This window comes from Drosophila busckii, chromosome 3L (assembly GCF_011750605.1).
Source record: "Drosophila busckii strain San Diego stock center, stock number 13000-0081.31 chromosome 3L, ASM1175060v1, whole genome shotgun sequence".
In the NCBI taxonomy this organism is placed as follows: domain Eukaryota; kingdom Metazoa; phylum Arthropoda; class Insecta; order Diptera; family Drosophilidae; genus Drosophila; species Drosophila busckii.
Window position 1 is genome coordinate 2,648,785 of NC_046606.1, and position 137,440 is coordinate 2,786,224.

General features: G+C 42.4%; 17 protein-coding genes across 19 annotated transcripts; 9 read left to right on the top strand and 8 right to left on the bottom strand.

The window, feature by feature from the left end:
* The first annotated feature begins 41,551 nt into the window (after positions 1 to 41,551).
* Positions 41,552 to 42,062, top strand: LOC117134790 (probable E3 ubiquitin-protein ligase plr-1). Its single transcript, XM_033293647.1, has one exon. It carries the CDS (start codon positions 41,620 to 41,622, stop codon positions 41,962 to 41,964), a length of 345 nt encoding a protein of 114 aa, XP_033149538.1. The 5' UTR covers positions 41,552 to 41,619; the 3' UTR covers positions 41,965 to 42,062.
* Positions 42,063 to 45,062: 3,000 nt separating this feature from the next.
* On the bottom strand, positions 45,063 to 47,765 carry LOC108598572 (amidophosphoribosyltransferase). Its single transcript, XM_017985258.1, has 3 exons — positions 47,539 to 47,765; positions 47,302 to 47,468; positions 45,063 to 46,612 (listed from the first exon to the last, which is right to left on the bottom strand). Exons 1-3 carry the CDS (start codon positions 47,567 to 47,569, stop codon positions 45,185 to 45,187), a joined length of 1,626 nt encoding a protein of 541 aa, XP_017840747.1. The 5' UTR covers positions 47,570 to 47,765; the 3' UTR covers positions 45,063 to 45,184.
* A 16,368-nt stretch (positions 47,766 to 64,133) lies between these two features.
* Positions 64,134 to 65,706, top strand: LOC108599116 (zinc carboxypeptidase). Its single transcript, XM_017985905.1, has 5 exons — positions 64,134 to 64,299; positions 64,358 to 64,873; positions 65,018 to 65,111; positions 65,165 to 65,461; positions 65,513 to 65,706. The coding sequence occupies exons 1-5, from the start codon at positions 64,150 to 64,152 to the stop codon at positions 65,704 to 65,706; spliced, it is 1,251 nt and encodes a 416-aa protein (XP_017841394.1). The 5' UTR covers positions 64,134 to 64,149.
* A 9,797-nt stretch (positions 65,707 to 75,503) lies between these two features.
* LOC108598582 (putative uncharacterized protein DDB_G0271606) lies at positions 75,504 to 78,782 on the top strand. Its single transcript, XM_017985274.1, has 5 exons — positions 75,504 to 75,658; positions 76,733 to 76,916; positions 76,989 to 77,046; positions 77,105 to 78,031; positions 78,104 to 78,782. The coding sequence occupies exons 1-5, from the start codon at positions 75,580 to 75,582 to the stop codon at positions 78,329 to 78,331; spliced, it is 1,476 nt and encodes a 491-aa protein (XP_017840763.1). The 5' UTR covers positions 75,504 to 75,579; the 3' UTR covers positions 78,332 to 78,782.
* A 441-nt stretch (positions 78,783 to 79,223) lies between these two features.
* LOC108599893 (DEAD-box ATP-dependent RNA helicase 20) lies at positions 79,224 to 85,058 on the bottom strand. 2 transcript variants are annotated; one of them, XM_017987084.1, is made up of 4 exons: positions 84,954 to 85,058; positions 83,334 to 84,685; positions 81,008 to 81,186; positions 79,224 to 80,945 (listed from the first exon to the last, which is right to left on the bottom strand). In XM_017987084.1, the coding sequence occupies exons 1-4, from the start codon at positions 84,959 to 84,961 to the stop codon at positions 80,121 to 80,123; spliced, it is 2,364 nt and encodes a 787-aa protein (XP_017842573.1). In that variant the 5' UTR covers positions 84,962 to 85,058; the 3' UTR covers positions 79,224 to 80,120. The 2 variants fall into 2 exon arrangements, with proteins under 2 accessions (XP_017842573.1, XP_017842571.1); XM_017987082.1 differs by lacking the exon at positions 84,954 to 85,058 and having other exon boundaries at positions 83,334 to 84,756.
* Positions 85,059 to 85,151: 93 nt separating this feature from the next.
* Positions 85,152 to 85,992, top strand: LOC108599897. The gene is made up of 2 exons (XM_017987088.1): positions 85,152 to 85,376; positions 85,433 to 85,992. Exons 1-2 carry the CDS (start codon positions 85,175 to 85,177, stop codon positions 85,930 to 85,932), a joined length of 702 nt encoding a protein of 233 aa, XP_017842577.1. The 5' UTR covers positions 85,152 to 85,174; the 3' UTR covers positions 85,933 to 85,992.
* On the bottom strand, positions 85,947 to 87,113 carry LOC108599896 (ubiquinol-cytochrome-c reductase complex assembly factor 1). Its single transcript, XM_017987087.1, has 4 exons — positions 86,968 to 87,113; positions 86,664 to 86,855; positions 86,346 to 86,597; positions 85,947 to 86,290 (listed from the first exon to the last, which is right to left on the bottom strand). The coding sequence occupies exons 1-4, from the start codon at positions 87,022 to 87,024 to the stop codon at positions 86,000 to 86,002; spliced, it is 792 nt and encodes a 263-aa protein (XP_017842576.1). The 5' UTR covers positions 87,025 to 87,113; the 3' UTR covers positions 85,947 to 85,999.
* Positions 87,114 to 87,158: 45 nt separating this feature from the next.
* On the top strand, positions 87,159 to 88,348 carry LOC108599895 (SURF1-like protein). Its single transcript, XM_017987086.1, has 4 exons — positions 87,159 to 87,456; positions 87,511 to 87,632; positions 87,690 to 87,884; positions 87,946 to 88,348. The coding sequence occupies exons 1-4, from the start codon at positions 87,241 to 87,243 to the stop codon at positions 88,328 to 88,330; spliced, it is 918 nt and encodes a 305-aa protein (XP_017842575.1). The 5' UTR covers positions 87,159 to 87,240; the 3' UTR covers positions 88,331 to 88,348.
* Positions 88,344 to 91,842, bottom strand: LOC108599894 (UDP-glucose 6-dehydrogenase). Its single transcript, XM_017987085.1, has 3 exons — positions 91,533 to 91,842; positions 89,854 to 89,992; positions 88,344 to 89,786 (listed from the first exon to the last, which is right to left on the bottom strand). Exons 1-3 carry the CDS (start codon positions 91,680 to 91,682, stop codon positions 88,645 to 88,647), a joined length of 1,431 nt encoding a protein of 476 aa, XP_017842574.1. The 5' UTR covers positions 91,683 to 91,842; the 3' UTR covers positions 88,344 to 88,644.
* Positions 91,843 to 92,044: 202 nt separating this feature from the next.
* Positions 92,045 to 93,277, top strand: LOC108601062 (glutamic acid-rich protein). Its single transcript, XM_017988954.1, has 3 exons — positions 92,045 to 92,177; positions 92,235 to 92,613; positions 92,673 to 93,277. Exons 1-3 carry the CDS (start codon positions 92,130 to 92,132, stop codon positions 93,233 to 93,235), a joined length of 990 nt encoding a protein of 329 aa, XP_017844443.1. The 5' UTR covers positions 92,045 to 92,129; the 3' UTR covers positions 93,236 to 93,277.
* LOC108601061 (cilia- and flagella-associated protein 52) lies at positions 93,270 to 95,908 on the bottom strand. The gene is made up of 6 exons (XM_017988953.1): positions 95,405 to 95,908; positions 94,816 to 95,347; positions 94,592 to 94,764; positions 94,307 to 94,536; positions 94,033 to 94,249; positions 93,270 to 93,981 (listed from the first exon to the last, which is right to left on the bottom strand). Exons 1-6 carry the CDS (start codon positions 95,827 to 95,829, stop codon positions 93,336 to 93,338), a joined length of 2,223 nt encoding a protein of 740 aa, XP_017844442.1. The 5' UTR covers positions 95,830 to 95,908; the 3' UTR covers positions 93,270 to 93,335.
* Positions 95,909 to 96,196: 288 nt separating this feature from the next.
* On the top strand, positions 96,197 to 98,092 carry LOC108600398 (putative serine protease K12H4.7). The gene is made up of 3 exons (XM_017987946.1): positions 96,197 to 97,154; positions 97,218 to 97,828; positions 97,884 to 98,092. The coding sequence occupies exons 1-3, from the start codon at positions 96,355 to 96,357 to the stop codon at positions 98,015 to 98,017; spliced, it is 1,545 nt and encodes a 514-aa protein (XP_017843435.1). The 5' UTR covers positions 96,197 to 96,354; the 3' UTR covers positions 98,018 to 98,092.
* LOC108600400 lies at positions 98,083 to 99,088 on the bottom strand. 2 transcript variants are annotated; one of them, XM_017987951.1, is made up of 2 exons: positions 98,880 to 99,088; positions 98,083 to 98,802 (listed from the first exon to the last, which is right to left on the bottom strand). In XM_017987951.1, the coding sequence occupies exons 1-2, from the start codon at positions 98,944 to 98,946 to the stop codon at positions 98,168 to 98,170; spliced, it is 702 nt and encodes a 233-aa protein (XP_017843440.1). In that variant the 5' UTR covers positions 98,947 to 99,088; the 3' UTR covers positions 98,083 to 98,167. The 2 variants fall into 2 exon arrangements, with proteins under 2 accessions (XP_017843440.1, XP_017843439.1); XM_017987950.1 differs by having other exon boundaries at positions 98,083 to 98,817; positions 98,880 to 99,086.
* Positions 99,089 to 99,173: 85 nt separating this feature from the next.
* On the bottom strand, positions 99,174 to 105,379 carry LOC108600399 (G protein alpha i subunit). Its single transcript, XM_017987949.1, has 5 exons — positions 104,824 to 105,379; positions 100,469 to 100,940; positions 100,314 to 100,408; positions 100,066 to 100,254; positions 99,174 to 100,004 (listed from the first exon to the last, which is right to left on the bottom strand). Exons 1-5 carry the CDS (start codon positions 104,942 to 104,944, stop codon positions 99,814 to 99,816), a joined length of 1,068 nt encoding a protein of 355 aa, XP_017843438.1. The 5' UTR covers positions 104,945 to 105,379; the 3' UTR covers positions 99,174 to 99,813.
* Positions 105,380 to 107,598: 2,219 nt separating this feature from the next.
* On the bottom strand, positions 107,599 to 108,428 carry LOC108599243 (sperm-specific protein Don juan). Its single transcript, XM_017986040.2, has 2 exons — positions 108,159 to 108,428; positions 107,599 to 108,101 (listed from the first exon to the last, which is right to left on the bottom strand). Exons 1-2 carry the CDS (start codon positions 108,358 to 108,360, stop codon positions 108,049 to 108,051), a joined length of 255 nt encoding a protein of 84 aa, XP_017841529.1. The 5' UTR covers positions 108,361 to 108,428; the 3' UTR covers positions 107,599 to 108,048.
* A 5,701-nt stretch (positions 108,429 to 114,129) lies between these two features.
* Positions 114,130 to 117,385, top strand: LOC108598968 (forkhead box protein biniou). The gene is made up of 4 exons (XM_017985741.1): positions 114,130 to 115,255; positions 116,191 to 116,467; positions 116,527 to 116,893; positions 117,149 to 117,385. Exons 1-4 carry the CDS (start codon positions 114,219 to 114,221, stop codon positions 117,337 to 117,339), a joined length of 1,872 nt encoding a protein of 623 aa, XP_017841230.1. The 5' UTR covers positions 114,130 to 114,218; the 3' UTR covers positions 117,340 to 117,385.
* A 7,495-nt stretch (positions 117,386 to 124,880) lies between these two features.
* LOC108599082 (fork head domain-containing protein crocodile) lies at positions 124,881 to 126,673 on the top strand. The gene has a single exon (XM_017985870.1). The coding sequence runs from the start codon at positions 124,987 to 124,989 to the stop codon at positions 126,502 to 126,504; it is 1,518 nt and encodes a 505-aa protein (XP_017841359.1). The 5' UTR covers positions 124,881 to 124,986; the 3' UTR covers positions 126,505 to 126,673.
* The last annotated feature ends 10,767 nt before the right edge of the window (positions 126,674 to 137,440 follow it).

Below are 137,440 nucleotides of genomic sequence, written 5' to 3' on the forward strand. Positions count from 1 at the left end.
GTGAGCTGCGTCCTTTTTTTCTTCTTTTATATGCTTGAGTTTCAATTGCGCTGCTTTTTTCGTATTTTACTATGCAAAGTTTTGTGTTTTTTTTTTTTATTTTACGCTTTATTAACAATGCGCTTCAGTTTAATGGTCGCGTTTGTACAAATCGCCTTATGACAATTTAGCCAAAGCTGCAGGCTACAATTTTTATGGCATTTTAATGCCTGCCAATGGCTTTTACTGTTACTGTCCAGCTGGGCAGCAGAGCGAAGAGCGGGCGGAATGGGCGAGCGCATGCAAATCTGACTGGGCAGCCCAGTGGCTGATCCTGCCTGGGTGTTCCTGCTGATCGCACTGCAGCGATTTCCAGCTGAGTAATTAAGCCTTGTTGTTGACTCGAACTGTTGTTGGTTGTTGGTTGTTGTTGCTTCTTCTAGTGTCACGCCATTAAAATGAAAACACAGTTAAGGTTGCCAGTTGTGGGTCTCGTGGCTCGTTTGGTTGGTCAGCTGGCTTGTGATTTTTGGATTTCCACGTAAGCTTGCGTCTGCTGCTGCTGCTGCTGCTGCTCCTGCGCTTATCAGCGATGGAGCAACAGAAAATACAAAATTCATTCGACGAATTTGGCTGAAAATCGATTTGAGTCTCTGGAGTGCCATAACCGACCAAATTGTGTCTAAGTAGTGACTGCCTATAGTTATAGCCAGTCGCACACACACACATTCGACACGCACACACACACACACACACATATACATTATCGATTGTACGCTTGTGTAAATTTTTTTTGTATTGCTGCTGCAAATTTTTCTCGTTTTTTTCTGCGTTATTCGTGTTACGCTTTAAAATGCTTCCGTTGTTTTTCTTTTCGTCCACCCAAACCCCAAGTCGCTTGCCAACCCCGATAGATATGCTGTTGCACCCCTGGTGCGGTTGGTCACGTACAAGATTTTCTCGTTTATTACATTTCCCTTTAGGTTTATTGCTTCTTAGTGTCGAGCCAGCCGCCGAAGAAGCTCCACAACGCTCAGCTTTGGGCTCAGCCGTGCTCAAACACACACTGAGCGAAACAGAGAGAGTGAGTGAGTGAGTGAGTGAGAGCGAAAGAAAGTAAAAAAATGACTTGGAAGTTGACTTGGCACTGACAGGCAACGACCTGGGGCAGCTTCACCCACTCTAAACATAACTGACATGTGCAGTTTGCTTTTTCTACAAATTTTGCACGCTCTTCAAACCCAAACACAAAAAAAAAATAGAAAATACTTTGCCTATTTTTGGCTAGTTGACTGTCGTAAGTGCCACACCCACATTAGGGGCTGCTGCTGCTGCTGCTTGTGTCAACAAGCTTGACAGCATTTGAACATAAAATTGAAATTACCGGAAGTTATTATATCTTCATATATTAACTCTAGGCATTGTCCAGCGCCATTGTCCTGCAGACAAATAGACACTAGCTCTGTCTCACTCTCTCGTTGTTGTTGTTGTTGTTGGCCTCCAGCCGTGCATCCTGTAACGTTTAAGTTTAATTTTGTGCTTTTTCCGCTTCGTCTCATTCTTATTGTGTGTGCTGCTGACCACGTCCTGTGTGGTCGTCCAGCTACGCTTTGCTTTGTGTCTGGCATTTCCATATTTTCAAATCAAAATTTAACAACCACAACAAATTGAGCAGCTTAGCAGCAAGTCCTGCTCAGCTGTAGTCCTTATGGAATGTGCTGCAAAATGCGCATAGCTCGTTTATCAGCACATTTTATGACAGCCCCCCACATGTAAAGTGGGCTAAGCTATAGCATATATATTCATGGTCATTGCCAGCCAAATCAAGGTGACGTCTAGCGAAAGACACACACACACACAACAAATATAAAAAGGATACAGTTGGGAAGGAAGCAACAGCATGACTGACTGTAACGCTAAAACTCTCAGCGAGTGCCGCACCGTGTGGCAGGCAACTCGGCCAGCGACCTTTCCACACATGCAGAATATTAAAATCCATCTTTGAAATGCAAGCGGCGTTCGCAGCCAACACAGCGACGTCATCACAGCTGCTGTCTCGCTCCCACACACACACACACACACAGTTGGTATTTTGGTCAGGTTGGCAGCACCAGCAGCAAAACAGCAAAGAGTTGAATCGAGGACAATGTGTCGTGCTGGCTGCTTCCGTATGCAAAGGATGTTGCGCCACTGCCACTGGCAAAGTTTCGCCTCTAGGCAAACTGACGGGCCAAGTGAAAGTGAAATGCCCACAAACCGAACCCAGCAGCCCAACCCGCCCAAGCGAGCGTTGACCAAAAGATAAACAAATGTTTGAGCAGCACGTGGACTTGAACCCATTTCACTTCACATGGAAAACCTAACCAATGTCAATACATTGGATGCTGGGCGCATCCTTGGCAGGCAAATTTGTTATGCAAATCGAGGCAGCGATTTAATTATCGCGCTAGACAACTGAAATATCGCCGGCTGTAGCATAAACTGCGGCGCATTTAATTAGCGTTAATTGCAGCAATCTCTGCTGGCGACAACATCGCTGCCGACGACTCCAACTCCAACTCCAATAGCCTATCAGTTATCTAGTCGCCATGCCTGGCTTGCTCGATATGTTGCGGCCTGGGCAGAGATTGTTGCCCGTAGGCCAAAACTTGTTTGCCATAATTTACTTCGAGGCGAGTCAGCAGCTTCTTGGCCGCGTTCTCCACTACGCCTTGGCTGAATTTCGATCAATTTCGTTTGCGTTTGGCCATTTGTTAATCAAATGGCCTACAACGTTGCAGCAGCAGCGGCAGCAGCAGCGTCAGCATCAGCAACTGTTGCTGTTGTCGTCATTTCGCTTTTCAAATTGCCTTGCAAATGGCTGCAGGGAATTTGTTGCAGTTGCTGTTGCTGTCGGGTGGTCGCTGCTGTGTTTTAGCTGATTAAGCTGCTGGCAGGAAGTGCAACATTTAGCTGAGTAAACAGCTAAAGAAAGAGACAGCACTATTCGCAGAGCGAGACAGCGCGCGAATGAGTCATCTAACATTTACTTCAAGCAATTGGCAGCTGCTCATAAATCACACTTTAGCAACTTAATCCAATGCCCAACAACAACAACAACAAGCAGCAAACATAATTTGCTTAAAACAACAACAACAAATTGCAGAGCCAACCAAAGCAAGCGCCTAAAAATCTGCATAAAAATCCAAACGCAAAGGAATAATAAATTATTATAATTTTTTTCTGCGCTGCCAGCGTCAGCGTCAGCGCAGCAAATGCAACAGTCTGCTGTTAATACACATACACATGCGTGTGTGTGTGTTTGTGTGTGTGTGTGTGTTTGGCATTATTATGTTACGTTGAACTTGAACTTGAACAATTAAGTTTAAGTGAAATTTCGTACGCGAGCAGAAATTGTAAAGGCGCCACACGGCTGCGGTTAACTTAGCCAAGGGGAGGGGCAGGGGCAGGGGTTAGGGGGGGCTGGCAGCGACTGCGCTTTACAGACGCGTACGTAATACGCATAATTGAATTAATTTGTATAAATGAATAGTTTAAGTGGCCGGTCAAGTGCGAGCGAGACGGCAAAGCCATAACAAAGCGCAAAGCAAGCAGCGACGCCAACTGCGAGACGACTGCAGTGTGTGTGTGCTTCGCTCTGTGTGTGTGTGTGGCATTTAAATTTTCATTTTCCACATGCTGCTGCTGCTACTTGTTTTTTTTTGCGAGCCGCTTTGGCAGCTACTGAAATTTGAATTTCAATTTTTCCCGCCGCCGTCGCCCCGTGCATCAAAAATGAAATTATGCTCAGCAGCAGCGGCAGCGGCAGCGGCAGTAACTGACCCAGACAGCGTGCAGACGAAAAATTAATAATTTCAATGAAAGAGATAGCAATAGTCAGCTCAAGCGTATGCAAGCGTCGTACTACATGGCGTATAATTAACGCGTGTGTGCCTTGGTTATTATGCTAGCGCTCTGACGTCACAGACGCCGCTGCGGCTCTGCGGAATATGCAAAACACACAAACAGACACATGGCTATGTGTGTGTGTGTGTGTGTGTGTAAATCATTTAAAATTCTAATTTCAAGACAAATTAAATACAAAGGCAAAGCTGCAAGCGTTGATTAAATGACGCTTAAAATAATCCAAGCTTCGGTCAATTTGAATGCCGTGGGTGTTAAGAGCGATTTGTTGTTTGTTTGTGGGTCATTGAACTGCTAACGGTTTTTGTGATTTGACAAATGTTTAGTTGTTGCCAATTAAGGCCAAGTGGCGACAACTGAGTGGGAGTGGGAATAACTGTAAACTAAAGCAATTAGCAAGCAATTTAAATACGAAAATTAAACCGACAAAGTTCAAAGGCAAAACAAGCTAAGAAAAACTTAATATTAAACTATAAAAAAGCAACTAACGCATAATACACATAATAAAATAATATTTAAAATAAGTTTTATTTAAATTTTTTTTCAAAGCACTACTTGTTTAATTTATTATTTATATATAATAAAATTTTTTGTATTTGTTTTTCAATATTCTAAAACTTACTTTAAGCAAAGCTAAACCTTTTAATTTATCAACGCTCTCTCTCTCTCTCTTTCTCTCTCTTTCGCTCCTTTCAGTCAACGCTGCATTGACTTGTGGCTAAAATGAATTTATTACTAAAAATATTTTGACAGCGTTAAGCTGCAAAAGCTGCACAGCTCAGAGCAAGGACGACTAATCAAGTGAAGCGAGTGCGCCGCCCGTAAACTAAGTAGCCCGTTCATCATTGCAGGACACACGTCGCCGCAGGACTCTAGCGCCGTGCTCCGCGCTCCGTGCTCAGTGCGCTAAAGCTAATCAAATAAAAAATAGCAAGAGCTAAGAAGAAATAAAACTCAATCCCAATCTGCCGCCCGCCTCACTCCTTGCCAGACACAATGCGGCAATTTAATGCTGCATCATGCGCCCGCCGGGCTCGACACCTCAAACTGAAGCGTAGGCATTAGCGAGAGCAACATTTGGCTGCAAATCAAAACACACGTGGCCGCAATTGCGGCACGCTGCACGTGCAACAGACTGGGGCAGTCAAAAGCGCACTTGAAGCAGCAGCAGCAGCAACACACAAAAAAATGAGAATTAAACTTTAAAGCGAGCGCTATACATATCGCATATATATAAATTGCTGCGTTGTCCTTGTGCCTTCAATAAAAGGGGGTGTCGCGTAAATTGAATGAATGAATTGCTCGCAACGAGCGACAGAGCGACAGAGCGACTGAGAGCGAGTGTGAGAGATTTAGAGCTAGAGCGGCGCAGTCAAGTCCAAGACACACGCTTGTTGTCGTTGTTGTTGTTGGTGGTGGGCACGGCGGGCACGACTGCGGTCGTTTATTTACACAAAAGCTTAAGCTAAACCTTAAAAAAATAACTGTAACTGTTATTCTTAAAAAACGACAGCGACAGCGTCGGTCGCTCGGGGTAGCTTGAGGGTGAAACATTGCGCACTGCCGACTTGGCCCTGGCTACGACTATGATGGGGTCCTGGCAGTTGGAACTTAAGTCAAGTTCTGGCAGTAAATTGCGTCACGTTTCGGCACGCTCACTATTACACACATACACATGCATGCATAGATGTGTGTGTGTGTGTGTGTTTGGCTGCGTCCTCGCACATACTCAAAGCGAAAGGCAGCAGCAGCAGCAGCAGCAGCAGCAGCAGAAAAAACTCTGCTTAACGTACGTGTGCGTTTTGCACGCATTGATTTATCATGATCAACTCGAGCCACCCCTTTGACCCGTCCCCCCCCCACTCCCCACAAGCAACGCCACTGAGCACTGCTTAGCATTTTGCAACAGTTGCACATAAAACTTAAAGTTTGAAGCGAAAGTCGAATTCGAATTCGAATTCCCCAGCCAATTGGCTCATAGGAAATCAATACAACTGCAGTGTGTGTGCCATGCCACATGCCACATGCTGCATAACAGCGACGGCTACAGCTCATCAGCTAACGCAATAGCCCGCAGCTAAAATTGACTTACTCGCTGAAGTCTCCAGTCTCTGCCTCTGTCTCCGCTTGATTACTTGCCCCAAGGCAGAGCTCAATACGCCTCACTTGCAGCATTCTCTGCGCCTACACAGACTTCACTTCTTATTTTTTTTTTGGGCACACACGGCTACGTGATCTTATTTTGTGCCTCGTCTGTCTGCCACACACACGTCATGCGCAATTTTTCTTCGATATCAATTCGTTTTTTTTCGGGCTGCGTTCTGCATTAAAAGGATTTAGTGGCGTTGCGCTTTGGCTAAAAAGATAACTGAATGCGGTCTGCACCCTTGTGTGTCCTTGTGGCTTATTACTTTTCAATATTGTCCTTGCGGATTAGTGCGACATGTGCTCGATTTGATGCCCGCCCTCAATAGTTTAAGCTGCCACTGCAAATTTCTTTTATCTCAGTCTCAGGTTTATTTGTCTGGCACCTTTTGGTTTAATGCGCAGCCCTTTTGCCACTCATTTGCAAGTGTGAATATGAATAAATTCGTAAATAAATTGCAGCTTTAAGCCCCCGATAGCCAAGCCAATCAGGCCCAGCTACAAACAGCCAGTCAGCCAGTCAGCCAGCCCAGCCAGACGGAAGTTGCAGCAGCAGCAGCAGCAGCAGCCACAACAAGGCGGCAAATATTATCCTTTCAAGTTGATTTGATCACGTACGCAAAAGGGAATTCCGGGACGCATGGCCATACAAAATATGAGCTCGCTGGCTGGTAGGCCGAATCCTTGCCACACACACAGACACTGCTATGTGTGTGTGGCTTTCAGGCAAATCAAAAACAGGCAACAAAGGGGAGCAGCCTGAGGGACGTTGCTGCCACTTAAACATTAATAGAGCCAGCCAAGGATATGCGTAATAAATGTCGAGCGGCAAACGCAAAACGCAGAGCAGAGCGCAAAGCTTTAGCCAAATGCTAAAATATTAAAGCCAGCAAAACACAACAATAAGCGAAATTAAAACAATTGCGAGTGGCGCAAGGACTCGACATAAGAAATATGGCAGCAGCCTCAAACCAAATGAGCCTTAGCCTCAGCCTGAGCTTAACGCGCACAATTTATGCCGCATCGAAGACGCCAAAGCCAACGCCAGTTAAGCCCGCAAACAAACGCCGCCAATTCATTTACGCGACTGCGACTTCATTTAACCCAAGCACAGCCCAAGTGAATGGCCAACCCTTTGGGCGAATGTCTTCATTAGCGTCTCAAGCATTGGTCACGCAACCCAACAGCCAGGCCAAAAAAAGGAGTGAAACTCATAAAAATTGCGTTTATTGAGCTGAACTGAAAGTGAAAATCCTTTTGTCTTAGCTAAATTTAACGACTTGGCAGTCGAAAAGACTCAAAGACTCAAAGACTTTTAATTACAATGCGCGCACGTGTTGCAATTGCCCAACTGTGCGCACACAGCTGACAGCAACTGTCAAAAAGAAAAAGAATGCCGCGTATCTATTGCATTATTAGCTTGGTCGAGGATAATCGCTATTGACAACTAAATGACAAACGCTTTTGATTGCGCGATTAAATCGCTCAGCGCAATGCTTAATTGTCTGAGCTGAGGTTTGGGCAGAGCGAGAGGCAAGTTTGTTGCTGCTGCTGCTGCTGCTGCTGTGGCATGAAATGCGGCACGTTTGCGGCTCATGATATGTGGCCATAATGCGTGTTGTGGCTGAAATACATTCTAAACTTTAGAGTGCCAGCAAACAGTCTGAGTCAGGTGGTGGCACCTTGGCTTTATTGATTTCTGCGGCTGCCTTTTATGAGTTCCCATTCTCAGTCTCGTTCTCGTTCTCTCAGTTTGTTGTGAGTTGTGTGTGCTTTGGTGCTTTTCGTTTCTTCTGCGTGGCATGCCACAACCCCAAGGCGCATGCAATTAAGCGCACATGTGTGTGCACAAACTTATGTGAGTGAGTGTCGCTCCATCTCTTTCTTTCTTGCGTGCACCTGTGCGACAGGCCATGTAAAATTTTACAACTTTTTGGCGAACGTCGCATCGTCGCGCTACTTTGACGCCTCATTGAGTCGTGTGGCATGTGCGACGCTGTTTGGCGTATGTTGGCAACCCTGGCTGACTGGCGTGTCACATGCATTTTTGTGTGCTGCCTTCAAGTGGGCGCTACTATTTGCTTTTGTTTTTATATATTTAGCTTCATTTGCTGCCTCACTCTGTGCGTGTGTGTGTGTTTGTGTTTCTGTGTGTGTGTGTTTTTATTTTGGCAATTAAATGCATGCGGCGGTTGTCGACGATGGCGTTGATGGCTGCCCTCGTGCTCGTGACTGGGCTGCTGCCATGTTGCATGCCGCATACTAAGTGTCATTATGAGCAACGCTTTTTACTAGACGAGCGCTGTCATTATGTTAGCCACACACCCACACACACACACACACACACACATTTGTACACACAATGTTGCAATTACGCTGCTGGCTTCGGTCAAAGAAATTTGCCTACAGCATAATCCAATTTAAAGTGTTTAAATCAAATTTTAAACAACACAACGAACTGGCATTGTCCTGTTTCGAGTCGAGAGAGTCCTTGCTTGATTGCCCTCCACCCAACCAGCTTCCAGCACTTGCGGGTGGAAATTTGCTGAATTATGTTTTAATAAATGCGGTGGTGGCTGCGCCTGCTGCTGCTGCGTCCTTGCGCTTTGTTGTACCTACGCGCCACTAAACCATGAAATGCAATCAAATTTGCGGTCGTCAAATCGCAAATATTGCGTGCGCCAACCCCCAAGTGTGTACCCCCCCACCACCCCTCACCATGCCGCGCTTTAAAGAATTTTTGTTGACTAGTCAAGCTGTCAGTGCGACGTCAGTTCGCAGTCAGCCCAAGCTGACAGCCCATGCTCCACTCCAGCCCATGGCCATGTACAACTCAATTTTGAGTTTTTGCTTTTTAGATTTTTCCAAATAGCATGGACAGCAGCCTGAGCAACGGCAGCGTCGCGAGTTAATGAAAAGGATACACATGTCAACTTCAATTTCTGTTTGAACTTGCAGCGCGAGGGTTGCTCAAATTAGTTGCTTCCGTGTCCCGAGGGTTGCCTGCCAAGGTGTTGCTCACAATCTGTTACATTTTTCATTCAGCATTGCAGCTTTTCAATGCCCAATTGTCGTCCATTCAAATATTTGCACTTGTGCCTAATTCACCCACAACTCCAACCCACAATTGTTGCTGTTTGCTCTGCAGTTTAATGCACAATCAATGGCCAAAGCCTTAGCATAGAGACTCGTAGTCTCGACCCGTTTAATTAGCCAGCTTTCAATTGCGTGCGTTTTAATTTTGCCAAAGCCAAGGCGCTTGATTTGTTATTGACCAAGCAATAATTGAGTGTGTGTGTGTGTGTGTGTGCTAACAAATCATTTTCACATATATAATGAAAATTTAATGCTTAATGTGAGTGTCGACAGTTGCACTTAAAGTTAAATTGAAAAGAATATTTTATAGCAATGTACAAAATTATTAAATCTGAGCTATAGTATGACAGCTGACATAGTAATTTTACTTTGTCAGTGTTTACTGTAGCACACAGGATGTTTAAATTCAATTCTCAATATTTTTTGCCTTTGCTCGTGTTTTACTTTTGAATTGAAAGGCACAATAATTAAGCTTAAATTATAATCATTTGGCATTGCGGCCACAAATTATGAAATCTAAATTAAAATATACACCTTCTAATTGTTTTTGAGAAGCGCATAGAAGCGCTGCTTTGCTTTCACAATTGCAATTGCGAATTAAACATTCACAATGTGGAACTCGATTTCACATCGCACGGCAATAACAATAACAATAACAATAAAAAGCGCTCCAACACAAAAGATGATTTATCGTGTGATTAAACAGGAAGATATTTGCAATATATATAAATATTTGATATTGCCATTTTTTTCGCAGCGTGACTACAAACATGTTTTAGTTGTTGTTTTCATTTTGTAATTGCAATGCGCTGTTTATTCTAAATTATAGAATTGCATTTATAAGTAATATTAATTAGCTATAAATAACAACAGCCAACTGGTTTAGCTGTTGTTAATACAGTGCCACACACACACACACACACAGACACATACGTGTGCATAGACAATAGTTAGATATAAATAACATATAGCGCACAATAAATCAATGAGGCGTTTGCTACTCAAGGCGCGCCCAACTGATAAACTTTATCGCTGGGGTTTACTGTAATTAAGAATGAGCGAGAGCGCACTAATATTGAGCTGTGCAGGAATATGCACGTTTTGGTGGGGGCCACGCTTGTATCTTATGCTCATTAGGCACAGGCTGCGGCGCCTTGACCGCCAAGCCATAAGTTCAAAATAATTAATGACCTTGCTGGGCTGGCCCAGCGCCTAATGAAAAGACGTAATTTTGCCATTTTTGTGGGGCTGAACTTTGATTTATTTATGAGCTGCTGCCTGATTAGCCGCTCGGCTTGCAAGTGCTGTGAACTGATGATTGAGTGGCCACTTGGCCGCCACATATCTTGTCTTGTCTAATTTGCAGTCAACTGAAGGGTCTACAAAGTCAAGCGGGCTGTTAACTGTTAATTTGATTAGTTTTATTTTATTGCCCTTTATACTTTTCACAGCTCAAACAACAATACGCTCTATAGTTAATAACTGCAGCTGCAATAACAACAACAACAACAACAACAATGTCACGTTCAATGTCAAATGCTTGGTTGCAAAAATTTGCAAAGGAAGCGTGTAAAGCGTTTAAAATATTTTCTCATTAGACAAGTCGCAACAGACGCCGACAGCTGAGTTGGCTGCTTTTTGTACAAGTTTATATGAAATGTCAAACGGCAACAACAACAGCAACAGCAGCAGCTTGACCTTCATTTCTCACAAGCGCAACTGCAACTGCCAGCAACAACAACAACAACAACGACGACGACTACAACCCACGGCTGTTGCGTTTATCTCTATGGCTGTCTGACTAGCAGCAGCAGCAGCAGCAGCAACTGGGCCTGGCCTGGCTTTGGCTTTTGGCTTGGCTTTGGTTGCAGTTGTGTAAGCTGAGCTACGTTGCTGACAGCAACATTGAATTGCTGCTGCTTACGTAAGCAGCAGCAGCAGCCGAAGCAGCAGGGCGCCTGTTGAGCAACATTGAAACAAACATGTGGCAACTATCGACAGTTATCGCCATAAATTTTGACACTAGTCGCGCTTTGGCTTTGGCTAAAATGCAAAAGTGTCGTCAGCGGCCAAAAGCAACGCAGCAAATGGACAAATTGTGTGCGCACCACTCGCTTGAATGACAATTGAAATGTTGCCGCCGCCTGTCTATAAAACAACTTTGGCTAGCTTCTCTTTTTTTTTACGCTGCCTGCAAATCCTTTAAATGTTTGCGCTGTCACGCAGCAAATAATTCATGAGACAACATTTAGAAAGGCGCTGCTGCTGCTGCTGTTGGGTTTGAGCTGCGTAAGTCCAAGCAAATATTTAGCGGCAAATTAAAAAACAATCAAAGCTTTCAAATGCTTTAAAGTTTAAACAAAAGCAGCCAGACCCGACCACGTGTCAATGTGTACATTGAGGCAGAGACAGAGCCAGAGCCAGCCGCCTGTCAACTTTTGACATACGCGCAAATTAGAAAACACTGCGACAATTATTTGGCTACGGCGCAACTTCAAAAACTAAATCTCTAGCTGTATATTGCTGTCTCTGTCTCTCAAGCTAAAGTCAGCCAGCTGGGATTGGATTGGGGTTGTGGCTGACAGTGCCCGCGAGCTTCAATTTCGTGGCAGCAACAGCAACAGCAACACACACACAGCGTCATCAGCAACTAACGCAATCATCGGCGCTGGCAAACCAGCAACCACCAATGGCTGCCTCATCAACTCTACACCGAGGCGGCAGCCGGAGCAGCAGCAGCGAGAGAAACGCCATCAGACCCAAAAGTGTCAATCCAATTACCTGTGCGAGCGCTGGAATCTTTTGCGACATGTTTCATAACTGTGGCAGCAACAGCAGCAACAGCAACGACAACAGCAGCAACGCATGCTTCGTTGGCTACAACGAAAGCGAAAAAGCAAACTAAAGCCCAGTTGGAGTTTGGGGGCCGCATGTTGCCAATGGCGTTTATCAATTTGCCTCTGTGTCTGTGTCTCTCTGTCTCTCTGTCTCTGTGTGTGTGCGTTGAAAAAACCCTCAAAACTAAACCACAACAAAGACAAACTTCCGGCCCACCCACAATGTGGAGACAGTCGCCATTGGCACTCATTAACACGTGTTTATTTAGTCTCTCGCTCTGGCTGCTTAAGCGTTCGCTGGCGACGACGCCAATAACAACAAACTGCAAGCTCATGCTCAGCAGCGTTCTTTTTAAATAATAATAACAATATCGAGCAGTCAAAGTATCCTGAAAACAAAGGCGTAGTCAGTGTGTTAATAAGAGGGGACGGCAAAATTTGAGTGCAGTTGAATTTCATGAGTTTGAAGAGCAACGAAACTTTCAATTGCCATTAAATTTTTGTTTTAGATAAAAAATTAGCTTAATTGCTTTATATTATATTTTGTTTATAACTTGGCTTAATATTTAACTTATTTAATATATACTTATATTACCAAAAAAATTATCCTAATTGTTTATTACAAATTCTATTTAAAGAAAACGGCATTGAAAGCTGTTTAAAGCTTCGCTTCATTTGTTCCTATTGCTATATTATTTTCTGTCTTTCATTTCATTATCTAGCGTCAGTAGCTGCACCTTGCCCAAATCTAACTACGCCCATGCCTCGCATGATGATCTTGCCTCTGCATTCTCCGCCAGCTGCAGTTCCATTCAAAAGCAGCAAAGAATGCCTTGGAGTGTTATTATTTTCATTGTTAATATTTGTTACACAGCTCGGCGTCTTCAGCTCTCGCTGCCACTTGAGCTCAGATTTGGAGTGCATTTGATTGCAGGCAGCGCAGCGCAGCGAAGAGAGACACAGACATGGCCTGTTCGCTGTTGATGACTCAATGTGCGACTCCCGGACTGGCAAACCAAGTGCTTATTTAGTGACTCGCCCAGACTGGGGGCGACTGCCGTTTGAGCTGTTTGCTCAGCCACTAGACAGACGAGCAACGAGCTCCAAAGTGGCGCAGTCTCCAGCCAACTGCAGCCTACAACTTCAGCCTCAAGTGCAGCAAGATGACCAAGTTAATTTTCGTAGCCCGTTGCGCGCAGTTCTGGGGTTATCAATGGCACAGTGCAGTCCTAATTGATATGGCTAAATGGCCAGCTACCGCTCGCTCTTATTGCGGGCGCAGTTAGCTAGACTTGGGTTTTATGTGGATGTCGCCAGCGTGTACGTGGCAATGCGTAGAATTCCATATAAAATAATTAATGAATGTCACAGCAAATGTTTCGCTGCCAACTTGGGGCTGGAGGCTTGAGGCAGCTGCGTCTTCGTCTTCGCATTGTCCTCAGCTCAGCTCGTAGCTCGTATCGTCTGTCAGCATAGCGCGCATATTTGGCGTCAATATTAAGTGAAACTGATGGATGCCTGCTCGATGCTCGATGCTCGATGCTGTTTTGTTGGCCAACAGGTCTCAGTCTCTTTCACATCTCCAGCCTTTGGCATTGGCAACAGAAAAAATAATTTTGAAGCGCACTGTGGCATGCAGCAAATGACAGAGAATGAAATCGTGAAAATATTTATCGTGTGTGTCGTATGGTTACTGTGACACTTAACGCAACAGAAGGTGGGTGGGGGGTGGGGGGTGATGGAGCGAGGACAGGCAGTCAGTCAGGTAACAAAACAGCCAAGTTGCCTTAAATGGCTGACAGAAGGATGCAAAAATGCTTTACACTCTTGTCTGCGTAGCAAATTTGTAAAATTAAACAGTCAACAGCCAACACACAAGAGACAACAACAGCAGCAGCAACAGCAACAACAGCAACAAGGTTGGCAGTGGGTGGGGCTGGGGTTGGGGGTGGTAGACTTAGAGCTAGGTGCAAGGCAGCAGCCATACTTCAATTAAACCAACTTCATTAAATTTCAGCTAACAAAGGCGTCAACAGTGGAGCCAAGCGGCAGGACGCTCTCGTCATGTGCAAAGCTCTTACAAGGCAACACACACACACACACACACATGTCGGAGTCTAGATTGAGCCAGAGTGCCTGGAAATTGTCAGTAAATTGGCTCGACAACAACAACAACACCGAATGCCATCAACAACAATTGCTGTGGCTACATTTTACTTCGATTTGAGATGGTTTTGTGTTTTGTCAGCAAAAATTTGCTTATGTTGTGCTCTCGAGGTGAGAACAATGAACTCTGCCCATGCGTCATCATTTTGTTCCAGCGCACGCACCACTGTAACTAATTAAAATCCATAATTGGTAAACTAAATTCAAGAGAAATTTACGCTTACAGCTTCAACAATTTAAACTAATTTTATGAGCTGCAAGTCCAATTCAATTGATACACTAGCTTATGTCCTTTGGCCACACCACTTAACAGCTTTTGGCTATCAGCGCACATAAAAACTGGCCAAGATGGCCAGACAATTTGCCAATACGCGCTAAGCTTTGATTTCAGCCCAAAGATTTCACCTCCCTCTCTGTCTATCTCGGAATTTTCCCCAGCGTGTGCGCAAAACTTGGCAAATTATGCTGTTATCTTCATTAGGTTGACATAAGTGCAGCACAAATGCGCCACCCAAAGGAATTGGCCAACTTAGACACACAGGTCAAGCCAACAAAAAAAACGAAAGATGTGTAAATTGTTTGTAGAGCGTGGCGCGTAGTTTGCTGCCCCACATAGCCTGGGGGGTCAGTGGTCAGTATTTCTATTTCTATTTGATTTTATTTTATTTATTTTGTTGCTTGCTTTTTTACGCCTAAAATATCAAGAGTCAGTGTCAACGTCTTAAATGCGGGGGGCGTTTACCCCAAGTAGCACAAAAAAAAAAAACTAAAGCCCGCAAGTCCTTACATATGTGCAGCGTCAGCTATTTCTCGCTGTTGACACAAAGGACACTCATGTGTATGCGTGTGTGTGTGTGTTTTCTTATTGTTATTGTTGTTGACTGCTTGTAATGCGTATTTGACAAATAAACAGTTGATTTGCCCAGCGTTCAGCGCACTATGATAGCAATCAAAGCTGGACGCAGGAGCAGCAAGGAGCTGCGAGGCGCAGAGCGGGGCAAGCAGCAAAGTAGTTAAGTCTGTTTGGCATTGGTAAACAAATAATTGAGCGTAAGAGCTTTCAAATATCGAGCCAGCCATTGATAGCTGCTTAGCCATTTAGCTGCTTAGCTTTGCTTAAGTTGCGCTCACGCTCATTCATTTGAAATTTAACAAATGCCAAGCGTGCTCAAAGGACAAAGGCAAACAACATTCCAAACGTAAGATAGCAGCTGAATTTTCAAATAGTTGGAATTTGAATTGAATTTTATGTCGAAAGTGAAACATTTAAGCATTAGGGGCAATAATTGTTAAAGACTCGCTAGATAAAATAAAATAAAATGCAACATAGTTTTAAATTTTATTGCTGTAAATTGTTTATAAAATTGAATTTATTTTAATGTAACAATAAATAAGCTATATTTATAACAATAAATAATATACAATAATAAGCTAACATATTTTTAATTATTGTTTAAAGCCTGCCAACTATATTAAGTGTAAGTCAAATAATTGAAAGTAAGCTTAAGCTATAAATAAAAGTTTAAATCAACTAGTATACTTAACTCATTGTAAGTATAAAAAATAAAGCAACATGACTGCAAAATATTTTTGTTAAGGCTTTGCTGACTTCAACTTTATGCCACAAATTGAGCTTTTAGACCATAGTGCGCTTCATGTGAGTTAAAGTATTTGTGTATTTGTTTAACGCTGCATATAAACAAGTGCCCAAGCTCATGACATTGTCCAGGAATCTTGCTAAAACCCTCCCCTCTATCTCATTCTCAGCTCTCCTTCTATCCTCTCTCTCTCTTTCTCTCTCTCTCTTTCTTACAGTCTTGCTCTCCAACTATTGCTGCTCAATATCGATTTCCTTGGGCAGCTTGCAGCTTGAGGGGGGGTTGGGCACACATTAACATGCAGGACGCATCGCTTGGCCATGCCAGGCAGGAGCAACCTATTGATTGACACAACTTCCAGTATTTATTTTTCATCCTTTTTTAGCTCTTTACAGTTGTGTGTGTTTTTGTTTTTTTTTTTGTTTTTTTGGGTGCGCATTTTTCGCAGAACGCCGGAAGCGCTTGTTTGAAAGAAATCTTTAGCTGCCTGCTGCTTTGATTGTGGCACTGAGCTCTGCTTGTTGCAAACAATGGTTGGCTGCAGCTTTTGCTGTGTTGCTGTTGCTGTTGCAAATTTAATGAGCATAACGGTACATGCTTTTTGATGAAACAATACGAATCAAAAGTCGCATTTAACAAGCGCTCGTCGATCTTATCGTCTTTTGTCATATTCAGCGAGACAGCGAGTCGCAGACGAGACGAGCAGAGAACCTTGCCCCAACCTAACCGGCTCGTCAAACTCTTACGCACACACACACACACACACACAGTTGCAACACATGCAGCAGCAGCACATGCAACACTTTTGTTGATGGTTAAAAAGGTGCAGACGAGTTGTCGTGGCTCCCAGCAGGCACATAAATCCTCAGCTGTCAAATGAGCCAGGAATTTCTGTTTCGCCTGAACTGCTGCAATTGCTGCTGCTGCTGCTGCTTCTTTTTTCATGGCGTGCTGGCGGCGATCGGAAGTGCGTAGCTGCTGCTGGACTTCAAGTCGCTCAGTTTCAGTGACCTTATCGCTGGGCATATAATGCTTAAACTTGGTCTACAAGAGATCTGCCATCTGGGCCAAGTCTTGCACTGGTGTCAAGACATGCGCCAGTGCAGGCTAAAAGAGCGCGTGATTTAGTCGAATTCACGAACTTAATGAAGCCCTTTAAATCACGCAAACTTTTGCGCCACTTAGAATGCCAGAGCAGCAGCCATGAGGCCCAGCAGCAGCAATCGTTGCGGCTGACCAGATTGAGCCACAACAACTAGTCAGTGGCTGGGCATGCAAGCGATGCCTTGGCCTGCCGGCTGGGACGGCAAATTTCCTAAAGATCTCATTAACACCACGCGGGCATAATTAAAGCCGACGACTTACAAACTCAAATCGCGATTGCTGCCCGTTTGCGCCCCAAAAAGCGTGCACAGCCAACTTAGCAGGAGCAGCAGCAGCAGCAACAGCAGATGCAATCGGTTGCAAGCGAACTTCGACTCCAAAAGCCGCTAAAGCGATGCTCAGCATGGCGCTAAGTGTTACGGCCCCAAAAAGCCAATATAATGAGGCTGCTGCATGTGGCCGCAACGTGGCTGCCAGCTTAGCCAAGCAATGCACACAAACACACTCACACACACACACACACATACACATATATATATGTTCTAAAGTATGTGTGTGTTGTACTCAAAAATACGCAACTTACTCCTTGAGCTTGTGGCATTGAGCGACTATTGCAACATTTGTCGCTGACATTGCCTGTTGCCTGCAACTTGACGTATGCCTTGATTGATGGATGGCCCAAAGGATGAATGGTTGCTTGCTTGCCAGCAATACCTCAACCTGGCAACAACAATTGCAATGCCAACCGCAATATTTTTTTAACAACTTTGTAAAAAGCTTTGGCAGCTGTTAACTAGATTGAAAATAAAGCCATAATAAATTTCAAAATTATTATCTTCCCTTAAAAAAACGCTGGACAATTGATACTCAACTAAATTTATTTTGAATGTTCAATATGAATTGTATAAAACTACACGCTGCATGATATGACAAAGTTAAGTATTGGGAATGTTTACAGTAAGTAGAGTAAGTAAAGTAAGAAAGGATTTCGCTGAGTTAAACAAAACACAAGTATGCGGCATTGGTTTTATAGTCATAACTTGGCTACTAATCACCCGATTGTTCAACAACTTTTGATTTTTGGTCAAACGAAAATCTTAGATATTCCAAATTTGAATGCAGTTTAATTGAGATGCATCTTACGAGTCTAGCAATGCATGAAACTCCGCAATCGGATGCAATTGGAATTACGGCTTATCAAAGTGCGAAATTTACACAAATTTGTCTTGTAGTTTACTATTGTCATAACTCGCCAAAGTAATTTTAATATCATACAAGCTAACTCATTTAATTGCTTTCCACTCCAACATAATAATGTATAAAGCAGTGGATCGGATTTTTTTTAGCTATTATAGCTATCAAAGTTTGAAAACAAAAATACCTTCACATTGGGTTTCTTGCCATAAACTATTTCAAAAAACAATTTGTTTTGATCGAATACAACAGAATATGTATTAGTTCTCATATAAATTAACCTAAAAAACCTTCAGTCCGACATTTGGCTGAGAATATGCCTCTAAATTAAGAGTGATTAGAAATGAAGACGGCCATCATTGTTTGGCAAAAAATTTACAGGGTTACAATAACGTTTTTGCCAAATATCGAAAATCGTAGACATCTCCCATTTGAATGCATTTATTCTTCATGCATCTCACGGTCAACAATGCAGAAACTCCGCAAATCGGATGCATTCGCTGAGTGCCGGCTTACTAAAAGTTGAATATTCACAGAAATTTGCTGCTACTATTTGTTCATTACTTCGCCAAATAATTTATAATCATAACAACCTATACTCATTTTAATGTCTTAATTCTATGCATCTCACGAGTGCAACACAGCATCAAACAGATCGAAATCGACGCCATTGCTTGAGTTCGGCTTATCAAAGTTAATATCACAAAATCGTCTGTTTATTTACTATTTTTCTAACTGCCATAAAATTTTTTAATCATACAGAACTTTACATCTATATCATTTTTTGCCCATTCCTAACAATTAAGTAAATAAATATTTCAATCAATTTTTGTTTTCGCTTGACTTAAACCTCTTAAAGTTGAAGAACGCAAGCGTATGTAATTGATGTAAAACTTTTGTTATTGAGTAACTTATTTGTTCTCTACCACACTACTTAAAATGACTGCAGGCGCCACAATATGCCAGCCTTAAGCCATCCAACATATGACACCACTCTCTCAAAAATATATTAAAAGCAAAAAAATATAAATAAATTCTAATTTATAAAAAAAAAACATTTTACAATTATGTTTTTATTACAGCCCAAGTGCTTGCCCGCGCATGAGGACAACATCGTGCAATAGCTGCGGCGCCCTCTCCACTAAAAGAAGGGCTACTGCAACCGGACTTCACCGCTTCACAGTCAACAGTTTGCAGTCCACATCCTTGAGAGCGGAAGCCAGCTTTGCTGCTCGAACGGATCCTGAAGCAACTTTAACTTTAGTTAGCTATATTTATTGATTACTAATAAGACTAGTACAAAGTATTAAGCAACAAACAATTGTTCAACTACTATTTAATATTTTGTTATTATTCTAATTATATAAATACAAAATTTTAAGCTCTCTTGGTTTGTCAGTCGATATATTACTTTACGTTATTTGTGTACATAATACAATTAATATTAGTAAATTAGTTGCTGTACGTGCCGAAGACTTCAAATTAAGAAAATTGACTAAATTAAAGCAAATTGCACAAATATAAAACGAATTTAATCCAATACGACCATTGGTTTACTGTGTTATTATTTGTGAAAAAGAAAAGAATTCTTAAGGAAGGTTTGTTCTCAATAGCGTTTGTTGATTGCGTATGCGCTCCATCTTCCGCCTTTCTTAGCATGCTGATGTCTGGATAAATACAACAACAATAACAAACATTACTTACCTTACTTACCTGTAGCATCCGTCATACTCCCTTCGCCCAAAGCGCAAGTTTTTAACTCCAGTCAAATTGATTTACATTCAATAATTTTTGTTCTTTTATACACTTTTACTGAAAAAGGAGAAAAGGGGTTTTAGCTTGCTCAAATGGTATAAACAGGAAGAGGCTGCAGACCCTATAAAGTATATATATTCGATCAGCTCGACGAGCTGAGTCGATATAGCCAGGTCCGTCTGTCCGCCGTCTGTCCGTCCCTCCGTCCGTCCGTCCGTCCGTCCGTATTAGTGCGTGTTACCGCAGCAACTATAAGAGCAGAGCAACCAAATTTGTCTAGTATGTGCTCCTATATTCCAAGACACTACTCTTTATTATTTTTTTTTATTTCCTCCCCACCCCCGCAAAAATAAAAAAAAACGATATATAAGGCAGTACAAAAAACTTAAAAAATTGAATAATTTGGAATGTTTTGTCATGTTTTCAACCGATTGTGAAAATTTCAGAACGAAATCGATAATAAAAATAAGAATTATTGACATTTCAATTTTAAATGTAGACAGCTGGTGCAACGTGCTACGCGCCATACAAACAGTCGGCGCCGACGCAGCGGCCCGCGCTGCGCGCTTCGACGAAAACAGCATGACCCGTCGTCGTTTGTGGTGTATTTTGTGAGTGTGTGCTGCGACCCTAGTCAAAAGGTATTTAAACAGTGGTGTGCGCCCAACTTTACTTCCAACTTGTTAAATGTAATTTATTTAGGGTTTAAAATACCGCGTTGTGAGATACGATCTCCAACGAAATTTGTAAAAATAAAACATTCAGAATAACAGCTTTAACAATGACCAATCACAATAGCATCCATATATTTTTTTACCATATCCTTACTCAAAAATCATCCGATTCTTAATTTATTAATCGAACACAACAGCAATAGTTATTTAGTACCTCATAATTAAATAAGCTCAAATTAACACTTCACCCGATCATTTTTGGCGAGTATGCCTCTCAAATTAGAAGAGTGACAAAAAGAAACGCATCTATTTTTGGTCAAAAATTACAGGTACCATCACGTTTTTTTGCCAAAATATCGAAATTCTATAACTTCCAATTTTGAATGCATTTATTCTTATGCACTCACTGAATCTAACAAGCGAAACTCGCAACGATGCAATTCGCTGGAGTTCGGCTTAATCAAAGTGAATATTTCACACAATTTGTCTGTTATTTAACTAATTATGTTCATAAATCTTCGCCATTTTTTATATAAATTACAAGCTTAATACCATTAATTGCTTCCACCCAACAATATAATTAATAGAAGCCTTTGGATCGAAATTTTTTAGGCTAGTTAAAAGCTAGCAAAGTTTGAAATTGAAACAAAATACCTTCACATTTGTTTTCTGCATAACTAGCAAAACAATTTGTATGATCGAATACAACAGAATATTTTATTTAGTATCTCATAATAAATTAAGCCTAAATACCACTGCAGCCCGAATCAATTTTTTGCTGAGTAATGCCTCTCAAAGTAAAAGTGACAAAAAATGAAACGCAACCATTATGGCAAAATTTACAGGTACATCACGGTTTTTCCAAAATAAATCGAAAATCGTAGACTTTCCAAGTTTGAATGCAGTTTTATTCTTATGGATCTCACGAGTCTAACAATGCATAAAACACTGAAATCGGACGCCATTTGGCTGAGTTGCGGCTTATCAAAGTTAAATATTTCACAGGATTTTGTCTCGTTTGTTTACTCTTTTGTTTATAACATTGCGAAATACTTTTTTATGGTATACATGTTTATACACATTTGAATTGAGTTTGCCACGCCCACATAAAATGGTATATCGGACAGCAGTAAGGCCCGCTACAAACCGCAGTCGAGAACCGCTTGCTGCTTCCAAGAGTCATGTGAATCTCAAACTATTTCTGTGCGATTTTTTTTGCTTATCTAGGACTGAGCTTAAGTACGCACCTGTAACTGTTATCGCTGCGCTTCTCCCCCCAGTCAGCACTCAAGTAAAGTTAATGCAATATTTTTCAATTGTAGCTGTAGCTAGTGCCAAGCGATAACAGCTGCTGACAGCGAAACATCAGCGAAGGCTTTGAAAAATCGCAGCGATAAGACAAACCTTGCCAAGTAACTAAGCAACTGGCAGCGAGAGCAGGAGCGAGAAGAGAGTGAGTATCAGTAGCCATTAATTACGATTACCACGTGGCAAGACACACGACCTGGCGGAAGCAGAGCAAACAGACGCACCAGGGCATAGTTGACCAGTTGCCCAGTGCCAAGAGCAACTAATAAACGAGCATTTGTAGCGCAATCAATTGTTTCGAAATTGTTGTACACCATTATGATCATTGGGGAGCGGGGTCAGGCTGGCCGGCTAAATGGATATGGCCTGTCATAAGTTGCTGGCTGGCTGACTACCCGGGTGGGTGGTTGGCAAAGCACCACCCGCTTTTCAAGGTATTCCCAAATGAATATGCAAAAGTGCGCAGAGCCGGATAGATAACCTCCATTGCCATTTCCGTTTGCGCAATTATGTTTATTAAGAGCGGCAGGAGCAGCAGCAGCAGCAGCAATAGTCAAAGATGATTTAGTTACTTCCGAGTGTGTGTGTGTGTGTCGGCTACGAGTTTTGCTTGGGGTTTGTGTGGGAGTGTGCGTAACAGCAATAAAAATATATTAGTGCAATTACAGTCAGCCAACTGAGCCAGGGCAACAGACAACAGCGTCTAATTTAGGCACCCAACAGTTGAGTCCTTGTTGCTGTTCTTGTTTCTCTTGCTGGGCTTTCATTTGTTTTTGAAGCATTTCAATTTCTCTGGGGGATTTGCCTATTTATGTGCTGGCGCAGCCGATTACTTGCACGCTGATTAAACCTAAAAATTTGCTCGCGATTTGGCAAGACAGACAGAACTAGTTTTCATTTTTGTTGTTGTTGTTGTTGCTTACAGCGCATCCTTGTAGCTCCTTAGAGCTCTTAGCTGCTGATAAGTTCAGTTGGCATTCAATTTGGCTAAATTGGCGCATGTTAATCAGCTCCAGGCAGTTGTTGCTGCCTTGGCTTCGCCTGTGGCAAGTCGCAGTGTGTGTGGCAAGTTATACGCGCGGCACGGCACGCAATAACCCCAGTGAACTGCAGACAATCAATCTTGCTTTGCGCTTTAATTCAATTTCGATTGTGACATCTGCCTCTGGTCGTAGTCGCATATCCTTACGCAGCAAAAGGACACGCCGTACTTTGTGTGCACTTTTGGGCAATGCGCCTGCCACTTGCTGCTTGCCTGCGCAGGATTAACGACTGCGACTGCAATCCGTTTTTGGCCAATTCTTTGCTTTCTTTTCACTTCCATTTCATGCATCTCATGTGGTTATGGCTGCTGCTGCGGCTGCTGTGTCATGCGTGAGGGCAGGCCACGCTACTCAATTCAGAGCTGAAAAAAGTTGACAGTCGCCCAAAGGATATTGTGACAGGCGTTGCGACAGCACAAAAGGATTCGGGATACGGATACGACAGTTGCGGAGGAGTTGAGCATTGCTGCGCGTACTTGGCGCAAACATGCCACAAAGGGTGGCACGAACATTTTATCAGCTACACCGCTTGCAGTTATTAGAGCGAACGTCCGCCAGCAGCTTCAACTTCAACTTCAGCTAAACGATTTTGCTGCCAATCGAATTTGCCAATTTCACAAGCTGCCAACCAAAGTCAATGCCAGCAAAGGGGTTAGGGTTACTTGACCGTCCAAAGTTAATCGCAAGTTAATACGCTGAGTTGCCAGATTTGTTTTCTATAGCGCGGCCCAGTGCTGTGTCACTGCCTCAACTATTCCAGCTGGAATTTTCATTAAAATCAGCTCAGGCACGCGACACAGCACGCAGGACACAACTCACACACGCACACATATACACACATAAAGGACGCGTAGGTGGCGAACCGCCTGTCAGCGTCCAACTAATGAGAAATTCATAAGCTGTATGTCGATACCCAAAACCCCAGCAAGCAACAGCAACAGCAACAACAGCAACATATGCGCTGGCAAACAGTCACCCTGTTGGCAACCCTCTGAGCCTGAGCTGGGCTATGATCGATCACAATTTCTGTGTACTTAATAAATAATTGCAATATAATTATGCGCGTGAAAGCAAATAGCCCAAATATTGTAGGCCAACTTGTCTGGGGCATAATAGACAAACATCTGTCGCAAAAAATCAAAGAATTGACAAAAAAAAAATCGCAGCAATTGCGACACAAAAAACAAAACGAAACGCAAATGCGCTTGCTAAACAAAATACACACTATTATATTAAATATAATAAAGCTTAGAGCAAATAATTTATAAAAGCACTTAATGTTTATTGTTGAAAGTCTAAGCAAAACATACCTTAAAGAAATAATTTAGCAACATTTAAATGCTTTAATAATTGCATGCAAGTTATATTTAATGTTGAAGATCATAAAAATAAATAAAAACAATAAGAAATGTATTTCTATTAATTTGCAATTCGTTAAATTTCCATATCAGATACACTGTATTATTTAATAATAAATAACAGTCATCAGCAGAATTTATAAGTAAATTATAAATAAATCTTTTTAAATCTTGTTGTCATAAACATTATATTTAATGTAGCTCTACAAATATTAACAACTATTAGTGTTAGAAAATATAACAATAATATTCATTAATAAAAACAACGCAATTAGTACTTCTGTATTAAATCCTTTAATCATTGCTGATTGAACTATTTTGTGAATTACAAATTAAAGGCAAGGCAAGCTGCTTGACGCAATCCTTATACCCTTTGGCCCTTGGCACATGGCTAATGAAGCTGATGTCTCTGCAATTGAGCACCGACTGTTTCTGCATAGAGAGAGCTCAATGCATAGCCTGCAGGCAACGCAAACCAGGAGGACACTGCCACTCCTAGTAATTGCCACACTCTCTATGAGTGTGTGTGTGTGTGTGTGTGTGTTGGAGTGGCAGCGGCTGCTATTCAATTGTATTGTCAATAGCCAGCGATTGCCTGCATCTTTGGCACTCTAGGCGGAGAGTGAGATAGAGACACAGTGTGGACCGTACCCAGTGCCAATTGAAGCAGGAGGAATACGAGTAGTTGGCAAATTACCGCCACTTTTGGTTTGCCATCGTCAGCATCTGTGCGCCGCTCGTTGCTTGGCAAGGCTAGCCCGCGGCTAAAGGCAGCCAATGAGCCGTGTGGCGCTCCTGTTGACAAAGTCCTTAACGTATTTCGCATACGTATTCGGATTGGCCAGCCAGTGGCGGTGGCAACTGTGTATAGTCGTAATTATAGGCACAGCAGCAGTTTGAGTAGTTTGAGCGCTCGAGCTCGATACTCTGAATTGAATATTTATGAATGCGAAGGACACTCGCTGATCAAACGGCAAGCGTAATCAGTTCTCGTTTTTTCGTTTTTGGTGACAGGACACGACGCTTGGCTCGTTATGTGCTCTCGCACATTTTATTGCTGCAAATTCGATTGTCGCTGATCAAAGGCGAACGCACTTAAAAATGCTAAATTCAATTTGACGCTACAGCGCGGCCCCAGTTTCGGCATTGACCGTTGGCTGTGGACAGCTTTGATATCAAATTTGTACAAAATTTTCACATGCTTTTTTATCAAAAATTTTATTTATTTTTTGTTTGCTGTCCAGACTGCGTGGCAAACACATTAAGACTCATTTACGCGCATCAGAAATGCCAGCAAATGCCTGATAGGGGGGGAGTGGGGAGTGAGGCGTAGACTTGTCCCGCAGGATTTTCAATTTAAAGTGAACTTCAGGCCTGACAATGGCTGCTGCTGCTGCCAATGCCCATAGGTGGCGCCGTTGTGCAATTTGCGCTTTTTGAAGTGCACACAATTGCGTAACTTATAGCCCCGGGTCAAATTACAGAGACGCAGTCGCAGTCAGGCACTTGCCAAGTGCCCATTAACAGGTACTTCACTTAGAGACCAGCAACCCCTTTATGGGCAATGCCTATGCCTATGCCCAGTGTGAGTGGAAGCTGCTGCTATGAATGAAATACCAGCATTTGGCATGGCACATCGACAAGATTTAACGCCATCGTTTTCATTATTAATGATTAATGATAAGCAGGCCGTAGCTGTAGCTGTAGCTGGCTTGCAACCCTTCTTAAGCTTTCGGCAAACACTAAGCGCCGCTTTTCGCGCCTTTCCACGTGATTAAGGGCAAAGAGCGAACGCTGCTGACATCCACGTGATAGAAATATCGGCACTTTCGCACGCAAATGCTCTACTCAACTTCACTTGCTGCCGCCCCCCCGAAAGGGTTAGAGCTGCAGTGGGTGGTGCGCCCAAAATATTATGGCTTTGCCAGTGGGTTGAATTGGGTTTGGGACTGGGCTGGCTGCGTGTGTGTGCCTTGTGCAAGTTTTGGTTCATTAGAGCGTTTTGATTGCCCTTATTTTGGTTTAATCAAGTGTTGATCTAGCTTACATGACTTTAGAGACTGCTAACTATGTTGCCAGCTGATGTGGAATTTGATAAATTTGCTGGCATCAAGCATAACGCAATTGTTTGCTCACTCCCACTTTGGCTCCACTCCAGTCTTTGTGTTTGCCAGTGCATCAGGTCTAGGAGCACTTTCAACATTTGTCGCGTTTTTGCCACTTACGCAGTCGCTTTGCCATTAACATGCCACGGCAACCAGCCAGCCAGCCAGCCAACCAGCCCTTGCAACACCCACCCAATGCCAACTGATAAAAATTGATGCAAAATACGCAAAAAGTCGCGAAAATCCTCGTGGAAAAATTTCAAAATTTTCACAGCTGATTTCGCAAGTGACGCACACACGCTCCCTTGGAGTGGGAGTGGCAGTGGGAGTGGCAGTGGGAGTAGTAGAGCTGATTGCTCCTTTTTGCATATGCCTTACAAGCGTCAATACGCTTGGTCCCAGTCCCACGCTCAATCTCTCGCTCTCTCTCTCGCTGTGCATGGCATTATTTCAACACAGCGCTCCTCCCACACTTCTCAGCCTCGCAGTTGGCTCTGTTTGTTTGCATTTGCGTATCATCGACGCATGTCGCGAAAGCTGCGCTGCTTGTCCTGGCGGCTGCTTGTCCTGGCTGCTGCTGCTGGTTGCTGACAACAATAATTCAGACGAATTGCGTGCTGGTTGGGAAATGCCTTTAATCTGTTGGAGTTGCCAACTGTCACGAAGCGAAATGAAATGGAAATCACACGCACTAATGGCACAGACAGCAATGGACGACCAATGGACCCACCAGAGACTGCTGCCTGCCATAAGTGGGTGGAATGGGGCGGCGCAGGCTTTTGCTAATGGCAAAGAGCGTACATCGTTTTTTTCGTTGCCATGTTTTGTTGCCATGGCAGGCAACTTTACGCAATGTCTAATTCGATTTGTTCTACGCCAACACTTTCATAATTTTCCATGTGCCCTGGTCGTCCTTGTGCCTTGTCTATTTGCGAGGGCTGGTCTTATCTGTCATCTTTTTACGCCATGGTCTAACCTCAAGCGCAACTCCCTCTCACGCTCTCTCTCTATTTTTTATATAGTACACTTGCTCTGGGCTTGAGCCTTATCGGGCGCAATCAATCTGGCCGGCGCACATATCTCAGCTTTTGCGCTTTCCAATCTGAGGCTAAGTAAGTTCGCGCTGGCCTCGTGCGGATGACGCTGTCACTTTCGCTGCCACAAGCCGGCCCAGCGGGAGGCCCTTTTTGATGTCACAAAAGGATTCACTTGATATTCATCAACATCAGTGTCTGTCAAACAGTCAGTCATTCAATACTCGCAGTGCATGTCAAGCCGAGTCTATAGTCTGGCCCCATAGATATATATAAATATTCGGTGTGGGTGGTGCAATTCGATGCGTCTGGCTTGCATATATATACTAATCTGATTAGTGTCAAAATGAATAAAGAAAAAGCATGAAAATTACAGCAAGACTTCGCTATAAAGTTCAAGATAGCGAGCGAGCGAGCGAGCCTCCTGCTGTGTTCAATTAAAAAGCAGTTAAGTCCGCCCAGCTCACCCGCAATTCATTTGGTCTGCGCGTCGTTTTAATTTAAAGGTATTTAAGGCGATCCATCATACGTATCAGAGTGACTGTCGCGCATGCAAGGATACTTGTATCCTGGCACGGTTGCAATTTGATATGAGCGCAGCAATCTGTTGTGCAATCGCTCGCCCGTTCGCCCCCGTGGCGCATTATATTGGCCTGTCACAAGGGAGCAATTCGAAGACTCAACTGGATGATGGTGATGGGTGCTGGGTGTTGGGTGTTGGTGCGCTGGCTGCTGCAACTTCGACGGACGCATTAGTGGCGGTTCAGCGGTTCAGCTCTAGCTGTCGGGCACTTGCGTTTGACTTCCAACACTTTGGGCAATTGTTTAGCTGGCGCACACAGGAACAGAAGGCGGAACAAACGCCGGCACATAAAACTGCCAACAAACAACAGAAAAGAAGCAGAAACAAAAAAACAGAATACAGGATACAACTAAAAAGGGATGTTCAAAGCGTGCGCTGCGTATAGAAGGGGGGTGGGGTGGCAGTTGCTGCTGCTGCTGCAGAGTCGTTGACAAAAAGGCCTTGCTGTTTCATTTAGCAAGCAACCACCCACCCCACCCCACCCCTCTCAGCGTTCACAACGCTTGAGCGTATTTAGCGCAGCAGCCCTCTGCTTGTCGCGGTCTTAAAACGATGATTAGGTTGTTATTTTAATTTGCCCATTGATATATCCTTGTTGTTTTGGCCTGACTTTGCCTTTGTCAGGGTGGCTGGTGGCTTTTGTTCTTCTCATTGTTGTTGCTGTTGTTGTTGCTTTTGTTGTTGTGTGCAGCGGGGTAGCATTGTCAGCGCATTTAGCAGTCACGCCGAACGCCGTAGCGAGCTCGCAGCCTCAACTCGTCTTGGGCTCAACTATGCGTAACGTGTCCGCAATTTGTCATCGATTTTGTATTGCCGCATTTTAGGCGTTGCGCGGGGTTGAATGCAAAGTGGTTGTTGCTGCCACTGCTGCTGCGCCTTCAATGATGCGCAAATGTTTAAATTATACTAATTAATAAATTGACTTCTAACGCAAACATTTTGCACAAATGTCGAAATAATTTGCTTCACTTCAGTTTCAGTGGCGACCTTGGGTTAAAACTTTTGAGCTCATAACTTATATAAGACAACAAGCCTCGAAGTTTATTTAAATTTATTTTAATGAAGCAACAACAAAATTGCCAATTCCAGAAGTAGAAATGTCTGAAAGGGGGCACGCGGAATTTCATGGCTGAGCGCATTAAGCTCAAAGGGTTGAGCGTACACGTGAAAAGGATTGCCATTGCCGGCAGGACACGGCGGTGTTAATGCGCTCACAGACAAGTGCCTCCAGTTGCGGCAAGTCTGCTTGCCGCAGGCTGCCTTATGCCCATGAAAGGAGTAAATTAAATGATTAATACGCTTCAACTGTTGTGCTCACGTTTAATTATCGCCTGGCCCCGACTTAAGCATTCGCATTCGTTACGGTTTTACGCTTATCAGGCCACTGTCAACGCTACGCACTTGCCTCATTAGGCGGATAGAGAGAGGAGGCTTCATCGAAAGAATGCGCCCTTAAAAACTATTTGCACATTCGTGTGGCCAGTGCCAAAGCAAATAGCAACATTTTTGGCTTGTCAAACAAAGCAACATCCACAACAGTTGAGCATGTGGTGGCCACGTCCGCATGGCCAGGAAGTGACCATGGACATGGACATTCGCTCGAGTGTGTGACCAATACAAATAGCGTGCCACACAATACAAATACTGCAGCTGGAACTAAATACTTTGATAAACTGCTGCCTCTGTCTGCTGCGAAAATAGCCAAAGGTCGTCCAGATATGGGCAATAAATCTGAAACTTTATGACAGGCTTGGAAGCCTTTTCTTTAACTTCAAATTCATAATCACGATGAGCCCTTTTTATTTTATAAAATTTAAACTAAATGGGCAATAAAAAAAGCAGCAGTGACTGATAAGAAGCAGTAACTTAGTAGTAACTTAGCAGTAACTGGCAAACAGAAAGCAGCATCAGATTAATGTCTTACTTAACTAAACGTTGATAGACAGCAAAATAAAGAGATCAGATGTCAATGAAACAAAACAATATCAATATTATGTGATTTGTTTGCTTAAAATTGCTTAAACATTTTGGCAGTTAGGCTGTGCTTAAAAGCATCAAGTTGTATATAAATATATGACTCTTTTTTAATAAAATTGGCTGCTTTTAAAATTTGTTTTAAACACTTAGATAACAATACAAATTTTATTATTAAAAAATATTTAGAATTTGTACTTTTTAAATAACTTTTTTTCTTTAAAGGCACTTTCTCTAAAAATATGTGCATATTTTTGAATTATTTTGTTAGTTATGAATTGCATTTAATTGAAGCTTGTGCTAGTTCCAATTAAAGCAGCGCACAGCAAATTCAATTCGCAGAACATACAACAAATGAAGTAAAAAGCTGCTGGCAGTCAACCTAAAAACAAATACACCAAATAAGCGAGCTACATATCAAATGTAAACGTATGTATGTATTTGTTTGTGTGTATGTGTGTGTGTTACAGCACTCACTGTCAATAGCGGATGCTAACAGTGAAGCGAAAGCGATCCTCATTTGTATTCCAGACGCGTGCACGAGTTGGGAGCACAGCGACGAATGCTAACGAGCAGCCGAAAGGCTCTCGCACTGCTGATGAAAGTGGGCGTTGTTTACTTGTGTGTGTGTGTGTGCCTGTGTGTGTGTGGGTCGATAGCTTTTGTAGCTGGAAATGGTTCCAAGGCAAATATTAAAGTCTGACTTAAAGCAGCAGCGCTGTGCTAATTGAAAACTGTAACGAACGCCATAACTCTTAAGCACTCGATGCTTTTGGCTGTTGCTGTTGACAGGCTGCGTATCAAAATATTACAACGGCCATTTTGTCTTTTCATTCTTTGTTAAATGGCGTCTGCGCAGTAGCAAAAGCTGAGCCAAAGCGCAAGTTGCCAAAATGAATGCAAAGATCTTTATAGAGCTACAGCTTGAGTCTGGCCAAAACAATAATCAGCTGTTAGCTACACACACACACACAGAGATAGAAAGAGAGCGAGACAACACACACATAGACACACAGCCACACAGACATGCATAACTTTCGTCTGCTGCTGCTGCTGCTGCTGCTGCTGCTGGCTGCGTCGCTATCGTAATTCAAATGCAAAACTCGTGCGAAATTTTGCCGCTTGGCTTTGGCTTGTCCTTGCTGCATCCTTTCCATGACGTCATCAGCCAGAGAGCAACAGCAGCACAACAATAACAACTTTGCTCGTCGATTTGTAATTCAAAATTTGTTTTCGAATACATTTTCCACTTCGACATTCACACGAACGCATCTGCAGAATTTCAAATTTGTTTATTTTTCGCGCTCTCTCGCTCGCACACACTAAAATGGCGCTGGCTTCTTTATTTTTATGCATGCAGCAGCCGTTAAAATTCAACAGCGTGCAAAAATATAAATAAAAAAACAGAGACAGTAACTGCTCAATACACAGACAGATACAGATACAATAAATGTGTGTGTGTGTGTCAATGCAACTGATTCTGCGTGTGTGTGTGTGTGTGTGTGTTTAAGGGCAAGGTTACGCGCACGCGACGACGACGACGACGACGACTCATAAACTAATTTATGATTATTACACGAGAGCTGATTTTTTATGCCCTCAGCGTATCGTACAGTAACCCCAACACACACACACATGCACACACATACGTAGTGTAGAGCATCCCGTTATGCTCCACTTTCGATTTCACTGGCAGCTCCTACAGCCGGCAAACATCTTCGTTGAGGTAGATCACGAAAAAGTTTTTATTACACAAAATTTACTTCTCTTCTTTTTTTTTTTTGCAACTCATTTGTTACTTTTTCTTGGCCAGGCAAAAAAAAAAAAATAAAACTCTCGAGCACACACAGACTTTTGTTTATTGTTGCGATTTTATGAGCAAAGCCATAATTTGTTGTTAATATCGGTAGAGTCAGAGCCAGTGCCAGCGCAGTCAGCAGCGCAGTCGAGCGCGGCAGCGACGTTGGCATTGGCATTGGTTCGTTGCTGGCTCGTTGGAGGAGGCTCGTCTCAGGCTCATCAGTGATGCAGACGAGCATGTGACCCACTGATATTGAAAGTTTTTATGCACTTTGCACACACACACACACACAAACATACGGAGAGAGTGAGAGGCATACAGACAGCTAAGCAAATGCTGCAGTCGCTCTTGACCTTAGGCAATTTGCATGAGCAACTCATCGAGCAATGGGTGAGCAACTGGCTGTGAGTAAAATGAGGTTGACTTTAAGAAAATGAAGCTTAGCAGATAAAAAAGACTTTGATAAGTGCATAAATTAAGCTAATATGCAATAAGTGCTTTAGTTTAATTTCAACACTGTACTAAAGTTAATTGGCAATTGTTAAGCCATTAATAATAGTAAACGATATTTACTGCATATGTAAATGAATAGAATGCATAATAAACTAAAGCAAACTAAGCACTTTGAGCTTAAATAATGCAAACTGTAAGCTGAATAACATAGCATTGTATAGAACTTAGAACTTGCACTTAATCCTTTATATACTTAACGATTAACTAGCAAGTGGCAACTTATGCGAGCAACGCACATTTGTTTGCTTCAATCAACGCTTTGCTTGTCTTACAACAACAGTTACATGTGCATACAAAGTTTGGCTCCCACTCTCTCCGCTCGGAAAAACTTTGAAGCCCCACTTATCATATGTTGGAAAATCAACGCACTGCAATCGCAAAACTTAACAAATTTCCTGACAAAGCGGCGCACAAGTTTGTCTTAGCTGCGACCACATCGATCATAATTTCCAACTGCCTGTGATTTGTACCCAGAGTCCTTGCCAACGCACAGACAGCGAAAGAAAGAAATCAAAGAGCCTGGCTAAGCGGCAGAGAAAGAACGAAGCAGCAGCAGCAGCAGCAGCAAAGCGGAAAATGTTAAAATAACGCGCTAACTTGGTTACCAAGTTTGCGCATTTTTCACTTCACTCGCAGCTTCAGCACCACCCTCAATACCCAACGCTGACAGCAACAAATGCTGTCCAGGCCTGTCAGTTTTTCTTTGCCCACCGCCTGCTTTTGTGCAATGTGGGCAAAAGTTTGGCGATGCCGCTGCCAGAGCGTTTATGCAAATGAGTTGCAAACGCATGCACACAAGCCACAAATACATATACACAGACACACACACACAGACTAGAGAAAGCAGCGATAAGGGGGCGTGGCAGTGAATTATAGCGCAGGGAAAGGGCAGAGCGGAGCAGCAGCAGCAGCGGCGGCGGCAGACAGACAAACATGGCGGGAAACGCCTTCGGCAGGGACAGTTAGACAAACAGGCAGACATTATCCTGTTGTGTCGCTCTACTGAGCTCAGGCTGTGGCTCAGGCTCAGCCAGAGAGCTTGGCATAACTTTCACTGACGTGTGAGTGTGATTTGTGCTGCGCTTTGAACTGATATCATATATATATATAAAGACAGCTGAAGCTTGACTTTAACTCACTTGCTATCTCGCTCCCACATGTAATCTATGCAGCTGCGTAATTATTTAGCTATAGATCAAACTACAACTGCCTACAAATCAGCACACGTCGCTGTCTATCAGCCAATGCTCATGCCCATCAACCGTACACCTTTCTCCAGCCACGTAGCCAGTCCCCTTTGTGGTTGTGTATCCAATTTGTGTCTGACTGCATTCGCTCGCCCATATCAATTCATCATAAAATGAGATTTATGACAAAAACAAAGGCCTTATCGCAGACAGTATTTATGTAGACAGGTTGCAGTCCCCCCCGCAACTCTCCAACCCCTTTGTCAGTCACAGCGGCCAATCGCCTGATAGACAGACACGCCATTTGAAATGACAACACACACACACACACGAGCTGAGCGACGACAGCTGTGTGTGTAAATTTAAAGCAGCTGCAAAATCGATACGCTTTAAATTTTGTATTTAAATATTAAGCATACGCCATGTCGCCATGGCTTTGTTTTTCAATCAACGCAACTTTTTGCCAAATAAGCTTTAATTAAGAAAATGGCACAAGGCGCCGCAACAAAAAGAATAATATAAAATAAAATAAAAGGCAACAATGTGTACACTAGGCGAGGGTTGTGTATCGCTTTTCCTTGTTGCTGTTGCTGTTGTTGTGGTTGTTGTTGCTGCTCTTGTTACACCTCAATGCCAACTAGCAATTATTTATTATTTGGCGTTGCTTTGTTTCGCAGGCCAAACGTGCCAAGCTCCCCAATGGGCTGTCCACACACACACACACACACGCACACTATAGAGAAAAAAAAACGATACTGCGGGCAATACGCATGCGTCTATTTCCTGTTGCTGTGGCAACCCCCACACAGACGCACACACACTAACACACACGCACACTTACACACAGGGAATATTTGAATATTCACGCATACAATAAACTCAAATACTAGTCAGTCAGTCAGCAGGGAATGGGGGCACGCTGATGGGCAAAAATACGCGACATTCCCCCAGCCTGGCCACCCACTTTACACCTTGCCCCCTGCTCCCCCGCTCGGCTGGCAGCGCACTGCTTTCAGTTTGTTATTTGTCGCTCCCAATGTGCGTTGGTATGTGCGTCCTTTCAACCCTCAGCAATAGCAACAGCAACAACAACAACAAAGCTTCGTCTGCCTGTCATGTTCACAGCAACTCCCTAGCAGTTGCCCCTGCCCGCCCCCCGTCTTACTTTCTTAGTGCCTCCCATAGGTATTTGCGATTGTTTGAGGTATATTGGAGCCAAGGTTTGAGCCATGTTGCCATTTTGTTAATGTAAGTGTGTGCGTGTGTTTGTTTGTTTGTTTTGGCCTCTGTTGGCAAATAGAAAAAACGAACTAACAGCAACAGCAACAACAACAGCTCGTCAGTGACTGCTTGAATTTGGCTTGCGATTAATCAACGATTAGTTTAAGAGATTTTGCTCATTAATTCAACAGAACAGCAGCAAAAGAATGAAATGAAAACTTTCTTGCTGCCCTTGCCTTGACAACTCAACGCACTTTATCGATTTGCACTTGTGCCCAAAAAAGTGCGCAATGTATTGAAATGGCACAACATGCAAATAAGTCAACAGATACATGTGTGTGTGTGTGTGTGTGTGTGCGTGTGTGTGAGGAGGTCGACGGCAGACAAATGGCAGAACTCAACACGCACGACTGCAGAAGGGTTAAGATTGACGGCATTTCTGAAATACGCACAAAATGTGTGCAGATTTCTATCTGCATATGAATATACATAAGTGGAATCTTTGTGTGTGTGTGTGTGTGTGTGTACAACATATGCACTTGTGTGTATGCTTGTGTATTAGCACAGTGGCGTAGGGACATGCATAAAAGGGAGTAAACTTAGCCACAACCAAAATGAAGCCAAGATCCTTTGAGGCTGCTGTACATTCAATAATAAAAATTAAATTTACAGCTATGCAGCGAAAAATGTATCCAAAGAATGCAAGCCAAGCATATTTATATTATATAATTAATATGTAAAAATATTTTTAATAGTAAAATAATTTATTAAAAAGCATATTAGGCTAATTTCTGAAATTAATGTAGCATACAGTTGTTCTAAATATTGAATAAAATAAATTTATAGCAATACTCTTAACTTAGCTACAGAAATGTTTATTATTAAATCTTAGCAAACATTTACTGTATTGCATACAAATGTAATTAAATGTAAGTGCACCCCCCTTGCACTGCGCCTCTGTCTAACATGCTCGCATACAATCAACAAACATTCACATATTTCAAGTGCTGGAGCACATACAGTCTGTCTGTCTGTCTGTCCGTCCGTATGTATATGCTCTGCTAATACATAACCAAATCAGCGCACACACACACACCAGCAACCGCCGCCGCTCCTGCTCAGCCCAAGCCAACTGGCTTGACAACTAAAATTTATCACTCACACTAGAGTTACCTTGTTTTTGGTTATCAATAAAGTGAAATTTAGTTTTGATTTCGTGTTTGTTGTTGTTATTGAAATTCATTGAACCAATTTTAATATTTTATTTGCTGCAGCACGCACAGGACATGAAAGGGGGGCGGACAGCGCAGCGTACGTAAAACCCTTTTAGTTATATGTGTGTGTGTGACTATTTCCTGTGTCCGCCATTGTCGTTGTTATCATTGTTGTTGTTGTTGTTGTTGTTGTCATAATAGCGCGGCTCTGTTGCTGTTGTTTCTTTTTTTTTTTGGGCATTGTTTTTGTGTGCCCATTGTTGTTGTTTTTGCGCATCGTAACAAAATTTGAATATTTTTTTACTCGCTGCCCGCCCCTGCAAATGGATTTTTTTCACAGATTTTCGTTGCCTTTTTGTTATTTCAATTTTTTCGTACTTTTTGATACACTTTGATATTTACAGAAAGTTTATGAAGGGTATTATGAAAGTTAAATGATGATAAAATATACAAAATTAATAGAATTTATATATGAACTTGACAAAAAATTAAACAATTAAACAAGCATTAATTAATGCTCTAAGTCGCTCACAAAAGTATCGCTTAAGCTTGTTGCTCAGCACTTATCAAAGTGTATTTTGTAGTTGTGTGCGTTTCGATTTTACATTTGCTTTTTGTTGTATTTGTTTTTATTTTTTTCTGCTCTCGCTGGCGCTGTTACTATAACAAATATATATACGTATGTATATATATATATACACTCTATATATATATAGCCTTTCGCTTTGTTCGCTCGCTTATGATACCGTTATGATGTACTTTATTGCCACAACAAAACCAAAACCAAACTGAACCGAACCGAACCAAAGCAACGCAACGCAATGGCATGCCACGCCCCCTCGCAGCCATATCAGAGCCCAACTCCCCACGCTGCTTGAACAACGGAAACCGGCGACATTGTAAATTTTGTGTTCCTTCATTTTTTTTTGTCTGTTTCCATGCCGCGCTCGGCTTTTTTGCTTACTGGTGCTTTGCCATTATAGATATGTAGACCGATTCCAAAAGGCTTTTGTAATTGTTGTTGTCTTTGTGCTTTGATTTAATGTTGATAACAATAACAAAAGTCCACAGAAAAATTATAACCCCAAACTTTAGCAGCGAGCTAAGCAAAAAAAAAGGGAAACGCGCAAGAAAACATAACCGAAAATAAAACTTTGACGCATTTTGTTTGGCGCTGGGGTTGGGGTTGGGGGCCACGAAAGGGGTTTGACTTTTATAGTTGCTGCTGATACATTTTGATGGCCCCAATAATGCTTAATGAGCACTCAAACTGGGTTACCCAGCAGCTATTAAGTCTGTCTACTGTGCTCACATCAAATTTATAAAAGTCCAGTCCCAAAAGTTGCTTTAAGACTGACGAGTCACGTAGCAAATTATTTATTTAGCATGCAATATTTGTTTGTCAGAAAGTTTTGAATGAATTTTTGGCACAGTGTAGTCGGAGCTGATGCGTGCGCTAGAGTCGCCACTAATTCTGTTTATTAGCATTATATAATTTTTTATTATTTTCCATTACAAGTTGCTCTTAATTCCCTTGCTAGACACGCACGTTGAAGGCGCTTAGAGGGTTTGATTTACAAAGGTAAACAAACACACTGAAGGACTCTCCCTCCTCTCCTCCCATAGCTGAGCTAAGTATTAAAGCTAACTAAACTTTAAGTTGCGCCTTTGTGGCAGTGCTGCAGTTTAGTCTCGCCTCGCCGCGAGACTCATTTGTTTTTGTTTGTGTGTGTGTGTGTGTGTGTGTGTGTGTGCAGCAAATGGCAGACAATGCGTAAGGATATGCCAGCAACAGCGACACAGGCAAAGAACGATATGCGAGACAGTCGAGAGACTCACACACACACATTTAAAATTATGCAAATTTTATTACGCAAACTGCTGCGTGGCGTCGACGTCGGCAGCGAGCAGCAAGCAGCGGAAGCATGTTTTACAGTGTCTCGGACACAGAAAGGTCCTTGCACAGGAGCCCAACAGTGCAGAGAACGCATTGTGCAGGACGCAGTTGCCTTTAAAAATGAGCAGCAAAGCTTTCATTACGGCAACAATGTTGAAATTATTGAGCAGACGACCCTCGACCCTTTCCCAGAGAAAAGCAAAAGGAAAAGCAGCAGCAGCAGTGGCAGAAATAAGAACATCCTGTGTGATCCCTGCGCTGGGCTTGCATGCTCACCAGTCAAAGACTAACAAAATGCACTTTGGTCAACGTTCTTGTTGTTCTTATTGTTGTTGTTGTTGCTCCTGCTGCTGCTGCTGCTGCTGCTGCCTGCAAGGAGCCAGTTGAGGCGGCAGCTTAGCGTAGCGTGAAAATCGGCAAGGCGGCATTTTGTGCTCGAGTGAAAAATTGCTCAACTGTCGGCTGCACGGCACGGAAATGCGCGCCTACAAGGCCACGGGGGGGCAAAGACAAGGAAGCAAGGAAGTGGCTGGCTGGCTGGATGGCTGGCCGCGTAGTTTGCAAACCGAAAGCGACGACGACACTCCTAACCCAAATCGCTTAGTGAGCGCGCCAAACAGTTTACGGTTTACGAATGGGCCACAGAAAAAAAGACGCACAGCGCAGCGGTCGCAAAGCAGAAGCCGGAGCCAGAGTCAGAGCCAGCGCCAAGAGCTAGAGCAGCTGCAATAGCCAGCTGGTTTTTGCGAAATGCCGGCACTGGCGCCATCTAGCGGCAGCTGGCCAATGATAGCAGCCATTTTGTTTATGTCTCTCTCGCTCTAGCGCAAGCATAGCGCATAAGTTGTACTCACTCCTTCCAGTCGGTTGAGCACTGCGCTTGCGTCGCTCTGGCAACGCCCACACTCAGAGCGAAGAGCAGGTGGCCACGCCCCAGACAGAGTCGCTTCCAGTGCACAGAGAGAGCGCAGCTGTTGCTCTCGCTCTCGCTCTCGCACTTGCTCATACGACGAGTCGCATTTTCAGCGAAGCTTTCAAGACGCGTAACTTTTGCATTCAAATTTGAATTGTGCGCCAAGTACACACAAATTGCCAAGCCATAAATATTTAATGTTTTGTTTATAAACAATGTTTGCATAAAATGTGTAACGTTTAACTTACCATGTGACGTAGACGCTGCCGTTGCTGCTCACCACTTTGCATGCCCATTAAAAATTATCTAAGCATAACTCTTTAGCATAAACAGCTGATCGCTCTCTCGCACTCTCGCTCTCTCTCTCTTTAGATCGTGTGCTTGTGTTTATTACATTTGCATGCAAATTGTCCGGCGCTCTCTTGCAGCTTATTATTCATTTATTTGTTTGTTTTAATTTAATGCTTTTCTTGAGCGCAAAGTGGTTTTTTACTCGCTGCCGCAATTAACATAAAAATGCATTCAGTTGACTTTTACTTTCAAGGTGATCGAGTATGCGCAACAACAACAACAACAACAACGAGAAATGTGAGAAGAAACTGCAACGTCAGGGCTGGGAGCGCGGTAGCTGGCACTTTAATTAAATAGCCGAGCAGGATCAGGATCAGCGGCAGGTGCTGCTGCTTCGGCTGTCTAGCGTGTCCTGCTGCTTTCGAGGCATATCAATAAACTGCTTAGGGTTACTTTACCGATGCTTATCGCTGGCTACGCTCCTTTGGCTGTTTCTGTTTCTGTTGCTGTTGCTGCTCTACTCGCGATCCGTTACATTTTCAATTTGGCCGCATTACATTACATGCTAATGACACGCTGTCGGCGTCGCAGTCGACGTCGTGAACTTGACCGTGGCTATCAGCGCTTCAAGATCTCTCTGTCTGTCTGTCTGTGTCGCTCTTTCTTTCTCAGCTTTTGCACTGGCCAGGCAATTTTCCAGCGTGGACCCGTTCGTCCATTAATAATGCGCCCCGTCGCAACTTGGGCTCAACTTGGGCGTTGCGCTCCAGTGAGCGCTGCCAGGCGGTAATATAGCATTGCATTTTGGGTTTTAGTTCACGCTCCAAGCCGATCCGGTTATGATACGCTCGACGTGGCGCTGCTCAGCGCAGCGTGCCGTGCATACTTTTTAATGGATCGTGGCTGGCAATGGCAATAGCAATAGCAATAGCAATGGGAATGGGAATGCGATAAGCCAAGTTGTCCAATTAGAAATTTGCGACTTACGCTAGTCCCGGCCACATGCAAGCGCCAAAATAAAACCAAAGCACAGCAGGCGAAAGTCAAGCTCAGAATATATCGCATGGATGTGGGCTTCTTGGAAATTGGGCGCATCGCTCACTCAGCTCAGCTCAGCTCATCGCGCAACTGTCAGGCACACACAATGAACGACGCTTGGGTGTCTCCCAGGCTGCAGACGTGACTCGAGAGTGCCAAAAACACACAGCAGCAACATCAAACGCACCCACAAGCCGCAGTGCCTTCAAAATTATAGCAGTTCACATTATAATCTAGCAGACATGTGTGAATCTGCGGCATTATCTGGCAGCCAAGATCTGGCGCTGTGCACCACAACAAAAGAGACAGCAACAAGCCAAAGGTTTCCCACAGTCGATCAGCATAAAATAAGATATGTTGATATACACACTATATACATATATTTGACAGTTACGTGATTGCTTTGGCCCCACGAAAAAGCAAAAATTCAAGCTTCAGCAGTTCGCAGCGCTAGATGGCGCCAGCTTAGTTGGGCCACAAACCTGCGCTCCCCCCAATTTGTAATTTGTATGCCTGCAGAATTTTAAGGACATGCGTGCTGCAAAACAACCCGCCACAGAACACTTGTGGCATGCCTCGCCGCTAAACTTTCATTGGAGTTTATGTGTGGATTCAGTGTGAATTTGCAACTCCAAGGGGGCGTACAACGTTGCGCATGAAATCTTTCACACTCAAAACAATATTTTCTCATGTAAATTTAGACACAAATTCTATTACAACTTTTGCTTTAAACCTGGCGCTTGACCAGCTGTCCCTGCCCCCCCACCAACCACAATGCCACATAATTTACCTTTGGCAGACACCAAAAACCAAATTTACATAATATATTTAGTTGTCAGCTTTGTAGACGCAACATTTCCACAACTTTGCGTTAATTTTCTAAATATTTTCTAAATTGTTCAAATTGCATTTGGAGCGAGATGTGAGCAGCGACTAGACTGGAGGCCTTGAGGGCAGCCACAGCAATTTGCGCTGCGTTTCAACTTTTGTGCGCCCAACTCCAGTTTTATAATTTGAAAATTATAAACTAAAATAATTCAATTTTTATATATGTACATACATATAGTTGAGAGAGCTGGGCACGCAGAGCTTAGCTTAGCAGTTGCCGCTAGCCAAGTTAGTTACAGTGCACAGCAAATTCAACAAAAGCGCGTTGGCGCTAATAAATATGCATGAACATTGTATGCACAAAAGAATGCAACGCCCACCTGCTGAGCCGGTGGGTGGTGGGCTGGAGTGGAGTGGGGTCCATTTGACATCGCGTGCCATCAAGCGATTTTCCCGCACACAATTCTGAAGAGGCGCATGTTATAACAAAAGATAATCATTATAATTAAAAAGCGGCCAAGCAAAGCTCCGACTGCGATCGCAAGTGCGAGTGTCATGCAACAACAAACAAAGAATTGCAAGTGCAACGCCATTTTGGTGGCAACATGCCGCACTTCCGGCCACCATTGTCAGCTCTCCATGTGTGACAATGCGTGATGAGCAAAGTTTTTGGGCATTGGCTGGCATTTGATTTGTTTGCTGTGCGGCGACAGCTGCGGCGCTTCCCACTGCATGTTGTAGTAGCTACACTGCAAGAAAATGCAGCAGGCTTTGCTAGAACTGTCACAGCAATTGACATTTGACGTTCAGCTACATTTAGTTAGTAAAACAATAGTAGAAATTTTACTTACGCTAGCGCTATGTGGCGCCTCAAAGAATTCTTCAGCCAGTTTGCAGTATTTAGCTGCCAGCCGCAGCGACCAGCACAAAACAACTGCAGCATTTGCCTGGAAACCATCAACGCCAGTGAAGCTGCAGAGCTGCGACATTTGAACTGTGGTCATGAATTCCATAAGCTCTGCATCGATCAATGGCTTAGACGCAACCGAAACTGTCCCAATTGCCGGCGTGCAGTAGCAGCTCAGACGGAACCAGCAGCATATCGGCCACGCTGGCCACGTTGTCGTCCTCCTGTGGACACCTATTTGCGCTACATTTCCCTCATCAACAACAACAACAACAACAATAACAACAATAACAATTAGCAAGTGGCGGCAGCTTATATATTTCATTACTTATGTATTTTAATAATCAAGCTTCATTTGCTAAATAATATAAAGCGTAGCGCTTTTTCGCGCAGTGCATGCCACAACAATTACAGCAGTTGTAACAACAACGGACCGACATATCCGCAGTCCCAGTCCCAGTCCCAGTCTCAGTCTCAGTCGCAGTCGCAGTTGTCTGGCCATCATTGCAAATTTCTACATGGTCGCTCAACTGAAAATTGTTTGTGCACTTTTTATTTTTTACACGTTTTTTTTTACAACCTGTTGTTGTAAATTGTAATTTCCCGTTGGTTGCGTTTTATATTTTTAAGCAGATTTATTTTATTTATACCCTGCGCCTATAAAGTTAAGTTTTGAGCTTAATGGGGAATTAACTCTTTATAGACGCTGTTTGCACTTTCTCTATAAACAATTAACAGAGCATCTCTCAGTCAGTGGGATTAGTTAGTTAATAAATTAATTACGGGTTGTAAAACACAATACAAAAATGACTGGAGGCTGCTTAATTAAATTTATGTATGAATGCTGAGCGAGTTAAAAGTATGCAAATTATAATTGTCTACTCATAATAAACTATTTTAAATGGGCATATAAAATTATAGTATAAACAGTAGAGCTAATGCTTGGATCATGGCTTTATATATTGAGAATTTGTCTCATAATAAAGCGCTTTGAGTTTTGAAAAAGGAATTCAAATAGATATTCATTTAAAATAAGTAAAAGCTAAAAATAATTCATTTCACAAGTGGCCAATATCAATGCCAACTGTTGACTTGGCTTTGTGTAAACTTTAAATCTAGTTGAGCAGCAGCTTGGCCTTTAAATCAAATTATCGGCAAACAAGTAAATTGCTTGTATGGCAATCAGCATGGGGATTAGAGCAAGGAGGTCAACTGGACGACTGGACGACTGGGCTAATTTGCATGTTGTGATGTCTCGGAAGCTAGCAGCGTTTTGTTTATTGGCACAACATGTGGCATGTGTCCTTTTTCTAACGGACAGCCGCAAGCGTATGAATATCTTAGGCGGCCAAGACGGAAGTTTGATTTGCTAATGAACTGAAAGGATGTGCTGGCTGCCAGTCGTCGTGCTGCCGAAATATATTGCCCAGAAAATTACATTTGATTTGTGGCGATAGCTTTGCATGCCAGGCACGTTTGCGTGTTCTACACCAGCAAGGACAACAGAGCGAGGCCACTTTAGCTTGTCATTGTCCTGCGGGGGAGCAAATTGTTGCATGTAGTAGTATCAATGTTTAAATTAAATTTAGCGCCAATTGAGCTCAAGTGGCTGGCATCTAATGAAAGTGGCCATAACCCAAGCACTTCATTACCCACTTGCTGGTTACCTGGCTGGCTTTTGGCTCACAGCCTCCCATTTCATTTGCATGGCAAGGCCATAATTTAGCCAACTCAATAATAAACGCAATTGTTTATATGAGCTGTTGGCCAACCAAGCGCATCCCTGCAAAGTTAACATTCTGAATGCTTTTTATTAAATTGCCCAAGCGTCGCGCAAAATTTATTGCAATTTCTGTGTTTCTTCGCTTGGCGCTAACCTTCAGCAGTTACCGTTGCCATTAGCCAAAAGCCAACCAACCACCCACCCCGAGAGACACAGGCTCCCCCGCCAAGCAGACTGCTTTTGTTTTTGAAGTAGGCAACATTGCGAAAGTGCAGAGCAGAGCACAAAAATAAAAAATAAAACAAAAAAATAGAAAGCGAAGCGAAGAAATAACATGGGGAACTTAAGTAAACATTAATTTACATAACTTCTGTGCAAATGACGACAACGGCAACGTTGACGCAGTCGGAAGTGGGCGGGGCGCGGCATTGGGGCTGGGCATGCAAGTCAACACGTAACTGTAACAGAAGCCGGATCCGGATTCAGCTCCGGACGCGGGCGTCAGCGCTCTTGTAGCCCGGCGTTATTAAAAAATTTAAAGCATGTTTTGTGGGCTCTCTCTCACATTCTTGTCACCGCCTCTTAGTGTGAGTGTGTGTGTGTGTGATCGACGGCGCACATAAGCAAGTAACATTTTTTTTATTTCATATCCTTGTAGCCAGGCAAGCGGCGATTGTATTAGTAGAAGTGCCTGCGTCTGTTTTCAATGTTGCCAGCATTTGCTTTTGTAGCCACTTGGCCAAGGAGGATGTGACGTTGAGAGCAACAAAAAGCAGCACAGACGGCTAGACCGACTACAAAGATGCGCAGCAATCGCAAATGCATTAGCTAAAGCATTAAGAAAATATATCAAATATAAGCCATATAATAATGCAAGTTGAATTTTGTACTTACCAAACAAACATAAAATTATTTAATAAAATTTTAAGAAATATTTCTATGCATTTGCAATTGTCACTTTGCTCCACTGTGCACATTAGAATTAATCAAGCGCGCTACACTGACAGCGCATATTATTTTCTTCTTCTTCTTGATGTCATTGCCAGCGCGCTAAGCTGCACATCCATACAAACATTCAACTTCCACTTACAGACCCATGGCATATTCAATACCCGCTGCCTAGCTCCAGCTCCAGCGCCAGCTCCATCTCCGGCTCTCTCCCCTAGCGTCCAATGTTGTGCGCAGCTTAGCGAAATTGTTTGCGAAAATACAACACAATATTCAAGAATAATGATGACATTGTTGACTTCAGTATGCCGCGCGTCGTAAAAATAAGAAAGAAAAAAAGAATAAACGGAAGCGAAAAAAGCGAGCATAATAAACCCCCGCATATAACCGCAAGGACATCTTCCGCAGGATTAAACGCCCTAAACGCCCCGTTTTAGACACTGCACCGCCCCCCACACACACACAACAACAACAGCGACTGTGACTGTGACTGTGACTGTGACTGAGAGAAAAAACAAGCTAACATGATTAGCATATTGTATGATATGCGACTATAACGGTAAGAGAGTTGCCAAAAAGTGAGTTTGCCAAACCAAACGAAGAACGAAATATAAATTGAAATGAATTTGAAGTTATGGCATTAGCAAAGTTTTCCCCGACTAACTGAAAAGCCACAGAAAATTAGCATACAACATAAATGTTGCATACGCCAAGGCGCTACGAGCTGTTGTGCTAAACTATGAGGATAATTTAATGTTCCATTAAGTGTTTTAACAATATTAATGACCATTGCAGATTGAGCTGACGATGAACTAAGAACTAAGCCTAAGTCTAAGTAGCGCACTGCCTACCAGCTGAGCTCCTCCGGCAATCCGCCAGGATACTCGCCCGTCAGGCAGGCTGTGCAGTAGCCCGACTTGACAGGATTCACGTGCTCCTTGTTCATCTGCACCGCCGTCACCAGACCCTCCACACTAAGGTACGCCAGACTGTCGGCGCCCACATGATTGGCCAGCTGCCCCGCATTCAATTTGTTGGCTATGAGCTCCTCGCGCGTGGGTATATTGATGCCCATGTAGCAAGGATACTGCAGCGGCGGACTGGCAATACGTATGTGCACCTCCGTGGCGCCCGCATCGCGCAGCAGCTTGATAATGGGCCCAATGGTGTTGCCTCTGACTATGGAGTCATCGATGAGCACAATGCGCTTGCCCTCCACATTCTGAGCCAGAGCACCAAACTTCTTGGCCACGCCCAGCTGGCGCAGGCGGTTCGAGGGCTGTATAAATGTGCGTCCCACGTAGCGATTCTTGCAGAGCACCTCACCAAAGGGCAGACCCGACTCACGCGCATAGCCATGCGCTGCCGCCGTGCCCGACTCCGGCACAGAGCTGACCAGATCCGCATCCAGCGGCGATTCGCGCGCCAGCTGGCGACCGCATTGCAGGCGCGCCGAGTACACCATCTGGCCCTCAAACATGGAGTCGCTGCGCGCAAAGTAAACGTACTCGAAGATGCAGAAGGCCATGCGCTTGAAGTCCGGACGCTCCACAATGTCCACGGTGCGGTAGCCATTGCGCGTGAGCTCGATGATCTCGCCCGGCTCCACCTCGCGCACATAGCGTGCGCCGATGGAGAGAAAGCCGCAGCTCTCGCTGCTCACCACCCAGCCCTCGGCCAGCTGATCTTCTATGTTGGCATGGCCCGCATCGAAGGGCACAATCTTGCCCAGACACAGCGGCCGATTGCCATAGGAATCGCGCACGGCATAGATCTTGTCCTTGTGCATCACCACCAGCGAATAGGAAAGCGGCGCCAGCGTCATGAAGTGACGTATTCTGGCCGGCCAATTGGGCCCATCGTGCTCCGACACATCCTCGGGCGCACAGCAGAGCGACTGCGCGATCAGCTCACTGTCGCTGAACGTGGACAGACCCACGCCGCGCTCCAGCACCTCGCGACGCAGTGACTCGCAGTTGACCAGCTCGCCATTGTGAGCGATGGCCAGGGCGCCGTGTGCCGTATGCACCACAAAGGGCTGGCAGTTGACCGCCTCGGAGGCTGCGGAGGTGGAGTAGCGCGTATGGCCAATGCCCAGATTGCCTTTGAGCTTGCGTATGGCCTCGTCGTTGAAGATATTGTTGATCATGCCCATGCCCTTGTGCACGCTGAAGTTCTTGGAGCTCTTGCCCAAGCTGGTGCAGATGCCGGCCGACTCCTGCCCACGATGCTGCAGCGCCACCAAGCCCAAGCAGATCATCTGCGCTATGTCCATCTGCGAGGTAAACAAAACAAAAGTCAATAAAGCCATTTAAAAGACACACGTGCCACCCACAGCAAGCAGCAGCGACTGCGACTGCGATAATGACGCGGCGTGTAAATATTTTCCTGTTATTTTCCATTTCATTTCAAGCAACAATAACAACAACAGTAACAATAATGAGTGACACCGTTTTACAGCTGATTACAACCGCAGCAGCGGACTCAACTGAGCTGCGCTTGCAATTGACGTCACTGAGATTGTCGATTGATCGCTTAGGTAGGCGTTGGCTGCAATCTTAGCCTCGGCAGCATCTGCGAGGTGGTTTTGTCAGTTGATTATTGACCTAGTTGCAGTCGGCTTAGCCGTGAAGGTTCTGCCAAGGGAATGCGGCTAGGCACAAAAGCATAAAACCGCAATCACGTGAACACAGTTTGCTTAGAAAACTGTTAATTGGGTGAAGGTTGTTTTATAACAAAGTTAAATTGAATAAAAATGTTTAAGAATAAGCAAAAATATGCTAATATTTAAATGAAGTAGAAAGTACTAGTGGAAACTTCTCTAGCAAAGTAAATGCAAAATATTGAAAATTGAAAATGCTTTCGACTAATTGCTACACAAAGTTTTATAAGCAGCGCTTAAATTATTGCCAATGCTCGTTTGTTTTATATATTTTAAAAAGTCAGTTGCACTTTTTAGCTCACCTGAGTTGGATAATCTCCGCATGCAATGGCGCCAAACACGCCGCACTCGCAGGTCATGCCCGTGGCATCTGGACCCTTTGGCTGCTCCGATTTGTAAACTTTATCGGGGAATACTTTTTTAACAGCACCGCTCTGTTTGCAACAGTCTGAAGTCGTTGCTGCATCCACTGCAACACATTTAAATTTCATTTTAATGTATTTTATATGCGCCTAAAGTTTAATTGCACTCAAGCTTACCACAGAGTTTGCCACATGAATTTTGCGCCATTGTTTTGTTTTAGTTTGAATTATTTGGTTTGGTTTGTGTGCGAGTTGTACGATTTGTTTATTGAATCAATTAAAATAGCAGCGAATTGAGACACTTTACACTTGGCACGAGATCGATCACTGGAAACTGTTTATGCTGCCTTCTCCTTTTGTCTACGTCTGGATTGTTTGAATGCCAGCGGAATTGTGAGTGTTCAAGTTACAAGCGCTGCTAATTAAAGCCGTCAAAAATCAGAAACGCTGATCAGCCATATAGCCTATACATGCGCATACACATGCCTATGCTATTTATTGAAAATAGACATCAGAGCAGAGCAGAACAGCGCAGAGCAGAGCAGCGACTGCTGCTGATAACTGCATCGATTGCATTTTGAGACAAGACGCAGCCGCCGCCAGCGGAAGCTTCCATTCGATCAACCGCAGCAGATAATTCGATACAGCATTCAATACTTTTTCAATACACGCCAACAATGCCAAACAAAAATAAACAAAATTTCCAAAATATTTGCAAAAATCAGCTATTGCCATTGCCAGTTTTCCTGCCAATGTTTTGTTTTGCTTTTCGCGTGCTTATCACAACATTGTTGCGGTCTCTTATCACTCAATGGAAAAAATGCGTGCATTGACGCAGTTGTTCTTATTGTTAGAAGCGTTTATTTTGCGTAAACAATAACAGATTAATTCAAAATAATGCACTCCTTTTTTATTCCAGTAATGGGCGGCACATTATCAGGCCCCCCAAGCGAGCTCAATAATTGTCACAGCTAATCAATTTTTGGAGCAGATCACACGATCACAAATCTGATCGAAGCAGCAACTAGTAAACAAAAATAAAAATAAAAACAAATGTGTTTTGCTGGAAAGCAAAAACAAGAACAACAACAAACTATGCGCTTATATATAAACAAATAAATGTGGTATTTATAAGTGAAGAAATCAGCTGACTTGAGTAAAGTATTTAAAGTAAACACTTAAGACAAATTGAGTGCAGTGTAATGAACTTGTCAACAATTTATCAATATTCACAATAATAGGTCACAATTGAATTGCAATTTTAATATATAAAATATGTTTAAAAGCAAAAGAACAATAAATGTTAAATTAATTCCATTATAAAACAGTTTATCAAAGCTAAACAATTGAGCGATTGAAAAATTAGCATAACTTAATAAAATAAATGCATTCAATAATTAAATTTACTACATTTTTAGTAGTTTATTTTAACAAATTTTGAATAAATACAATGAAAGGGTAGAAAGAGTATGAAGCTTATAAATATTTTGGCTTACTTTAACTACGTGGGAGGCTGTGCAGTCTTCTGAGTCTTCTTACTGCTCCACAAATAAATTCTAATTTTTCCCAAACTAACTAACTAAGCCTAGTGACTGATTGGCTGCGGTGAAAGGTGCAATGCCAGGGCGCTTATCAGCCACTATAAGTCAACTATTATTAGCACGCGTGTTTATATATTATTTACAAACAACTTGTTTATTGTTCAGCATGTGCTTAGCAACTTTGGTGGCTAGACAAATCAATAGATTAGGCCAGCTGATTAAGATCTGATGCAATCGACGCTACCGCAGCCATAAGCGACTGTTGCGGTTGCCAATCAGATGAACAGCTGAGGAGCCGCAGCAGCAGCAGTCAGACAGACACATTAGGAATAGTTGCATTGCATAAGCCTGATCGTTCAGTTTTGAAACTGAAACTGTGCAGAGTTATTGTATTAGCTGCTTTTATCGTAGACAGAGAGAGAGCGAGAGAGTGTGAGAGAGAGACGCATAAAAATGACAATAAATAAACAAGAAATGTGCCAGCAAACAAACAAAGATAATGAGATGCGGCATAATGTGCAAATGAAAATGACCAAGAGGCAAAGGAAAATGAAACAAACTTGGGATATGTGATAGGTGGTCGAGTGGTTGGGGTGGTGGTGTAACCACTTGAATTTCATTTGGCGAAAAGCTTTATCGAAAATTATGCGAACGATTTTGGTGACTTTTGGCAAGTGGCAGCCGCTCAATGGGACCTCCGGTTGGCTGCCCACCCACGGCCCCCGCCCCTGCCACACCCACTGCTTTATCAAAGCACGCTAACTGCTTAGAGCACAGCCTGATAAAAATCCAATGCACACAGCTAAACAAACAGATAATAAAGAGCGAAATGATGCTGCTGGTTAGCCAGCCACATACTTTTCGCATATGTGAGAGAGCAAAGCAAGCGGCATGCCCCCCGCTATGTGTGGCGTCCAGCCTGCTGCCACCGCCGCTACTGCTACTACTGCTGCTGCTGATGCTGCCTCATGCATAATTCAGCAGAATTCTGAATGATTATTCTTTATGGGACTGTTTATTTCTTTTGACCATTTATTTCAAGTTGCTACTCGTCGCTTCTATCTCTGCGGCGGCGTTGCTGCTTCTTTCATCCATTTCTCTTCTTTTTTTTTTTGTGCTTTTCATTATTTTTATATACAGTTTCCAGTTGCTTGCGCTCGAAATGATTTTGACCAACGGTGACGCAAAAATCATCAAAATGCTGCAGCAGAGCCACTTGGCTGGCATGTGTGGCATGTGGCATGTGGCAAGCGGCATGTGCGTTTGTCTATTGAACCAAAAACTGGCCCAGCCCTTCAGCCAAACAGCCAACCACACATGACTTACCCCCTGTCTGCGCCCTCACCCCCCACTGCGCTCTAGCAATCGGACTGGCCTTTGCCAATCCCCAAAACTCTCTGCGGCGCTTGCAACGCATCATTTGATTTTATTTTATGCTCTCAAAGTGGCCACAAAAAAAACACAAACAAAATATAAAAAAGAAATAAATTTTATTTGTTTTTATTTTTGTGTGCAGGCAATTGAATTAAATAAAAAATGCAAGAGCTAGCAATGTTTTTATTAAACAGTTGAAGATTAGACTTGACTCAAGCCAAATAGTTTTGCTCAACTCTTAACATTTTTAATTATAGTTTACTCAGTCTTGACTGCTTTTGTCGCCGACTCAGCGCAATCAATGAGAATTTCAATTAAAACTAATTGAAAGCCGCATAAACTTTTGCCTTTGGGCCAAGTAAACAGCGCAAGGACAACGTTTTTAATTCGTTTACGTTTATTATTTATTCCGCAGCAAAAACAACAAAAGCAAAAAAACACAAAATGCTGCTCAACTTGATGAAATTTGTTGCTGCTGCTGCTGCTGTTATTTGTATTTGTCTTTGGCATTTCTTTATATACCATTTGCATAGACGGACACAGACAGCGATTTATATAGACGTTGTCTCGAAAATTTTCATTTCAGCTCGTTGGCTTTATTTTTATATTTTTACTTTATTTGTTGTTGTCCACAGATTTGCATAACGAAGCAGTCTCCCTACTTTCGGTGGGCGGTGCTGCCTGCCGGGCTGACTGGCTGGACAGCTTTTAAGATGAATGCCAGAAATGTATTTAGTTGCCTTCAATTTGTCCAGCGATGCGTACGCGACACGCCCCCAGCCCCAGCCCCTGGCCCCCAGCCGCCCGCCTCTCACGTTGGCCTAGCTCTAATTAATTTTCCAATACCGTTAAGCCAAAGCTGACAAAGGTAGCGGCGACAGCAGCTGCTGACTTTAAGCACTAGCTGCGCACTTTTGAGTTAAAGCTGTCGGGGCGCATAGCTAATGAGGTGAGCACAGATCGTAGCCCAAAACTGATTGATGTGTGTCACTTGGCGAACGTGCCACAGTCAGAAAATCTTGTCTTGTCTACCACCAGGCCACATGCAATCTAAATGGCTTTCAATTTGTGGCACATTAAGCGTCTGGTAATTGATATACAAACAAAGCATCAACTGGAGCGGAGCTCGCAGCTCTACATGTGTAGACAACACCCAGTGAAACTTTTGCCAACGAGTTAATTAAAATTTCAGAAACGTAAATTGAATTACCAACGCAAATTGTAACCGACAACGTAGAGCGCCATTGCCACTGCCACTGCCATTGCCACCACCAACTGCTCCAGTTACGCGTGAGAATTTTTACCATTCTACGCGGTCGGTCGGTCGGTCTGTCTGTCTGTCTGTCTGTCGGCCTGTGCATAAAATTTCAATTCCGAAATCGAAGCGGGGCAAAACTGATAGAGCTGCTAGCTCTAGAGTCGACAGCATGTTGACTGTTGACTGTTCGCTGCTGTTGCACACACATTCCCAAGGCGACGCTGCTCAATTGCTGGCCAATAATCATAAAATTTAATAAAGGTATATTCCAGCTTGACCGTTAACGTTGCACTCACCCCCTCTGCGCAGCGCAACACACAGCCGGCAACAGTGGGTTAATGTATGCAAAACGCATTCAAATTTTATGTATCAGCCGCAACGATCTACGCTCCAGTCCCAATGCTCCGCATGTAATTCGCTCGCCATTTGGACGACTCTGACTACCTTTGCATGTTCTTCTTGCTATCTTGCATGCTCTATTGGCTTTTTGGTCAACAGACACATCAGACTATCAGACTATCCAACTATCGCAGCCCTCTGCGCATGTAAATTGCATAGTTTAGAGACACTTTGGGTCAACTAATGAGGGCGCAGCAGCAGCAATGTCAGGCATGAGAATGAGCTAGCAAATAGTGGACTTAAAATTCTACTATAAACATACTTTTAACACTTACTGTGCCATTAAGCATATCTCGCATATGCTTAAAGCATTCGCTGATCAGCTTTACAGACAATTGAACTTTATGTGCCGCAAATCGCATCAATTATAATATGAACTCAACGCAAAACTTTTCGAGCTCAACGCTTAAGTTTTGGCAATAAATCAAATTTGCTGCAAGCCATAAAAAACGCCACACATTAGCACAACAAAAAGCGTAGAGCAGGCTGAGTGTGGAGGGGGGCAGGCAAACTCAGTGCTCAACCAGTCCACGCAGTCGTAAATCTGAAAATCACTTGTCGCGATTCAAGTTCTTCCAGCTTCGGAAGCAAACGAGAGAGGCGCATTAAATTTTACGCATTATTAGAAGAAGCCACAATAGCACAAAGGATAACAACGAAAAATTAGGCACATTTGTGGTTAAGTCCCTGCCTCTGTCTCTGATTCTGTTGCTGTCGCTGTCGCTGTCTCGGGGTTTGTCTGACTTTAAGGGTGGGGTATGGGCAAGTTGAGAGTTTAGTGCTTGTCGCATCATTCCACTTCATTGGCGGCTTTTGTAACATTTGTTTGTGACGTTAATTTATACAATAATTGTGACAAGGACCAAGGCAAGGGATGCGGCAAACTCAAACTCGACGCTAAATTACGTCCAAGCACTTGAAGCGCAAAAATTTGTCCACTGGCCATTTGTTTATTTAGCATGCATATTTATCTGACGTCATTTTAATGGAATTTTAATGTATTTGTTTACTTAACACACATACATGCGTGTGCGTGTGTGTGTGTGTGTTTGGTAAGGTGTTCTTAACTCAACACTGACATTTTTTCAAAATTTATTCTAAATTATATTCATACAAATGTTAAAAAGTTGCAAAGCAACATTTACATAGCACACACACACACATATATATATGCATATGCATGCTTGCAGGCGACACATGAATATTGAAAGTGCATCCTCTCGCTCGCACGCGTTGAGGCTGTCTCACTCGCACGCCAAACTTTGTTTGGCAGCTCAACTTTCATTATGAAACGCATCTCATCTGCAAAAAGTTTTGCGGCTGAGTGACAAACCTCGCTGCCATGCCCACTTCCTGGCTGGTGTTAAAAGCCAGGGGTCTGCATATATTAATATATCCCAAATGCGAATGTGTGCTGCGACACGTAGCTAAATTACAAAAAAAAAAAATATTCTAACAAAAAAACAGCATTAAAATTTTTTCATAAAAAATGTCAGCAACAAAAGTTTGAAATGCAAATAATTCAGAACACATTTGTTGTAGTTGTTGTTGCTGAGTGCTCTTCAAGCAGACACACACACACAGATTCACACATGTGACACATCATTTGATATGCTTTGGAGTTGTCGTGAAGTGCGAGCGCAGAGTAAAAAGCTTAGCGCACTTTTTGGGGCTACATTTTAGGCACACACGTCACGAGCAGCACAACGGACAGCAGCAGACAAGGCAGCGAACGCATTAGAATGCATTTAGAAACGCATTTATCATCATAGTGGGATTTGTTCAGGGCTCAGCAGACAATCATCAGCGCAAATCCTTCGCAGCGCGCGCTGATCGATTATGATGGATGTGTGATAAAAATAGAAAAAGCAAATCAAATAAACAAATTGCATATATATATGCAATTAAAATTCAAATAAAAAAACGGGGCGGAGCCGTGGCAAGTGCTACGTGCTTTCATTAGCAAAACCAAATCAAAGTCAAAGCTTGGCCACACTTGAAGCTGCTTGAGCTGCTGGTGCTGCTGCTGCTGTTGGTGCTGGTGCTGGTGCGTTTTTATGCTTAGCCTTATCCGCTTGCTTATGGTCGCACTCAGCATGCGCCACTCCAATCCTCCACTTGGCTGCACTCAAGTGCCGCGATGTCGCCATTAAAACATTTGCCACGCTCACTCATGGCCGAGTATCAGCTACAGACCAGGCTACAGATACTTCCTAACAACTGCTTATAAGTATGTGTGTGTGTGTGTGTGTGCAGCGCAAAAAAAAGAAGCATAAAATGGCGTCTTAAGTCAGTTGCTGACGCCCCCCAGCTGCGCCTTGGCAAGTCATTAACTCAGCTCAAGTGCTTTTATCTCGGCACTTGAGCGCAGTACAGCTTAGCTCCTCTCTCTCTCTCTCTCTCTCCTTCTCTTTATTCTCTGTTTCTCACTGTCATTGGCAGCGCCATTTTGTGAGAGTGCGCTGTTAATTTCTCCATAGCAATTACACGCAACTGATAAGCACACAAATTGCTACAGATTAAAAAGCAAACAGCAGTATAGCAACAAAAGGGGAGACAAATACATTTTATAGCTCACCCGTTGTGCAAGCGACCGACTGGAGCCGACATAAAACTAAAATAAACTAAATGAAACTGCTTGCAATTGCAAAAATAAATTTAATCAATGTTGTAGCTATAAGACAAAAGCAAATACAAAACTTAGGAAAGTATCTTATGAAGCTGGCAAAAGGTTCTGATCTTAACAAGTTGAAATACATATTTAAATGTTAATTGTTTACAAAGGTATCTCATAGCAATATACTAACAATAGTCTTATAATATATGTATTAGAGTTCCAGAAGTCGCTAATATATTTATCAAAATATATTTCGATACAACAGCTCTGATTGCCAACTACTGATTGTAACTACTAAGTTTGAAAAGATAGCAGCTTAGCTTAGAAATAATAAAACAAATTATAATTTAGATTTATCTTGCCTGACTAATATGTAATTTCAAATCTAATAAGTAAACTAAAATTGTTCTTCATATTTTTATGACCAATATAAATGTTAAATAAATGCCGAGTTGACTAGAAATTTTCCAGCGCATTTTACGAGCCATAAAAGTTGTCACAATCGCTGCACATATGTAATAGATTACATTTTACAAATTGTCGAAAGAGAAATCTATTAACTAATTAATGAAGCCCAGAGGCCATAAAATCAAACTGCAGCCACACGCACATCATTTCACCCACGCACACGCATTGAAGTTCAATTAATTTGCGACGAAGGCGTCAACAGACAAGCGTATCAATTATTTTAATGAGCCTGGCCAGAGTGCGGGGGTTACTGGCCAGTGGTCACACATTATGATGCACCCCGCTCGATACGGTCAAGCAATTGACAGGGACAGGGTGAGCGCTATGCTTGGCATGCAATGAGGCGTTGAGGTGTGCACCCTCGAGCGTCAGTTGTTAATGCAATTTTAAACAATTTGTACAATTGGTTAGGCAATTTGCGGTTTGACGCGCTGCGCACGACAAATGACAACAATAAATTAGTTCGATTTAGTTAACACGCCCACATACATCGATTGTTAGCCACTAATGGTGAGCAGCTTGTGGCAATTATAATGCAGTTGTGGCAAGTTTTAATTGCTTATTAAAACTGTAGCGTAAAGTTAAAATTATTCGCAAGTGTTGCATATAAATTGCTTATTGCAGCTGCACCTCAGGCGAAGCTTAAAGTTTAAACCTAAAACGCAAACTCAAACTCAAAGTGCGAGCTTGTGGTTTGCAGTTCTTTTGCTGAATTTGCATAATCGCTGTCAACTCAACAAAGGCCCAAAAAACTCTCACGGCTTGCGTTAGAGATAGAGCCAGAGAGTAGTAGAGAGCATTCATGCAATTGACACACATCATTTCACGCACTGGCGCCTTTCAATAAACCAAATTTATCACAAGCCCACAATCTAACAACGGTAGCTCTAAAGCGCAGCCGACTGGGGAGGGGCGGCAGTCAACAATTTAAAATCCTTCAGCATATTGAGAGTCACAGCCAAACAGCTACAAGTGTAATCAGTCAAGCGTTTTGTCAGCCACGCAATGACATCATCAACATCATCATCATTGCCAGTCCACAAAAATCTGCATATCAAAAAAAAATTGAAGAATGTGAGAGAGTGTTAAGCGTTTTCCCCTTTTCGTGTCACAGCCCTGAAAAAGGGTTTGCTGATTAGAGTTGCGTTTGTGGGTGCCGTGAACCATGAATGAATGTGTCTCGGTTTGCGGTTATCGTTTATCAAGCCATCAGCCAGGTGCGACCACCACCCACTGCCAGTCTCATGCCCAACTGCAATCCGTTGTGGAAATTATCTACACTAATTCCAAAAACAAGCGCTGCCAGCCAAACCAAAGTTATTTGGGAAATCCGTACGCGTTGTGTTGATGTTTTTAATTAATTTGTCGAAGGGTTGGAGGGTTTTTTTTTTTGATATGATAAACATGGTGTTGATTTTTGATACGCATTAATTTGACAATCACAAGTCGTGCGTTCTCTGCTCTTTTTATAGACTTGAAGGAATAAACAAAAAGGGAATGCTTTATTTTTAGAATTAGGAAAACAGCAACTTTATTTAATGTTTTACTTTTATAGCAAATTATTTAAACATCCAAACTTTGCATAACTTTCTTTGCTTTAACTCTTGTTCTAGTAGATTTGATTAGCCTTTGAGAGTTCTCAAGCTCTTCTCAATTGGCTGCTTGTTTAAGAAATATTACATCATAGATTTATAATTATTTCATTCAACTGTCTTGCGTCTTGCCCCGCTGCGTTTTATTAATAAGGCAAACCAGATGACTATAGCTGGAGCTCAATCAACATGGCATGCCATTCATACATAGGCCTCATTACAACACCCAACAGCAGCAGCAAGTCGATATGCTGACCAGAATCATGCTGCTCTGCCATTAGTTGTGGATGTTTTCATCATCGTTTCAGCTTTACAATTGGCAATGTTATATATAAAGATTTTTTTTTCTTATACCTCAACTGGCAACTGGCATGCTGCACATTCACAAAATTGATTTCATTCACAACATGCCACGTTTGGCTCATTAAATCATCACTCAGTAACTATCAATGTTCGATTTGCCACTGGGCACAACAGATGCTGCCCCTTTGTCTTGCAACTGGTTGTTGATATTCATGTAAAGCGCTGGAAAAATGCAAGTGTGCGGAGTGCGGAGTGTGGGGAGCGTAGCAAATTAATTATGAATCAGAGAACAATGTAATTACATGAAATCCGATCGATGAACATGGCGCACAGTGACACAAAAAGCAGCAACAACAGCAGCAGGTCTGCAAATGCAATTGACATTTTTACAACGTTGCTGCTTACAAAGGCACGCTAAGCATGTCTGTCTGGCCAAACAGAATCAGCAGGGAAAGTTTGCCTGAGAAACATGACAAATATCTGTGACAATCAACTGATTGTTGTTGTTGCTGCTGTTGGGTGCTTAGTTGCTGCTGCTGCCGATCTGAGTTGCTGCAACCCGTTTGCGCACGCGTGAATGCCACTGAGCCAGCGGGAATTGTTTAATGGCGCTAAGCGGCCTGTTGTGCCTCAAAAAGTCTGCCAGTCTGACTTTTGTGCTAATAGTTAAAGATAAAAATCACAGCGGGTTGCAGCGCAGCAGCTTTAAGGCAAGCCCAGACCTCAACAACGCCTACTTGGGTTACATTGACAACATGTGGCAACCGCAAAAGCTTCGTAAAAAATACATTGACTACAAAGCAGCTCCGCCTTTTTCACATTAGTTTGCCAGCAGCCAAAAAAAAAAAAAGAGAAAAGAGCGCTTGACATGTAAAAGGTTTTTACAGCAAAAGTTGAAAATTTTTGGTGTTTAAGTTTCGTTTGAATTTAAATTTTGCATCAGCTTAAAGTTGCCTAAGTGGACTTAATATTTTTGCCATGCATGCTTAATAACTTTATGCAATAAACATTACCATTTTTTTTCTCGCCACTACTTATAGTTGCAAAATAAAAATAACCAACTGTATGCTATGTATATTTATTTTGCTTTTGGACGCTGGCAACTGCGCATGGAAGGTTTAATGCATTGGAGCTCCTCCTATTTTCAGCGCGCGAATAGCAAGCGCACACTATACACTGAGAGAGAGACACACACACACACACACACATACACACAGACAGGCAACGTAGGAGCTGGAGCACATACGAGAGCAGAGCAGAGCCGCAGCAGCAGCAACGACTATTTTCATAGCATACTTTTAGGGGCATCTTCGTGCTCTTCACTATATACAGCAACTATATGGCCCCTGTTATTATGTATATATGTATGCCTGTGTGTGTGTGTTTTATATACATATTTATTTACTCAACTGTCATTGCAATGGCACCACGCCCACCTGCTTCAGCAACGCATATTTCAATTTGTCTGCAGCTGGAAAATTGCTTTGCTGCGTTTCTTTTTTCCCATTTTACTATATATACATATATATTATTTTTTGTGTGCATTTTGTCAAATGAATTTTCCACGTCGCTCGCAGGACTTATTTGAAATTTGTTTGCTGCAGCTTTTTGCTTGATTTATACGCATTATGCTTTACTTTTGCTGTTGTTGCCACTAAAATTCTTATCTCGTCGTCAACTAATTTTCTGATTGCATGCTGTGCGCACACACAGAGACAGAGAGGGGCAGATAGAGAGGGAGGTTAACGTTGTGAATTTAAATTGGATTTTTGCGCACATTAAAATGCATTTGCAGCGTGTTAGTTATGAATGCATATGAGGCTCCCAGCACCCAAACGAACAGCGGCGCATTAAACAAGCAAGACAAGGCTTTAAGCAACAAGAGCTGCAGCTCTGGAACTTACACTAAATGTTTACGTTTCCTGAGCGTCAGGCGAACATGGCAAACATTTAGCAATTGTTACCACAATTCGCAAATAATTGTCGGCATGCCAGCGCATAGCATAAAGAGCTATAAAAAAAAAAACAGAAGCATGGTTAGGTCAGCTGACGTGACGACTGACCACAAAAGGCCCAAAATAACAAAAAAAAAATTAAATAAATATGCAGCAATATACACGTAACGTGGCCATAACATAGAACATGGCTAATTCTTGCATGACAATTTCACATTCATAACCCTTTTTGTTTCGAATGTGCAGCAGCAACTCGCGCAGGGCTTAAGCGTTGCTACATTAACTTGGCAACAGCTTAAGTAGGCCAAAAAGCAAGAGCATACGCTATTCGTTGCACTTTGTTAAGCTTGAGGGCCAAATTTTATTCGTGCTGCTCTTTGTTTCATATTTGTTTGCCGCGATTTCAGCTTTGTGCATTTTAAGCGCTCTGTTAATTGTTAATTTTTATGGTCTGGCAATTGCTGCGCCAGCTACAACAACAGCAATCAGATAAACTAGACAGCGAAAATAAAGAAATTAAAGTGCCGCAAAATGTTGAGAGACTATAAAAACAATTTAGACAGCCATAAAATGCTGAAATTGAATTTATTTTTGCGTGCAAGCTTTTATTGATAGCTAGTTAAAGTGAAGCTACTTACTATAGAAATTGCTTAGGGGCAGGCTGGAGTGCGGGCTGGGGTGCTGGGGGTGTTAAGCGCACACCCACAGCAAACATCAAAGCTTCTCAACCAGCTAGCGAGCGCCATTAAAGGCGATTTTATTTTTTTTTATTTATCTTCCACGCTGACAACCCTTTCACGCACTTACGCAGAGCAAAGCAAATATTGCAGAGCGCTGTTTCAATTTTAAAGTAAATATTTGCCTCCAGGGTGCTTTTGATATTTATTACCTTTTTTTTGCTTTTTGAGGCTACTGATAGCTGCTGACCAAACACACACACACAGAGTAGTGGACAAGCTGGAAAGCAATTTGCAAGCTGCTCTTAGCTAATGGTGCTGGGGCTATAAATTTGGTCATTTCAAGTGGTTGCAATTGGCTTTTAGCGCCTGTCAGTTGGGCTGCTTAGCCAACAAATTGCAATTATGCCAGAGAGCCAACGCAGACAGCTGACAAATGACACCAGCGGCTGGGGCTACATTAAGCGATTAACTCGTTGGCAGCAGCTAGTGTGGGTTGGGGTGGTTAAGCAACTTAACATATTGTTAACGTGGGCAACGACTTGTTTGGCAGCAAATGTCTTAAAGGGATTTGCGTTGTCCTTTCGCCTGATGATGCGTTGACTGTTTGACTCGGCGACTGACTACCCAATGCCCAATGACATGCAAATGTATGCAGATCTGCGCTTTTGTCATGTCAACGCAGGCAAATCGACAGGCAACCATAACAACAACAACAACAACAGCAACAACAAGCAAATCAGATATATTCTAACCAACTCAACTTGTCGCACAAGATTTTATTTTTTTTTTGGCTACTCTTTATTTTTGCTGTACTCCTTTTTTGGTTATTTGCTTAAATCTGCGCGCATGTTTTGTGTGGCAAAAATAAAAAATGCAAAATAAATGCGTAAATCTCGAACTTTTTGGGCTAAAAGGGCAGCAGGCAGCTGTGTTTGCGTTCTGTGGTAAATGTGTGTCTGCAAAGTTTCTTTTTTGTCTGTTTTGCAGGTGCCGTGTGTCATGTTTCAGAATGCAGACAAGGACGAGGACAGCGGACAGCGCGGACCGCGCGCACGACAGTTCATCAAGTTGACTTGTGATTTCCGCTGTCTGCATAGCTTGTTACTTGGTCTTAAAGCGGATTAGGCCAGAAGGCTTAGCTCGCATGTCTGATAGTGCAAGTGAACAGCGACTAAGACAGATAAATGACTTGAACTTATGACAAAAAAAATAAATGCGTAGACTGGCAATTTAATTTAGTTGTTTATGCACTTTGATCAACTCACACACCTTAAGCGCTTACTTGGGGTTGCAAAAACACAAAGAATCTGTTAAAATAAAAGCCACACTTGAGCACACTGAGCTGAGCTCAACAGCTGCGGCAGCTTGTTTGGAATTCTCACATGCCACACAGTCGGCTTGATGGCTCGAAAGGTGTGTGTGTGTGGGTGGGTGGGTGGTTGAGGCTCATGCTTGTGGTGCGCATTGGGCGACGCTGCAAAAACAAATTTTCGACTGTAGAAAAAATAAAGCGAAAATGTTTTAACGCCTCGCTGCATAATGACAACAAACAAAACGCTTCATTTAACAAATAATAGCTGCCAGCCGCATTGTTGAAGAGCAAACAACAATAACAACAACAACAACACAGTGAAAACAATTTACAATTTACGGCACAAAGCGTTGGCAAAAAACAAAAAATAATTGTTTATTGAACACATTGCTGCCACGCCCCCATGCCCATGCGTCGCATGCAGCGCACACAAGCGTGCATATTTGGCAATTAGAACCCCAACAGGTGTGCGGCACGTTAATTAGGCTCCTCTGCTATAACTACAACCCCCAAAGCCCCAAACCCCTACGCTTAATTGCCACTAGGCGCAGCACAGCTAGCGGCGCATATCTGTGGCAAGCAACGCATGAGCATGTGTAGCTACAACTTGAGCCCAATTAACAACAAGTCAGCTTACAATAAGCAGCCAGCAGCTACTGTAATTATCCAGATAATAACCACAATACGTACACTCATAGATGAGGAATGGCCAAACAGCACGCAGCAGACATAAGCACTAACTAACTAACTAACAGTACTGCCAACACACACACAGACAAAGCGTGAGGGCCAACTGAACTGAACTTGTTTAGCCAATTATCCAATTATTCTAGGCAGATAACACTCAGAGGCGGGACGAGCCCAAGTTAACAGCCAGAAAGTAAAGCAGCTAAGGCACATTTTGCATTAAAGACTTTTGTTACATTTAAAATATGCATATAAAGGTTAAACTTTAAGCAATTGCTTCAGAATTTATAGATACAAATAATATAAAATAAAAATACAATTGATAATAATAATGTATGGCTAGTTGCTTTTATTTATTAATACAAATATTTAAGCCAAAGCCACAATTTGCTTTTTACATTTTATTTAAACTGAACATATAAACTAAAAAACTATAACAGCCAAAGAACATTAACCAAACATAAGTTGTCATCAAAATTTATAAAACCTCTGCATGCCACGCCATAAATGAAAAAGTAAATCCTTGGTTAACAACAAAAAAACGGGCATTACTAACAAGCAAATTGAACTTGAGGCGAACATGCAACTTCCTTCCTTGCAGCGGACACACTTCCTTCTGGCTTATCCAGTGTGGACACAATTTGTGTGGCATGCAACGTGGCCATGTGTGGCAGTGTGTGAAGCTACTTAGACAGTTTAAGGCTAATTAAATCCGCGGCATGGCGAAACGAAATGCTAAACATTTTCCGGCATTGACATTTTTCCCATATTGCGCATACGCCAAGTACGCCAGACATGCAGATTTATGTTATGTGTACAAGTGTTTCTTACTTTTGCTACACGAAAGGAAACGCCTGTCCATGCTATTTATGACAGCTTAAAGTGGCCGCAATCCCTCGCTTTAAAGCCAAGCCACATCCTTTAGCCAATTAAAAATGTGGCGCTTGGCTTATCGCACGCGCAGCCACGCAGCTCACTTGCCTTGGAGCTGGTGCAAAAGTTTTACAAAAATGTTCACGCGCCCCTTCGCAGCGCAAAAGTTTTGCGTAAGAAGTTGTTTAGCTTTAATCCTGCCCCGTTACCTTTATGGCGCTGATAAGAAATTAATGTGTCTGAATTTATTGGTGCGGCGGCAATTAGCACGCTAATCAACTAAGCCGCCGCTAATTGAGTCGCCTCAGTAGAGTCGCTCGCCACGCGCACAGAGCTGCTGCATTTGCTGAAACAACAATGTGCCCATTTCCACAATAGCAAACGCCTGTATGGCCAGCATCATGCCCAGATTCAAAAAGGTGAGACCAAAGTTTTCCGCCTCCAGCAACTTCGGCCCCAGCATGGACAGCAATTTATCGAGCAAGCTGGCGAAGCTCAGCAGGCAGTGCAGCATATAGGGCATCATGAATATCCAGCTGTAGTTATAGCGCATGTAGAGGCAGCCGCGCTTCACAATCAGGGCGGACAGCTTGGGCGCCAAGGCCACAGGCAGTGAATAGAAATTCGCGAGCAGCAAAGCACTCCACACATTCTCAATCTTCATAACCAATTGCAGTTTGTTCTCCAGCTGCACCGTGGGCTTTAGCAGGATGCCCCAAAGCGCCACAACCAGAATCAGATAAAGCTGCACGGATTTCATGCTGACATAAAATATATATAGAGCTAGTTATTTATATTTCAAACTGCTGTTCTCAAGGCTTACCTTGCGTTTAACTATTTAAAAAGCCTCACACTCATACATACAGCTGCCCATAAAACACACACAGACAAACACACACTTGCACCTCATGCGGCGTTTAATGCTGCTCGCAAAATATGACCAGCAATGTTGAGTCCTTTAAGTACTCGCCACAGGAGTATCAAAGGCCTAAGCAACATTTCAAACACTAAGTCTGTGCAATCTTTTGCCGTTTGGACACGAAAATTTATGTGCTACCCAGGCAGCAGCTTCATTATGCAATGACCTACAGTCTAAACAGAGCCCAGAGACAGAGTCAGCGCCAGAGCCAGGGGAGAGTGCACACCAAATTTATGTGCAAAAGTTGAACGCGACAGTCCAAGTACCTGACACGCAACTAGACTAACTAGTTGAAATTGCCAAGCTACTACTACTGCCTAACAGTCACATTGAAAACTGATAAGAAATTGTGAAAAGCAAAAGTCGCACGCATTTGACTTTCTAATATATTTTGTTGAAAACTCTATTGTAACATGGCCCACAGTTCATTATAAATTAACTTTGGTTTCTAGAATTTGTATTGCTGACTTCTGTTCAGATTTTTTTATGATTAAATGCATTACAAGCTAAAGATAAAGATTACTATGCTATATAAGCTGCATACATTTTATTTATTCTAAAAGACTAGAGCTATAGATAAGAAAAGTATCGTTAGCGATTAAACATTAACAGCAACTATTTATTGCACCAATATCTTAATATCTTTATGAAAGTTGCACAACTTGGGCATTCCCTAAGATCATTTTGCGAATTAGAAAGTGTGTGATGTCATGGGGTGCTAAAGATAAGCTGCAGTGCTAATCAGTCAACTATTGCAATTGGCAATTGCGAACAAACAGTTGGTAATTGTGCGTTCAATTGTCAAGTGCTATGTTTGGATACTTGGCGATACTATTGGGCTGTCTTAGCCTGGCACAGAGTACGCCACAAGTGCGCTATGATGACTACAAGGTGTATGAGGTGAAGATAGAGAACTTGCAGCAGCTGCAGCTGCTGAATGCGCAGGAGCAAAGGCTTCAGGTAAGTGAAGTGAAATACCAAAAGCAGTTGTTTATATGTGGCATATGCTTGGCTATAGCTGAGCAGCTGGCGTGAGCCGCGTTTTGCTGGCGATAGTGCTGATGTGATGCTGCCAGCGGAGAGTGTCCAAGCTTTTGAGCAGCTGCTGCAGCGCCAACACTTGAACTACAGCCTGAAGATCAGCAATGTGCAGGACTTAATCGATGCGCAGCGCCCCAAGCAGCGCTTGAGTCACATGGAATGGACACAGTATCATACGCTTGATGAAATCTACGCCTGGCTGGATGATCTGCAATCCAAGTATGCCAGCATTGTTACAGCTTTTACCATAGGCAAGTCCCATGAGGGGCGGCCCATACGCGGCATCAAGATCTCGCATCGGCCCGGCAACAGCGCCGTCTTCATAGAGTCCAACATACATGCGCGTGAGTGGATCACCTCGGCCAGCATTACGTACTTTATCGATGAGCTGCTGGTGCCCAGTAAGCCGGGTGTGCGTCACATTGCCCAAACTGTCGACTGGTATATCATACCGGTGCTGAATGTGGACGGCTTTGTCTACTCGCATGAGTCGGTGAGTTTATATTATCTTGTTATTGCCATGTTATCTTGCATTGTATCCAGAGCACAAACAAGTTGCCGACAGCATTTATTAGCCGCTATATACTTATATCAACTAGCCTACTAATGACTCCAATTAATGTAATTGCAACTGCAGGAGCGACTCTGGCGCAAATCGCGGCTGCTATCGGATCCCACGGGTGCGTGCGTAGGCACAGATTTGAATCGTAACTTTGACTATCGCTGGATGGGTGCGTGTGAAATTTACATTAAGAGTTGAAAAAACTAAGTTAAATTTGCATAGAAATTGGCGCATCGGCTGATCCCTGTTCGCAGACCTATGCGGGTCCCTTTGCCGAGTCCGATCCGGAGATCAATCAGCTAACGCGCTATATCAACGAGTCCATACCGGCAGGCAGCATTAAGATTTACATTTCACTGCATTCCTATGGACAATATTTGCTCTCGCCTTGGGGGCATACGGATGCAGAGTTTCCGGAGCACTATCCACAAATGATGGGCGTGGCTAAGGGATTTGCGGATGCTTTGGTCAGACGCTATGGCACTGTCTTTACTTATGGCTCCAGTGCCACAACGCTCTGTAAGTGGCGCCAGTTCACTTAGCTATAAATTATTAATCTTTTATTTGCAGATGCAGTTTCTGGTTCTGGCAAGGAGTGGGCCTATGCTGTAAAGAATATAACCATTCCATATACCATAGAGCTGCGCGACAAGGGCCAGCTGGGCTTTCTACTGCCGCCCGAGGATATTATTCCTGTGGCTCGTGAGGTTACCGATGGCTTCGTAGGCATGATCGAAGCAGCTCGTGGCATACAAGTCTTATAATTGTTCATTATATAAAAAAGATTTTCTGATATTTTTGAAAATAGTATAAAAATGATTCTTTGACTTTGATTTTTATATAAAGCAAGAATTACCAGAGCATTATCAACAAGGGCTTTGTGGCTGCTCTACCGATACAGAGCTGCCCGTTAAGAACCAGATGGATTTTAAATTGACACCCAAGGATATAATACCTGTGGCCCTTGAGCTTACCGATGGAAGCAGCCCGTGGCTTGTAAGCGCTCAATAAAGATAAAACCCCCCCTCGCTATAGCGAAAAGCAAACCCTCAGCGTATGTGTGTGTGCCTCTCTATATATGTGTGTGTGAAACGCCAGACGGCGCCACTGTGCGGCATTTGAGCTTTTTCGCTCCGCCCCAAAAATACGAATGCGGCTGCTGTTGCCGAAGCTTCCAATCAGCAGCCACGAAACGAATTTGTGCCGAGGCTGATAAGGAAATGGCACAGGCAGCCAACAGTTAACGGTACTTCGCTGCCATTCGGTTGCAGTTACGTTTCAGTTGTTTTTGTTATTTTATGTTTCCCATGTTTGTTATATTTCTTTTCTTTTTTTTTTTTTGTTTTGCGCTCAAGTGTAAAAGGCGCCGTTGGTCGGCAAGTCTCCGCCTATTTTCAACGCGCGCACAGCATCCTGCTGAAAGCTTCTTCTGCATGCAACCAGAGGGTGCACATAGCAGTGTCTGACTGTCAGACAGAGGGGGGTAGGGAGCTCCTACAGCTCGTATGCGCATCAGCAAACAAAAATAAACGCAGCGAATGGCGAACGACCAACGAATTTTCTTTAGTTGCCAACAACATGGCGTCTAACTGCCTCGGTATATAGACGCCATATGTACTACAGCAGTTTATATAGAACGAGCTCACATAATGGCGATGTCTATCATGATTATTATAGTTGTTATTCTTGTTGCTGCTGCTGTTGCTTGCACTTATTTTTTTCAATTTGTCTAATGAAATTGCGTTTTCCACTTGCGTCGCACTGCAAAGCATTCAATAAAAATAACACACACAAAAAAACAAGCTGGCAAATGGGAAAAATCTTGGGAAAATTCGAGAAAATATAACGTTGACACTTTTTGTCGTTGACAGTGTTGGCAAGCGCCGCCTTGACTGCATGTACTTATGTGTCTGTATGTGTGTGTGTGCTTGCCTTTTTTTAGCTCAACTCTCATTCTGCATATAAATTGAAATTTACGTGCCATGCTACAGTTTTTGTTGTTGTAGTTGCTGCTGCTGCTGCTGCTGCTGCTGCTGCTGCTGCTGCTGTTGTCAGTTGCACCTTTATGACAATTTTCCTGGCTGCCACTTTTCTATTTTCCGGCTAGCAAGTTTTCTTTTTTATATTTTCTTGTATGTGCTGCGCATATTGCGGTGATGAATTTTTCTCTTTGAGTTATTTAAAAGCTGTCGAAGTGTGCCCGGAGGGGGGTGTTGGCTATAAAAACTTACTTAGCCAAATTAGAGCTGAAGCAAATGAAGTGTTGAAAATTTGCCTAATAAAAGTGTGAAAGGCAAACAGGAAAAGCAGAAAATTAGTTTGACATTTCTTAAGTGATGCAAAGGCAAGAAAATATTTATGAAAGAAAATAAAACACTAAAGAATCTTTATAATTCGATGGCGTGTTTAAAATAAACTTTAAATTAGTTTTGCTTATTTTTTGTAAATTAATAAATAGCAGACCTTGCTAGTGGTTGGCTTGAATAATTGATTTTAATTTATTTATTCCTTAACTTACTCAAACTGCTTAGTAATAAATTATTTATTGAAGCTTGTCAGTCAGCTGCATATAAATTTTCAAAAGTTTTGTTATATGAACCAATTACGTATCGAAAAATATGGCAGCAAATCGGTCACGCTAATTTGATAATTCAATTCGGCAATCAAAATTGGCGACTGACAGCCAATCAAAAAATCAAATCAAATCCAATCCATGAGCTTTACCAAGCCCCAGATAACGCAAAAAATCGACTTTAATTGCTGCCAAAGCAATAAACTTCAACGCCAATTGACGCTTGACACTTGAGAGAACGCTGAGGCTGAAGCTGAGACTGAGAACTGAGAATTGTACGTGATTTAGACTGTAGACGCCAAAAACTGTAGATTGTAGACTGTGGACTGCAGCGAAAGTATGACGACAGCCTGAGTGACTCTTGTTGGCATTGGCTTGGCTTCGTTGAGCTTGGCTGTTATTCCCAGCGCGCGCCAGAAAGCTGCGGCGTCTGTGCCATTTTCGGATGATTGGCAATGAGGATCAGAGCTGGAGCTGAAGCTGTTGCCGTTGCTGTTGCTGTTGCAAGAAAAACAGTCGCATGTGCACGCAATGTTGCTGGCGCTCGAGACGCACTCACGGTTACCGCCTACCAAAGAGTTATGACAGGCCACTGAGACGTGTCCTTAAATGGCAAAAAGGTGCGTCCGTTTATGGACTTGAACGACGATGCTGGCGTGTTGACAATGATGTGCATGATTGGTGTTTGTTGCTGTTGTTGCTGCTGCTGCTGCTGATTTCAAGCGAAGCCCGGCTCTGGACTCAACCCGTTTGCGAGTTCTTCAAGCTGCGTCGTCGCCGTTGCCTTATAAGCAGCGCGGAGACATGCGTCTAGACAAGCAGACTGAAGACTGTAGAAAGAAAAAGAAAAACAATCACTGCAGCAGCAGCAGCAGCAGCAGCACACAGGCCTTAGCCACAACCTTCCAGCAGCAGCATCATTCAGCAATTGCCAAGTTTGGAGTTGGAGCCTATACTCAATGATTGCCATGAATGAAATCCACGCCAGCAATTAGTATGCGAAGATTGTGATCACTCGGAAGTAATGCTAATTTTTTGCCAGCCCTGGCAGACAGACGAACGTACAGACGGACGGACGGACGGACAGTTAGCGTCTAGTAGCCTTTCACTAGCACAGCTGCGTTTTTTATTCTAAACTCTCAAAATGGTCTGATGCGTTGGCCCAGGAGATGTCATTAACATTGAAGCAGCAGGTGAATGAATGCAGCTGACAGGCAACTCCATTATGCAGCCGCAACAGCAACGGCAACAGCAACAGCAGCTCGTCTATGCCATTAAGAGTGTTAACAGCCAGAGCCAGAGCATTAGTAAACTGCTCGCAACACCTGACGCAGTTGCGAGGTCAACTTCAGACAAAGGCATGCAAATGCGATTTGCCTGCAACACTCTGCCCGCTGCCTCCCCCAGCTGCGCTGCCTGCTGTAAGAAGTAAGAAAACAACTTTTACGCTAAGCAGATGAACAACATTTGCATACGCAGCCAGCCCCCAACTCAAGTCCCACTGTCTCTGTCTCCATCCTGTTGCTGTTGCTGTCCAGGCGAAATCAAAAGCTTTTTAAAGGATATTTCATATAATTTTACGCTTAAAAGACAGCTACGTTGTTTTCAACATGAACTTTTGCAGGTTGTTTGCTCAGCGGCCAAGGAAATTGGAAAAAAGCCGGAAAAGCAGACACTCCAGCCAAGCCCACCACCCACTCAGCCAATGGCTTTGTCAAGAGCAGCCGTTGCTTTACCCACGTGCCAAGCCAAGCTGCTTAAAGAAAGAATAAACTGCGTTGCTGTGGCGAATTTGCATGCGCCTTTTAAATCAATTATTGTTAAATATTTATTTCTTGACAGTCCATTTTAGAGACTGCTGCTGCTGCTGTTGCTGTTGCTGTTGCTGGTGGTGGTGGTGGTGGTTGGCAAGCAGCATATTATGCTAACATAAATTACATGATTGATTTCATTCGAGAGCAACAGCGTAGAGCACGCAGGACACTAAGGAGCACACACATAGAGCAGCGCGTAAGCACAAGAGAAAACAATGCCAAAGAAATAAGTAAACAAAATGCAAATAGATTTTTCTTTCTTTGGCCTTTGGCTTTACGAGGCCTTGATTAAAATGCTTCTGAATTAGCATACCATTTAGTTCAAGCCAGCGTATATGTATTGCTTATCTGCGGCAATATCTATAAATACCAATTGCGAGTGCGCTATGGAGTTCCATAAGGACTTTCCTAAGGACGCTGCTTTGCGTTTGGTAAGCAGTGTGAGCTGCTCTGAATGATGATGAAGCTAATGAAGCCATAGTTTATATTAAATTGTTTTTGCTGCTGAAACAATTTCAAGCATAATTATTATTTTAACAGAGCATAAATTAAAACACGTAGAACAAATCAATTGTCAACATGATACAGCAAATTTAGATCATAATATTGTATGATAAAAGTGAGCTCTATAGCTATTAAATATTTGTATATTACTTTTATTTATTTAAATACAAAAATAATGTTTGGTTATCATTTATTGTCATTTGCTTATAATTTTCACAAAAAACCACAAGTCCATGTTCAATATAAAAATAATAAAATTATTTGCTTTTAAAATATTCAAAGAATGCGACTTTTGTTTGTTTTGTTTTCAACAGAGAATTACAAAATCAACATCATTATACTCAATGTACTTAATCAAATTGATTAATAATCGAATCCTTTGGTTTGAAATTAAGCAATCAAACAATGTCTAACAATTTCCTAATACAAAACTAAAGAGACTTAGACTTTGAGTTCAAGCTATGAGTAAGAGCTGAGATCTCTTTAGACACTCTAATAACATCAAGAGCTGCTCGTGAGACTGAAGTTTCAACTGGGCTTACATATATACGCTTACCTCTGAGAGCTATGGCCAGACTTTTATATTATATAATATGCATTTGATATTTTTAAACGCTCTCCTCCCAGTGGACTGTTGCGCCTCTCTTTGGGCGCAGATCTTTAGCGCAATGTGCAGCGTCTCGTGTGTTTTGTTCACTGGCGCGTTGACATCGCCATCAAAATGCTTTGACGTGGTTTTTGATTGACAGGAAACTCATAAATAATTCATGTCATTAAATCAAGTTACATTTTTTTTGCTTTTGGTATACTGCTGCTGCTGCTGCTGCTCTGGCTGCTGCTCTTCTGCTTGAGCTTCTCTGCCAGTTGCAGGCTACGATATCTTTAGCTCCCACAGCTAACAAAGGCGTGGCAAGAGAAGCGAAGGGATTGAAGTGGGCGCTGCTATTGAAACTCGTTTCTTTGGGCAACTTAGCCAACTGGACTGGCCTGGCCACACATTTGGGCCAGCTCTAGGGGCAGCAGCAGTGTCCAGAGAGCGGCTTGCAATTAAATGTCAAAAACTGTTTCGTTTCATTGCCCGCATAACTGTAACTCAATTCACTCAGCAGCACTCGGATTTTTTTTAATATTTCAGCTGAAAACTTGAAGGAAATAAGTTTTCAATGAATATAATTATGCAAAACAGCCAAGGCAATGGGTGGTCGTGGTGCTGGACCTTTCAAGGCGCCAAAAACAAAAAACAAGCGAGAAAAAAACATATTAAAATTACCAGAAATGACGAAAGCTGACAAAAAAAAAATATAAAAGAAAATGTTTTTTAGCGATATGAAAGCAGCTTGAGCATATTTAAATATTACAGCGCACCCTCCGTCATAATATTTTTATATTATTGCTTGTTTTAATTCGTTGTTGCAAGATTTGATATATCTACATATTTTTTTTCTCTCAGCATTTTCTTTGACAATTGTGAGCGCTTTGGGCGCGTCAGACGTCGAAAAGTTTTTAATTTTTATCAAAGATTTGCCAACGTTGTTCTTAATGAAATTTTGCCGCTGCCGCTGCTCGGCCAAAGGATTTTTTCTGCTTGTCGCGCATAATTTGCATAATTTTCAGGCAGCAGCCATTTTTAATTTGTGATGTCCTCAAGACAAGTTTCTTTTTTTTTTTCTTCTACTTTGCGTGCAACTTTTTTAGCAAAAGCGTGCAATTTTAATTAAAGTAATTTATGAGCTTGTTCTTGTGCTAACTTTAAGCCGGCACATCATTTTAATTGCTTTGCGATTTTCTTGGTCTTTCCTTTTTTGCAGCATCAGTGCCACGCCCCCTGCCCCGGCCCCGGCAGACACCAGCTAGTGCCACTGTGTGGCGGCTTTTGTTGTTGACGATGGTGTGTGGCGATAATAATTACACGTCACGCTGCCACGCAATCAAAACATTATTTGTGCAAAATCACGGAGCTGAACTCAGGCGGAAGTGATGAAGGACTTCAGGACTTATTGGCTGCACGCGCTCCCGTTGACGACAGCAAAAAGTTTAAACAATTTGGCATTGCCCGCACCGCACCCCATTTGCATTGCACCCAGACCAAGCCAGACCGGGCCGGGCCTTCAAGTCAGGGTCAGAGATAGCAGCCAAAGCCGCTGCTGCTGCTGTAACCCTGTCCCTGGGGCCGCCACTTCGCGCGTGTAAAATTCAACGCAACGCGTGCAGTCCACGTGGCCAGCGGGCAAAGCGGCGGCGGCGGGCGTGCGCCTTTCCACCACGCCCACATTCATGATAGTCGCAATAGCAATAGCCGACTGAGATTCAAACAAAACATCGAACGCCAATCAACCAAAGTGGGTGGGGCGGCGGCAAAGCGGAAGCGCTGCGAGTAACAACGGAAAATTGTTCAAAATTATGTAAATTGATATTTCTGGCAAAAAGGAAAAAGGAGTGCGAAAATTTGCCTAAATGCTGTGTGCGGTCGACATTGCCACAAACTGTTGCACGCCAACAATGTGACAGCAGCATATGTTGCCAACAATCAACAACATCAAATGTTGCTGTGTACCCCTTTGGCAAGTCCTTGCCCCAAACCTTGCTGCATTTTTCTTAAAGCTTTAAGCGCGCCACTTCGATTGGCTTAATCTCAAGCTCAGCGCAGATATCATATAATGATAATGCTACACATTTGTTGTATATGACTTCCTGTGCGTAGAGCTATCTATTTCATAATATATATTTTTTTGTTATGCTCTTTTCCCACACCCCCCAGCTGTCCACCCCCTGCCAGCAAAAGTCGACACACGTCCGTGGCAATAAAAGCGCAAACGTTTCAATTCCGTTGCGGCTGACAAATGCACAAGCATTTGCCAATGTTTCTGCCCCAAAAAATATTAGAATGATAAAAAAAAACTATCTATGGCACTTATAAATAAAGCAGGACAGTCGACCAAAGTTTATCTCGATGTTGTCGAGTGTTTTGATTTGTAACGTTTCTCACTTCATTATTATGCAATAAATTCCCAGCCCAAAAGTCGCATAATGCCAACTACATGCTCATATCTCATGCACAAAACTAGGGGCGAGTTTTGCAAAAATATCTAATGGGGTAGTTGTTGTTGTTGCTGGCGGAAATAGAGCAACGCGCTGGACGTATGAAACTGTGAAAATTAATGAGGCTGAACATGACAAAGCGCTGATATATAATTTTTTTAGCTGTCAGCATAAAGTACTTGTGGCTGTAGGGGCTGAAAGCTTCAAGCAAATGGGTGGTAAACTTCTCTGCAGTCGCGTTGCCAACTGCTGTGAATGCCTAAAAGCTTGCTACAGCTTTTACTAAAATTCAAATGCGCAGCTTTAACCCGCCAGCAGCAGCTTTTTGCTAAAGCTTCTATGCTGAGAAAGCTCTCGACATTAAACCCACCCTTAGTTAACAGCCCAGTAAGTTGCTTGAGCATAAAAGCTTGCTGCATGCTTTCGCTTTCGCATGTGTTGGTATGTAAGCTGCGCTCTCTCTTTCTCTCTCTTACACACACTCACTTAATGGCCGCTCTCTTTTTTTTCTTTTTGGTTGGTTGAGTGTATGTGTGACACAAAGAGGAGTGTCAGGCATAAGGCGAGCAGCATAAATTTTGAGCATACAAAATTCCACGCAGCAGCAGCAGCAGCAGCGCGTCGCAGTCAAAACTTTTTCGGCGAGTTTTCCGCAGAAAATCCATAAAAATGAAAGAGTCGGGTGTAAATACTGCATCAAAAATAAGAAAAACCAGACAATTGATGCGCAAAAGTTCCTTTAGTGCTTAAAACGGCAATTCGTGTAAATAAATGCTCGAGTAATCAAATAGAAAAAGTAAGCGGTAAATGCTGCAAGCGATTTGTGCGGCAAACAGCAATTAAAATTTAGAAAACGTAAAACGGCCCAAGTGGTGCTTGTGCCTCTCTGTTCTGTGTTCGGTGCTGTGCTGTGTATAAATCAAACAAGTTTCTATACACAACGTTCGTATACGGCGCACAAGCGAATTTTTGTATAAAGAAATGCCAATGGAAAATTAAAATCATAAATAAAGCATAAATTATGATTTTGGCAGCGGCAACAAAAAATAATATAAAATCAAAAAAAAGAAACAACAGCGCGCTACACAACGAAAATACAGATATATTTTGATTTTTTTTTTATAAATAGAAAAATCAATTTCGCACGCAGCGCGCACTCAAACACACACACAGTCAAACATACACACACACTCATACAGAGACAGGAGCGCTCACAGTCACAAAGTGTAGCAGCAAAGAGAGCGGCAACACTGGAATTCGCTCTCTTGCTGCTGCTGCTCTCTCACTCTCTCTCTCTCTCCCACAACTCACAGTTGTAGACGGCTGTTGGCTTTGGCGCCTCGCTGCCTGCTCCATTCGCCTGCTTGTGTGTGTGTGTGTCTGTTTGTGTGTGTGTGTCTATTATAAGCAGCAGAGCGAGAGCGAACCACAAAAAGCAGAGGCTAACGCTCTGGTTTGCGCTGCTGCGGTAACGGTGGCGACTGCGGCTGTTGTGAGAATAATTGAATAAAACTCAAGTGTTTTTGTTGCATTATTTGTTGTGCTTATTATTGTTATTTGTTTAAATTAGCAACAACAGCAGCAGCAGCAGCAACAATAACAACGCAGACACAAGTGTGCCAAGCAGCGTAGCAAACGCAAACGCAAACGCAAACGCGCGTGTCCCAACATCAACAGCAACTGCGACAACAGCAACATCGACAGTAACAGCAACAGCAACAGCAACAACATTGCAGCCCTGGCCAAACCCTTTTATGGGTTCGTCCTGTACTTTATGTGTCCGACTCTAGTGTCCTGTGTCCGCGTCCTGTGTCTTCTGTGCTTTGTGTCTTGCGTCTTGTGTGTGAGCTCGGCATGTTTACAAATTGACGCTGTAAATTGAATTTATAGCACACAGAGCGAAACAAGTGGTTGTGCGGTGGCCCAAGCGTATGGATAAAGAGCATTGGGTGGCCGACTGGGCGTATACGCAGTGGCTAAGTGGTCGCTGGGTCGATGGGTCGCTGTTGCGGACCAAGGCAAAAAGTTAATTTCCGCTACTTTTAAAAGTTTTTGCGCCCATGTGTTTGCTCTGAACTGGAAGCCACTGCCAGTGGGGTTGGGTGGGCGTTTTACGCACAGCACCGCGTAGCACCGTCGACATCTCATCAACGTCATAGTTGTCGACAAATGAAATTCTCGAACAAGTGGCCCAGCGCGTAATGTGTGCGAGCTCTCACATGTGTGAGTGTGTTGTAGTTGTTGTCGCATCAAAAAACGAAAAAAAAAACGATTTCAAAACAACAACAACAACAACAGCAGCAGTCACGGCGACAGCAGCAATAACAACAAATCAAATAAATTAAATTTACACACATAGTTAAATTAGTGAAAATTGAATTGAAACACAAGAAGAAGCAGCCAAAGACGTTCGTTCCACAAAAACGTAAATAAAAGCAACTGCAAGTGCGTCAGAGCGAGACAGCGCATCACTAAGCGACAAAGCAAATGCGTGCGAGCTAAAACGCGAGAGAAAAAGAGAGTAGGCAACAAAAAAAAAGTCACAGACAACAAATTAATAGAAAAAAATTGAAAACACACGGCAATAAGAACAACAACAACTTAAGATAACGCAACAACAATAATATCAACATCAACAACGGCAGGTTCCAGTAGAAGAAGAAGAAGAAGCAGCAGCAGCAGCGGCGCAGCAGCAGCACAGTCGGAAAATGGGCTGTGGACAGAGTAAAATACATTTATATCCCAGAAAATCGAAGAGTAAAGCAAATGGCAAGAAAGGAGGACATGGTAAGCAGCGTTTCAAAGGAGACGCATTAGTGTGTAAGTTGTGCGTGTGTGTGTGTGTGAGTGCCGTACAATTGGGAGCGTTGCCTTGGCTACACACAGACACACACACACACACTCACATTAATGCGTATCTATATATGTTTGTATGTATGTGCGCATAACAAAAGCTAACACGCATGACGACATCAATTTGCCTGTAGCTATGTGCTTATGTATGTGTGTGCGTGTGTGTGTCTGTGTGCGTGTGTGTATAAGCCACCTGTTTTCACAATGAGGACATCATTGATTAATATGTCAGCGGCAGTAAGGCCATGCATTCACTTACTAAAAGCCCATACACACGCTCACACACACACACACACACACAGGCACTTACGTATGCCTGCTAAAGTTTATTATAAAAAGTAAAAAAAAATTGTTGCCCTAGCCTACATAGTAAACTTTTGGCTATGCCACTTTCGAGTCCTTTCTGCATTGTTGCCGTCACAGCTATATATAAATATGCATATGTGTGTGTGTGTTTGTAATTAACAGCCAAAAGGCAACTTGTTGTTGCACTGGGCGTACTGTGGGCGTGGCAGCCTTTCGGGGCTGCTTCTCTCTATTTATTCATATGTCTTTGTATGTGTGTGTATGTTTTAAAGCTTTGGGCTTTGAACCGGGTTAACAAAAGTGTAGCATACACAAAGGCGCCATTGTGGCCCATAAAAGACCCAAAAAATTGCTTGGCTTAGATTAATTATAAACTTCTTCATTCATGTTATGTTGCGCTTGATGATTTTGCATTAAAATGCATAACTCGTCTTGATTAAATTTTGCCTTTGCTCCGACCACTTTCAATTCAAGTCTTAAGCATAAAGTAGAAATCGAAACTAGCTGGACCAAGTCCAACATGACTTTTATTTATCTTAGTGTCAGCGCCGAGTGTCCTCTGAATGTCGCCAAGTGGCCTTAAAGTGCCTTGGCCTAACATTTTATGGCACACCACTCATCAGTTTACAAAAAGTTGCAAGACTTTATTGCATTAGTTTGGCCAACATATGTTACGCTGCCTTGTGTGCTCTCTTTCCACAGCCGACTCGGACGCGGAGACGGACGAGGACGAAGGCCACATTGAGGATGCTGAGAAGGCACAGCAACGTGAGCGCGAGAAGCATGACGAGAGCGAGGAACAAAGCAATAAGGACATACAGGACACCGATGAAGATGTCGCCGTCTCGCTGCTGCGTGCCAAGAATCTTTCGCTGCTGCAGAGCCAGTAAGTAGTACCAATTACCTTCCGTACGCCTAACTTTCACTCAATTCAACTAAAACTGCCTGCACCTTGCAGAGAAATCTCCTCAAGCCAACAGAACTTCTTTCGCATGCTCGACAAGAAGATTGACGAGGTAAGTGTGGCCATTTGCAACTATCATATGCAGCTTAACTTATGTTTGCTGCTTGCAGGGCCCGGACTATGATTCGGCAAGCGAAACCGAAATTGCCTTGGAGGAGGCACGACTGAATGCGTTAGTGCAGCACTGGGAGTCCGCCAGCATGACCGCATCCATCTGCTCCTCGGCCAGTCGCTCGCTGCAAACAACACCCATACGCCAGGTGGTCCAAGCGCCGCTCAAGACCAGGAGCGGCCCAGGCAGCCATCTACTAGCGCCCAGTACAGCCTGCGGCGCAGCGCTGCCCACAACAGAGTATCTACCTCAGCACGTTATTGCGGGGCGACAGCAGCAACAACAGCAACAGCAGCAGCAGCAACAGCAACAGCAACAAGCCACAAGTCTCTATCAGCAGCAGCAGCAGCTTATACTCACCCAGCTCGATGCTAATCTCGTCAATACGTCCAATGCCAATGCTGCTGCGGCAGCGCAGCTAGCACAGCTGCAACAGCAGCAACAACAACAGCTGGTGCTCTATCAGCAGCAGCAGCAGCAGCAACTACAGCAACAGCAGCTCCAGCAGCAGCAGCAACAACTCGCCGCATATGGCGGTCAACTGCTTACGCTGCCCGCCGGCGCCAAACCACAAAGTGTCAGTCCCAAGCGACTGATCTACGGCGTAGCTGCGGCTCCTTCCGTCTCCCCTGCTCCCGTGCCCGTGCAGTACATAGCCGCCAATTCGCCTTTGATGCAGGCCGGCGTAACGGGCTATTTAAATGGTGCCGGCGCCGTTTCTGGACGTGCTCCGCTGCAGCTGTCCTACTACGGCGCACCGAGCACCGCCAACCAAGTGGCGGCGACCTCGGCGTCGTCAACTCTATCCATTGCCTCCGAAACTTATGAAACACAAACCGCTCCACACAGCCAAAGTCAGACGTCAGCACAACTGCCGACTCAGCCTACGGTCGCCTACTACGGCGAGGTCATGCACGGCGTGCAGGTAAGCAAAGCAGCATAAGCATATTAAGCATACGCAGTGTATTTAACTTTACCTTGATTGATTCGCTTGCAGGCCGCGCCCGCAACGGAATACAAGTTTCCGCCGGCCATTAGCGTGCAGAGATTGGCGCCTCAGGTGCAGCGGCAGTTGCGCGAGACGCAGGAACTCATAAAAGACTCGTGCCCGCAGCTGTATGCGGCGGGCTATGGCAGCCCAGGACCACCGATACGCAATCCCAACAGAAATCCAACTAGAACTAGACCCACCCTGGAGACGCAGTTCTCGCAGGAACTCTCGTGATATCTATAAATGTAAACAGCAAGCAAAAAGTAGCAAACACACACACACACACACACACAGAATTAGTCAACTGCGCCAAAGAGAAAAACCAACACACTACATAAAATTATTAAACAAAACAAAAAATTAAGGAAAAACAAAAAAAAATTGAAGAAAAATTGACAAAAAAAAAATTGTAAAAGTGCACTAAATGTTTCAGCCCTTTCCTGGGTGAAAAACGCCCACAAACGACAACTTATAAACTGCAACAAGAACAACAAAAACAACAACAACTACTATTACTAAATGAAATTATTAACTATAACAAGAACAAATTAACCAAGAGACAGTCTTAGAGCAAAGCATTGAATGATTAGTATGCGCCAGACAAATAGTTTTAGGTACGCTTATTAACAAAGCGCAAACAATAACAATCCCATAAGCAAATTACAAAAAACAAATATAAATAAATACAAGCATTAATTATGTATGTATTAATAAACAAATACAAAATGACTTCAACATTCTCACAAAATTTGTTAATCATATTCATTGCATGGTGTAAACTCTCTCTCTGTTCTTTTTTAAAAGATATTTTCCTGTAAAATGTGTGAAGTTTTAGAAGATGAAGAAACATAAATAGGCCACTGATGATGATAATATTGAAAGCTGTCTAGTAATATTTGTATACTTTAGTTCTATTTATTATTACGATAATTTTGGATGTATAATAGTTTTTTCTTATATAAAACAAATATATGAAAATATATACATTTAAAACTGAAAATAAAAGCAAATCAATTAAGTTTAAAGCGCACAAACTTTCATTTCATCAATTTCAGCCGCACGCACACACGCACAGAATAAAAATAAGAAGTAAGTACACCATAGAGCGAGACTTTTGTCTAATTAATTCCTTTATTCATAAACCGTAGATCAATTCAGATGTTGTATATATATATAATGGAATTGTACATTTATTTCGATAATTTATTGTTGTGAATTTAAGTTTTTTGTTGTTGTGTAAGTTTCAGCTAAGCAATCAATTAGACTATTCACATTAATATGGTTTAAGATGATAATAATAATACGCATTTGATTCTAAGAAATTGACATTGTTTGTCTTTGTGTCAGTATGGTATTATGTGATATACATATGTATATATGTATACGCGAATACATATATATATTAATTATATTTACGTTTTTTAAATTGTTTGTTTAGTTGGAGCATTGCAAATGAAATATCTTTGCATACAATTGAATTAGCCTGTTTGTTGTTTGATAATACAATAGATATAGCCATTTACTATATATGTATATATATATTCGAGAAAAAGTACAGAAATCAAATACGCTAGGGCTTGGAAAGTTAAATGCCAACAACGCACGCGGCACTTAGAATGCCCTCAAAATTTGACTAAACCAAGAGCTTAAAAACTACAGTAATGTGTATGCTTGTGGGTGTGTGTGTGGGTGTGAGTGTGTGTACAGAGAGAGTGAATGTAGGAATTTATCAAATTGCAAGCGTATTTGATTCCAGATTAAACCATATTATAATGCTAAAATGTTTTGGGCGGAGGAGATCTACACAAGTCTAGGACCCCGTTGTGTATCTAACATGTTTTCCATACTCAAGCTTCTTATGCTGACTGTATGTGTGTGTGTGTGTGTGTGTGTGTATAATGTGTGTTTGTGTGTGTGTGAAGAAAAGGAAAATACAATAGAGCACAGAACCCGGGGTGACGACCTACTTAATACTCCGGTCTTCTTCAAGTTCGACTCCTACAATTTGGCTTTACTGTCTCATTTAATTCTGCACGGGCATTGGTGGTGGCGGCATCACATACGGCATCGCATATGGAGCCCGATAGGCGCTGGCTGGTATGCTGGGTGCGCCGCCGCCATTCAAGGATACTGCTGCCATATTGCTGGGCATGCTGGCATAGGCACCATAAGCCTGGCTGGACATTGCTGGAGGTGCGCCAGTGGGCATTGGTGGCTGCTGGGATTGCTGCTGCTGCGGTGCCTGTTGCTGCTGCTGCTGCTGTTGCGGCATCGACGGTGGCGGCATATTAAAGTTGAGCGCAAAGCGTGAACGCTTCTGTTCCACACCATAGCCATAGCCAGCGGCAACGGCGGCGGCATTGGCAGCCGCTGCCTGAGCTGCTGCTAGATGCGCAGCCTGTCCGCCCGGCTGTTGCTGCTGCATCTGCTGTTGCTGTAGCTGCTGTTGCTGCAGCTGCTGCTGCTGTGTCTTGGGCTCAAAGCAGGCAGCATTTGGATTGAAACGCGAGAATTGCATGCCGGGTTGCTGTTGCTGCTGCTGCTGCTGCTGCAGCACCGACTGCGCCTGCTGCTGCTGCTGTTGATACACATTGCTCTGAGGACGAAAACCTGTGCCCTGAATTGGCGGCGAATTGCGCTGCATCTTCTGATCGTAGCGTGGTGGACCGCCAGCATTGTAGCCGTTATTGCTGTTGTTGCGTGGATTGTTGTTGTTTTGATTGTTGCGATAGTTGCCCATTTGCTGGTTGCGTCCTTGGTAGCCACCACCACCGCCGCGATAGGCCATGTTACCACGCTTCTGGTAGCCGCTGTTCTGTGCCATGTTCATCAGCTTGGGATTGATAGTCTGCCAGCGATAATTGGAAATTTAATCAGTTGTTATTATAAGAGAACTTATGGTTAGCTTACCTGATTGGCCTCACGCAGCACCTGGATCAAATCATTGGCCTTGTTGGCATTGGAATGCGTAAACAAGGTGTAAGCCGTGCCCGTGTTATTGGAGCGTCCGGTACGGCCAATGCGATGCACGTAGTCCTCCGAGTTCGAAGGATAATCATAATTGATCACAAACTTGACGTCGTCAACATCTATTTGCGTTCAATCGATGTGAAAATTAGGAAATTATCAACATGTTAAACAGTTGGTTTTGTTTGTTTCAAATTAAAAATCGCTTTCAAATACATACTCAAAACTATATAAACAAAAACAGAAACTTATGTGTGTGTATGTGTGTGTGTGTTTGGATATAAAAACATTTTGTTGTTTTTTTTTTACTAAGCTTAATTAACAATTCGATTTAATATTGAAATCATATGTTTGTTTTGTTTTTAAATAGATACAATTTGGTTTTGTACTTTGAACAAAAATTTCGCCATCAATACTATTTAGCGTATATTAACAACTATACATCTTTTGGCAAATAGATATATGTTTTTTCTATACTGCAGAAATGTGGACCTCGACCTTCATATTTCATTAATCTTTCTTTGCTTTTTTCTTTATATTTTTTAATACACAAATTTATTTATATATAGATTTTTAAGCTTAATGCATACAAGAGACGGCTTGATTAAACTTAAGATGTAGGTTATATAATAAGAATGCGATGAGAGGGGGGTGCTCTGACTGGAAAAGTCATAAACGGAGGGGATTGGTAGGAAGAGGTTGGTGCGAAAGAAAATATTTTTAAAAGAAATTTAAAACTAAGTTGATTAGAAGAGAAGGTGTTAAATGAGAGTTTGGATCAAAATTAGCCTAGTACTTACCCGAAGGTCGGATTTATGATTTAGATTAGATATTTAAGGCTTACGTAAGAATGTTGGTTACTGCACAGTTGCTGGTTGTTGTGGTTGTTGTTGTTGCTGTAGTAGCTGTTGTGAATTTGGTTGCTGCTGTTGTTGTAGCCTGTACACGCGGAGCTTAAATGATGAGAGTTCCGCGTAGCTAAAAACTTAAGAATTCAACCCTCAACTTGTATATAAAGCTTAATATTTTTCTCTTATTTTTTTTTTTACTGCTTTGTGTATAAAACTTTTGTTTAACATTTAACTTTTTCTATATATATGTTTATTACTTTTTTATATTTTTGCTTGTAAAAATCGAAGTCCATTTCAAAAAGTGCTGATGATATTTTTGTTCACACACAAATTTAGGTTTTATATATTATGTACATATAGAGGAGCGACGTAAAAATACATAAGTAATACGTTTATAATAAATACAAATAAGCTACGAAAATTAAGCATCAGTCAAACAATTTATTGGCCGCAAAATAAAGGTGCTTAAACCGAATGCATATATATTTTGAAAGAAAAAAAATATATATATATAGTTAATATTGACTAAGGTCTTAAAGATGGTTCCAGTTGCTGCAGAACCATTTTTGTTAGAAAAGACACATTTTTGTTTTATTATATTGTGTTAGTGATTAATATATTTTGCTAAGCCATTGTACTCCTTGACTGACAGTAAAATGCATATTTGGTTACGTTAGTTTTACTCAAATGTGATTTGACGAGGCACAACTAAAGACTATATAGTAAAGAGATAGATAGATAGCAATAAACTAAAAATACAAGGTTACATATACAATACAAACGCAAAACAGAAACGAAAAAACGAAAAGAATTTCTTATAACCAGCAAAATGCATGGAGAACACATTCCCCTCATTATTTCGACCACACCATTGTGAATATACGATATATGTATGTATATTCATGTTTGACTTTCTTTTTTATAAAAATAGCAAACAAATAAATTTCAAATAAATGAAAATAAAATTGGTAAAACTAAAGAATTTCCCAATGCGCTTCAAGGCGCTTTGGTGAGCTTTGGGATTAGCAGAGATAGTAGCAGCATGCAACTCAAGTGTTCTCAGCCCGCGGGTAGAGAGAATCTTTTGGTTTCACAACAAGTTGTACGGAAAGTAAAAGAATTGTGGAAAGCGAGAGTGAGTGAAAGAGTAAGATTAAGAGGCTGGTCGGTGTTGGCCGATTCATCGCTGACGGTCGCTGCCAGACGACGACGACGACGAATCACAAATAATGAAAGCAACCATTTGGTAACAATTGGCATTTGGGCATGTTGTTGATCCACAGCAACACTTGCTTGGTTATTTTTTGTTTGTTTATGGAGCGCATCAAAATAGACAACAACAACAGCAAAACAGCTGTAGAAGCTGCTGTACAGCTGCTGTATGCAAATGGCAAGCGCAAAGGCTACGAAAGACTCACCCAATCCGCGGGCAGCCACATCGGTGGCCACCAAAATGGAATGACGTCCGTTGCGGAAGCTCGACAGCACAAAGTCGCGTTCCTGCTGCGACTTGTCGCCATGTATGGCGCATGCGCGCCAACCCTGACGCGATATATTGCGTGTGATCTCATCCACGCGCTTCTTGGTCTCCACAAATATGATGGTCTTGGTTTCATTCTCGCTAGAGATCTGCGTCAACAGCTGTATCAGCTTCATGATCTTCTCCGACTCATCACATACATCGACAATCTGGAGTATGTTGTGATTGGCGCTCAGCGAGAGAGAGCCAATGTTCACCTGAATGTAATTGTTAAGAAACTCTTCGGCCAGCTGGCGCACTTCTTTGGGCCATGTGGCCGACCACATGAGCACCTGACGATCAGGGCGTATCTGCTGCATAATCTTGCGTATCTGGGGCTCAAAACCCATGTCCAGCATACGATCAGCCTCGTCCAGCACCAGATAGGTGCAACGCTTTAGCGAGGTAGTGCCGCGCTCTAGAAAATCAATTAGTCGTCCTGGTGTGGCAATTACAATCTCAACACCACGCTCCAAATCACGCGCCTGCTGACCCTTGGGGGCGCCGCCAAAGATGCAGGTATTGCGCACCTGCGTGTTCGAGCCAAACTCGATGGCCACTTGCTGAATCTGTTGGGCCAACTCACGGGTGGGTGCCAACACAAGGGCAATGGGTCCATCTCCGCGCTCCAGGCGCGGCTGGTTATTAATGTGCACCACAGCGGGCAGCACATAGGCCAAGGTCTTGCCGGAGCCTGTTTGGGCCACGGCCACCAAATCGCGACCACTCAGAGCAATAGGCATACCCTGTGCCTGTATAGCAGTCGGCTTAGCAAAGCCCTGCTTGCGTATCTCATCCATAACATAATCAGGGAAACCACCCTCTTCAAACTCAATGCTGGGCGTTGGCACTTCATTGCCCTTTATAGTGATTTCATTACTGCTCAGGAAACTATCTGTTTCGACTTGGGTACGGGCTAGTACCGAGTCGCATGGCTTGTAAAAGTTCTTGCGGAATGGAGTAAGCGCTACTTCGGACCATATAATTTTTGGCAAATGAGCGCCATGTGTCGAAGTGCGATTGTTGTTCTGACCACCATACATATTGTCGGTGCGTGGTCCGGGAACGCCGCCATTCATGCGATTGCCATTGAAACCGCCACTTACGCCGCCAGCAGCTCCTCCGCGTACGTAAGGAGCTGTGCGGTTGCGCTGAAACATGCCAGGACCGCCGCCGTTATTGCCCATACGATTGTTGGGCATGCCGCCGGTTGGTGGGCCGCCCATATAACCATTTACCTGTCCGTTATACCTGGAACGAGCGATGTGCGCCATGAATTATAATTTTGAGCATCAAAAACAGTTCCAAACTTAATTATTATATTGTTTTCAATGTAGTTCTCACAGCCTACTCTCTCCCTACTACAGCCATTTTGAATATTGATTTTTAGCCAGAGTTCACATAAAATTTTCCTTACCCCCTGCGAACCCCCTTACAAAAGCTCTGCCAGATGACGACGTTTTTACAACAAAAACCGCCTTAAACTCTTTGATTCACATTGAAAAACATATTTACTTACATGTTCATTGTTTTCTCGACGTAAGTTGCACAATAATTTACCAAAAACTATATATTTTCACTTTTTTTATAATTTTCACTTCACCTTACAATTTTTCAGGTCTCTTGTGCAATGTTATCGACTGTAGAAAGACCCTATTGGATATCGAGAAATAAGTGTCAGTGTCGGTGGAGGCCGGGCGACTGCGTTTCTAAAGAGATTGTGGTGGCTTGTCGAATTTCATGTACATTGGTCACACTAAATTGTTAAGTGTAAATATGCGCACCAGTTACAAAAAGAATCGACCTTTTGATTTTAAACTAATTGATCATGTTGAGCCAAAACCTTTGCTCTATAAACGTCAGACAGGACTCTCAAACTATGATGTGATGAAGGCAAAAACAGAAATCTGGGCTAAGATTGCTGAGATCATGGAATGCGATGGTATGTTCTGCTGCGCATGAAAACTTATCAAGAATGTAAACAATTATTCACTCTAGTGGAATTTTGCCTAATGCGTTGGAACAATCTGCATTATCAGTATCGTAAGGAGTCACGACGTCCCAGTGGTTCCACATGGCCCTACTTCGAGCGTCTTAAATTCCTATCCTCGTCAGATATGCTATCGCGCCCGAAGGCTAAGCCAAAGTCGAGAGCCTTGGTAGAATCAGAGCAATCCATTCAAGTCCCTCCACTTGTCACAGATGAATTTGTAGGTCAAAATGAATGGCAGTCGTATAATGATTGTGTGGTGATTGTCAATGACATGGAACAGCATGTCGACAGTACATTTATCATAGAAGAAATCATAGAATCTACAGCAGCAACAGACAAACAGACCGAATCAAGCACAGCAGAGGATTTGCTTAAGATTGATCAAATCCTAGAGCAACTGGATGAGAAGCAACGGCAACGCGCAGAGCGTCGAATTATGGCCTTTCTGCTCAAATGCCAGTTAAGGGGACTCATGAATGAAGCCATCGATGACCTGGCTATTTAAATCTCACATTAGTGTTTAAACTTGTATATAATTTGACTTTAATAAAAACCAACTAAGAGAACATATTCTAAGCCTCATCAATTTTGCACTTGTCCAGATCATGCCAATCCACCTTGGGCTTGATTATGAACTGTTCGCGAGGTATACTATCCAGCATAAGTGCTTGCTTGCGCACATACTTGACAAGCCGCTCTATATGCGTATAATCCTCGCACTCCATTTCAAAGAAACGACGCCACAGGGCACAAGCCAATACACGATCGTCTGACATGATACCTTCATCGTAGGCAATAAGCGCTGCCTGGAACTGTTCTGACAAAGTTTCGATTTGTTGCCTTGTGGCCGAAGGATTGTGAGCCTGCAAATAAATAGATGTTCAGAAATCCTATTGAGCTCTTAAGTAGCGAACTTACGCCTAATTTTTTGGCACGAGTATTGACATCTCCCCACATAGCTTCCACAATACAGTTGCGCAGAAAGCGCCCATCCTCGCCAGTCTCTGAGCCTTCAGCCATGGATCGCATCAGTAGCAACCACACATGCAATTCAGTAACCAAAAACCAAGAGTTAAAGGTATTAGGTAGATTGAAATCCCGAAAGAAGGCAACATAGTTTATTTTATCCGCCACAGTCTCGTAGAGTAAATGACTTGTGACCTTAAGGCGCTGTAAAACAGAAAAGTAAATTGATATAATGCTATGCTCTTGATGGCTTATTGTCAGTTAACTTACAGCTTTTGCATTGGGCGCAAACCCCACTTTGTTTAGAACACGTTTTAATATATTGCCGTCATCAACTTTATGTTTAGTTGCCTTCTCTGGCCTTTCTGCGACGCCGGCAGAGGTGGAGCACAGTCTGCACTGTTCATTAAAACGACTGGGCAGCGCCGCTAATATATGTGATCTGCTTGTGTGTGGCGCCAACTGCGGCATAGAGCAGCAAACAGCATTGTGGTTTACATAAGCAGAGCAGGTGCAATTGTTGCAAGTTCATTAATATACGAAAAAGATACATGGATTTTAAAGTTTTACATACCAGTGTCGCTGTAGAGAAGCCGGTGGCCAGTCTAGCCGCTGCTCGTGTGACCAACATCTTTTAATTTTGTCCAATTTAATTATTGTTTAAAACAAAACACAAATGTTAAGCTACGAGTGGTGCTGCCAACTCATCACAAGTCAGCTGTAGCGGCTCATCATTTACAAGTAGTGCTGCCAACTCTTCTTAAATTACATATACTAACAGCTGTTTTACTTTTCTCCCGGCGTTGTTATTCAAGACTCAAGCATTTTTAAAAATTAAATTAACAAAATGCTGCGTTTGAACTTACAACTGTGCAAATTCAATAGTGTGCTGCGTCTGCCAAGCAACGCCTGCAGAAGTCCTAGCACCACTCAGCCCCAGCGTTTAGTCACACGAAGAATGGCCCAGCAGCAACAGAAGCAGCAACAAATAGAATGGACCACTAGTATACGTATGGATAAGAAGGACAAGGAGAAGATTACGGCATTGGGTTGGTTTCTACTCGTGAGTATACGCATAAATATAAGCAAAAAGCATAATTTGACGCATTCTTCGTAGCTCATTCCAGCAACCACATTTGGTCTAGGCTGCTGGCAGGTGAAGCGCAAGATCTGGAAGGAACAGCTTATTAAAGAGTTGAATGAGCAACTAAGTATGAAGCCCGTTGACCTGCCCGATGAGTAAGTTACTGAGCGCTTCTTTTATGTTTCATTAATTTATATATCTCTCTTTTGCAGCCTGAGTCAATTGGATAAAATGGAGTACCGTTTGGTTACCTTGCGTGGACGCTTTTTGCATGACAAAGAAATGCGTATGGGTCCACGCTCACTTATACGACCTGATGGCGTAGAAACACAAGGCGGACTCATCTCACAGCGTGATACTGGCAATGGTTACCTTATTGTTACCCCTTTCAAATTGGCCGGCAGAGAGTGAATACTATACTATAATAACTATAATGTATATTTATACTCATCCTCCTTCTGCTTGTAGTGATATAGTGCTTGTCAATCGCGGCTGGGTTTCCCGCAAACATGTTGACCCCGAAACGAGAGCCTTGGGCCAATACCAAAAGGATGTGGAGGTCACAGCCGTGGTGCGTAAAGGAGAAGTGCGGCCACAGTTCACACCAGATCACAAAGAAGGCAGTATCTTTTTGTATAGAGACTTGCACAAAATGTGTGCTAGCACTGGAGCTGCGCCCGTTTTTCTTGATGCTGTCTACGATGCCAAGGCTGCCAATAATGCCCCCATAGGCGGACAGACGCGAGTCACACTACGCAACGATCATCTGTCGTATCTGGTCACCTGGTTTAGCTTATCTGCAGCCACATCGTTTCTTTGGCATCGCCAGATTATCAAGAGATTGCCATTTTAGTTTTATACTCCTATTTTGTGATTAATCGTTGTTTATTTTATAAAATTTACATGATCGTGTAAAGACTTGTTTGATGTTCGATTATTACAGAAAGCTCTGTAAATAGTTAACTACGTTTTATATTGCAACTGGAGCGACATTTGGTAGCAGGAATAGTAGCTATAGGAATACTTATATGTATCTGGCAAAAATACTTGAAACTATATATATGTATATATATAAAAAGGAAACATATACGCATATTTACAATGTAATGTCGTAAATACTGAAGAATGTAGACAATTTTAAGTCTTATTGCCAGTGCTGCTGCCGTTTCAGAGCTGCGGCACAATGCCCCACGAGCGTAAAAGGCCAGCACGCTGATACTTCTTGCCAATGGTCTGCACATGAAAACCGATTTGCTGCAAGCGTTCGTGATCGAGTATTTTACGCCCATCAAAGATGTACGCTGGCTTCATCATTGACTGATAAATGCGCTTATAGTCCAGATCCACAAACTCATCCCACTCTGTGCAAAGGACCAGAGCATGTGTGGCGCGCACAGCGCTGTAAGGATCGCTGTGAATCTGAACTGCCTTCTTTACATTCTCGGGAGATTCCGTTACACTGGGATGCGTTAAATCATCAATGATTTGTTCCGGTTCCACTTTCGGGTCATATATGTCCAGCTTGGCGCCCTCCTCCAGCAACGTCTGGCACACGGTAATGGCCGCTGTCTCTCGCGTATCGCCAGTGTTTTTCTTAAAGGCAAAGCCGAGTATAGCAATGCGCTTGTCCGACACCGTATTGAACAGGCTCTCGATAATCTTTTGCGAGAAGCGACGCTTCTGATAATCATTCATATCGATAACCTGCTGCCAATAAGCCGCTACCTCGGGTAGATTTAAATTCTCGCATATATAAATTAAGTTGAGTATGTCCTTTTGGAAACAGCTGCCGCCAAAGCCCACCGAAGCCTGCAAAAACTTGGATCCAATACGCGAATCCAAGCCAACAGCACGCGCCACCTCAGAGACATCGGCGCCTGTAGCCTCGCAGACAGCTGACAATGAGTTAATGCTGGAAATGCGCTGTGCCAGGAATGCATTGGCCGCCAGCTTGGACAGCTCACTGCTCCATGTATTAGTGGTGAGTATATTTTTCTTTGGTATCCAATGCTCGTAGATCCAGGACAACTTCTCCACCGCTTGATGGCCCTCGGGTGTTTCCTCCCCGCCAATCAACACACGATCCGCGTTCAGCAAATCATTAATAGCCGTGCCCTCAGCCAAAAACTCGGGATTGGATAGAATGTCATAGTGTATGCCAGGCTTCTGATTTGCTCGCAGTATGTGCATAATGCTCTCAGCCGCACGAACTGGTACTGTGCTCTTCTCCACAACAATCTTGTTGGACTGCGCAATCTCAGCAATCATACGCGCTGCACTCTCCACATACTTTAGATCCGCGGCGCGACCTTGAATGAATTAATTATAAGTTAAAGCTGCATTGAAGCCTTTAAGGAGAGTAAGATGAATGCTTACCCTTGCCGCTGCCACATGTTTTAGTTGGAGTATTCACCGATATAAATATGAGATCGGCTTCTTTAATTGCAGTATTTATATCCGTGGAGAAGAACAGATTCACATTGCGACACTTCTTGACCACCTCATCCAAGCCGGGCTATAAAATAAAATAACAAAACCAAGTTTTAGAAACTATAAATGCTATCACTATTTTCTTTTTATTTATTAGCAACAGCATATGTATGTATAAATATTTACACTGTATTGAATATAGTTAACCCAAATTTAAATAACGTCACAGTTTTATATTATTTGCCTAAATTATTCCCCATAACGGTCGTTTTTCTTAGAAGGCGAATTTTAACTAATGATCATTAGAGCCGAAGCAGCTAAGTTATGTAGAAATCTCAACTCGACGAAGCAGTCATGTATGGTATGTAGTATATAATGTAGTCGCTTCAACAGCTTATCAGCACTGCAGCAAAAGTAATTACATTTTGTAAGTTTGGTGCAAAAAAAAAATAAATAAACAAACGACGGATGCGCCATTGGACATATATGCATTGATGCCATGTTCAGAAGTTGACTGTAAATCAACAGAGGTTGTCAATGCCAGCCGTGTCTATAATATACATATGCCGACACTTTATACACCTGACATTTACTTTTAATAATATCTGCCACTGATGATGCAATCTTAGCGCAGTGTAAACGTAAAGCTTAAGATGGAACTCCTATGGTGCATTGGCCTCGGCACCAATCACTTCGTAGAGCAAGAACCACTTAGGATCATTTGGTTTTACGATAACGCCATGAGTGCTAACAATTAGCATGAAAAATATATATTTTGTGGGTCTTGAGCTAAAAAGTTTCCCATTATCCAACAAACTCCTGATAACAGCAGAGAGTATTGTTTTTAAGCGCTTATCTGAATCGTAAGACGTAATGCGGCCTAGTCTGGCAGCTGATAAGAATTGGTTAGTTCAGTGGGGCGGGACGGAAGCAAATTAAATGTCTTTCTAGCGGAAATATATATAAAAAAAATGTAATATTATCAGCGAGTAATAAAATATCGTACACGTTGCTCGAAATTTAATTGATTTTTCAACTCAAATTCCACATGCGCCCCTACCACACTGCCTTGCTAAATAGTGTAATTATTCGCCACTCAATAAATTATTTATAACAAACAAACTTATATAGTACATGCTAAGTGACTAATAAGCATTGTAGTTAAAAGGCAGACCGCTTGGGTTTCCGCTTCATTATTATTTGGGGCTGAGGAGCTGACCATTGACCTTGTTGCGGGCCAATTGCGCAAAGCACCTGTGATGTGCTCACATACACCACGATCATGTGCTCCAATGCTGAAGAGGCATTCAGCACGCACTGCCGTTTAGGCATTGGCATCGTATACAAATGAGTTTTCAAACAAGCAACGGGGCTGCCTGGAAACTGGTTTCAGATTTAAGAAAAATACGTAGAGAGGGAGGGGGCTCCGGCTACTGGAAGCATAAGAAGTTCATCGACGTTTCGGTATTGTCTGGTTTCATTTGTATCTGCACGACTGACTGATTGATGTGCTGTTAGCTTGGGATTTGTAGTTTTATTTTAGCACGAGGCACACTCTTACGCACATACATAGTGCAATATTCAAACGGATATACATATAAATTTATATATGTACAACTACTCACCTCATATATGGGTAATTTCTCGGAATTCCACTGCGCGATTCGTTCGGCGCTTTTATCGACGAGTGTTATTGTAATGTCAGGACACTTCAGGGCCATAACGGCACACGTCGGGCCTCCCACATAACCAGCGCCAATGCAACAAACCTTCATGGCTGCTTTTTATTACGATTTTCACACACAATTACCGAATTACCGTTGAATTACGTTCAATTGGCATTCAAAGCACAACAGCAGCAGCAGCACGTTCGTACCCGACGGCGTCTCACTAACATCTGTTGCAAAATTAAAACAATAAATAAATAAATTCCACCCGCACTTCGATAGCTAGTGTGTAACAGTGTGACCAGACGTTGAAATCAGAAAAATGCCAGCGATACCAGCCTCTTCGTATTGAGATGGTCTCATCGATATTCATTTGTTATTTGGCGGCAAGCTCGAGCTTGAAAATAAATTAAAGTGAGCCAACGATATTTTAGTCAATTTTTAATTATGTTAAGATTCATTACTAAGTAAAAATTTGTTCAGTAACAGTTAGTTTCGGCTTCTTCAACTGCTTGCTTTTTCTAAATTATTTTTTAGGCCCTTGCTGAAAGAAAAATGCTGCACATCTTGAAATTTGGGCGCTTCATGCGTCTGCAATGCCATGTAAGTCTTCAATTCCATTAAACTCTACCGCGTTTAATAATAAATTTTATTTTTTAGAATATTTCTTACACTTCCCGTGTTCGCATGATGTCTGGCGATTCCAAGTCAGATGGCGATAAATGTAAATCAAAGAAGGAGGAATCAAAGTGCAAATCAAAAAAGGAGGAACCAATAAAGGAGGAGTCAAAGTGTGAGGAGGAATCAAAGAAATCAAAGGACGATACTGAAATTCAGGGCGGCACAAAATGCAAGCCTCCAGAAGATGAGAACTCAGAATGCCAAGAAGAAAAACCCAAAGGCGCAACTAGAAAGCCATCCTGTGAGGAGCTGTTACTGAAGCGTGAAGGTATGAACGCTAAAAAAGACAAGTGCAATGATATCAAGAAAATAAGTGGTGGCGCACCAAAGTGTCCGAAAAAGTGTCCACCTCCACCACGTAAGTTTTTTTTTTTACTTATATAGACTTAGCATAAATTAAATTGCACTCTTTTTTAGCATGTGAGGGACAGGCGAGTGCGCGCTGGAAGAAAATAACCCTAATGGGAGTTATTCCTATTGTAGCGCTGCTCTCAGCATTTGTACTCACCCACCATAGTGAAAAGGAACGTCCAGAATTCGTACGCCATCCTCATATGTACATACGCTCAAAGCCGTTCTACTTTGGGGACCACATACGCAGCCAATATCACAATAAACACTGGAACGCCATACCGCCAGATGGTTATGAAGATGAAATCGATACGGGTGCTATTGGCAAGACTCCCGAAACGGAGAAGGAGCGTGCGGATCGTGAAAAAGAATTTCAAGCAGTACACAAAGACTGGAAAAAGATGATATCCCAGCGAGAGGCAGAGGAGAAAAAGCAGAACGCTGCTGCCGAGAAAGAGGCGAAAAAGGCGCAGGCAGAGGCAGAAAAGGAGGAGAAGCAACGCCAAAAGGAGGCCGAAAAAGAGGAAAAACGTCAGCAGGCTGAAGCCGATAAAGAAGCCAAACGGCTTCAGAAGGAGGCCAAAAAGGTGGCATACTCGCACAACAAATCCTATGATGATGATGATTAATCAGCAAAATTTCTGTATAATAAAAAGGTTTAAATTTCTTTAGCAAAGTCTATGCATTTATTTATATTGCCATGAACAAATTAATATCTACAAACCAAAATTAGCATTTCCTCACATCAGGCACAATCTTGCACTCTGAAAACGGATCCTTGCCTTTTACTTCTGCTTTGGCGCACGGCGGGCACTCGACACAGCAGATATCATCCTTTGGCGTAGACTGCAGCAGTCCATTAATATTTTCTCCCGGTGCTGGTTTTACGCGTGTGCCAGAGTCAACACGAGCTGCCACCACTTTACCTTTGGCAGGCGCCTTTGGTAGCGTATATTGTGGTCCATCCGGTGGGTTGGGCTTCCCCCAATACTCGGGTGGCACATCCCAAATTATCAGTGAACCATCTGTGCTGCCTGTTACAAAGTTTTGTCCATTAGGACTATATGCAGCACTTATTACAGATGAGGCATGCTCTGATCCAATGCCTACTACATCGCCACTGTTATAATCCCATAGCTTCACCTGTAAATCGCTGCCTACGCTGACAAAATAGTCGCCAGTAGCATTAAGCGAAACACAGTTCACTGAAGACTTCTTGGAGGCAGTCAGCTCGCGTATTAGAGCGCCATTGTACACCATCCAATAGATAATGCGTCCATCAGAGCCACAGGTTACCACCTGGACAGCAGTTGGGAAATAGAAAAGCGACATGAACTGTGTGTTGGCGGTCAGCACCTGTTTGCGTGTCATGCGACTGCAAAAAACAATATATTAGATGATGATAAAGTGGGCTAAGTCAACATACTTAATATCCCAAATGACGCAGGAGCCATCGGTGCATGCAGAAATAACCTCAGTGTCGAGGTAATTTATGTCCAGCGAGGTAATGGGACCTGAATGATCCTTGAGCACACCCACCAAGTCTTGACGGAATGGCTCTATCTTCCACACACGCACCTGACCCTCAATGCCGCCCGTAACTATAATACGACCGGAAGATGCGACGGCCAAGGCACTACAGCCTATTATATATGAAGAAATATAAATTTAAACAATTATTTCAAATTTCAGCACTTTACCTTTGTTATGAGCATTTGGTATGGCATAGATAAGGCGCCCAGTTATGGGCGTAAATGCGCGTATGATTCCATCGTTCCAGACAGACACAATACTGGTGCCGTCATGAGAGAAGCGCACGCAGGCGCAGTTAAAGTTGTAGACCATGATGCGTAGCAACTCCTGCTTGCGGTTGGAAGACCAGATGCGTATGCTTTCATGACCGGCAGTGGCAAAGACAGCGCTATAGTTTCTGCAATGGAGTCAACGTTAGAGTTAACATAGTATCGGTTAAGCAAGCAACTCACTTGGGAAAAGTTATAAAGTAGACTGCTTTGGCGTGGCAGGTGCGCAGCAGTTTCAGCACCCAAGTGGTTGTGTTTAGCATATAAATCTCATTTGTATCCGTACATATGTAAAACTTGTCTGAGGTGGAGCGCACAAACGATGAAATGCGGCCAGAGACACGTGTTCGCTTAAGCTAAAAGTTAAAAATGTAGTTAATTGTAATCATTTCATTTTATTTACTTACTGTGCGCAAATAGGGCCAAGTGGGCCCAGGATAGTCGCGGAAATTGATCAATGGTACATCATTACGCTCTTCGACTAGTTCTACCTCTCCATCACCCGCGCCAACCAGTAGGCGCCCTCCCTCCATTACGTACAAGGCACGCACGCCATTGACATAGCGATTGCAATCTCTGCCCATTGGCTTACGCGGATTGTGAGTTCCGAATGCTCCCAGAATGCCGCTGGTGGTGCCTGGACGTGTGACATTGTCCTTGTCGCAACAGTTGAGCACAATCTTTACAATGTCGCCAGTGCCGGTGCCTAGGTAGGCATACTCATCGTTCTTATCTATGCGCGCACAATAGAACTGGCGTGTCTTTCCAGCCAAGTGCACATCCTGCACGTAAAGCTTCTTCTGTTCACGTAGAATGCTCCATAGACGCAAGTGCCTATCACCGGCTGTTAGAAAGAAGAAAGGATTGTTGTGCATGGGGCGCACAGTAAGCGCATTGCCAGAGATGGCGCGAGTGGCCGGCTGCCGGCTGATGGGCGAACTATGAATGATAATAAAGAGTTAATAAAAATGTTCTTATTTGCCATATTTAACTTACAATGTCTGCATATCGAAAACAATAACTGAACCATCATCTTTACCACCAATAGAGACTACAAAGCGATCCTCGGCCGTGAAGCAAATGGCCTGCACCTTGACTTTATGCAAATCATGGCGTACAATCTCTTTGCGACTGGCATAGTCCCATATGATGACATAGCCGCGAAATCCCATGTGGTTAACTTGACCCGAGGCCAAATATTTACCACTCTTGCTTACATCCAAGCAGGATATGGAATTGGTGTGGCCGGCGACAAACTCCTGTGTGTTCTTTTTATAGTCAGCAATGCCTATCTTATTGCCCAGTGGAAATATAGCTGATCCATCAATTGGATGCTGTCGTACACCATTCTCAACCTTTCCGTTAATGCCAAAAATGGCACGCGGCATTAATTGCTTGCATTCTTGCTTTGGTTCCGTCATAATTATCAAAAATATACCAATATATTACAATTATATTTGTGTTTTCTATGTAGTAATTTTAGTTTACAACCGGTCGCTGTCAATATAAACAGCAACTGCTTATATATTGTTTGAAATTTAAACAATCGTTGCTTGGTGCCCATTTCTACCGCTTAGATTTCTAATAGCTGCAACAGTGTGACCATAGTCGAAGAAGTACTGTGCTCCGATAACAGAAATTTATGAACGAATTAGTTGGAGTAACGACCGCTTAAAATAAAAAATAGCCAAAGCTAGCTGCAAAATAGCTGAATTTAGCTCCGGCGCTTGATAACTGGTTCATTTTTATATGTGTTTATGCTTATTTGTATAAAATGCATACCTTGTCCGTATTTACAGTTAGTCTCTGCCCGGCAAACGGTACTCACACTCTTGCTAATCTAGTAGACACGTACAACAATACTTGACCCCAAGCAATTGGAAACAAAGGAAAAAAACATACAAATACAAAAGCAGATAGCAAATCAGCTTTGAGTGGGACGCAAAATGTTGCAAATTCCAAAGAGCACCCGTAAAGCGGGACAGCTCGGGTTCTTGTTATTGTGCGTGCTAATTGCGCAATGTAATGGACAGGGCTTTCGCCGTGGTCGCCTAGTGGATGGTTTCTTAGGAGCACCAAATAAAGTAAGCTCTATGCAACTGGTACGCGTATTGGAGGCGGAAGATCTGTGGTTTGAGCAGCGTCTGGACCACTTCAAAGCGGAGAATACACACACGTGGCAGCAGCGGTACTTTGTTAATGATGAGCACTACCGCAACGACAGCCAGGCGCCAGTGTTCCTCATGATTGGCGGCGAGGGAGAGGCTTCAAAGAAGTGGATGCGTGAAGGCGCATGGTTGCACTATGCCGAACACTTTGGCGCGTTGATGATACAATTGGAGCATCGTTACTATGGCAAGAGTCATCCGACAAGCGATCTTTCGACCAGCAACTTGGCTTATCTAAGTTCGGAACAAGCGTTGGCTGATTTGGCTAACTTTGTGTCCGCTATGAAAGTCAAATACAATTTGGCAGAAACGCAAAAGTGGATTGCATTTGGTGGTTCCTATCCTGGCTCGTTGGCTGCCTGGGCACGCGAGAAGTATCCGCACTTGATTTATGGCTCTATTAGCTCCAGTGGCCCACTGCTGGCTAAGGTGGACTTTTCAGAGTACTTTGATGTTGTTAAGGCTTCATTAGCCAGCTACAAGCCAGAGTGCGTAGAGGCGGTAACACGCGGCTTTGCTCAAGTGGAAATACTGCTGAAACACATGATTGGACAGCGTAGTCTTGATGAGAAATTTAAGTGAGTAGCTTCAGCTAAAGCCTATTAATGAATTCAGTTTATTAATTTGATTCCTTCACTTAGAACCTGCACGCCACTTAAAGATTCTATTGAAAACCAACTGGACATTGCCAGCTTCTTCGAGAATCTAGCTGGCAACTTTGCTGGCGTAGTGCAGTACAACAAGGACAATCGTCCCAATGCGAATGTGACCATTGATGATCTCTGCGTTGTTATGCTAAGCAATACATTTGGACCACCTGTTACACGTCTGGGCATGGTCAATAGCCTGATACTGCAGCAATCAAACCAAACTTGTCTGGACTACAAATATGATAAAATGATAGCCGATATAAAGAATGTTTCCTGGGACTCGGAAGCCGCCAAGGGCATGCGCCAATGGACATATCAGACCTGCACTGAATTCGGCTTCTACCAGACATCAGAGAACAAGTCTGATACCTTTGGGGATCGCTTTGGCGTTGACTACTTTATACGCCAGTGCATGGATATATATTCGAATCAAATGGACGCGCAGTTTCTAGAAAGAGTTGTGGCTCAGACCAACAAATACTATGGCGCACTGAAACCTGAGACGACTAATGTGCTTTATGTGCATGGCTCGATTGATCCATGGCATGCTTTGGGTCTGACTAGCTCCCAAAGCGCAAAGACGCCCACCATTTATATTGAAGGTAATGTCGTTAATATGATAACATTGCAATTTGATATGAATATATTTATTTATAGGCACTGCACACTGCGCCAACATGTACGAACCGAGCAACAACGATCCACCACAGCTGAAGGAAGCGCGCAATAAAATTACCAAGTATCTGGCTCAATTACTGGATGGGTATGCCGCGTCGGCCAAGTTTTCGTAGAGTCAAATTTATGCAATGTCAGCAATAAACAACAAAGTAATAATTTCTGTATATTAAATATACGTCAGCTATATATTGAAACTTATTGTTTTTATAATTTTTCTGTTGACATGTGACCGTATGTATTTGTGTATTTGTTTTGGATTTAGTTTAGTCCTTCTTGGCCTCCTGCATCTTCTCGTGAAAACGCTTCCAGTAATGCTGAACGGTAGGATTGGCAACGACCTTCTGGTCAAGGAAACGTACGGTCCAGGTGCCTGTCAAATAGGTAACATCGTAGGCAAAGGCCACCACTCGAAAGAAGAACTTCTCAACCTGCTGCTTGCTGGGAAGATTGGCAGCCACATCCTGCAACTGCTTGACGGCATCCTCGGCCATGTTATTGGCTGAAGCTGCGTTGCCAGCAGGCTTGGTTGACGTTTTCTTCTCTGTAGCACATGCTCCTTTGCGAAAGTCAGCCTTCGATTCTTTATCATGGGATTCGTCGCTGCCAATTGTAGGCGTGGCATGCATTTCCGAATTGATCTTACCCGTCTTCTGGCAATCATCGTTCGGATTGTCATAGCGAGAGGCTTCGTTGTTCACTGTGGCTACCTGTGTACGCGCACAAGCTAAAGGATCAGTTGCTGAACCTCCTTCAACTGATGAGGCACTGCCAGAGATAATGCCACCAACTGAGCCTTGAGCCCTGCCATTGTCCCTGCCGCTGGCATAACAGCGCACAATTTTCGGCAATCTAGATAACAAAAGCAATTGGTTCAGCTGTCCAGAAGACGTGCTTCGTCCTACAATATAGTTGTCTACATAAATGTCATAGGGTTAACCTAAGCATATGTCCATAGTTTGGATAGTTGTTACTTACCCAAAGCCTTAACAGGCTGCAGCGTATGCGGCAATATGCCACGCGGTATTAGAAAAGCGCGCATCATCCTGCTGAGCTTGGATTTGCCGTATTCGTGATTCAAGGATTTACCAAAAATTAACTTTAATGCCTGAATATTGTGAACAATTCTAAATAAGCTCGGTGATTTTACGAAAAAAGCACAACTGACTTGCACAAAAGTTGACAGCAAAAGGAGGCAAAGACGCTAGTGCCTGCAAAAAAGAAAAGGCTATCAGTCTATCGATAAATACCAATTGTGATCACTGTCGTGCATTGAGTATAATTATTTTTTATTTTTAATTGTCGTTTTCATTTAAACTATTACTAAAATATTAGTAAGCTTGCTAGTTACATTTAGAGGGCTTATAAGCATACAAATAGTGGCGCTCCTCTTGGCAAAATTTGCGCGGCGACGTCGCAGTGTTGCAAAACGTGCTCAGAATGCACTGCGCAAAAGGCTAAGAATAAACTCAAAGTTTTCTGTTTTGCGCAGTGCAAACTGTTCACATATATAAACTAAACTTAAAGCAAAGCCAATTGGTCAAAAATTATGCAGTTTACAAATTCTTGGTCAACAGTCTTTGCCAAACTAGCTGGCGCCTACTTTACACTTTTCTCTTTTAAACTTAATTAGTTTAAGCTTAGACAAATTTTAAAAACTGTTTACTTATTGCGTTAAATTATTTGTTCCGCGACTACTGGCAACAAAAATCGGTTTACATATCGCAAGTGCATGTAAGGCATTTAAAAAAATTCTACATATACACACAAGTATACAAGTTTACGTATTTATATAGAACATAGTATGTATATGCCCGTACGTTAATTATGGTTAGTTAATTATAATGTAATGGAAATGTTTTTGCGCATTTTTCCGTTTTTATTTTAATACTAAGATGCACTACAGCTGTGCTTAGAACAGTCCAATTTGCTTCAGATTGTTCTTAATAATGACATCGGTGACTGCATCAAATACAAATTTGACATTATTTGTGTCTGTGGCGCAGGTAAGATGCGTGTAGATTTCCTTTTGATCTTTTCGTTTGTTGAGATTTTCAAACTTCATGCGTATATAGTTGGCAGCCTCCTCAAAGGTATTTGAACCTGTTGCAGAAATAAAAGTAATTAATAGCGTACATGACTTGTGGATAGTTTGGAAACTTACCAGTGTATTCGGGGAAGCATATCGTAAGGGGAGATCGCTTGATTTTCTCTTCGAACAAATCCTTTTTGTTCAAGAAGAGTATGATGGAGGTTTCCACAAACCATTTTGAATTGCAAATGGAATCGAATAACTTTAGTGATTCAATCATGCGATTCATTTCCTCATCCTCTGCCAAAACCAAATCGTAGCCTGCAAAATACATATAGTTTGATAATTTATTGCATATTTAAATTGCTTTTGACACTTACCCGACAATGCTACACAAAAGATGATGGCTGTGACTCCCTCAAAGCAATGTATCCACTTCTTGCGCTCCGAACGCTGACCACCCACATCAAACAACCTGCAGGCGCAAAAGAATTTAATAGCAATAATAATTATTGCAGTAGCAAATAAAACTCACTTAAAGTGCAACTGTTTGCAAGAGAAATGCGTCTCAATAATGCCCGTGGTCTTGACACGTGTGCGCAGCACATCCTGCTGTGTGGGTATATAATTGGGTTGCGCTATGCGATCCAACGAGTTCAAATAGTAGCCAGCCGAGTCGTTTAACTGATATTCGCGTGAACGTGAAAACGATTGCTGCACACCAGCGTCCGCCCACAGTTTCTTCATCAGCAACACAATTTCGGGCAATAAAATGCCCTCATCTGCTGCCGAGGCATGTGTGAAGAACTGACGTGCGATTTCCGTTTTGCTGGGATCCGCAAACTCGATCTTTAGCCTGCCCATGGCACGTATGATCACCATCAGACTCTGTACAGTGTTGCTAAACACAACGCGTCTGTATTCCTCGCACTCCTCCTGTGAATAGCCCGTCTCGTGTATGATCTTCATCTGTTTGACAATTGTTGACTTGCCAGATTCTCCGGCGCCTGCAAGGCATAAGCAAATAAAAAACTAATTATTAGCAAAACAATTGAATTCTCTAACTGAATTTGGCATGAAATTTGTTGTGTTGTTGGTGTAATGTGCGTAAAATGCTTTTGTGAATGAATTGAGCGAGAGAAGGGGCAAGAAAATGAGGCGCTCGGCGTTTGCTAGCGAGTTTTTATGAATGAACAAGTAAATGAATGAATGCTGGCTACAAATTGTTCAATTGTCTTCGGGTTCAAGAGGCCAAAAAGCTCGCAGTTGACGCTCAATTGCGTTGGTCGTGCATATCAGATACATATATGAATATCTAAGTAACACTTTTGTAACTAAGTGCATATGAACTGGCCTATATAGCTTACAAAGAACATAAAGTTTTAGTTGCTTTTGAGAGTTCGTTGAACTAAAAAAAAGTTATCAGCAAATCAAAATATATAAAATTTTAAACACATAATTGAGTTGAATAAAAAGTGAGCAGACCACACACACACACACACAACAAAAAGTCGTTATAACTAAGTAATATATCTCGTTCAATAGATTAAAAGTTATGTTACGTGTTTTCAAGTTTCCCGTTTGGCCAACAGCAATTGCCAAAAGCAAAGCAAAGCAACAACAAAAATTAAATACGTATATGAACAAAAATTATTGTTTATATCTTGCGAGCTACCGGTCTAAGTTTATTTAAGCCATCAAACGAATATATGTTGTTGAGTATTGCAACAATGGCACATTAAGCCAACATTTTTTTTTTATTTTATTTCTTTTTGCATTTATCTGTTGTTGTTGCTGTTTATGTTGTTGGTTGGCTCTTGTGCGCTTGGGTCCATTCCCAAGACACCGAGAGATGCAAGACAGACATATAATGTTGGTTGGGTAATTGCTAGCGGTACTTTCACTTTTTCAGCTCTAGGTACTGCAACAGCTGACTCCCCTCCCCCTTTTCTATATTTTCAGCAAGTGGCAAAAATCTATTTTCAATGCACAACAATACGCGCTAATTTGGCCATAAACAGATTATGTTGTTAGCCTTAATTTATGGCAAGAAAGAAACAGTCCGTCAGCCAATCTTGGGAAATGTTCAAAAGCGAATAGCAAAGCTAAAGCAACATGATACAAAACAAGATTTGTAACAAGAAAAAGGTCAATTTAATAAATAGCAACAACAACAGCAACAGCATGTACATAGATAAAATTTATTGAATAAATGCACCGTTAACTCTGCCATAATAGGCAATAAGCGAGAACTGTGCGAGAGCGCAAAGAATCCAAAACAAATGGCGGTGAGGGCACAAAGAGAGGCGCAGATTAACATTAATTTGCGCACACACACACATACATACAGTTAGGTTAGGCCTAGGGCGCATTTGTTTGTGGGCGTGTCCGCTGCTCAACAGTTATGCTTAAAACTGAGAACTAAAAATTGCTGATGATTAAAAGCAAATACTTTAAAGTATACAAAAACAAAGCGCATGAGTAATCGACAATTACTTTTACTCTGGCGCCAGCTGACTTTTCTTTTTAGATAATAATTTTAACTGCGCGTAAGAAAACAAAAACAAAAATGCGCTGCCTAAGTGGTTTAAACATTTCACTTTTAAGCTAGCTTTAAGCATTAAACTTATGTTTGAAATAAATCAAAACAACGACGGCTGCCAATAATTTTTGTTGGTGAAAAGCAGAGCTAAGGTCATGTATTGATAATTTTGATAAGGCAACGAGTGAATTATGGCCCAGCGACAACAACTACATAAAGTACATTATATATATATGTATATAAATTCTTAAAAATTGTTGATTAAGTTGTTTGAGTGTTGACAATTCGTGTTGGATTTCAGGCGGGGTTCTACTTTTGTTTGTATGAGTGTTGGTGTATGTTCGTGTGTGTGTGTGTGTAACGAATCATGTGTTTCGTTTGTTTGTATTAAATTTAAAACTTTTTACAGTTTCATATGTATGGTGAGAAGCTTACTCATGCCGCCATTTGTGGCGATCAAGCTGCCAGCCAGCCAGCCAGACATGTCTCTAGAGTGAAATGCGAGTGAATGAATCTCTTGCAAATATTTTAAAAAATAATAATGACATGGCTCGGAAAGTTTCAATAGAGTACTCTCAAAAATAAAAAGGTAGTGTTATGTACTAAAGAGAGAGTGTGAGTGCGAAAGGGAGAGAGTGTTGAGCGCTGTTTGCTGTTGTAGGCGATAAATTAAGTGGCGTAATTTAGTTGAAGGGGCACCCCAAAGAGGGCGCATTGGTCAGACAGGCAACAATAGCAAAAATTTTTATTAAATTTACACAATAAAGAAGAAAACATACAAAGTTGCTGACGCTTAAACCGCAAACAAACACACACACACACGTACTTGAATACATCGTTGGTGTCGTTGTGTGTACACACAGCTGCATTTGATGTTGGGGTCCATTTATTTGCGCTAATATCGTTCACCCCACTTTAAATGTCAGTGTAGCAACAACAACAGCAACAACAACTAGTGCAACAAGCTGTTGCTGCTGCTGCTGGACCCAACCAATTATGCCAGCTTAGACAGCCCCAGCATGCGCATGGGAGAGAGGGGGGAGAGCACGCGCGTGAATGCATGTAGTCTGTTTAAAGAGCGCAGACGCAACATCTGCAGCAGCAACAATAACAGCTATTCAGCTAGTAATGAAAACAAATACAAATAGACAGACACACGCTAAAAACAACAATTATGCGGCAAGGTGTTTTCCTAGTACACTGCGCAAAAAACTTTTGATTGCTTGCACGCGCCGCTGCTGCTCGGGCCAACGCATTTCATTGGAATGTTTGCCATTAATATATACTCTATATGCAATAAATTCTGGGTACACAAATATTTAGTTTTCAAAATTGAAAGATTAATATAAACACACAAACAAGCGCAGAGGGAAATGTAGTAGAAATTTCGAGCTGCATGCAATTGCCTGCTGTGTGGCAAGTACTCACACTTTGCCTCACCCTGCGCCAGGGCAAGCGCTTGAGTCAACAATCAACGTTGCGCCCGCTTGAGTCATAGCAAAAGCAGCGCTTCATTAGCAAAAGCAGTCGGCAGCAATTTTGTTATTGTTGTTGTTGTTGATTGTAGTTAAAAGTTGGAAAAGTCGTTGCATTGTTTTCAACTTTCAATGGCAATGAATGAAAAACAACGTTCGCATTTTACATGCATATGTGTGTATGTGTGCATAGAAATTAAATTGCAAAAGGCCAAAACGCAGTGCAATGCGGTGTTCAATTTCACTGCAGCAGCGCCAAGAGGTCAAAGTTGATACATACATATGTACGCTGGCTCTGGCGTCTCCACGCTTCAATGCGCTTTTCTCACACCACACCACACACCACAACACAACAAGTGTTCAACACACACATACATGCATGCTAGCATTGCATTTTACACATGTACAGTAAAAAAAGAGCCGCAAAAGAATTAATGTTGCTGGCGCCCAACATGCTGGAGCCGTCGCTGCGCTGCCGACATTTGGTTTCAATTTACGTTTCAATTTCAATTTCTTATCGCAATTGCATAATGTGCAGACCGCAAGACCAAAACAGATGAATGCAGCAACGTTGTAATATTGTTAACTCATAAACCAAATGCCAATCAAATCGAAAACTAAAAAACGTATGCGATTGTACTTCAAGCATACAAATGCGAACAACAGTTATTGCTCTGATAGAGGCAACAAAAAAAACCCACCCCACTTGAAAAATTGGGCCATTGTCCATGGCATTTTCAGCACATGGCGTCACAAATGAAATGCACCGAAAAATGTTAAAGCATTTGCAATGTAATGTGCTAATAGCAAGAAAGAGTAAGTAAGTGTGTAATGAAAAGAAAGAAAGAGAGGCAGAGTGTTCTGGAGACTCACCCAAAAGCAGCAGTTTAACCTCTGAAGCGGCTCTTTCGCCCTCCGCCCGCAGCGCCCGATCAATGTTTTTGGAACGCTCGATGGCTTCTTTATCTCGTGCTGTACTCACTGCACAACCCATTTTGTTGTTGTTGTTGTTGCTGTTGTTGTTATTACTTCCTTAACTTGTTAACCAACTTTTTTGATGGCTCTGGCGAAATTTTCGCCAACAATTGATTAATGTTCACTCGCGTTTTTCGTTGCCTTTTTTAATTATCCAAAGATTGTTGCGTCTGCGCGTCGTCTGTACACTTTTTTATTTCGTTTCTCCTTCTCCTTTCACACACACATACACAGGCGCATGTGCACACACACATTCACACGCGTTGCTTGTAGTTTATGCGACGCAGACGCACCGGAGCCGTTGTTTTTTTTGTTTCTTTAAAAACACTCGCGGCAGTATTATTAACTAATTTGTTTAAACACTCTAACGCCGTCTCTAGCGGCCATGCAAATTACTTTTGTATTTTACTTAAATTGATCTGCCGACGCGCAACCGTGAATCACTTTTTACTTTTCGATCTTGAATGAAAGTGTTGCAAAACGATCGCGCCAATGCAGCAAGAGTTCGCGCGAGCGAGAGATCCGATGTTCGACTCAATAATTGCACATATCATCCAGTAGTTTTCATATTGCGCCAGCGTTGCAAAACATATCATTAGCGATCGCACATACTATCCACAATGAAATCGCGCAGCTAGAGAACGCAATATCTGTTGCTCGATAGATTACGCGCGAGCACAGCAGTGCTGCCAGATGTGTAAATTTAGTTTAAATTCAAAATAGATATTTAAGAATTTGTAACGGCTAATGCTCAGCACCATGGGGAACATTCTAATTTTAGGCGCATATTTTGCATGACAAAAAGCCTGCTTGCAACCATTTATAGCATGTACGGGCATCAATATCAAAATCTTGCCCTTTGCCATGCGTTTTGTTTATTGATATTATTTTTAAGTATAAACAAACGCAGCTCACAAAAATGTGTGCGGTTGGGAAGTGCACGGCGGCACAGTGTTAGGCCCAGTATGCGCACAAGCCGAAAAAGTTCTCAGGGCCGGGCAGACATGCATAAATAATTCTATTTGCATTGGGACATTATGAATTTGAATTAAGGGATGCCAAATGGTTGCAGTTGCATCTTAAAATTAAAAATTAAAGCTTTCTACAGCTTAGCATAGTACATGTGTAATGCCTGCAGTCCGATTCCCACTACGTGGAGGCCATCAACGGGTCATGATTTACATATGTTTACAGCAGCAAAGTCAGATCAAGGGATGGGGCGGAGTGTAGGGCCCTCATGAATGAATGATAGCAGCATTGGCTGCAGTGCGCTGCATTCGTGTTGTAATTTATCGTAAAAAGTAAAACAGCAAAGGCTGGCGACGCCAGCCGCAGCAGCAGCTAGAGAAATATGGATTTATGCGGTTAGAGAGGGGAGAACGGGTTGAGGGGCGTGTGTGGCGCGGACGCTCAACGCTTTGGGTGGTCCAATTGGCCACCAGAGAGACGCAGACGGAGACGAAGGTTGCTTGAAGGCAAAGCGCATGCATCATCATTGCTGTCACTGTTCCTGCTCACATTGTTGTTGCTGCTCAGCTTGTTGCTGCTGCTGTTGTAGTTGAATTCAAATCGTTTGCTGATGCCAACAAATTTGACGAACGTCGACGTCGGCCAAACTTCAATCGGCGCGCGCACAAAAAAACAAAAACTAAAGCAAACAACAACAATGGCAGCAGCAGCAGCAGCAACAACAATTAAAGGATGGCAAGGCCTTGAAATAGATATACTTAGGCACACACACACACATATACACCCACACACATACATACGCATAGATCGTAGGCCGTTTAGCACATGTGTTGCCAGTTGGCCTGGGCAAACTCAAGATTAAGATTAATTTCGTCGATAATTCGGTAAATTTTCATTTTCGACAAACGAAAACTTTGCGTCTCGTTGAAAGGCTAAACAGACAAGCGTTTGGGTATAGTTTCTCCTACTGGGTGGGGAGTGGGAGTGAGAAATGTTGCAGTTGCGCCCAGACTCAAATGATGAATGCACTATTGATTGATTTTCGGCACTTATCAAAAGCCGTCGAAAAAGTCAATCCGCCGACAAGTACCAAAAATAAATGGAAGCTGTTGAGTTCAGTCCGAGACGGCGATGGAGATGGAGATGGAGTAACTAACCTACCTTGCTTGGCTATGCTTATACTAAAATAAATTTCTTTAGTAATGCTGGCAGCTAATTGAGGGCAGCGCAATGTAAAATACGTAAAAAGAAAATGTTAAAATTAGCATTTGAGTTTTGTTTACGTTGAAGCAAGTAATAATTACCCAAAATACCCAATCGATGGGTAGCAGCAAGATGAAACAAGTATTTCCCCAAGACTATTGAGACTTTGGGCACATAGTCTAGAGCACGGATTTGTTTACATATGCAAAGCCATACGGTTGCAACCTGTACGGATACGTAAGATACGGGGAACGGAATTGAGTTTAATACTTGGGCAGCAGCAGCAGGAAACGAAAGTCAGTGCCAGTGCAATTGAATTGCCATAAAAACCAAAAGCAACAGCGGCTGCTACTGTAAGGGGGTGTGAAATTTATGAATTCCTCTGGAAACAATAGATACAAATAGTATATGCCATATATACTCTTCTATTTGTCATGACTGCTCTTAAGCACCTGCCAGCAGATAGCTTGCAGTTTTTCCACGAAATAAATACATTAATAATTTTCAAAAAGGTCTCTAGTACTATATGTATATATTTTCCGGTAATTTGCACTTATTTCCAATCGAAAAGTTTGAGAATATATTACTACAAGTAGTAGCAGCAGCAGTACCAGATGCCAAGGGGCTAGTATGGGGCCAGCCATAAAATTGTCCATGGAAATTCACAAGATAGCGTATGCCGACTTTTATCACGCTGTTTTTTTCCTTTAGTCGCTATATATCTTTTTTGTTGCCCATTTTACTTGTTGCTTTATGACTTTATAATGTCTGTGCGTTTTCGGTTTTATGATCTCTGTTTGCTCAGGCAGCTGTAAAATAAGCGCTGATTCATCTTTGCCCCTTGCCCGCTCTCGCCACTGCACTCGCAGCAGCAACAATATGGCAATTTGTTGGGTCATTAGGCGCTGTATGTGGAATGCTTAGAGCTGCCACAGGCGCCATTTGGTCAGCTTACTTTTTGCCCCCTGGCTTGCCGTCTTTGCATTTCGGACCAGAGGGTTCCTCTATAAGAAAGTTACAAAAGTTTCAACAGCTCAACAATTCATACTTGTTTTACATACGCTTTCGACCACAGACACCACCGTCCCCCTTCTTCTTGGAAGCATCGTCCTTCTTTTCGCAGGGATCCTCCTTTTTGCATGGGTCCTCCTTTTTGGCACATGGGTCTTCCTTTTTGCAAGGATCGTCCTTTTTGCTGTATGCCATGCGGCTCAAAGGCATATCGCCTATTTTAAGCAGTGTTATATTCATTAAACGATTCATTTTTATTAACTTATTCAAAACTATATGTAACTACAAATTTCTGCAACCGAATGGGAAACAAATTTTGTATATAACTGTTCGTTTTTCATGAAGTATTAGCAACTGCTACTAAGTTTATGTAAAAATTTACATTCAAATTGTTGTGCTACATTTTCTTGGGTTTTTCTTTTTTATAATTTTTGTGGTGTTGAATTTCAACGCTACCGAAACGCAACTCAAGTGTCGGCCACACAATTAGCTATGCTTGAGCCCAAAACCCAAGTCGATCTGTCCACAAGTGTAGCTGGAACCACAAGCGTCGTCGTTGTGGCAGCGTCGCCAATGTCAAAATATTTGTCAGCGCCTCGATTTACGGCCGTAGTAATTAGACGATCTTTGTTTGCTGCTGCGTCAGGATGTCGCCGTCGATTAACCCAAATTTACATGTTCTACATGCTGGCCCCAGTGCAGACACTTGAGATCTTCAAGACTGCAGCCTGTAGGCAGTTAATGATTAGCGCTGTCTAATTTGTTTTTAACTTGACACGTTGCTCTCCTAGGCAGCGAAATTCTTTTCTTCTTCATTTTTCAAAGCAGCACAGGTGCGCTGCTGTTGAAGGCCAAAAAAAGCACAAAGCCAACAATAAAGTGAACGACACCAAGAGCAACAGCAACAGACACAGCAGCAGCAGCAACAACTCGCCGCAATGACGACAATAAGCGTTGAGTGAGTTTAAACAGATGCCACAAGCGGCTGTGGAATGGAAGATGGGAACAGTGTTGTAGGTGTAAAGGGCATTTAGCTGGAACAGTTGGATTCTTTATCACGTCATCATCATCAGCAACAGCAAAGGCAATTTTTTTTTGCCTACGCTTAACTACAGCCTCGCATTGCAAAATGTTACGTTAATTACTTGCAAAGGTAAAAACGCTGTGGGCAGTTTAACTGTTTCCGGCTGCATTCCTTGCCACCCCCCCCCACGTCCAGTGAACGCTGCAGCAAGTCAACGTATTTTTAAGTACCGGCTATTAAACTAAAAGCTAAACAAAAACGCCAACCAATTGCCAAGTGGCAAATGCCAAGTGCTTGCCGAGCAAACGGCTTTTGTGCTTGAGATCAGCACAGAAAGCGTCGAATAGACATTTCTATGGAAATAAACCCATTGCGCTCTCGCTCGTTTTTATGTTTCTTTTTCAGCGCTTTATTTTCCTTGTTTTTTTTTTTTTGTATTTCTTTTAATTTCTGTACAATTTGGCGCAATTATTGCGCACCCAAATGTATCGCAAGTCTATAAATTGTTCGATTTTATTGCGCCAGCTTCGACAGTTGAATGGCGCAGACCAACAGCAAACTGCGCCGCGGGGGCACAGCGCTCAAATATGTAAATGTATGTGTGCCTGTGTGTGCGTGTGTGTTCTTTTATAATATGCCATAGTTTGCATAGTTTGGCAATGGCACCCAAATCGTACGACTTACTGGCAGCTGCCAGCTAGAAAACACACACAGCAACAGCAAACAGCAAAAACAACAACAACAAATCGTGTTGGCCATCTTGCGCAAATTGCTGGCGGCCATTTTGAAATTTGTAAACGTGTGGCAAGGTGTTTACGAGCGCTGCCATTAAGCAAACCGGTTTTAGCTATAACACGTTTGGCCCAATAAGAACGAGGTAGCAGTCTTAGCTGCTTTAACTCTTTGTTGCCAACGTTTATTACTCTTGTTATATTAATAATAAACTTGAAATGAGTTCGTCTTGAACTTTTAGCAACTATTCAAGTTAGAGGTTAATTTGTGTGGCGCCAATTTCGTCTATTTTATATGGTTGCATCAATGTAAAAGTTAGTTAATTCTCTAGGGTACTATTTCATACAAGTCGATAGAGAGATATCTTTATATATTTATTTTCAAAAAGCAACTAGCAGCAATTAGCAAATTATAAAACATTTTCTAAATTTAAGCAAATCTACTGCTTCTAGCTAATTTTTCAGCAAATCTATTATGATTACTCATAGCATATATATATATAAGCGCTAATATATATATTTGCTATACATATCTGAAAGCTATAGGAACAATTGCTGAAGCATTATGATAAAGGTGTAAGCAAATTAAATAAGACATTAGCTGTTTATTAAAACAATCGTAATTAGTCATTGCTGTCTATATAAAGTTAAATTTAAAACATTTTTCTCATTTTCAATTATAAAAATTTTTAACCCAATTTAATTGTCCACATCTTAATTAACAACACAAAACACTCTAGCGGCAATCAAAGCAAAAATCAAACAAAAATTTCATAAATATTTACAATAAACCGCTTTTAAAGCCGTGGGAAAAAATAACAACAATTTGTTTTTAGTTTGAAAATAGAAGAGAGAGGGAGAAAAAAACACGTAAATTTGTTTGTATATTGCTTGTTTTTGTTAAACAAAAAGCGTCGCAGCCATATAAAATGGCCACAGCACGTGAGCTGCAATGCAAAACATTTGCTGATCTATATCTATGTATATAACTTGCTTATAACAGTCCATTGAGCTAGTTCTAAATCTAAATATTTAAACAAAAGTCCGGCACAGAACAGAAAGAAACGAAATTGTTAACTAGACGGCATAATTCGCTCGTGGGCAATTGAATTGTAAATATTTTGAATATTTGGGGCTATTTGATTATTTATTGTATGGCAAATTAACCGTTTAATAAGCGTTGTAGCTGCAAGAACAAGAAAAGGGGAGTGCGTGCGGGCTTGGGGGTCTCAAGATGGGCAAATGCAATTGTTTGCTTTTGTCTGTTGTTGTAGGTCAGTGTGCAAAAACAAATGCGTTGGCGGCTACATGTTGTATACAACTCGAGAGAGAGAGAGAGAGTGAGCGAAGGGAGCACAGGAGCAATCATGTGTTTAGAATATGCGAGAGTGTGTGAGCAGTGTTTAATTGTTTAATGTTTATTAAACTACAAAACACGAAGCAAGTTTAAACAATGATGATGTCCATGGCCGGCATTTGGCTGTGCTTTGGCTTATTCTTCGGGTAGATTCCTGCAATATGCCATATGGGTGAGCATGAGGAGGGGGCAGGGCGTGAGGTTGGCCTCATTGAATCAATGGGATTGTGTACTACAAGTCAAGTTGTTGCTTGCGGCCGACGCGTCGTATACATAATTTTGTTTACAATCACTGCATAATAGTAAACAATTTGGCCATTTAATAACATTAACATTAAATTAAAAGCAAAACAAACGCCGTACAAGAAGCGACCACAACAACACTAACAATATTGTTTGCTTAACTTTATTATGATTATTTGAACTTGAAAAATGGAAAGAGAAAAGAAAACTGTGCGCTTATGACGAGTTTTGTTTGGGAATTCCCAGTGCACTAAAAAAAATCACTTGTTGTTGCTTTTGCTGCCAAAGAGTTGAACAACAATTGCAAGGCAATTGCATTGCCCAAGACCGACCACACACATTAGACAGTTTGGTTGGTTGGTTGGTTGGTTGGCTGGGCGGGCGGAACTATTGACCCAGTTAGCGTGACGCACAGGCAAGGCTATAAATACTGGACGCGTTGTCAGGCCAAAGAAATGTTGAATTTTTTTGGCAGAGATCACAGAGTTTGCTAAAGCTCATGCGGAAATTCAAACGTAATTCCAATGAAATTTTCAACTCATGAAACGTTTTTTTTTTATAGATTTTAATAGAGATTAAGCAATTTCCTTTGCATTGAACTTTTGATTAATTGCGTGTTAAAAGCAAAGCAAAGGTAAGTTAAATAACTTAGACCCCTCAACATTATTTAAGATAATTGACCTGCTGCACATCCGGACTACGAACATTTTAATAAGTTCCTCTTTGTCTGGTGGGCACTTAGTCAATGCTCACGGCCAATTGACATTGATTTCAGGCCACGTTGAATTGAAGTGCATTTGCTCAGTTGAGTGGGCGTTGCCTCCTGTTTAATATAATCCGCACTCGCCATAAATTGAAAAATGCAAAACAATACGAAAAAATCCAATCCAAAATAATAATAAGCAAACGTAAAATTAATTTATTGCCAACGGGGGCTATACCTATGTATACATATAGAGCGCTATATATTCATGGCAACCCGAAAACACAAAAATTGACTTTAAATGCTATGCTGGAAAATTGGGGGATTTTGTTGTTGTTGTTGTTGTCGGTTGGGTTCCATAAGAAATTCTAGGAAAATGGCGAGTGCTACGTAAAATTGTCTGCCTGTGATATATTTGTGCAAAAATGAAATTAAAATATCTTTCAGACCGCAGCCAAATTGTTGTTGCCCAGCAGCAGCAGCAGCGCCAATTGTGCCTGACGCCTTCGACAAATAGAATTCGTTAAATGTAAACAAAACTCCGCCTCCGTGTGCGCGTATGTCTCTCTATATATGTATGTGCGCGCGTGTGTGTGTGTGTGTGTGTGTGTGATGGGGGAATTGAAACGTTCAGCGATCTCTTGGCACAGCCAGAGCAAGAGATGCGTTTGACTGAGCGTGGAGAGCGTCACGGTCGCGACTCACGAGTCGACGACGCAGCTGTTGACAGCAATGGCGGCACTCAGAGCGTCGCTCTCTATCAGCAGAGACCTGAGCGTAAGCAGCCGTAGGCAGTAGGCGGGCGGTACCAGGCCCCAAAACTAAATCAATTAACAGCTCGTTTCGTATGCCGCCGACAGTTTCCTTTTCTCTCGAACTCAAACGCTAAATGCTAAATACATTCGCATTAATTTTTTTGGGTTTCTTTTTTTTTTCGTTTTGTTTTTCAGTGCTCAATGACTATTTATTAACTGTTGATTGGACAAGCTGCGCTGCGGGGGTGACAGTTTTCAATGCTGGGAATATTTGTGCCAGTAGCAAAAGGATGACTAAGGATGACCTGGACTGCAACCAAATAGGTTCTATATAAAGCCTATGTACATATTGTGAATTAGATTTTATTGAATACTGTTAATAATCTATTGTGTCTTATAAAAAAATATACTGAATATACTGGTAGGATTTTGTTAACATTCGTATCCAGAATGATTGATATTTATTTTTATTACGTGTTTTTTAGCTTATGAAGCACATATAAATCTTAAATAAACTAAGAGCTTACAATAATAAATGTTTTGGATTTATTGAATTATTTATTTATTCAATTTCGATTATGAGTAGTCGATGGTGAAAAATCAATTTTATACTTTATTTAAAGTTAACTAAGCATCAAATTAATTTTTACTTACTACTACTGTTCGCAATTCAGGTATGAAATCTGGCCTATAAATGGCTCGCCCTTGGCAGTGTATGTGAGATATGGCTTAAAAATTCTGTGGGCTAGTCAATTATTATTAATGGCTTTGTTTCGCTTAATAAGTGGGCAATACTTTGAATAATAAACATATGTATGTCTTGCTGTGTTCACAATATAAATTATAAGTTTTTGTTCATTTCCATTTCCATTGTTGCTTGCCATGCGCTGATTCCTAGATATTTTGCATACCAAACACACACACACACACTCATATATTGTGGACCAATGTCATACGTCTCCACATTACCTGGAACAACGGCAAGCAAAACGCAGAGCACGCCACATGAGCCAATTGGAAGCAGATGGATCGAGCGAGAGAATGAGAGAGCGCGAGCGCGAGCGTAGGCGAGACTAAAAAAAGAAACACAACTACTCAAGTGGAGATGAGCGCGTCGCTGCTCTTTGTGCAGCAGAACTAGAGCGTCGAGATGTGGGCTGATCGCGAGCAGTTGTTAGTTACGCGTGAATAGCCAAGCAGCGCGGTTCGCCGTTGAAACGTTGCGCATAATTTTTAGTCGCTCTAAATACGCATTGGAAATTAATTGGCAAGAATTATTTTTGAATAAAAGTGCAAAATGATCAAGAGTGAGGAAGTGGTGTCCGATTTGAATAGTCGCAGCATGGAGCAGCTTGGCGGTTTTCTGCCCGCCACGCACTATCATCATCATCATTCGCATCATCATTTGGCACCACAGCACACACACACGCATGCGGATCCACAACTACATGCGCACCACACGCATTTGTATCGCAGTGGCAACTTCTTGCCTGCGAGCAATTACCAGCCCATGGGTGGCGACTCACCCACAGAGCTGGCGGATGAGAAGCCCAACATAAACTACATGGAACGCAAGTACTACACCACAGCGCTGGATGCCGCAGGCAATCCCAGCAGCACACCTCAGCACTACGGACTGAGTGCCCTGCATAGCATAAGCACGCCGCCGGCTTCCTCCAGTCCCATACCGCCATATGGCGTGCTCATGAGCGCCCACTCAGCGGGCTCGGCGTCGCCCAATTCGAGCTCCAAGACGCCCACAGAGCAGGAGCTGCAATATGTAAGCTCTTCGGCTGTGAAGCCGCTGCAGCTGCAGCCCATGAATCATCATGCGTCCACCATTAGATACTGCTCCAACAACACCATACTCAGCGCCAATGAATATCAGCTGGCCATGCACGAGGCGGAGCAGCAGCAGCAGCAGCAGCAATCACACGCTCAGCAATCGCAGCATCAACAGCAGCAGCAGCAACAGCAGCAACATTCTCCCTCCAGCAGCGCTTATATGCCGCGCATGTCCAGCTCACCCAGTCAGGTGATCTCACATGCACATGGCATGCCCGTGATGAACTACTCCAGCGCCAGTTCCTCGCCAGCTAAATCGCTAAACGGCTCCGATTCAACATCCACAGCGGCGCAACAGAGTCCCAGCATGCAGCAGTCCTCCAAGTCAGCCAATCAGGACAATCACACGCCGGATATAGCCAAAAAGTCGGGCACTCGTCGGCCTGAAAAGCCAGCGCTAAGCTACATCAATATGATTGGACACGCCATCAAAGAGTCCTCCACGGGCAAGCTGACGCTAAGCGAAATTTATGCTTATCTGCAAAAGAGGTGGGTGCGGATATAGCTATATATACATATATATATAGTGTACATGTGTTGGTGAAAGCCAACGCCATTGCATTGGATTAAATTGCATACAGGGTTCAATGATTTTGCTGCCTTCAAGCGTTTATATAATATCAGCTAGCATTTGCATGGGCGTAGCAAAAGGGGGAATTGAGCCAAGGCGATAACATATTTTGAATGAGCAAATCTGAAAAACTACGAAACAAAATAATATTGATACAGCTCTTGAGAGAAATCTAACTAGACTGCTAAGCAGTAGATAAAATTGATTTTAAAACTCATTTCAATCAGATTCCCATATGAACTAAGCTTTAGCTTTCGACTTCCATAAGATCTGCTAAGCGATCGTAAGTCTAGACTAGCAGGTAATGCTATATAAGACGCCCCCCATGGGCTCTAAGCGCTTATCGTATTCAGCATTCCCCAAATCAGCTCAAATATCTTGTTCGAGCTGCTTGGGGAAAAGGTGCCGTAGGTGATATCGACACCGCATCTCTTGCTGGCACCGCACAATTAGCCATTTGTTGAGTGCTGGAGTGGGGGGAGCGGGCAGCTTTTGCTCGTGTCGTTTGTCATTTGTCGCTTGTAGTTTATTTACTTGCGTCCAATTTGATTTGGTCAACATAATATGAGGCAGCTGTCCGAAATAAAAAAAAACATAAATGCGGCTTGGCGCATCCTTTTGATTGTGATTTGCTCATATTTCAGCGCTTGGCACTTTATTGCCGACACAACGGGGACTGGGACTTGAGAATCACTTGAGTTGGTGGCATGCGTGAGAGACGCCTTCATTGGTTTTGTGCTGAGCTTTGTTTGTTGTCGAGCGAACCCTTTGAAAATTTTTAATTGAGTTTCGACTGTGCGCAAGCAAATAAATAAAAATTTGTGTTTTCTTCTTGTTGTCTGTGCTTTTGCAGCTACGAGTTCTTCCGCGGCGATTATATGGGCTGGAAGAACTCGGTGCGCCATAATCTGAGTCTCAACGAGTGCTTCAAGAAGCTGCCCAAGGGCATGGGCGTGGGCAAGCCCGGCAAGGGCAACTACTGGACAATAGATGAGAACTCGGCGCACTTATTCGAGGATGAGGGCAGTCTGCGTCGACGCCCACGTGGCTATCGCTCCAAAATCAAGGTCAAGACATATGCCGTCAATCCCAATGGCTTCTACAGCGGCAGCTATGGCGATGCGGGCATGGTAAGTCGCCTCAGCAGCAAATCTGATAAACAATAATTAAACTTCAATGTGTCCTGCAGGATAATGCCAACTTTTATGCCACACCCAGCTACGCTAGCTATGACTATGCTGCTCCAAACGGCGTTAGTGTGTCCTCAGCTCAAGGCTTTAGCGATGCGTGGAACGTGCATGCGGCGCACAGTGGGGCCAATGTCATTGGTGTGGGTGGATTGCCGCAGTACTCAAACATCTCCAGCCTGTCGGCGGTGGGCAATAATCTGAATGGCAGCTCACCCACTCCGCCGTTGGCGCACTCGGCTCTGGGCATGGCAACAGCAGCGGGCACGGGCGCGTCAGTGTCGGCGCTTCAAAGTGATTATGCGCCAGCCGCCAGTCTCGTGGCTGCTGGTTACTCCTATGCAACAAGTGGCAGCGGCTTGGATAACGGTAAGTGGCTCCCACTCGCTCTCAAGCGCTTTGGGTGTTCGCGTCAATCAGACCCGAACATACAAATATCGCAGCTCGCAGTCTGTTCAGTTCATATTACCGCCGCCTAGCAACACATGCGTTTTTATTGCTGCTGCTGTTGTTGTCGACTTTGTTGCTGTTGTTGTTGTTAGTTGCGGCAGTGTGTGAGATTTAACGCCTGCTCATAAAAGCAAAAAAAAAATTGGATTTTAATCGAGGTTTTTCTTGTTGCAGGTCTGCGCTCCATGTCGTTGCAACAACTGCACGCCTTGCCCTCAATGACGCCGCCGCCATCGCAGTCCCAAGCTGGCAATCATGTCATGGATCGTTCGCCCATTGATCTGAAACCGGTCTACCTGCCGCCCATTACTCCGCCTCCCACGGTGAACGGAGGCTACTATGAGACCATAAAATATTCAAATTAAATATGTATATTAATTTAATTGTATTTGGCATTATTACCTCAAAGGATAATCAATTTTAGCATTAGCTCTTAAGTAGTTGCAGACACGTTTAGTTGCTTAGTTTGTAAACAAATGAATTCTTATTAAATAAATATCATTTAATTAGACAGTACTCGAATATCTACAACAAAATATGATTAATACATTTTTAAATATACATTTGCAATGTTTTGAATATTAAGCAATGTATTATATTGCATTGGTCGAAATGCTTTTGATTCGGCAAACGTAGAATAAGGAAGACTATTAAGCACTCATATTTGTATGTCACTCTTGACTGTCTACTTTTATATTTAAATTTACCGCGCCGAGTTGAGTTATTGCCAACTTAATGAAATTGAAATGTGTAGCCAACCATACATGGCTCTCAATTTTGCGTCACGTGAAGTTGGCTGCGCTCCAGCTGTATGTGAACAGAAATGTTATGCTCCTGTTAATGTTAACGACAATTTTATGCCACTGTTGCTGTAAACGAAAATGTTATGGAACAAATTTAAAATTTAACGGACATTCAAATTAACAAACGGTTTGTAACTCAAGTCTTTTGAAAGTGTTATGACGCTTTTGTATTTGTAATTTGTACAACAAGTTCAACAGCAGCAATTATTTTAAGCTAAAATTAAAGTATTTGTTAAAAGTTCTTTTAAAATCTTAAATTTTTCATTGCTTGCAATCAATTTATGCAAAAAAACGTGTTAACTTTAAGTTAAGTCAAGCAATAATTAAGACTTTAAAGTCTCTAATACAAATTCCTTTTGCGTTAATATAGAGCCTTTGTTCTGCATATCCATATATATATATATATATCAATTTGTATATACATTTAAGTCTAATTTCAAAGGCAATGTAACAAGCGCAATTGTTGAGCTAACCAGCTCAAAGGATAAGCAGTGTAATGTCGAACTATGAAAATCGATTCCTCTAATTTCAGGCACATGCCCAACACATTGTCCCAAAGATCAACAATCCAATTATTCAGTTAATTGTCTCACCTTTATGAACAAATTAAAATCCCATTCAGAGTCAGGAACGAACACAGTGGCAAAGCCAAAGCAAGGCACCCAAGCTGACCGCAGCTTACTGACCAACGGCCATTGTGTGGTGCAGGGAAAAGGCAGCAGCAATCGCATCAAGAAGTCGTCGCCATTGATCATTATCGTCAGCGACTAGGCAAAGGCGACAGCTCGGACAAGGGGAAGGCAGAGAGACAGTCTTGGCAAAAACCGAAAGACAAACACTGGCGAAGCTATAGACGAGGTAACTTTTGAGTGAAAAATTTTACAGTCAAAGGATAATCGGGATTAAATCTTCTTGAAAAGTTAATGTTTACACACGCACCTACCGTTGGCGATGCGCAACGCGGCCGATGACAACGGCAAAAGGCAGCAGAGAGAAAAAAGATGCAAAAATTATGAAAATATTGTCACAAGTGCGCTGCCAGCACACACAGGACACACAGCCAGTAGGAGCTGCAACAGCAGCAGCAGCAGCATCAGTGGCAGGACAATTGCAGGCGGCAATCAAAACATGCAATTGTCCTTTTCGTTCCGTTGCGAATCGAAGAGCTGAGGCCGAGCCGTCGTAAGAGGATTTGTGCGTCAAGTAAACACACGAACAGGACAACAATCGGACTCAGCAGCAGCATCAGCCTGTGTCCAGGCTCTCTACACACACACACACACACACATTGACATACTGTGTGGAAAACCGAAAAACCAAATCGAAGATGCACTGCCGCACCAGCCTGCATAAATAAATAAATAAAATGATTTGAACATTTTTATTTTTGCCACAAAATAAAAAGTAAAATAGCAAACCCGAACATTTTGCTTTGCGTTAAAATAAACAATAAATTTTTTGCTAAAAATTGTTTGCTTGCCAGCGGTTTTTATTTATTTTAAATTTATGCGAAATTAAAAACGCTTTTTCGCAAGGATTTGCCAAGCGCACAATGTTTTTATAGGCACAGCCGACGACCACAAAGGATTCGTTTTGAGTCGCAACAAAAATACCAACTTCCATATAAAACGCTTTACTATATAGCTGGCTGATATCAGATACTAGACTTTAGCTAGTTCAAATCACTTTACATGCGACTCGCTTACAAACTGGCGCTGGCGTCTCAAGTATGTCGCGAGTTTTTTTGCGTCCCCATGTAAATAAACAAATTGTCTTGTTGGTATAACATGGCATGGAATATTTATAAAATAAACATTAGACCAACAGCAGCAGCAGCAGCAGCAACAACAACATGTTACACTTTACTGAATGGCAGATCATGTTTTATGAATGAGTTGCAATGCAAAGTGCTTTGGGTTATAACCACAAACAGGTATAAATTTGTGTACTTTATGCGAACTAAGCTAATAAAATAAGTTATGAATGGTCTTGGCTTCTGTTGTGGCAAGTGTGAAGCAATTAGATTTGATGCCAGGTACTGGCATATAAACATATGTACATACATTCAGTAATACTCCGAAAAAATGTAGGTTTCTTTTGTTTCAATATTTATATGCATACATATAGTTATTTTAAATATTTTCATAATTTTAAAAATGTTCTTTTCCTGCCGACTGTTCATTTTTGACATTAAATAAATAAATGTATTGCAAATATTCTTAGTGAGCAAGTTAAATAAAATTATTTATATAATATTTTTTATGTAGCAAAATGTATATAGAGCATATACATAATCATAATTATATATTAGGACTTAAGAGACTCTATGTATCACAGTTACTAGAATAGATATTTGCTAAAAATATTTTAATAGTATAAATTACTAATGCTGGCATTAAGAATTTTGTAAATTATGAATTGGTTAACATAAGAAACTGGAGAGATGACTGATGATATTGTCTTTTTTATCGAATTAAGAATTAGAGTTTAATTCTTAGAGGCTACATTGTCAATATGTTTAATAATTCTGCATCAGACGATCAAAATACACTTTACAATTTTCTTCATAATCTAACAATTTTTAACACAAGTTTTGGCACAAGTTCTAATTTCTTCAAATCTGTTTATATTGATTTGAAATTACATTTTTATTTACGATCTAGGATATTAAATTTATCACTATTATAATTTATTAGTCTGGTGATTTATATTGTAAATCTAAAGAGAGTGGCGATGGTTTGACTGACTGATTGCTTCTATTTTGTTTAGCTTCAGTTAGTTTTCACAGTTTTACTTTAATGTTTAAATAATATACTAGGAATTTCTTATTAAATTCCATAGTGCAGTGTGTAGTTTTTCCTTAACATTTGTTTTCATTTTTGGGGCGTTTCATTAGCATGGCTGGCACTTAGACGCGCTGCGTGAAGAATTTATTTTGTGGCAAAACTTTAGGCACACACACTTAGGCAAAGTGTCCACACCTAGAGCAACGCTGGCGGGCACACCCACGTGACCAGAGACCGGAGAGTGCCATAAAAACTGTAAAACCGCAAATAAGCCACGAAAACCGCAGGACACGCGCTGCATAAGTAAACCATGGCGAAAGGACCTGGCCACATCATCATCATTAACATTCACATTACACGTTGGGAACAGCAGCAGGGGTGGGGGAAAAACCGAGAGCATGAAACAGTAGCTGGGCATACGAGTAGTACTGACCGTTGTAGGTCGGCTCGGTCCAGGTAAGTTGGCCGGCTAAGTCGGCTAGCTAGCTGGGGAAAACCCACAAAATTTGTGTGAGTCTGAATTTCATTAAGAATTCCCGCGGCGCGCATTAAAGTCTAAACATGCCAACACCCCGCAGCAGCGAAGTTTTCCCCTTGCTGGATCTAAGCGCGCTTAAGCATGATGATGATTAGCATCCGGTGATTGGTAAAGCTGATGCTACTGATTGCTGCGGACGCTGTTGTTGTTGCTGGACAGCGGTTGTCTGGGCTTAGGTAAGTTACGACTTAGCGCCGCCGTCGCTGCCGTCTTGGCATGAATTTCCGCTGCTTATGTCCTTAAAACCGGAAGATTTTTGCCATGATTATGATTGCGCTTATTATGATTAAACTAATGATGAGAATTTCCCAGCTTGGCCGACAGTAGCCAAAACCCTTTTAGCCCAATACAACAATTTCCAGGAACAACAAATTTTTGTATCTACAACTAATCTGCTAAATTGGCTATGCAAAAAAATACGAGAAGAGAAAACAAATGAAACTACGCATAATGAGAGTCTCACATCATATACAAATCATAAATTTTAATGAGTGGCCAATATCGAGCAACCACTTAATACAACTACCCCAACACACACACACACACACACCCACACACACGCACACACAGAAAGACACACAGACAGATAGAGGGCCAAAGGGAGTGCAAATGCATGCGCCATTGCTGCGCTCTTGTATGCGCTCTCTCGCTTGCTCTCGCTTGCAGTGCAGGCCACGCCCGCTATTCGTTTATTGGCCCGTTGCATATTCATAAGCTGCGCAAAGGGAGAGAGTTCAGCAGCGACGCTGCGTCGCAGTCAGCGCTAGCGTCAGACTAGCGTCTTTGTATGTGTGTGCGTGCGCATTTTTTGCCTTATCAGCATTTTAAGGAGCGCACAAACATTTTTCAATTTCTTTCTTTTGCTTGCAACTAAAATTTATTATTGTTGCAGCTTAAATCCTTGTATGCCTGTATGTGTGCGTGTGTGTGAGGTTCAAGTGCCGTTAACTGTCTGATTAGGGCACACAGCATACTTTAAAATAAATATTGTTCTTAGATTATTTCTAGTAAAAATACTAAAAATATATTTTGCCCAAATGCCAAATATTTAATGGGCAATGAATTGCCATATGTTGCCGCTTACGCCCCTCATCTCAACTCAACTCAACCATGTGCTGCAAATTGTTCCACTGTTCCATCTATGATTGAGTCTAGCCAGCCAGCCAGCCAGCGCTTTAGTTGTCAACGTGCCTCAAATTGAGCGTGCAAAATGGCGAGACAAGTGGCGCCACAGCTTTTGTGATAGCGTTTGTCATTTAAATGTTTGTCCAAATTAATAGATTACATATGCTAAACAGCGTGACCAAAACGCAAGTTACGCAATCTGGGCTTAAGCAAAGCACATTGAACCCAACAGAGCTCAGAGCTGCACTGAGAAAAAAAATGTGGTAGCTTTTGAGCTGAATACTTGGTAGAACTTTAAATTGAATGCATAATATATATTACTATTCGTAATATATAATAATATTCATTACTATTCGTAATTTGAGTTTTCATTTTATTACATATTTGTTTTATTTATTTATTTATTAAACTATGAATATACTGAATTTGAAAATGGCAAATATTATATATACATATATTTGATTAAATCTTAGTTTTGCAACATAAATTCAAAGTCCATGCTTATAACTGAGTAAATAAATTAGCTTGGAATTTAACCTTTGGCGCATAATTAAATTTTTTTGATTAAACTTTCACTGCAATTGCCAGCTGAAATGCTGTGGGTAGAGATTGAAATAATATTTTCATAGGTCAAATGACAGACACAAGCTGAAGCTCCAGCTGCTCGTGGTGCATGCAACATGGCACCGAAACTTAGACCGGGAGAATGAGACTGAGACCGAGACTGAGACATGAGACATGACACTGGCTGCTGAGATTGGCACAGACGAGGGCGAGGCAAAGAATAACATGAATTTGGCAGCAAATGCAGAGTAGTCTCCACTCACACACACACACACATACACACACGCACATGCTGGGCAGACTAAAAGAAAATTGTGTAAAATCAGCAGCGAATGTTGGCGCTCATTCGAATTTCAAATGCAGCCAAAGGACGCATTGGCTGGACTTGGAGTGCATAACAATGATGACCGCCCGAGCCAAAGCCACACACATGAGCGGACATGGGAGCAAAGCCAAGCGTGCATATATTGCTGATGCTTCTGCTGCTGCAGAGTCCTTGCGGCAGAGTCCAGGAGTTGCGTTCGCTTGAGCGTTGCGAAAAATTATGTTAAAACAATAAAAATATTTGTCAAAATAATGCGATTGCGCTAATAGAGCCAAATATTATTTTTGTATCAATTATCCAGGGCTATTGAAATGCGCACGCAGAGCAAGGATAAGGAGAAGGGGAGAGAAAGAGAGTGCGTAGGAGATATGAATGTAGTCGCCTACTCTGAAGCGCTCTCAATTTATTTGCATGCAAATGCTAAGTAATTATACTTTTAAATAAATGCAAGTGTCAACACACACACACATACAAGAAGTCTGGCTGTAATACACACACACACACACACACTTTCCCAAATAAACATATAAAATTTACTTTAAAGCTGACAAAGTCAATAAATATTGTTGTACGACAAAATATTGTTTCAATAAGCAGAAAATAAAATTACAAAAATAAACTGAAGTCTGCGCAAAAAACAAAGCGTCGCCTGGGCTCATAAAAACAACAACAACAACACACGCACACACACACACAAATACACATAAAAAATGAAAGAGCGCTGCGTTAAAGAAAAAAAGCGTGAGAAGGACGACAGAGAGCAGCAGCGAAATTTAAGAAACAAGTGTGTGTTTGAAAGTGAGGTTAGGTTGGCTTAATTAAAAAGACACAAACACAAGTGCATAAAGCATTAATTGAGCGCTGCTTTAAGCATGTTAAACTTTTTAAATTAACAGCAAAAGGAAATGTAAATTGCAAGCGCAGTCATTTAATTTATGCTGCAAAGCCAGCCACCTGACAAAAAGCAGCCACCAGGTGGGCTAACTACACAGCACCCCCACATCACCGTAAGACTGTTTGAGAGAGTGAGAAAGTGAGTGAGCGAAAGAGAGCAACTGGCTGGGCTAGGCCGCATTTTAAGCATTAGTTTGAACAACATAAACAGACAAACGAGCTGCAAAGCAGGCTCACGAAATGCTGTACAACTATTCAAACACATACAGCCAACACACACACACGCTAAATGAACAGCAGCAGCAGCGTGTGTATGTGTGTGAAAGAGAGCGCGCAAGCGAGAGCGTGGGCGAAAGGCGGGCGCATGTTGAATATCATGAATGGCGGCCAACTCACGCGTTTGCTCAACTACTGTGTCTGTGTGTGTGTATGCTTGTGTGTGTGTTTACTGTAGCTGTAGGTCTTCACTTACTGACTGCACACACAGAGCGGTGGTTGGTCACATACACACACATGAAAACAGCCACAGCGACGTTGCGTCGCTGCTGCTGCCTGCGTTGGCGGCGACTGAGATTCGACTTCGGTTGCTGCTGCTGCTGCTGCTACGTCGCTGTCGCTGTCGTCGCATTGACTCGAGCTGCGTGTTATTTCAGTTACACAGATTCAGTATCAGACGTGTTACTAGCCCGAACGGTTCTTTGCCGCACGTTGCACGCACCATTTGTTGTTGCACCTACACTTGTCTATATATCTGTGTGTGTGTGTGTTTGTGTGTCTGTGTGTGAAACTTGTTTAAGCAAATATTATTATTATAAATAATAAAGCAAAAACGCAAAACTTTGTGCAGTGAGCTAAGCAAACAACAAGAAATTAGCACAAACTTAAATAACAAAAGCAACTGCAATCAATTTTAGTGTGCAGCGGCTCAGTCCGCGCTCAGTTTTGGTCACCAGCACAAACGGATAACTGCGTCCAACATGCATACGCTGTTCAGTGATCAGAACTCGTTCTCGCGCCACTATGCGCAAACGGCCGCCGGCTATACCTCGGCCTCGGTGGCAGCCGCCAGCAGCGCTTCGGCGGCGGCAGCGGCCCACTATGCGTATGATCAATATTCGCGCTATCCCTACTCGGCCAGCGCCTACGGCCTGGGCGCACCGCATCAGAACAAGGAGATCGTCAAGCCGCCCTATTCCTACATCGCGCTCATTGCCATGGCCATACAGAATGCTTCGGATAAGAAGGTGACGCTCAATGGCATCTACCAGTACATCATGGAGCGCTTTCCCTACTACCGCGACAACAAGCAGGGCTGGCAGAACTCCATACGCCACAATCTCAGCCTCAACGAGTGCTTCGTCAAGGTGGCGCGCGACGACAAGAAGCCCGGCAAGGGCTCCTACTGGACGCTGGATCCGGACTCCTACAACATGTTCGACAATGGCTCGTTTCTGCGGCGACGTCGGCGCTTCAAGAAGAAGGATGTGATGCGTGAGAAGGAGGAGGCGATTAAGCGGCAGGCCATGATGAACGAGAAGCTGGCCGAGATGAAGCCGCTCAAGCTGATGACCAACGGCATACTGGAGGCCAAGCATATGGCTGCGCATGCGGCGCACTTTAAGAAGGAGCCGCTCATGGATCTGGGCTGTCTCAGCGGCAAGGATGTCTCCCATGCCGCCATGCTCAACTCCTGCCACGACAGTCTGGCGCAGATGAATCATCTGGCCGGCGGCGTCGAGCATGCCGGCTTCACCGTCGACTCGCTCATGAATGTCTACAATCCGCGCATCCATCACAGCGCCTATCCGTATCACTTGAACGACGACAATCTGACGGTGGCCAGCAGCCAGATGCACCATGCTCATCATGCGGCGGCGGCGCATCACGTGCACGCCCAGCAGCTGCGTCATGTGGCGCACGTGTCGCATCCCCTGACGCCGGGCAATGGCAGCGGCGGCATCCAATCCTCGGGTGCTTCGCCCACAACGATCTCAACGCCGCATGGACCGGCGCACGGTGGCTGGTATACGCCGGAGACTCCGCCCTCAGAGCCTGTAACCAATGGCGCTCAAAGCGGCACGCCCACGCATCCCGGCAGCCACAACAACAATAACAACAACAACCACAACAATAACAACAACAACAACAGCATGCACAACAACAACAATGCTGCCATTACCGCCTCCGTGCTGACCAGCAGTCCCAGCTCAGCGCTCGGCTTTCGCGACATGATCTTTGAGCAGAACCAGAGCTGTCAGCTGGACACGGGCAGTCCCAATGGCAGCATACAGTCGGCCAGTCCGCCGGCGTCGGCGAGCGTGGCGGCTGCCTCGGCTGCTGCTGCGGCGGCGGTCATCAATAGTCATCACCATCATCATCATCATGTCTCGCATCTGAGCAGCAATCTGGGCCAGCTGGGCCAGCTGAGCAATCTGAGTCACTATCGACCGCATGTGGGACACTATCAGGAGTATGGCATCAAGTATGGTGTCTAAAAAGGGGCGTGGCCAGCCCTCTTGTATATTTTTGTGTAAATATTATTTCAAGCAGCAAAAGTATCTCAATGTAAACGTTTCTAGGTCTGTTGCTGTTTGCGCAGATTGCGCACACATTACATTACGTATACGAAGTGTAGGTCAAGCTAATTGTAGTGCTATCACATACATATTTAATAACTAGCTATTAACTAATTTACTTGCTTAAACAATTGTTATCAACTCTAGCGCGTAGTTGACGTGTGATGCGTTTCAGATTCTGCACCAGATCAACTTTATATATAGCGTACAACATACAGCCAAAGGGAGTAGTATATTCTCTTTGATCAAGGCACTGTAGTCGTATTTAAATGCATATTAATTAATTAGTTAAACACATTAGTAATAACTATTATATACTATTTAACTAGCCCCTAGCCTATGTAAGCAATAATAAATTATAACTATACAACTATCAAAATTAGCATACAAACAAATAATAATTATAATTCTAATTATAACTACAGCTATAATAAAAACAAACATGTTCAAATATAACGTAACAACTGGCAGCGTTTCTTCTTTTATTTTTTATGCGAAAAGCTTGTCACTCCACTTGGCATTGCTATGAAAAACAGACATTCAATTGAAATCTATATCATATGGAAATTCCTGCTGATAAATATGCTTTGTATTGAATGACAAATCAGACGCTAGAGCTGGCAAGACAACGCCGCTGCACGCATGAATCAGAGCCCCCCATATGGTAATCTGACAATCAGATCCACAGCAAATCGATCGAATTGCTTGGCAGACAATGCAGCCAGACTGAAGTCCAGTCGGCATTGGATATCTGCAATTCAAACTTGGACGCTTTCACTTCACTGCGCGCGCACAATGCGCGACAAATTATAAGCCTTTAGTTAAAATAACCTAACAAATTGCCACGCCCACTAGGGCTCAAACAATGGCTGCTTAATTGGTAGAAAGTCAAATAGCAAAAATCATAAATCTATTTAGCAAACTGTCTCAGCCGCAGCCGCAGCCTCAGCGTTTATTAGCCCGTCGAACCAGTTACCCAATCAATTAATTGACCAAATTTTGTGGCTGCTGCTTTGACTGTGGCTGCTTGTCAATCCGGCTGTTGTTGTCTCAGCCCATTATGCGTCTCGTCTCATTCATTGCCACTTGAGCAATTTCACGCCTGGCGCCAGCCAACGCGGCATTGAATTCGTTATTGATGTGGGCTAAACTGTGCTCAGGTGTAGCACATAGGCTTTTAGCTCGAGTGCCATTGGCGCTATTGTTTTCTATGGCGCACACGAGACCTGAACAATGCCCCTTCTGGGTGGGCACGAGCACGGCCACTGACATGGTCAGCCCGTCCAGCCAACAGACGCTCAAGTGCCAAACGCCAAACGCCAAACGAAAAGTGTGCCAAAGCTTTTGCGTGCTTTGATTTAGGCCTGAAAGTAAGAGCGGCTATGACACTAGCTAACAAAAGTTTACGAAATGCGCAGTAAAATGCGCTGTGAAATTGATGATCTTATATTTCAGCTATCCAAAGATGAAATCAATAGTTACATGCGTCTTCAATTAAAAAAAACTTTAAAATAAAAACAAAATTGTAAAATACTCCAGGAATTAAATTGCTACTTAGCATGTATGATGATTTCCAGCCAAGTGAAGTTCCGAATTTTGTAGTTCCGAATCTCAGTTCAAAGCAAAATTCAACTCTATATTTTATTTTGCTTACATGTAGTTCAGTTTATTTCAATTCAAAATTAAACAGCAATCAAATAATAAAACGATATTCTGCTTGTATCTCAGTTGCTGATTGCCAACTTGGCTGCTTTCATTACCAAGCTGTGTAGTCTAGTGTATTAGCAGTAGCTAAGACACTCAACATCCTCGAGCTCTTTGTATAAGACTTCACATATTTGGGGCTTGGCATGCAAATTCAGCAAATTTAAGTTTTGATCTCAGCATTGAGTTTTATACACTTTGATTTATTTTATAAAAAATGGGCAAGGCTGAGTGCTGTTTGTAACAGAAGGATAAGCGCATAACTTAACGTGTGTATAATTTATAGAAAGGCAGTAGTTTTTATAGCCTGAGTAGCATTACAACTTTAGTTTCCACTTCTTAATCTCAATCTGCAAAACAAAGTGAGTTGAACTATGCCGAACTATGAGCAACAAGAGCTCGGTAGTCCAAACAAAGTATTCTGCTACTCCTAAACAGCTTCCCAGCTAATTAGTCAAAGTGTATTGCCAAGTTGGCTGCTTCCAGCTTTTGCTGAGCGCTTGATTTGTATATTTTTTTGGCTGCTGCGATTGCTGCGTTGACAATGGCGTGACGCGCCTGATTCCATGCGGTGTCAAAAGCAACAAAATTAAACGCGACAACAACAAAATATTTATGTGTAGAAGCAGCAGTTGCTGCGGCATAAAGAAGAAAAAATTTGTATGCTGGTGCGGGTGGTCCAGGTCCAGGACCAAAGAATAACAAAGTGTTTGGGCGACAAAACAGCAAAATGTTGCGCTGTTTGCTTAGCGATAAGGACATAAACAGAATGCAGCACACAGTTGCCAGTGTCAGTTGTCAGTGGCCAGGATAACAAAGCCTGCACGCACATAATCAAATTATAGTCAGAGCTAGAGCGAGCAATAGATAGGGGGGAGGGGGGTGGCCTGCATATTGACAGCTGTTTGTCATTGTTGGGGAGCCAGGCCTGATTTACATAAATATTATTGCAAGCCTAATTAAATGCAAGTATTAGCTGCAGACCACGCCCAACACTCACACATTGTGTCAGCAGCAACAGCTGCATAAGGACATTGTGTCTATGTATATATTGGCGTTGAATTTGTTTGCTTGCCCAGGCAGCAGCTCCTTTTGTAATTAACGTTGCTTATATTTCGCGCTCACACACACAGACGCCAACGGGCCCATGGCCCATAGTATGTAGTTACATATTTATTTACCTGGTTGCCAGTTGTGTTGATGACCTGTTATCATTGCGCCGTTATAACAATAAATGCGTCTACTGCCAACGCCAACGCCTGAGAACGTTGTCAACAACAGCAGCAGCAGCAGCAACGTTATTTTTGTCGCTCTTGTTGCTGTTGTCGCTCTTGTGCGGTTTGCTTTTGTTTTGGCAGCTGTCGTTGCAATTAACCTGGCTAAAATAGAGACAGCGGCTCTAAAGTAAATTCATACATGCGTTATATATAATTATAGCTTAATTGGTTATGCACATTCACACGATTTTTTGTAACTATTATGTTTGTATTTCAAAGATAGCTTTTGGATACATCAGTCAAGTAATCTGCATTGCATATTTTCACAGAAAGTTTGCTCTTTTCATATATTTAGCATTTTTATTAACAATTTGTTAAACAAGCAACAACTTGTGATCAGTTTAGATTTTGTTAGACTAAACTTTTGTTAAAGAAGGAAATATATAAATACAAAATTAACAAATGACTCAAAAACATTAAATAGCTAAGCTTAATGTTATCAAAATGATATTTTTATTTTAACTAAAGCGCAGCTCAGCAAACTTTGAGACTGTCGCTTAGCAAATAAATTTTATTTTTTTTTGGTTGAATGTAGCAGTTCGATCGTTAAACAAACGCTGAATGTTTATTCGTTGCTTTTGCTGTTCTTTAACTCTTCAATGCTAATATTCTTAATTTGTAGCTTTTGGAGTCGCTGTTTTGCTTCATCAAACTGTGGCTTGAGTTATTTAATGAGCTACTTAAATTAAAATATTAATACGCCCAGTTGTCTTTCATATTAAGCTGTGCAATTTTTCTAGATCCTTGCACACCTTAACTAAGCATACAAACAATCATGTTTGCTTCCTCTTAGTAAACATTGCTTCAAGAGCAACACAAAGGCAACAACAACAACAATATGTTCAATATAAATTCATAGAGTAAACTTCCGCTACTATAAAGCTATGGCTCAGTTTTAGTGTCTACAATACGCAGTTTAATGGCTTTAAACAAACTTTGAGAGCGAGCGAGCATGTTTTCGAACACTTTTGAAGTTTTATTGAGTTATAAATACGCAAATATTGCTTTGGAGTTTAGGCACAAAGTCAAAAGCCAAAGCCAGGCAGTTTTCAAATTAAATTTATGATCAATATCGAGCGCAAAATTTAAAATTTGCAGCGCCAGGCGTCGACATTTGAGTAAATTAGTACAGCTGCTAGATCAGCGCCTGCCCTAGGGCAATTTATTAGCTGCAGCCATGACTGACATGGCAAGAACAACAGCAGCAACAGCAACAACAGCAACACGATGAATAAATTCTTGATTGACTGTTGCGCTTGAAATGCTTTGATCTGCTGTTTGGCATGGGGGCAGCGCAGTTTGCAGTTTGCTGAACGTCGCCAACAGATGGCGCTCAATGAGCGATTAAAAGACACACGAATGAAGCCATATCGACTTGATGTGCAGTTTATTTTGCTTATCAGCAAAGACTTTGATGTCACCTAATGTTTATATGTATGTCAGACGTTTTGATTTTCGGCCATTTGATGATGCCGCGAACGAGAAGTTGCCAACCAAACGAGAACTCTGTACTGCCGGCATAAGCAAATAAATAAATCCGTGCTGCGAATTCAGCTAAATCAGCGGCTATCAAAGTGTTCGGCCAGACCGCCAGTCAATGTCTAGCTAAATAATCAACAGCAGCGCAGTCAAGTCATGGCCTAGCAGTTGAGCTGGGTAACTCGTAAAAGCCAAAATAAAACTCATGGGCATACTTTACCAAACACGCATTGTTTATTTGCTTTGTCTTGCTGAGCGCGTAAATCAACGGCAACAACTTGATGCCAAAAGTCATTGGGCCTAGACCCTAGACAAATTGTCGACTGGCAATTCCGGCGAAGAGTGTCGTAAATCAAACTCCCTGGAATTACGAATTGGAATTGCGCGCTTGTGGATTCTTCTTTGCTGGAATTCAAATATTATTCAAAGTGGGCTGCACATAGGCCATAAACAATTTAATATGAAAGCCAATATTTGTGAGCTAAATATGTTTAGTTTTAAATCAAACGCAATGTTGCACATGGCGTATGCTTAACATTTTCTATGAATTAAACTCATGAATGAAAATCGAAGGCGCGCGAGCACTGAGTTGAAATTGTAATTTTTTAATTTTTCCCAAATTTCCCATTTGCATTTCGTAACTTTTGAGCAGCAGACGCTGCTGCTGCTGCTATCACATGCCGCGTTTAAAGCTTATTTGTTTAAACAATTAACAATAACATCAGCGCATGCATAATTGTGGCCATAACGTGTGTAATTTCAAGCACTTTCAACGGAAGCTAACGCCGCACGACGCCCGCCAGCTAGACGTCAATATGGGGCGTGTTGGTGGGGCGGGGCGTGTGGAGGCAACAGGTGCATTTTTGCATCAAATCAATTGTCAAACTGTGCAACCCAACGTATTTGTATCTAAGTATCTTTTGCTGCTTTGCTGCTCTCTTTGGCTTGCAGCACTGGCGCCAAGGTGTTTATCGTCGCCAGGCAAGCTAAACAAACCGCAAACGCGTGGCCAGCTCTCGCGCTAGTCAGAGGGAGAGGCATGAGGGCGTCAGGGGCGAGTTCATTGCGCCACAGGCGCACTGCAGATTTATCGCCCATGTAGGTGGTAAAGCGTCTAGCGCGGGGCTATTAAACAGACACAACCAAAACTGCGACTGCAATAGCGCCAGCTCATGCTGTGACGCACTCGAGCAGCAGCAGCACCAGCAGCGCTGCCTTGCAGTTGCAGTTGCCTCTTTGACTAAGCCTTTACACATGGCAGCAGCAGCAGCAGCAGCCTCAGCATTGTGGGCGTGGCTGCTTTGACTTAGCTCTAGCGCTAAAAGAAATAATATTTGTCTAACGATTTAGGCAGCGATGGAAAAACTCAATTAAACAATGTCACAAAATATGCTTAGCATCAGCTGCTAAGGCTCAAGGGCATTTCTTTCAGTTCTAGGCATAGACGTTTCACTGTAAACAAGACTACAGTGCAGCACCCAAGGCTAAGTTGCAATTAATTTACATAAAACTATTGCTTGCTCTAATATTAGCATGCAATAAACTAGTTATAGAATTTCTCTACAACTCCAGTAGAGTAATTATTTTTATACTCTTTGACATCATTATGTATTTGAAAACAAGCTTACAGTTTTAAATAAATATTTGTATTAGAGTTATTATATATGTAGTTCATAAATAGTTGCTTAAGTTTGTTAAATATTATGCATGTCTACAATGATTTTGTTGTCACTCAAACTAAAGCAGATTTTTAGTTTGTTTCGATGCCCTAATACTAGCAATTATTATATTATTATACTATACATATATTATATTAATTGTACTACATATAATAAGACTTTCTAGTTTTTAATGCAATTACAAATTATTATTATTATTCAATTGCACATTCATTTGGAATCAATATTTGTATAAATTTGTATTTACAAATCATTGGTTACTAAATTCAATGCAGTCTTTCTTTGTTTTTAAATAATGATGATCAATTTAAAATAGTCACATTAACAAATTAAATACATTAATCAGCGAAACGTACTTAATAACTAATTAGTTTGAACAGCTATAGTAAAACTACTGAACTTATTCGTTGAATTGCACTAAAATGTTCAACACTACTTTAAATTTATGTATTTGAATTTAGATTTAAATCTATAAATTAAGCATATACTGAAATTAGATATAAGAATTGTCTCTGTACCAGCTCGCTGCTTACTTAGCGAGCACTTACTGTAATTATATTTGTGCTTGCAATTGGTAGCAACAACAATAAACTTTGCCTGAGCGACTCTCATTTGAAAAATTGCATTCGAAGATAAATCTTTCTGCTGCTGCTGCTGCTGCATGCAACACACACCGTCTTTTGTTTTGTTGCACATAAACCATATGGCAGTCGAAGTAGGTGTTAATTTATGATTACGACAGCTTGCAGTGCAAAAATACGGCGAAAAGTTTTTCTTATATTTGGCGTTTGTCTGTCTGCAGATGCAGCATGGCGTGCTAACAATAAACAAACGTCTTGAGTAACCCTCGCTGGCAACATTGATGGCTAATACACAGGTAAGCGCTGGGGAGTGCGGGGACTTTAACTTTTGCAGAGCAGAGCAAAAATATTTATTGCCTTGTTTATATAACCCAAATTATAAAAACAGCAGCAGCAGCAGCAGCAGCCAACAACAATTAGGCGCAATCGATGTGCATTGGGTCAATAGATCAAATCGCTGCAGTTTCAGTTGCCTGGCAGTTTCAGATCGATGCTTATTAATTTGTTTGCAAACACATTTCAAGCGTATTCGAGCAATTTGTTAGACGTAAGTAGTAAGTTAGCCTGAACAGGCAACAACACATGCCATTCACACACAACTCAGAAGATCTGTGCGTTGTGTATCTCTAGCTGTATCTGTATCTCTAGCTGTAGCTGTATCTGTATCTCTAGCTGTGGCAACTGGCCTCCTCAATGTCTGTGCTGCACTCATGCTGCGCGTCGAAAAGTCTACGATTTCCGCTCATCGCATAAATCAACTGTAAACCCAACACAAAAAATACTGGAAAAGAAAAAGCCAACAACAACTTTCAACATTTTTATCGCTTGGCTCCGACTATTTATTTGTGCATAATAAGTTTTTGCTTTCGATTAGCTGTAGGCAAAGAGAGCGAGAGAGAGAGAGAAAGCCAAAAGGGAGCGGGTCAGACGCCAGGCTGCCTTTTTGTGTGGGTGTTAGCCGGTGGCTGATGGCTCAACATTTTTGTTGTCGATATCAAAATACCAAACAAATCGTCAGCTCGTCATTTTTCAGTCAGTTTTATTCTCAGCTACGCTGCTTCCAACAATTTATTGTTGGTTGTGCGTATGAGCAGTGAACAGGAATATACAGTGGCTGCTAGCAGTTTATGCTCCAAAGGCTTAGCAGTGAAATGCCTTGAAAATTGTTTAGCTAAAATAATTTCAATAGCTATATAGTATACATAATAATAAAATGTAGCTAGTAGTTTCAATTTCAATAGCTATATAGCTATATATAATACAATAATACATAGCAATTAAAGCTTGCTAGTAATTTGATGTTATTATTAATAGTTGGTTTGCTAAACTTCTGAAATCATTTTAGCAGCACTTACTATAAACATTATCATAATCCCTTAAATTTAAATACGCAATTATAATTACAAATTGCTCAAATATAAATCTATTATATTTTATGCTCACTCTTGCTTACAAGCCATAAATTTGTCTTACATTTAAATCCAATTTGTACGCATACTGCTGCCACTCACTGTGCGCCCACAAAGCCAACCTGCTTCTTCATCATATAGACATTGGGGCGCGTATGTTTGCATATATTTATGTACATGCTTGTTGTTCTTGTTGTTTGAGAAACAATTCATTAATGAATTTGAAAATGTTTCTAATCGATCGTTTGCGCTATAATTAATGTCAGCAGCCAACGGCAATTGGAATGTGTTGGCTGAATTGTAGCGCCCCGTGTTTGAATTGACTTAATGCATTAGCTGATGGCTAAGATCAGCCAGACAGCGCCCGCTGTGCAACGCCAAAAGGGCGTGGCAATTAATAGAATGGTTGACCAACTGTTGGGCACAAGTGGAGCAGTGTCAAGTGAACTGACTGCCACTTCCTATGCGTTGCATGCATATTTTTATTTTTGGGCATTTTTCTTCTTTTTTTGCGCGCGCCCGCGCATGGGATGTGAAACACTTGGTGCCGCGCTGTCTGCACGAGCCACAACAACAATAATAGCAACAAGAACAACAAAAATAATAATAATTGTTGCAACAACAAACAACAACACACACTCGCAGCTACTGCATATTTATGCAAGATCGAAGGCAACCACCAACAGATGCAAATGGTTATAACTCAAAAATAAAAACTGAAACTAAACCAAACTGAGCGAGCGGAGAGCGAGAGAGCGAAAGAGGTGGGTTGGGGGCTGCCTGTTGTGCGTTGTTTTTCCACGCCTTGCGTGAAAAGTGTTGAGTAAAAATTAATAAAACAAATGCCAAAGCTACAGGCAACGGGCAACAGGCTGCGGCGATAGAAATGTTGCACGACTTTAAATTGTGCTTGTAATTTTTAACCAGTTTACTGAGCAAATATTTGATCAGCATATTTTGAGAGACAACAAGCGAGTGTTTGTCTTGAAAATATTTAAATATTTACATTGTGCAGCAGACGACAAATACTAGCAGCAGCCAGCAAGAAGTCGAAGTCGAAGTAGCTGAAGCTGCAACATGAAGTTGCAACTAGACGTGTGAGCAGCAGCAGCTGCGGCAGTTTTAAAGTTGTGCTACAATTGATACAAATTAATTATGCAGCAATTAAGCTGATAAGCAATGAAAACAGCTATATATATAGCCTATCTATAACTATATAGCCATAGCCTTTGCAGCTGTAAGTTGCTGCTTCAATGACGCGCGACTAAGCAAACAAAAAGCAGCTAAAGATACACACGAACTGTAAAAAATAATATACTTGGGAAGTGTCAAGGCTTCTCCACTTGGCTGTGTAGGTGAGCACACATGTCATCAGAGATTTTCGCAGTCAATTTGATGGCAACGCCCATGAAATTATTGCCGACACCCTAAGGCCGGAGCATATTAATTATTAAACGTGGTTTGGCAAGCGCAAAATAAAAATGAAATAAGTTATAACTAACTGAGCTGCTGCAATGAGTAATTTCCTGCTGCCAACACACACACACATACACGCATATATATATATATTATATACTGACAATTTGTCCTAAATAAACATTTCAACAGCCCAGACGACGACGACGAAGAAGACGACATTGACTATATGGCAGGGCAGCCTGCAGAGCTCAGCATTAAAGTATTTTGAAAGTGGCGCGCGACGTTTGCTGGAGTGAGAGGCATCAAGAGAGAGTGCGCGCTGCCTGTTAAATTGTCTGCCCAAAAACATACCAGCGTTTAACCGCAGCTTCCCCTTCAGCTTCACCTTGCTCGCTCACTTCCGCAGCAGCAACAGCAACAGCAGCAGCAGCAGCAGCAGTTCCCTTTTGGCAGCCAAGCGTCGCTCATTCGCCGTCGCAATATGCTAAATAAACATTGGTCCCACGTCATGGCTTATTGAATTGTCACTTATGCCCGAATTTGAGTTTTTGTTGCCAGCAGTGGCATCCAGTGCTACCCCTACTCCCAACCCCTAGCCGCTCTCTGAATGGGCATTCATAATGGCGACTGCCTGGCATTTCCAACTGCTGCTGCTGCCAAGTGCTTCCATTTAATTAGTTTTACGCGCTGGAAATTCAATTTCAACTGTTTTGGCAACTTTAAAAGGTTCAAGCAGACCACATGCGACGACTCCCTATATGACAATCAATATAATCGATTTATGCTGTTTACATTAAGCAGCAGCAGCCAGGCAATTCCATTTTGAAAATATGTCCAGAGCATAAATTGCTGATGTCGGCAACTGTAGTTTTAGAACTCAGTAAAAGAAATCATTAAGAAAGGAAGTCTATAAGGAATTTTGAGAAGAGATCTCAGCCAAGCCTATAGGTATTTATATAGTATGTGTATATATCAATGAAGTGAGTGCTAATTGTTTTAATACAGAATCTTACACATCTTAAGCCCACACTAAGAAATTAAGCTATAAAATTTACATCAATTTTTGCTACATAAGTTTCTTAAATTACGCGCTACTAATTAAACAACATAAATCAATCAATTCACACAACTTAAGCTAATCTAATTGTTAATAAAATTCAAAACAGACACACACACAAATTATGCACTGACAATTTAATTGAAATATTACAAATCAATGTGGCCCATAAAATGTTAGAACAAATCTTTCAACAACAATAACACGGCAACGAAATAACAAACAATAAATGGCAATCAAAATTGAAATG

Bases quoted from the DNA above. Each gene is read 5' to 3' on its own strand.
- LOC108599896 (XM_017987087.1), bottom strand. From the start codon at position 87,024: ATGTTGGTCACACGAGCAGCGGCTAGACTGGCCACCGGCTTCTCTACA. The intron at 86,856-86,967 runs GTATGTAAAACT...TCTATGCCGCAG, and splicing joins GCTTCTCTACAGCGACACTG to TTGGCGCCACACACAAGCAG. The intron at 86,598-86,663 runs GTAAGTTAACTG...TCTGTTTTACAG, and splicing joins TTGCGCCCAATGCAAAAGCT to CGCCTTAAGGTCACAAGTCA.
- LOC108598968 (XM_017985741.1), top strand. From the start codon at position 114,219: ATGATCAAGAGTGAGGAAGTGGTGTCCGATTTGAATAGTCGCAGCATG. The intron at 115,256-116,190 runs GTGGGTGCGGAT...GTGCTTTTGCAG, and splicing joins TATGCTTATCTGCAAAAGAG to CTACGAGTTCTTCCGCGGCG. The intron at 116,468-116,526 runs GTAAGTCGCCTC...TGTGTCCTGCAG, and splicing joins GCTATGGCGATGCGGGCATG to GATAATGCCAACTTTTATGC.
- LOC108601061 (XM_017988953.1), bottom strand. From the start codon at position 95,829: ATGACGGAACCAAAGCAAGAATGCAAGCAATTAATGCCGCGTGCCATT. The intron at 94,537-94,591 runs GTGAGTTGCTTG...ACTCCATTGCAG, and splicing joins TACTTTATAACTTTTCCCAA to AAACTATAGCGCTGTCTTTG. The intron at 93,982-94,032 runs GTATGTTGACTT...TGTTTTTTGCAG, and splicing joins TGCGTCATTTGGGATATTAA to TCGCATGACACGCAAACAGG.
- LOC117134790 (XM_033293647.1), top strand. From the start codon at position 41,620: ATGTGGCGCCTCAAAGAATTCTTCAGCCAGTTTGCAGTATTTAGCTGC.
- LOC108598582 (XM_017985274.1), top strand. From the start codon at position 75,580: ATGGGCTGTGGACAGAGTAAAATACATTTATATCCCAGAAAATCGAAG. The intron at 75,659-76,732 runs GTAAGCAGCGTT...CTCTTTCCACAG, and splicing joins TGGCAAGAAAGGAGGACATG to CCGACTCGGACGCGGAGACG. The intron at 78,032-78,103 runs GTAAGCAAAGCA...ATTCGCTTGCAG, and splicing joins AGGTCATGCACGGCGTGCAG to GCCGCGCCCGCAACGGAATA.
- LOC108599116 (XM_017985905.1), top strand. From the start codon at position 64,150: ATGTTTGGATACTTGGCGATACTATTGGGCTGTCTTAGCCTGGCACAG. The intron at 64,300-64,357 runs GTAAGTGAAGTG...GCTTGGCTATAG, and splicing joins CGCAGGAGCAAAGGCTTCAG to CTGAGCAGCTGGCGTGAGCC. The intron at 64,874-65,017 runs GTGAGTTTATAT...TTGCAACTGCAG, and splicing joins TTGTCTACTCGCATGAGTCG to GAGCGACTCTGGCGCAAATC.
- LOC108599894 (XM_017987085.1), bottom strand. From the start codon at position 91,682: ATGAAGGTTTGTTGCATTGGCGCTGGTTATGTGGGAGGCCCGACGTGT. The intron at 89,993-91,532 runs GTGAGTAGTTGT...TTTATTTTATAG, and splicing joins AGAAATTACCCATATATGAG to CCCGGCTTGGATGAGGTGGT. The intron at 89,787-89,853 runs GTAAGCATTCAT...AATTCATTCAAG, and splicing joins AACATGTGGCAGCGGCAAGG to GTCGCGCCGCGGATCTAAAG.
- LOC108599082 (XM_017985870.1), top strand. From the start codon at position 124,987: ATGCATACGCTGTTCAGTGATCAGAACTCGTTCTCGCGCCACTATGCG.
- LOC108600399 (XM_017987949.1), bottom strand. From the start codon at position 104,944: ATGGGTTGTGCAGTGAGTACAGCACGAGATAAAGAAGCCATCGAGCGT. The intron at 100,255-100,313 runs GTAAGTGTCAAA...TGTATTTTGCAG, and splicing joins CTTTTGTGTAGCATTGTCGG to GCTACGATTTGGTTTTGGCA. The intron at 100,005-100,065 runs GTAAGTTTCCAA...TTTCTGCAACAG, and splicing joins ATGCTTCCCCGAATACACTG to GTTCAAATACCTTTGAGGAG.
- LOC108599243 (XM_017986040.2), bottom strand. From the start codon at position 108,360: ATGAATCGTTTAATGAATATAACACTGCTTAAAATAGGCGATATGCCT. The intron at 108,102-108,158 runs GTATGTAAAACA...ACTTTCTTATAG, and splicing joins TGGTGTCTGTGGTCGAAAGC to AGGAACCCTCTGGTCCGAAA.
- LOC108599895 (XM_017987086.1), top strand. From the start codon at position 87,241: ATGCTGCGTTTGAACTTACAACTGTGCAAATTCAATAGTGTGCTGCGT. The intron at 87,457-87,510 runs GTGAGTATACGC...CATTCTTCGTAG, and splicing joins CATTGGGTTGGTTTCTACTC to CTCATTCCAGCAACCACATT. The intron at 87,633-87,689 runs GTAAGTTACTGA...TCTCTTTTGCAG, and splicing joins CCCGTTGACCTGCCCGATGA to CCTGAGTCAATTGGATAAAA.
- LOC108600398 (XM_017987946.1), top strand. From the start codon at position 96,355: ATGTTGCAAATTCCAAAGAGCACCCGTAAAGCGGGACAGCTCGGGTTC. The intron at 97,155-97,217 runs GTGAGTAGCTTC...TCCTTCACTTAG, and splicing joins AGTCTTGATGAGAAATTTAA to AACCTGCACGCCACTTAAAG. The intron at 97,829-97,883 runs GTAATGTCGTTA...ATTTATTTATAG, and splicing joins GCCCACCATTTATATTGAAG to GCACTGCACACTGCGCCAAC.
- LOC108601062 (XM_017988954.1), top strand. From the start codon at position 92,130: ATGCTGCACATCTTGAAATTTGGGCGCTTCATGCGTCTGCAATGCCAT. The intron at 92,178-92,234 runs GTAAGTCTTCAA...TTTATTTTTTAG, and splicing joins TCATGCGTCTGCAATGCCAT to AATATTTCTTACACTTCCCG. The intron at 92,614-92,672 runs GTAAGTTTTTTT...ACTCTTTTTTAG, and splicing joins AAAGTGTCCACCTCCACCAC to CATGTGAGGGACAGGCGAGT.
- LOC108598572 (XM_017985258.1), bottom strand. From the start codon at position 47,569: ATGGCGCAAAATTCATGTGGCAAACTCTGTG. The intron at 47,469-47,538 runs GTAAGCTTGAGT...AATGTGTTGCAG, and splicing joins TTCATGTGGCAAACTCTGTG to TGGATGCAGCAACGACTTCA. The intron at 46,613-47,301 runs GTGAGCTAAAAA...TTTACCTCGCAG, and splicing joins GCGGAGATTATCCAACTCAG to ATGGACATAGCGCAGATGAT.
- LOC108600400 (XM_017987950.1), bottom strand. From the start codon at position 98,946: ATGATGCGCGCTTTTCTAATACCGCGTGGCATATTGCCGCATACGCTG. The intron at 98,818-98,879 runs GTAAGTAACAAC...ACATTTATGTAG, and splicing joins GCAGCCTGTTAAGGCTTTGG to ACAACTATATTGTAGGACGA.
- LOC108599897 (XM_017987088.1), top strand. From the start codon at position 85,175: ATGTACATTGGTCACACTAAATTGTTAAGTGTAAATATGCGCACCAGT. The intron at 85,377-85,432 runs GTATGTTCTGCT...TATTCACTCTAG, and splicing joins TGAGATCATGGAATGCGATG to TGGAATTTTGCCTAATGCGT.
- LOC108599893 (XM_017987082.1), bottom strand. From the start codon at position 84,708: ATGGCGCACATCGCTCGTTCCAGGTATAACGGACAGGTAAATGGTTAT. The intron at 81,187-83,333 runs GTGAGTCTTTCG...GAACGCAAATAG, and splicing joins TGTGGCTGCCCGCGGATTGG to ATGTTGACGACGTCAAGTTT. The intron at 80,946-81,007 runs GTAAGCTAACCA...TATCGCTGGCAG, and splicing joins TGCTGCGTGAGGCCAATCAG to ACTATCAATCCCAAGCTGAT.